Source organism: Taudactylus pleione, unplaced genomic scaffold (assembly GCF_031769625.1).
Source record: "Taudactylus pleione unplaced genomic scaffold, aTauple2 ptg000051l, whole genome shotgun sequence".
Classification (NCBI taxonomy): Eukaryota; Metazoa; Chordata; class Amphibia; order Anura; family Myobatrachidae; genus Taudactylus; species Taudactylus pleione.
In genome coordinates this window covers 6,158,535-6,302,713 of record NW_028284453.1, presented here as the reverse complement: position 1 = coordinate 6,302,713, position 144,179 = coordinate 6,158,535, and the positions used below count along the sequence as shown (strand labels likewise).

The window sequence follows — 144,179 nt, the reverse complement described above, 5'->3', positions numbered from 1 at the left end:
CTCTTCACTGTCCACAGCCGGAGTGAGCAATGGCGCCGACGTGGGGACCTTTTATAGAATCCAAAACCCGCGAGATCCGGAAGGCGGGATGATGACGTTTTGCCTCGATTTCAGATCCGAGTCAGGCGGGAAAAGTCGAGCCTGACTCGGACACGACTCGGATGAGGGGGGGCTCGGATTTCAGAAATCCGAACCCGCTCATCCCTGATATATATGAATAACTTTTAAATGCAGCAGCAGAAAAAGCAGACTGTGCTTGTGATAGCACATCCAACTAAGCACCTGTAAAACAGGTGCAACACAGACTTCCAATTTATTCTCTGTGCTAATTAAAATGAATGGAAAATATGGCTAAGATTAATTTATAAAAAATAATTTAATATCAGACAGACAATACAATATCCGTTTGACCGGTCAAAATAAAACATAAAAATATATACATTATGGAATAGTTTAAAAATAAAAAATAATGAAAATAAATCACAGATAATAGCTTTAGTATATCTAAAGGAGGCGGATCCTACAAAAGAACTTGTATATACCAGTAATCAAGAGTTTATAATCTGCACCTGCAGTATTATCAGAGTCTCATTCAAATAGTAGTGTACTTGATAGTATGTCTCTATATGTCATACATAATAATTGGATGGATAGGCTTCCAGACCAAATCACATGAAGTCATGCTCTTAACTATCTCTTTTACACTGCACTTTTCTTACTATGGCGGTGCCCTGGGGTGGTTTAGCTGGGCCAGTTTGGAGGTGTCCTGCACTCTGGATTTGAATCCTAGTATGTTAGGGACCTACCCGACAGAGGTTACCCGGATGTGGTGGGTAGGCCCATAACCTTGGCCAAGATTATGCCAAAAACCTCTATTCATTGCAAAAATGTATTTATTTATATACAATAAGTTAATTTGGAGTTGAGCACCTGTACTTCTTTTTTCGTGCATATATCAATTGTATCCACAGGTAGCACCTCCAATTATTTATATATATGTTCAAGGTGTGCAGTCTGAGGTCCATTTCCTATATAAACTCAGAAGAAATAAATTGAACGCTGTCACTTCTCCGGTGGGAGGTATCCGGCAACAATAGTGGATGTTACTAGTAGTAACCGCTCAATCTGGACATAGGTACATGCGAGGGAGGCAATATCTCCAATGGGAGGATCAGGGGCCGCGACTACCTTGCATATGTGAAGAGTCCTGTAGATCGCGTCTGCATCCCCGCCTCAACCTCAGTGCTGAGTGAGCGTCCAATTAAGCTGTGTGGTATAAGTCTCTCCGGATCTCCTGGGGTAATGGCAGGTGACTGCAGATAACAAATATGGGTCCAGTGTACCAGCTCTGACTAGTTTCACACCGCTATTTGGGAGCTTTTTCAAAGAGTGATGTGCTTCTCTATATAGACCCTTTTTATATCCAAACAAATTCCTTCTCATGAGTACTTTAATTAATTGCACCTGTTAGGATTCCACCTCCTGATCCACCTCCTCTAGACTCCTAATAGAATAGCATTTGTCACAAAAAAAAGGTACTCAACTTATATATAAATATATTCCTTCTCCATCAAATGATCTATTCCATCAGGCTTATTTCAACATTTAATGATGCATAAAATATTTTTAAAAGCAATACAAACAAAAAAAAGAAAATAAATATATTAATAAATAAATAAATAGTAAACAAAATCTATATATAAGATAAACCAACTAGAGTCAGTGGGAATAGAACCTGGGACCTTTTGGATATCAGTCCATTACTCTAGCTCTATTCTAACCCAGTTACTGGGAAAGTCTCTGTAATTGTCTATATATAATAAATAGACACACAATAGATATAAATCTAACTGACTATATTTAGTGGGAGTTGAACCTAGAATCATGAAAAATCATAGTCCGATAGTTTACCCCCACTCTATCCAGGCTTTTGTGGCATAATAAGAGTTGTAGTATATGCTATCAATAATAAACATTAATCTATCCACTTAAGAAACCTCTTGATAACAAGAGACAACCAACAGACTACCTACATTAATATAACAAAATACACACTCTCACCATTGCAATCAGATGTATCCCCAATATTAAACAGAAAAACATAAATGTATATATTATTTGTTAGATGTTTTAAACAATATAGTTAGTAATCCTAAACCATTCTAGAATAGTTCAATAGAGGACAATGGTGGTTGGACACCTACCTACCCCACTAAATTATCATTAAACTGTATCTATAAAAAAATTAAATAAATAAGTAAGCACAACTAGAGGGTATATACCAGAAAACTAGTATCATGCATGATTTAATGTGCAAATGACTCAAACTCAATATTATCATTTAATCCTGAGGGGAATAATGTTTTAAGTTTAAAAATCCATAGTGCTTCAGCAGCACAAAGATTCCCGAATCTATCCCCTCCTCTAATAGTTTTTGCAACATGGTGCACACCCATCAAGGACAGACCCTCCGGATTACAATTATATTTTATAAAAAAGTGTTGAGAAACACTATGTCGGGAGTATCCTTTCAAGATATTAAGTCTGTGCTCCCTAAATCTATTTTTTTGAGAGACGAGTAGTTCTTCCCACGTACTGCAAGCCACAAGGGCATTGCAGTATGTAGATACAATACAAAGTATCACAATTTATAAATTCTCGTATGGGAAATTTTTCTTTAGTGATGTCAAACTGGATTATTAGCTGAGACAAGATCAGTTTAAAAATGAAGCGTGCACGACGCCATCTTGCAAATGGCAGCTAGACTCCATTTTAGAAACAATAATCTGCAAGACGCCATTTTATGACCAACGTCATTTCAAGATATAACTCAGGAGCTAAGACCAAGGGCAACTGGAAAAAACAAGCTTTCTGAGTAAAAGTAAATAGACAATGGGTAGTTTTACATACAAATTGGGAATCCCTGGATGCAGATAAAGTAAAGTTGTGACAATTGTAGTATAATCCAGGCATTGATATACACAATTGGATCTGTCTGAACTCTAGACAGTATGATCCCAAAAACTTCACAGCTTGAGGTGATAATACATTTGCATTTCACACGAGTCTAGGAGGACAAAAGAGGTATCTTTCCTTTGAACACAGGAAAGATGGGGGGGCTTGCTGACAGGACATATAGAACTACCTCGCCCAGCATGCCACGCTGCTAAAATGTTAGAATCAAATGCACCCATCTTCATACACACATTAATATGTCTTTATACCAAACCCCGAATACCCACACATTTCATATTCATACATAAGATTCAATAAGCTTTAAAGTGTATGATTCAAGAAGGTTCAGTTAGTTTAAATGCTAAGAAATAAAGATATTTGTTAACTAAGGAATGATACAAGATAAACACGTCATTCTTGGAGTTGTTCTGATGCGTACTCTTTACACAGTTTCCCGATGCTATCGGTGAGGAGATCGCATCATGCATTCTTGAGTTATGGACCGCAGAACCTACAAGCAACAAAATGTATATTTTAGATTCAACTGTTAGGATACTGACGAAGGCGTGAGGAGGAAGACCCCTAGCTGTTAGAGGCAGGGAAAGTCTGTTTGAACCAGCCTGTTAGATGCACTGTAACAGATGCTTCACCTCTGAAAACCAATGACATCAACAACAGACATACCTTTTGTCTTGTTTATACTGGGGGGGTATAAGTATGGGTGCACGGACACTATTTGGGAGTCTTCGTGCTGAATGCTGAATGATGAGGGGTCTCTTGCTGAAGCTTATCTCTGGGTCCAGAATCGCCTGCGTACGTATACTGTACTTGTGGTCTGTATGATTTACTTTTGCACCTAAATTGTGTCTTGATCAATTGCGTGTAACTGTCTGAACTTTTACCTGAATATCACTTGTGCTTTGGAACCACAGGTTCTAAGTCTTTATTTATGGTGTGACTGCGTACGCAAATTAGCGTCATCCTTAGAGGATTGTAGGAAGGATTTTAGAAGGTACAGGCAGGGGTATATAGAGGTTCTGATCCAATATTGTTAGTGACATATGATGTCACTTCTACAGTTCTACTAGAGATGTATCCACAGGTTAAACATCTTGTCCTCCCACATTTATAGCATCCCACACTTGGACTAGGTAACCACATATGGATCTTACTGTTAATGGGGTCTGCTTTAACTTTCCTCAACATACTAGGAGCTAATATATTTTTTAAGTTCTTATTTTTCTTAAAGGTTACTTTTAATTGTGGTGCAAGAGTAGTTTAAAAAAGATAGATAGCCCAAGCGCCAGTAATGGTGTGCTGTTGACCCCCCTCCTTGTGTAGATTGCAGCACGCCCACAGGAAGTTTTTGCCACACTTCCAACAACAATAAAGAAATACACAAAAAGTAGGCAGCGTCTAAGAACACATATCAGGGAGTGTATTTATAGACCACCTTTATTAAAGGCTCAAATATCAGTATATATAAACTTTCAAAAATGTCAATAAAACTGCCGGGAGTATAGGAAAATTCTATACACACAGTATGTATTCAAATGAATAACATGTCTTCAAATGAAGCACAAAATTACAATTAAAAGATAAACAGTCACAATAAAATATCTATTATTCTCAAATTGATGGATTAAACATCTGAGCTCTGATGCTTCATTGAGCCAGGTGAAAATGTCCCAGTTAGCAGTAATGTTCTGAATAACTGAGAAAAAAATATATTTTCATGTAGCAATGAATTGAAAGCTGAATGGCCCAATAAAACTAAGTAGCTGACAGTGTGTCCAATACTGAGAAAAAAAGCTGATAAACAGCAGTGAATTGGGAGCTGAGTGGCCCAATAAAACTAAATAGCTGACAATGTTCTACAATGCGCTGTGAATGTGCGCTTCCAATGTGATAATGCGGAATGAGAGAACTCAGTTCTCCGCTGTACTCACTCCCCTCTTGACGGTCCCGCTGCTCCAGCAGCTTGCAGATGATGGTAGCTCCGACTCCAGCAGCATAAAAAAAATATAAATTGCACACAAAACAACCATCTATCCTGATGGAGAAATCCGTCCGCAGTCCTCCGAGTGTCTTACTCACAGGAGGCTGCGCGGGTCTTCAGCTGTGTGTATGGTTCAAGAGTAGATTGTAAAATTGGATCATGTTGCAGAATCTTAAAGTTCTCCTTCAATATATTTTTAATAGTGATTGATTGACTATTAAATTTTTAAATAAATTGCATTTGAGTAGATTCTAATTCTTTATAGTTTTTATTGCTTTCTGAGACTTTTGGTTTTATTTTGATCAATTCAGATCTATCACTCTTCTCCACTCTATTGTAAGATGCCCATAATAAGGACTGGGGCTAACCTCTTTGAACAAAATCTTGAAACATAGTAGTCACTTGCATCTTAAAATCTTCCAAAGAGGAGCAATTCCTGTGTAACCTCCCAAATTGGCTGAAAGGGACATTTTTTAGCCAGGGTCTATAGTGACTGCTTGTATAGTGCAAAAATTATTTGTGTCAACTGTTTTTTTTTGTTTTTTTTGTAACAATATTTTGCCCTAAGTTGGAGATGGTCAAATCCATGAAATTGAATGATACACGGTCAAATGTATGTGTAAATCTTAAATTGTTATTATTAAGATGTGAAACAAAATCAAGTGCTGCTCTGCACCCTCCCAAATAATAAATAAATCATCAATATCCCGACCATAGTACACTAGGTTTGCGCCAAATGGTCCCTCCCATATATACTCTTGTTCAAAGCGACCCATATATAGATTTGCAAAACTAAGCGCAAACCTAGTGCCCATGGCCGTGCCCACACCTGAAGAAAAAATTACCCCTCAAAAATAAAATAATTGTGCTCTAATATAAACAAAATAGCTAAAAGAAGAAAGTGTTTAAAGTCCCCTGAAATCCCTACATCATTGTTTAGGTACCATTCTGTAGCTTTAGTTCCTCTATCATGAGGAATGTGCGTATATAATGCTTGAACATCTAGTAACAAAATAGCATAGTTTGATCTCCAACCTATATCTTTAATTAAATTTAATAACCATGTAGTATCTCGGATGTGGGATTTCAGGGAAACTACATATTTCTGTAAAAAGTAATCAATAAACTGGGATAAATTAAAAGTGAGGGAATTTATGCCAGAAATAATAGGGCGTCCCGGGGTGACGTGAGAGACTTGTGAAGTTTGGGTAGATGATAAAACAAAGGAATAACAGGAAACTCAACAAATAAAAATGTGTATTCATCCTTGGATATGACCTCTCCTCCACAGGCCTCATTTAATAATAATTTAAATTGTGATACTCACAGGAGGGATCCTTCCTTAATATCTGATAAAAATCTTCATTATAGAGCTGCGATAGAGCCTCTTGTAAATAGGCTTCTCTTTTTAATAATACCACTCCCCCACCCTTATTGGCACTTTTTATCACGATTGATCTTTTTTCCAATTGTCTAAAAAGCTATTTGTTCATTTTTTGTTAGATTACACCAATTTGTTTTTTTGCACAGACTTTTTGGAAGTCATCCAAGGTTTTTTATAGAAGTAGAGAATAGCAGGCGACTTGTGATTGACACGGTAAAATTTGGATTTAGTTTTAAAAAACATTTATGTCCTATCATCAGTCGTATTATTCTCTACCCATAAATCATCCAATGTAAATAATGCATCTAAAGCCATGTTGTCCAAGATAATTGGGGATACGCAATCATCTTTTAATTTTTTAGAAGCAAAGTATCTCTTTCTACAGAGATCTCGAATTAACTAATTCAATTCCACAAACAGATCAAAAAGGTTAGGGCCCTGCGTTGTAGCAAAATTGAGGTCCTCCTGTAATAGTTTAATTTGATCATTAGTCAATACCTTGTCTGTCAAATTGAATATCCCATTCTGATTTAGTGTAGTCTTGGTCTTCTTATGTAATTTCCGCCCTCCTCTTCTTCCTCTAGTTCTCTTAATCTTTTGGGGGTATCCCTGGATAGAGGGAGGAATCTGTTCTGTGTTTTTATATTCTCCAGTCTGCTCTCTTCTAAAAAAAACTATTATGGGGCAGTAGTCTCATTCTGATGGTGAAACCTGCCTAGTCTATTATCCAAAAATCTAGAGTGGTGGGGTTTATTTGAAGGGGTTCCTTCTTTGGGTAACTGTTCCCATTTAATTGTCATATTTTTCCAAGGATTACTCATCTTTGAGAATTGTTGACTATATCCTTTCTCTACTTCCTGCGTCCTGTACATCCTAGGGCTCCCTTGGTCTATACCTGTTTCGTCATTTGGTCTGGGAATGGAATGAGTACATTTTCTGTATGTTCTGACTTTGTCATGTTTATAATCTCTATAGTCTCTCTCAAATTTTCTGTTTTTGTTATCTACTAGTTCTTTCTCAAACAGTTCAACTCTTTTATTGGTAATTATGTCTCTCCTTTTTTTTGTAAATTCTTTATTTAAGTTTTTCAATGAAAGAAATATTTGCATTTCCAACAGATATACTTATATAGAGGAATATTTGCTCTTACATTGTAGATTGCAACAACAATATACAGAAATCAACATAGTCAAAACAAAAAAACAATATAAAGACAATACAGAGGGGGGAGGAAAAGACAAGGGAAAAAGGAGAGGAAAGAGCTGAAGTGAGAAGTGAGAAGATGTGCAAACGGGACAAGCCTGGGAAACATACAAACCACTTCCTGTTAATAGAGCGAATGCTTAGTAGCACAGCATCCACACATAATCAAATATCAATTGGTCTCTTATGCAGCTAAAAAATAAAAAACATTAGCCTGGGGGTCTGAGGGATGAGCTCCTTATAAGACGGAGAAAGTTTGAATTCCAACCAATTAAACCACCGGGTAGTAAAATCAGACTGTTTTACTGGGGTAGAGTGAAATATGTCATCCATGTACATATAAAAATCAAATTTTTGACACCAATCCCACATGGTGGGTGGACAGTGGGAACGCCACCTAACTGGAAGTACTGCTCTCACTGCATTATTCATATGTCTCAGAAGGGATTTTTTGTATTGAGAAATAGGAATGTCAGAGTGGGATAGTAACCAGAAGTCTGGGCCAGTGGGAACAGAAAAACCAAGAATTTCTGATGCCAAAGCTATAACTGCCTCCCAGAATGGGGTAGTTAACTGACAATCCCACCAAATGTGAAATAATGATCCTGTATCCTTCTTACATCTCCAACAGAGCGCAGATACTCCTGGGGAATACTTATGTAAAATATCTGGAGAACGGTACCACCTCGTCAACACCTAATTGTCATATTTTTCCAAGGATTACTCATCTTTGAGAATTGTTGACTATATCCTTTCTCTACTTCCTGCGTCCTGTACATCCTAGGGCTCCCTTGGTCTATACCAGTTTTGTCATTTGTTCTGGGAATGGAATGAGTACATTTTCTGTATGTTCTGACTTTGTCATGTTTATAATCTCTATAGTCTCTCTCAGATTTTCTGTTTTTGTTATCTGCTAGTTCTTTCTCAAACAGTTCAACTCTTTTATTGGTAATTATGTCTCTCTCAACGAAGATAGGTGAATCCTTAAAGACAGAAAGCGTCTCTTTAACTTCATCTATTTTATGTCCTATTTCAATAACTTTCGTCTCTCTATATTATATTAGAAGCTCAATTAATCTAAATGAACACTCATCCAGAGATTCATTCCATGTAGTAATTAATTTAGGATCATCTTGGATCGCCAGAGCTTTAAATAATCTAAGCCCTCATGGTATCTGTTTGTTGGTAATATATTTTTTAAGGGAGACACTGTCCCACCAGTGTCTCATTTCATCTTTTAACAACTGTTCAAGCTTATAAAAACCTTTTAATTATTTCACCATCTATAGCATTAATCTCCAAATTAGGTTCTATAACAGTTTCTGATTGCATATAGAGTTCTCTTCTAGATACTCAATTGCTAAAACACATAAATTCAGCCATATTTGTATTACTTAAAGGAAGTTTAGAATTAAATATATATACACCAACTTTAAATAGCTACAGCAAAATTTATAGTAGCAGCTAGGGTAATAACCAATCAAGAGCACACTTGACTGTAATCACATCTACACAGTATGAAACCAGAAAAATACCCCAAGCGCTAGTAATGTGTAAGAAAAAATGTATATCATGAAAAATTTATATAATGAATACAATATATATATATATACGTATATATATATATATATATATATGTGTATATATGAATAAATGTTAAATGCAGCAGCAGAAAAGCACAGAGTGCTTGGGATAGCACACCCAACTAAGCACCTGTAAAACAGGTGCAGCACAGACTTCCAATTTATTCTCTGTGCTAATTAAAATGAATGGAAAATATGGCTAAAAATAATTTATAAGAAATAATTTAATATCAGACAGAAATTAATACAATATATCAGTTTGACCGGTCAAAATAAAACAAAAAAATATATACATTACAATGGAATACTTTAAAAATAAAAAATAAATGAAAATAATAATTATGGATCATGGCAGAACTTGTTGCATCTGGTGGGGGCCGATTGCTCAGAAAGACAGCGTCCGACTCAGAATAGGATGGACACACAAAAATGCCTAAAATAGCTTCTGTGTGTGCACCATATGTAAGAAAAAATCGCTATTTGCATCCATGAAGAGAGGTCCATGTGACTCACAATCAGCCTCATATTGGCCAGTTAGTTACGCTATCACCAACATCGCTAGTTTTAATGCGCAACTCTATGGGGTGTGAGGCAAAAATGGCAATGTGGACGGATGTGATGTGGCATTGCGGAACGGCACATCGCGTCCATCATGTTGAACTGAATTCCCCCCAATATGTTAATGTGAATTTGACTTGTGTCATGTGACAGAAACGTAGGGTGTCTTTTTTTTTTTTTTTTTTCTATTAATAAAAAAATGGGCACAGGATTGGATGATGGAGGAAAATATAAGGAAAGGAGGTCTGAGATGAGAACATTTGACCCAGTGCTTAAGTGACATCACCCAGGGAATGTATTCTCATGGATATTATGTAAAGTGCTGCGGCACAGTTGTGGGGCCATATAAATTAGGATAATAATATTATTTAAGCAATGTCGTATCTACAATGGGTGCAGTGTGTGCAGTACACATGGGCCTCTGGGTCCAGGGTGCCCCGCAACACACACCCTGTATCCAAATATAGTTATATTTACCTCTCCACTGTCGAAGTCCTGTGTCTGCCAGAGCCCGCGGACACATGTTGTGGCGGCCATTTTCCTGCTGATTTGCAAATGTGCTGTAGAGAAGTCCTCAGGAATAGGGGCAGACGCCATTTTCCCAGAGACCTGCGCATCAGGCACCAAGCCAGAGTCTACTGAGCTGCCGAAGAGGAGGGGGGCCCATAGGGAGTCTGCACATGGGCCCCCTCCTCTCTTAAACCGCCCCTGTATTGCAACCCACAAAAAAGCTGTCTCCGTCGTTACAGATAACAGGTGCAGATAACACACCATTCATTTTTCTAGTAGCCACAAAGTGAGGGCAAATACATGATCCATAATACTGGCCTTTATCTAACACTCTGCTTTATTGTCAGATCTAAGAATAATCATGAATTGTAGAATTTCAAGGCTATGTAACATGCACAACACTGCTCTGCGGGAGAGAACGGTCTCCTGATCAAAGAACACAACCAGCCTCATAAAACAGTTCTGACCTTGGGGCTTGACGCCTACTCCTATTATGTATATTATATAGCATTACAAGTTATTTGCGGCAGTAATTGAGCATATTATAGCTTACACAGGAAAATAGGCACTGGATTTTAACAAAGCTCCTCATTAATGAAAGCAAAACACAATTTAAGTAGCAGTTATTTTCCTTTAAAGTAAATGAAAACATATTATACAGAGATTATATTTATTACATATGTCTGCTTGTTTAGTATTGTATATGAAAGTGATCTGCCATATTGTTGAGATGCCAAAGGAACGCTTTTCACAGCCGTTCAGAATGGATCGGTATGACGCATGTCTGGCGGTTCAAATCCCGACGCCGGTAGACTGGCAACTGAAGATCCCGACAGGTAAGTATTTTAACTATACCCATCTTACACCCCCCCCTAACCCTAACTCTCCCTTAGGGGTGCCTAACCCTAACCTCCCCCCCAAGTGCCTAACCCCCCCTGTAAGTGCCTAAACCTAACCCCCATACTTTGAAGGCACCTTGAAAAATGTAAAAAAAAAATGATAAAAAACACAATTATGTTTCAACTTAAAAATTATTGTAATTAAATTTGGGGTGCCTAAACTAACAAAATACTTGATTTTGGGGTAATTTGTTTTGTTTTTGGGGTTTTTTACCCCCCAAAAATGACATGTAATTATTGGACTAATTAAGCTAATTGGAAACTTCCAAATACCTAATTAGTCATTAGGGGGGTGTCCTAGGGGTTCAGCACAGTGTCCCGACATTTTAACCTTAAAACAAAGATTTTCCTATCCATCTCTCACCCTCAGGGAGGTGCGACTGGAAAGTTGCAAATCAGTCTGACTGATTCAGTGCGAGTTGCTAATTGGGTTGCAAAATGAATTTGCTATGTGAATTCGAAGTGAAAATAGCAACTCTCAATTCGCACCTAATAGAATTGACCCCTTAATCTCTAATAGCAAGGATGTAATTTCAAAGCTGCCTGTGTGCTGCGATCTTTGCTGAATCACCGCCAGAATCTTCAAATTAGTTATGTATGTATAATTAGACAAAATATGTATGTGTATTTTTTTTTGCAATCTTCAATACATTTTTTAAAATAAGCGAACTACTCAAGTACGGGGTCATTTGTTCTAGCTAAAGTTTGTTGACGGAAACTGTCCTTAATTCCCGTTCATTCAAGCTTGTTGTACAGTCCTGACGAAAAGGTCTGCGGACCTTGAAACGTTGACATGCCTCTGTACTAATTTTCACCATGTCATAATTATATGATACTATTTCTCCTCCTCTTTTTTTTTCCGATTCTGGGGGGTCTTTGTACCTCATACAGGAAGATCATTGTTGTTTATATTAACCATTTAGGAGGGCACCCGGTGTTTGCAGTTTTATCCATCCTCTGTTTGCAGTGCCGAACCTCTGCACCCTATATATATATATATATACACATATATGCTGACTTTTAAAAATCAATGTCTGAGGTGCGAGGGGAAGATGCTCACTGCTGTTCAAAGCCATGATTTGCGGCATTTTACAGAGGGGGAAATGTGAACCGCGCCATGAAGCCCCTGGGCCACCCACTTCACTTAGGAATTAGGTGGCATGCTGGAGACTGGCCCACTCTTTGGGGGTATGGGGAAGCCCTCGCAAAATACGATGCTCTCCATTGCATTCTGGGAGAGCTGGCAATGATGGGTTTCATAGGCAAATGCAGGGGGGGTTTCCATCTGCCTGGAGACTACCCTCACCAGCCCACACCATGACTACAATAGAAATAGTAATATAATAGAATTTTACAAGTGCTGCATGCTATTCTCACTATCACAAATGAAATAATTAGCACTACTTGTGGATCTTTTAACATGTATCGGCTAGTAATAAATAACCTGTGCATCAACTAGGAGATCTGGAAAACATTCACTGTTAGGGATGTGTTGCTATAGAGTCCAATATGTACATACAGTCAGGTGCATAAACATTGGGACATTGACAGAATTTTCATATTTTGGCCTCTATTCACCACCACAATGGCTTTGAAATTAAACAAACAACATGTGCTTTAACTGCAGACTTTCAGATTTAATTTGAGGGTACTTACATCCAAATCAGGTGAACGATGTAGGAATTACAACGGTTTCTATATGTGCCTCCCACTTTTTAAGTGGCCAAAAGTAATGGGACTATCAACTCAAAAGCTATTTCATGGACAGGTGTGGGCTATTCCCTCATTATTTCATTATCAATTAAGCAGGTAAAAGGTCTGGAGTTGATTCTAGGTGTGACATTTGCATTTGGAATCAGTTGCTGTCGACTCTCAATATGATATCCAAAGAGCTGTCACTATCAGTGAAGCAAGCCATCATTAGGCTGAAAAATCAAAACAAACCCATCAGAGAGATAGCAAAAACATTAGGTGTGGCCAAATCAACTGTTTGGAACATTCTTAAAAAGAAAGAATGCACCGGAGAGCTCAGCAACACCAAAAGACCCGGAAGACCACGGAAAACAACTGTGGTGGATGACCGAAAAATTATTTCCCTGCTGAAGAAAAACCCCTTCACAACAGTTGGCCAAATCAAGAACACTCTTCAGGAGGTAGGTGTCAGGGCCGTAGCTAGGGTAGTGCGGCCGGTGCCATCGCACAGGGCACCACAGGTCAGGGGGCACTGTTTGGACCTGTCACATTTCTATTTATTCTCATTCTCACTTGTAGCTTCCTCTTATTTCATCCCCAGCATCTCCTGGGACTCTCCTATCTCTTCCCTGGCCCTTCCCCATGAAGCCATGACCCTTTTTTAGGTGCATTATATCCCTTTGAAAAATGAGGGGGGCGCCAGTGCTCTTTCTGGCACAGGGCACCAAAAAAACTAGTTACGGCTCTGGTAGGTGTATATGTGTCAAAGTCAACAATCAAGAGAAGACTTCACAAGAGTGAATATAGAGGGTTCACCACAAGATGTAAACCATTGGTGAGCCACAAAAACAGGAAGACCAGATTAGAGTTTCCCAAACAACATCTAAAAAAGCCATTACAGTTCTGGAACAACATCCTATGGACAGATGAGACAAAGATCAACTTGAACCAGAGTGATGGGAAGAGAAGAGTATGGAGAAGGAAAGGATCTGCTCATGATCCAAAACATACCACCTCATCAGTGAAGCATGATGGTGGTAGTGTCATGGACAATGACCCGAAGCATACTGCAAAAGCAACCAAAGAGTTTTTTAAGGCTAAAAAGATGAATGTTATGCAATGGCCAAGTCAATCCCCTGACCTGAATCCGATTGAGCATGCATTTCACTTGATGAAGACAAAACTGAAGGGAAAATGCCCCAAGAACAAGCATGAACTGAAGACATTTGCAGTAGAGACCTGGCAGAGCATCACCAGGGATGAAACCCAGCGTCTGGTGATGTCTATGCGTTCCAGACTTCAGGCTGTAATTGCCTGCAAAGGATTTGCAACAAAGTATTAAAAAGTGAAAGTTAGATTTAGGATTGTTTAGTTTGTCCCATTACTTTTGGCCCCTTAAAAAGTGGGAGGCACATATAAAACCGTTGTAATTCCTACACCGTTCACCTGATTTGGATGTAATTACCCTCAAATTTAATCTGAAAGTCTGCAGTTAAAGCACATGTTGTTTGTTTCATTTCAAAGCCATTGTGGTGGCAAATAGAGGCCAAAATATGAAAATTCTGTCAATGTCCCAATATTTATGCACCTGACTGTATATGTCCAGGGCAGTGCTAGATTGCTCCCAGACTCCCGGACTTGCTCTAATGCTTTGGAATGGTGCTCACATCTAAAATAAAAACATTCAGCTCAGGGAGGATGGCCCTACTGCCGCATTTAATGACTTATTGTGATCGCTAGTCCTGTATATGCTGGAATTATGACACAGAATACACTTTGTATGACACAAATTAAAGCTGGTTAAGTGATAATTCTGCCCTCTTCATGGACTGGCCACATTCACTCTAATATCAAGCATTTGGAAACCCCCCTCTAGAAATTCTGCGTTTGGCACTGGGTTTTAAAGATTTGTCCCAGCAAATGTCCTTTATTTTTAAAAACTTAAAAAAAAAAAAAAAATTTAAAAAATGAAGGCGCTGTAAAGTGTCTGCAGTAACGTACAAGGGTTAAACATATCAATAGAACAGATTTATAGAGAACGAGTAGAATTCATGACAGCTAGTACAGGGCGGATATCTAAGTGCTGCAGTAGTGTCACACAGTGGGCAGTAGGCAGAAAAAAAATTAATTGATGTGATTTCACTCACATCACATGGCAGACAGAGGAATTTGTTCTAAGACACAGAGGACAGCCGTGGACATAACATATATTCAGAATAAGATAAAAGGATGCAGTTCAACAAAATACATACAGCATATATATATATGTATATATACATTGTATACACACATTGCGGTAACTGGGTGTTACAGTTCCCTGTGTCAGCCACGCCCCCGAGCACATGACAGCATGCAGAGGGGGGCGGATCCGCCAGTGCCCGGAAGAACAGCAGGATGCTCCGGGGGGCTGTATAGGCTGTGGTGTCCATGTCTGCAGCGGCCTGAGGAGCAGCAATGGTGCCGCCCACACGGCCCTGCACTCTCTGCGGCGGCACTGCTTGTACACCCTTAGTTATGGCTCTGTATATACATACTGTACATAACAGAAGCAGGAGGTTGCTGGTGGGGTGGGATAGGGTACTTAATTTCATTAGGCCCAGCCCCTTGTGGCTCTATGGGGAGGGGCTAAATGACAAAAACAAAAGCTGTCTCGGTCTCACAAAAAAAATGTGGCCTTTCCAGTGGGGTTTCTGGGCACTCAGAATCTCCCCCAGTGTGAACCACTGCCATTACACCCAGATCCGCCTCTTTAGCACACCGCTCCAGAACATGCACAGTGCAAAAACACGCATGATACCCCTGGATACCAGGTGCATGCTCTACTCTGTATTATTAGCTAACCAGGGCTGGAGTAAGATTTGTGGTGGCCCAAGGGCAACTAACTTGTGAGGGTCCCTACAAATAAAATGTCCAAAATAATATGCCGGCGGTGTTATTAAAAAGTATAATGTGTAAATACTCCCAGCTCCGTAAATGTCTTGAACACACTGTAGTACCCCCAGTTAACATTAAGCTGCATAGAACCCCCTGTTCACATTGTGCCACAGTGTGTGGGGGCCCCTGGGTGACCGACCCAGTATCTTTATTGTTAATCCAGCACTGACACTCAGGGGTGTAACTAGGTATTTGAAGGCCCCATAGCAAAAGTTTTTAAGGGCCCCTATGTACCCTCCAATGATGAAAAATGTATATAACACATGTAACTTTGTCAAGGAAGATGGGCCCCCCTAAGTTCTGGGCCCCAAAGCAGCTGCATCCCTTGCATCTATGGTAGTTGCCGGTATCGTACTGAGGGAGGGTCGGGCAGTGCACGTGCCCTGGGTGGCATCGGACTGGCGTTGCAAGGGGGGGTGCTACTGGGGGTACTGCATAAGTGGCACTACTGGGGGCACTGTATAAGGGGGCACTACTGGGGGCAGTGTATAATGGGCACTACTGGGAGCACTGTATAAGGGGCACTACTGGGGGCACTGCATAAGGGGCACTACTGGGGGCAGTGTATAAGGGGGCACTATTGGGGGCAGTGTATAATGGGCACTACTGGGAGCACTGTATAAGGGGCACTACTGGGGGCACTGCATAAGGGGCACTACTGGGGGCACTGTATAAGGGGGCACTACTGGGGCAGTGTATAAGGGGCACTACTGGGGGCAGTGTATAATGGGCACTACTAGGGGCACTGCATAATGTGCACTACAACATGGGGCATTGCATAAGGGGCACTACTACTGGGAGCACTGCATAATGTGCACTACAATGGGCACTACTACTGGGGGCACTGGATAAGGGGCATTACTACAGGGGGCATTACATAAGGGGTACTGCTTCTGGGGACATTGCATAAGGGGCACTACTACAGTGGGCACTGCAAGAGGGGCACTACTACTAGGGGCATTGCATAAGGGGCACTACTACTAGGGACATTAAGGTGCATATGGAATGGAAAGGAATGTTCCCAGAGTGATGATAAATGGTGGTGTGTCATGTTGACATGCCCCCATTTTTCAGTAGCAACGCCCCTTGTGACATGTGACCATGCCCACTTTTCCGGCATGCACGCATACTTGGGGTGGGTGGGGGGGTAGAGGCTCTGTTTCTCTAACTTGCCCTGGGCTCCAAATACCCTAGTTACGCCACTGGCAGTTACGCCCATGCTGCCTCTAACTGCATATTGTCATCTCTCTTGTTCTGCACATACTGTTAGGATTTGGTTTTACTATCTAATTATATTCACTGGGATTTGTAAATTAATGTATGTTAAAAAAAAGGACTCTTAAAATGCAATAATGTGAGAATATGGCGTTATGCATTGTGTGTGTGTAACATGCTTACATCCACCTGCCCAGCAGCAAAGTGTCCCTGGAAATTATTTCCAAATGCTGGTTACTACCTCATGGCCACCACTAGGTGGAGCTTTTCCTGCAGTGGATTCTCTGGCAGTAACGTAACTGCTCCAGCACAGAACAGAAGCCACCTCCTGGTTGTACTGTAGCTTCCAATGTAAAATATTATTCTACAAATGGTGGCATCACAATTTATATTCTAACCGGGAAATTTGCAGGTAAAGGTCATTAGTAATGAAACATATGTCAGCAACAGCTAAACCTGCATTAATTGATTCTTGCTGTAAGTTTCCATACCTCAATTCTGAAGAAACCCAGGCACATATGGGAAGAATATGACTCTTGAAATAACTCCATAGACAGCACAGTGGTTAGTATTGCTACCTCACAAAATACTCTCTGTACAGTGCTGCTTTATAAATAAACAATAATAATATAATGTGATCTCTAATCTAGGTGAGGCCAATCTGTGGCTCTGCAGGTGTTGTGAAACTACAAGATCCAGCATGCTTTGCCACGGAGGTCTGGCTGCATTACTCCCCCCAGCCACCCAGAACGCGGGGGAATGCTAATATCCCACAATAGTACAGGAGGCATACAGAGCTTCAGTCGACCACCCAGGGCTGGTGTTGTCAGGGCTCCCTAAGCAGCTGCAGCCTTATACATACTCTTCAAGTGAATTTAAATATCTGCATTGTCCGACTTCAGGCCTCAGAGGAAAAAAAAAATGTTCATTACAATATTTGGGACCATGGGAGCCTAGGCCTAAAGCCTGGGCTGATCAGAGTAACTGGTGGATAACTACTAAACCAGGGGACTAGGGACCTGATTCACACCCGCTCGCTCTGAGCGATTTTCGCCCATCTGCGTATGCGTATAATTCGCAGTGCGTGTGCACAAGCCATTCGTTGCAATCTGATTTTGGTAGCTCGTAAGCCTCTATCAGGTCACGGCTTGGAGTGACAGTTAGTGCCGTTTGTGGGTGGAAACGGGAAGGTACTTGTGAACGGGGGAGTGGTGTTGCGAACGCAGGTGTGTCAGTCCCCCAAAACGCCGTTTAAAGGGCATGCATAATTAGCAAAGTAGCGTCATTGTACACGTCACCTGCATGTTTTTCAGCCAGCACTGATCGCAGTGCTTGCGGCGGATAAAGGCAATCCCAAGGGCTGCGAGCAGCTCCGATGGCTCATGATGTTCTCGATTAATCATACATTTCCCGGAGATGACGTGTGTTGCGAGAGGCAATGGGGCGTCTTCACACACTTGCGAACGCACTTTGCCGTAGCTCACTAACACACAATGGGCGTCCTTACACCCCGGCGCATGCTGCAAATAGTTATTTTTCTGTTTTTTTTCTAAGGGAGGCATGGCCACGCCTCCCGCGATTAGGCCAAGTAACTGGGGCCAGGTTGGCTCTCTACGGTTCTGACTGGGAGATGTGCCAGCTCACCTCTTAAACATGCGTTTTGTACTCTTCCCTGTCTTACTGAGAGGAGCAGTCTGAGGCGGCTGAGTATGATGAACACTGCAGGCAGGAAATATCCCTATACAATAACTGACAGCGATCTTGTGGGAAGAAAGAATGTAGAAAAAAATGCCTGAAGAAATTTTTTTCTTTAACATTTTTTTTTATATATAGAATGCCATGTACAGTAGAGTTACAGCTGTATAGGCATTCGGGGAGATACAGAAAGGAAACCAGCCAGAGCGACAAATGAAAGTTAATATGATGCCCAGTGTACTCATTAAACAATCAACGTATTAATCATCAACGAACATTAATAATATAAAAATATCCCCATCATTATCATATAAGGAAAATATGGGGCTAATCACAGCTGCACAGCGACCTGTGCAGGTGTTGCCCATGACAACCAATCAGATTGCTGCTGTTATGTTTCTAGCACAGCCTGGAGAATAAAAGTAAACATCTGATTGGATGCTATGGATTACACAAACCCTTTTCAAAGTTACATGGGCAACAGTTTTTATTTGTTTAAATGTATCTGACTGTTCAGTATAAGATAAGGGCCATAAAAGCCTAAAAGCAAGTATGTAGCCTTGATTGTCTATTGTCCATGGTGTGAACGTGTGACAAAACAATCATATAAAAGATAGCGCTCCACAGACAATTTTAACACTATTAGTGATTTGCATTTTTACAAGTGGATATCAGTAAACATATATAAAATTTGTTTTATTCACCTCTCAAGGTGCAGAGTGGAAAACGAAGGCTGTGTCAAGTCATGGTCATGTGTTGTGTATGAGTCCAACAGAGAATTATATTTAGTGCTTACGTCGGGATCACTGAGAAGTAGAGAGACTGGATGCTTTCTTAGCAGATCAAGGACTGCCAACACTCCGCCTTCCGGACGATCCGCAGTCCTATCTGACGATTGGTAAGTGCATACACAATTACCAATCGTCGGCCTGATGTCACAACTGGGCGGGAGTTTACATGTACCCGCCCAGTTGTGATGTCAGTCACCGGCATCCTCTGCAGCAAGTGTACAGGTGGTCAGCTGACCGCTCATACATACAGCAAGATGCACCAATATAACTGCAGATATATTGGGCATCGGCTGTGCTGCACTGCCGACACGATATGTCTGTGGATGACGTTGTTCACAGACATATGGTCTGTACACACTGGCCGACGCACACACGATATATAGGCCGATCAATTGAACGGCTGCTATGTCGGCCAGTGCGTACCCAGCATTAGCCTAATGGGAAGTGGGGGAGACACAACTCCATACATTTGCTCATAGCCTGAACAAGGGACTTCCAATAAAATTCTGCACAATTGCATCAACAGCACCATTCACCACCATTTTATGTAGTTATGTAGCCTTGGCCTTAGCACTTATTGATTAATGTAGACTGTGGTACTGTTCAGCTGTAGTACAGCGTTAGTAAACAGTCTGATATTTTATTCTACCCTGCGAGAGGTCTAAATAAAATACTGTATATTGACCAAATAGAAAAATAGTCTGTGGAAACTTTCCTGCTGTGTTAATTGGGATGTATCATTGTTATGTACATGCTCCTATTAACCTGACTAATAGAACTGCAGGCCCCAGGCCCCTCTTTAGCATTAGGCTGACTGAGCCTGTGCCTTGGGGCATTTTGCTTTTTTCTTCCCTCAGCAAAGAATACATGAACTATGGGGGTGTATAGAAGTGGGTTGAGACGAAAGTGTGGAAATGGGTGAAATCTAGAGGCTGATTAGGGCCTTGTGGGCCCCTAGGCAAGTTACTTGTAAGGGACTTCTTTCTCCCTCATATTGTCTAAAAAAAACAATATAATAATGAGGCCCCTCTGTGCACTAGGCTGTAGCCTAGGGTGTATAATGTATAATTGTCACACCTGTGAAGGTTTTGTAGATTCGGATCGGAGCCCCTGGGGTTGTAGGAGAGTGACTAAGCTTGAGGCCTTGATAGTGCTTCTCCTCGTGCGGATCAATGCTACTAGTTGATATTTAGTAGGACTGGATACAGGACAGATATGGGAATCAGTATACCCTGAGAGAGCGATAGAGGGCCTGCACATGCAACAGTGGTGCCCTGTTTTGGGACTGCTGTGCATAATAGAAGCAGGCTGCAAATAAATATTCTGTGAAGCAATAGTGGAGCAGGTGTACTGGATAGCACTGAACAGAATGCTGAGAACCAATGTCGGTACAGGTTTCCTGAACAACACTGAACTGGATGCTGAGAAGCAATTACTGGAGCAGAATGCTTGTAAAGTAATTACTGGAGCAGGTGTGCTGGAACGCACTGATGCCGAATGCTTATGAAGCAAATACTGAAGCCTGGTAACTGGAAAAAACGCAGAATGCTGTTAGCAATACTGGAGATTGATGACTGGAACAGATGCAGGATGCAAAAGGAAGCAGATGCTAGGGTACTGATCTCTAGAAAGAGTTGTTGTTGTGGCAATGAGCAGTCAGCAGTTCCTGGTTTAAATAGGGTGGCCTTAGAACTGAGAGTCTGGAAGAACCATGTGACTGAATTTTCTGGAGACTGGTTTGTCAGAGCAGATCATGTGATACTGTCCAATATGGCGGCGTCCATGATGCAGAACAGCAGGAACTGCATGTTGAGTGACCCAGGTCTCAGGGATGCCACAGGTTGTCACCAGGGACACCTATGGCAGTAAGATGACACCACCAGGGCCCGGTAATGGGGACCCTGACACGGATGTGTAATAATTATCCAGTTGTGGTAAAATGTGCAGGGTACTGCCAACAAACTTTCGCTCTGAAACAGGACCACTAGGCCTACTAAATGAAAAAGATCATCTCATTAAGAGTGGGCCTTAGAAATCAAAAGGTTTGTGCCTTCATGCTTCAGTAAGGTAAATCTGACTATGGTGTATTCCGCCAATACTTCAGCAAATTCAGCGGTGGGTTCCATAAAGCCTAAATAGATAACAAAAAGCAAAACCATTAAACAGTACTTGAAAAAAGAGAGCAGGTATATCTAGCTCCCAAGGCGAAATCTCCCATTGTCTCAGAGATGGACACCTTGGGAGCCAAGTTTTAAAATGTTTTGCAATGTTTCCAAGTATTAAAATGTTTATGGATATATATTTGTAAATGTTAGCATGTGCTCTTTCATATATTAAAACAGCATATATTTTAGCTATAGGCGAAATGCCCGTGATTTGAAGGCAACATAATTTGAGATTAGAAACAGTTTCCTATCTGTAGTTTTCTACTATCGCCCCTGGTAATGTCACTTCTCTCATTTACTGTTTACTGAAATTAAATAATACAGTTTTTTAAATTGTCCATTTGTACGCAAAAAATCAATATACATGTTCCATTAAACTCCTATATATACACAGCCTCACATACTGCTGTATTGACATTTCCATTTCTAGGATCATGAAATGATCGCTTTCCATACAAATTCTATAAATCTCTATTTAGAATCAAACCTAAGGAAAAAAAATCTACTCAGTAGAGACAAATAGGTCATGTGCGCAGCTACAAATTTCTAAGTGCTGTAATTGCATTGCTACATTTAATCAAAGTGTTTAATGAATACACAATAATGCTGTGCAATAACTGTTCCCTCCTTGGATGTGTGGGAGCAATCCATATACAGACATTAATAATGATGTATTCTAGTTCCATTACTGTTACAGACAAGATCAGACATCCACATAAATACCACCCTTCCCTTACCTAGACACAACAGGGACCTGGGAGTTCCCAATGGTTTTCTAGCCTGGTTCTCAGACTCTTCTCTCCAGGGCTGTTATTATATTATTATTATTGTTATTGTGAATTAACTCACCTGTCTTCTCTGCAGCGATAAATAAATATCTATGAATGCCTAATAAATATGTATCTATGTATTAAGTGTGTATATATCTATCTATATATATATATATATATATATATATATATATATATATGTGTGTGTGTTTGTGTGTATAGACATATATATTGGGTTTAGACACTATGTGGCTATGTGGGGAATATCTCCTATTTTTATTACTAATATTATAAGTAGTAGTAGTATTGTTGTTGCATCTTGCAGTGATACATTTTGAAGAAAATGAAAGTGGCCTCAATGTGTGAAGGGTACAAAAAAATAAATTCCTAGCAATGTAAAAAAAAAAGGAGAATAGTGACTGCTATACAACATTGAAAGCATTGTAATGACAACCGTACAATAAAGCGAGCATCCTAGTCACTGTCATACAATAAATAGAGCATGCCAGTAACGACCATAGAATACAGAAAGCAACTCAGTGACTGTCATAGAATACAAAAGGTATCCTAATGATTATCATACAATAAATAGAGCATCCTAGTGACAATCATATAATATGAAGAGTATCCAAGTGACCAAAATACAATACAGAGAGCATCCCATTGACTGCTGTAGTATACAGAGAGCATCCTAGTGACCATCATACAATATAAAGAGCATTACAGTGACCACCACACAATACAAATGTTAAGGTTCTCGCATGGTTATGTAAGACCTCTAGAGCCAACGAGAGGATCTTCCACCAATAACAGCCACCCGTTGTTCCCTTAGTGATTTATACTCACACCGGTACTTAGGTGGCCGCCTGGATTTAAGCCTCCAGCAATAGAGACTTACACAACTGACGAGAAACCGCAGGACTGCTGACTACAAACAAGGCAGAACTGAGGAGTGGCAGCCCTTCTACAACTGGAACTAGCTGGAGTGAACCTGCAGGTAAATGATTACTAGTACAGATGTAAAGGACAAGATATACAAGCAGTGACAGATGGTGATGATCTCAGATACGTCTTGGGACTATGGTGCAGCTAGGTTGCCAGGCAAGGAGCGGCTAGACAATGAATACAAGCTGCGGGGCAGGAGTGACCTGGATAGTGATACTGCAAGATTTACAGGCAAGGACTAGACAGGCAAGATAACTGATGCGGCAGGGCCACGTTACATTCAATGAAAGGACAGACAAGAAATGCACTATAATGTGGCTGGGCCACTGGCTGAAGTAACAGACTAGGTTCAAGGTGAGGCCTTGCGGGCTGAGGTGTGGCAGAAACAATGCGGTGCAGCCTTGAGGGCCGAGGTAGGACAAAAACAACACAGTGCGGCCTTGAGTGTGAAGGTGCGGCCTTGAGGGCTGAAGTACGACTGGAACAATAGGGTGTGGCCTTGAGGGCTGAGGTGCGACAAGCCACTGACTGAGCAGACAGGTGAACACTGGCGCGGCTGGAACACAGGCTGGAGGCAGCGAGGTAGAGAACACTGCTGGCTTGAAGCAGATGGACACTGACTCACGTGGCTAGACTGGACAGCAGTATGGAAATGCCGGGGGCTGCGGAGAGGTAAACTGTGGCTGCAGAAGTCACTGCTCTGGGAAGTCCCACCAGCTAGGACATGAGCAGCAAGGACCTGAGCAGATTGAACTATAGCAGATGATTCTACTTCTGATGAAGGTGAGACCGGCTAGAAATCAGGCTTCTGAGCACAGGACAAACACATACTCTTGAAGTCAGACAATATCACCGGCAGGAAGTGTAGGGCTGGCTGTAATTTATCAAAAGCAGAGACCAATCAGTGCAATCCTTGCAGAAAGCCTCCCTAAATACAGGATAGTATGCAGCTGATATCTGCACACAACTGACAGGCAGGAATGCCGCAATGAGCTGCACACAAGCACAGACAGAGTTCCAGCTACCTGCAAGAGCCAGAACTGGAATCAAGGCATGATGCAGTATCCCAGTCACCTAATACGGCCATGATCTGCCACCAAGATGATCCTATGCCGCTAATCATAGCAACAAAAAGCATCCTAGTGACCACCATACAATACAAAGAGCATCTCAGTGACCATCACACAATACAAAAAGCATCTCAGTGGCAACCATACATTACAAACAGCATCCCAGTGACTGCTCATCCCGGGGTGTTTCTCTATAAATGTGTGCCTAGCATATCTCTATAAATGTGTCCCAAGTGTGTCTCTCTATGTGATCCCCAAAATAATTTAAATCCAAGTGACCACAATACAATACAGAGAGGATCCCATTGACTGCTGTAGTATACAAAGAGCATCCCAGTGACTGCTTTAATATACAAAAAGCATCCCAGTGAGACACAATGCACAGCTGCGGTGATTAATTAGCAGTCACGCAGCCCTAGAGGAATCTGGCCCTCATTCAGAGGTGGTCGCAAGAAGCGAGCGCTTGCTCTGAATGATGGTGACCGCTTGCCTTTTCAAGTGCAGCCTCCTGGTCGCTAGCTAAGCTGTGGGTTACCACCCACAGCTTTAGCGACCGACCAGGTTGATGGTCGCGATGGTCAAGACCATCGCGACCATCGGGGCTTGCGACGTGACCCTAAAGTTGGGTCTCGGCAACCGCAAGCCCCAGGGAGCTTCCTGCTCTGATCGAGCAGGAAGCTCCCCACTGACATCAGCAATGATGTCAGTGGGGCCACCCACAAACGTCAAGCGCTCCAGCGGGAACCCCTCCGTTTTGGGCAGGCACGCCCCCTGCCCGCCTCCCAAACGGGGCGAGGTGTCACCCACCATCACTGCTGATGTCAGTGCGGCCGCCAACAAAACAGCAGGCGTTCCTTAAGGAATGCCTTCGTTTGTAAAACCACCCCCCCGCCATGCCTACAAAACGGGCTGAGCTGTCGATCAACATCGACAGCCGGCCCTTTTGTAGTGAACTCCGGAGCGAGAGAATTTCTCTCTCGCCCTGGGGTTTGCGCACGCGCAGTGTGGCCGCTGCGCATGCGCAGGGCCTCAACATCGACCCGGTTGCGAGTGCTCAGCGCTTGCGACCGGGTCTGAATGAGGGCCTCTATGTGATCCCGGAGTGTCTTTTATAAATGTGTGCCCAGCGTGTCTCTCTGAGTGATCCCGGAGTGTCTTTCTAAAAATGTGTGCCCAGCATGTCTCTCTATGTGGTCCTGGAGTGTCTCTGTATAAATGTGTGCTCAGCGTGTTTCTCTATAAATGTGTGCCCAGCGTGTCTGTCACTATAATTATGTGCCCAGTGGGTCAGTTCCCATAAATACAGATTATATAACAGTGTTGGCTAACCTTGACACTCCAGCTGTTATGGAACTACATAACCCAGCATGCACTGCTACAGTTTTGCTATTAGGGCATGCTAAAACTGTGGCAGGGCATGCTGGGATATATAGTTCCACAACAGCTGGAGTGTCAAGGTTAGCCAACACTGTTATATACTCACAGGTAGGATCATTGTGAAGTCAGTGTTATACTAGAGAGACAATCCTTAGCACAGCACAGTAGTCTGTGGTGTTGAGAAAGGGTTACCCACCATTCCTTTCCCGGCAATGGGTAATGCCCAGTGGGCAGATATCTGAGACTCTTGTAGACTTGGACCCATTTTATATTATAAATAGATGCATAAAAAAAAAAATACACAATTCCATATGTATCCATCTCAAGATGCATCCAGCTGTGCTAGGATAGAATGTGTGCCAGGTTTACACTTGAAGAATGGTAGCATATGTGTCTGGGTTATGGCTAGTGTAGTGATAGTAGTAAAAACTAAGGGCCTGATTCTGGTTGGTTCACAAGGCTGCGTTCGCACACAGCCAGCCGATGTTTGCACTCTGCGCATACGTATAAGACGCAGTGCGCATGTGCGTGAACCGGCCACAGTGATTGGGAAGAGATCTCAGTGAGCACACAGAGGCCCTGATTCAGAGCCGGACGCTCTGACAGAGCGCTCGCTCTGAATCAGGGCCATCCTTGTCTTTTTTTAGAGCGGCCTCCTGGCCGCTGGCATAGCTGTGGGTGACCACCCACAGCTATAGCGAGCGGCCAAAAAGATGGTCGCGATGGTCAAGACCATCGCGACCATCAGGCTTGCGACGAGACCCTTGTGGTAGGGTCTCGTTGCCGCAAGCCCTGGAGTGCTTTCGGCTCTATCAGAGCCGAGAGCACTCCCACTGACGTCACTTGTGATGTCAGTGGGGTCGGCCCCAGACGGTAGGCTTTCCCATGGGAACGCCTCCGTCTGGGCAGCCACGCCCCTGGCACGCCCACCAAAGGTGCGCGTGCTGTCACTCACTATCGACAGCACACCCCCTTTGTAGCAAGACCCGGAGCGGCGGCTTGGCCGTCGCTATCCGAGTCTTGTGCATGCGCACGATGGAGCCGGCTCCCTCGTGCGCATGCGCACTGGGCCAACATCGACCCGCTTGCGAGCGCTCAGCACTCGCGACCGGGTCTGAATTAGGCCCAGAGTCTTCACACAGTGATTGACAGGACATGACCGTTTGAGGGTGGTGATGGTGAGTGGTCAGAGAAACGCAGGCGTGCCTGGGCATTTAAATGCCATCACAGGGGTGTGCATAATTAAGCCCCTGTGATAGTATATGCTGGCAGAGGTCTATATGGTGACAGGAAGTTTAGCAGTTTGTGCGGTAGGGTCAGGTCAACCATAACTGTGCGGATGGTTCCGATGTTACTCGATGGTACCGATGTTTTTGCTGGCTTGCGGATGCATGTCATGGGAAGTGGGCAGCTTTATATAGTGATGGGCGTCTTGGTATAGTGCTGCGGTTGCCGTGCGATTGCATTCATTAGCATATTTTCTCAGCGAGCGGGGTGCATGCGAACGCAGCCTTGCGAACCAACCTGAATCAGGCCCTAAGCTCACATGACACAATTGCATACTTGTATATTCTCCCGGGAGTTTCGGGAGGCGCACGATTTTTCGGGTAACCCCGCCGCACCCACGAAAGAGTAGACAGATCTCCCGTATCCCACCCACTTCCTAATGAAGTGGGCAGGATGGGGAGATTTTCCAAGAAATTTGAGGGTCCATAGGGAGGGGGCGGAGCTAAATGCAGCAAATTGCGTCATTTAGCCCCACCCCCTCCTCACAGACCGGCAAATCGCTGGATTTCCCTGTAAAGGTGGCAAGGCCTATTGACGTATGTAGTCCAGATCCTCCAACATGATCCCTTCCATCCGGTACAAATTGTTCTTCTCCTGGACTTCCTTCTTAATTGATGATTGCAGACAAACGACCTTGGAGGATTCCACCCTTTGCGGAGGCACCGGCCGCACTACCCTCCCTACGGCCCTGCCTGCCGGTCAATCACTTTGCAAATAAATCCTTGCTGCAATTGTTGCAAGACCATCACGGCATATGTCAGTGTGACTTGTACACGTGCGCAGTAGAAATAAATATCGCCCATTTGCGAAAACACCGGCATTGCAACCCTCTCTGAATCAGGCCCAAATTTATTAATAAATGCGAAAATTGCATGTAAATACAATCTAGATGCAAATACAAAAATAAAAGAACAAATTAAGTTAAATACAAATATTAATTGGAAAAAAAACAAAAAAACAATCAAACTGGAATCTTTTAAACTACTGAGGTCCAAACACAAATGATCAATTCAATAATGTAAATAGATGGCTGTGACTTTATAATACAGTACAGCAGCAGTGGTAATGAATTATAAAATAACAGTGTGAGGGCTCCAGAAGAACTCTGTCAAACAGAAGCGTCAGCATTATCATTAGTGCAATATTTTTGCACCGTGATTGAAGGCACCAACAAGAAATACCCCCTGACAGGTGCATAAGCATTGCTGTCCATGTCTACCCTGGCCACATTTATGTGAATATGCCTTGCCTGTACTCAGATTACTCTGGCTCGCTCATCCACCTCTTTACGTATAAGGAGAGAAGCATTCCCTTCTCAACACAAGTAGAAATCCATTTTGTGTGCATGTGTCCAACTTTCCATGAACCCCATAAGAATATGTATACTAAAGGGGATGATCACTATGAGACACAAGGGTCAAGGTTATTCAATGCCCAATTATATCACTGGATGAATCATCCAACCAGTCTCTGCTAGTATAGAACTGAAAATGGTGAAGCATAGTGTTGCATACGTAGAGGTATGGCCCAACTGCGGAAAGATAAGCCCCACCCCTGCTTAACCCAACATCAAATAGAAAAACTATTTCCATTAGTGAAACGCCCACAGTGGAAAGATAAGCCCCACCCCTGCTTAACCCTGCATCCAATAGAAAAACAATTTCCATTAGCGAGACGCCCACAGCAAAAAGATAAGCCCCACCCCTGCATCAAATAGAAAAACTATTTCCATTAGTGAAACGCCCACAGTGGAAAGATAAGCCCCACGCCTGCTTAACCCTGCATCCAATAGAAAAACAATTTCCATTAGCGAGACGCCCACAGCAAAAAGATAAGCCCCACCCCTGCATCAAATAGAAAAACTATTTCCATTAGTGAGACGCCCACAGCGGAAAGATAATCCCCACCCATGCTTAACCTGGCATCTAGCAGAAAAACTATTTCCATTGAGCCGGAAACATTAATGTTTGCCAACCATCGGCTTCCGATGCCCATCTCTACTCTGGGCCTAATTCAGAAATGGATGCAAAATCGAAGTTAAACGCAGTGAAGCGATTATTTTCCACGGTGCATGTGTCACAGCCGCACTGCGCACAGGCGGCAATGGGTTAGCAACGGTGGTCACGGAGAGGATTTATTCACAAAGGGAGTGACAAGCAGTCAACGATTGGGGGAGGCAACGGGGTGTGTGGTTAGAAAAACAAAGGTGTCTCTGGAACGTTTTCTGATCGAGGCCCTGGCGTCTTAGGATAGGCGCTCTGCCTGAGACAGCATAGTCTTACTCAGAAGTTTGATGTGCGACGACAGCATAGTCTTACTCAGAAGTTTGATGTGCGACTGATGTTTCTGCTTTTGTACGTAAGCTGCTGAGGTGAGGCGCTAGAGGTGGGAGCCTCAGTGCACAATAAAGCGGCAGAGTCAATAGCATATCTTCGCAACTCCGCTGCGTACGGAATTGCAGTCACATCGGGAATTGCAGTTATCTCTGATACATATATATATATATATATATATATATATATATATATATATATATATATACTCCTGAGGTGCATGATAGAAATAAACAAATAAAACCACAATACTCAAATAGCAACAACTATAAATAAAAGGTGATACAAGTAGCATACTGTACATACAGATCAATAAACAGCTTAGAGACAATGTAAAAACATTATGATTCGTGGCTTGCAGTGTTTAGTATTGTCCACATGGATCTGTGTGTTGCATTAATTCTTTACTATGCAAAAATGTATCCTGTTGATGTTACAGTGGATGTGTAGGTAGTAAGAGGGATGGCACCTCGGTGTGTTCCCAGTGGTGAGAATATATGTGGTGGTTCAGAATGTAGTGTAATTTTAGCCTGTCTCAGCCCCCTTCCTCCGCCTCCTCCTCCCCCCCGGCTCTGTGTGGTGGCAGGAGGGGAGTCTTAGCCTCTCTGTCTGCCTCCCTCCCCTCCCCCTTTGTACAGTTCACTGAAATGTATGCTGGGAAGCTGAAATAGACACATAGAGAGACTGCAAAAATGGCTGCACCATGAGAAAAAAAACAAATTACATTTGCAATCCAGATACAGAAGGTCTGATCAGTCAGCTTTGCAGGGAGCCCAGGAGTCCTCCTGCGGGGGCTGCGAGAGGGGGACCCCTAAAAAGGCTCTTTATTTGATTTTTTTTTTCTTTTTGCTGGTTGATCAGAGCAGGAGACAGAGAGAGGGGGAGAGAGAGAGAGAGAGAGTGAAGGGGAGAGAGAGAGAGAGAGAGAGAGAGAGAGAGAAAGGAAGGAGACCATTATCTACCAGGAGGGAGAGCAATACGAGGAAGCAAACCTTAAAGTCCAACAAATAAATTAATGGATAGAAATTATCCAACCGCTGGCTTTGGAGATCCTTTGGGGGCTGGTACAGGATGGAGCTACGAAAGGACGGCGAAAGCAAGGTAGGTACAAAACACATGAAATAAATAATAAGTAGAGCTGGGAGACGTCTGTGTGTGTATTTCCCAGCGATGCATAGTACATTGCCTGTATGTATGGGGTTATTATTAAGGGTGGGCATTGTGGTCATACCGGGTCAGCTTTGTGCAGCTTGGTATTACATGCATGGGTTGCAAACAGCACAGATTTTTGGCCCAGGGTCTGGCAAAGAGGGACAGAGAGAGGAGGAGGTGGAGGCACGGATTGTGTATTAGGCATGGCTGTCCTACTACGAACATTTATATAATCCCCCCTCTTCCCTATTTTTTTCCACCCCACTCTAGTACTTGCATGGTGCACAATAATTGTACCCAGACATTGCAAGCACGAACAACAGGCGCCCTCCCGCATCAAATTCCTTGATGGTTGCAAAAGAGATCTGGGAGGGAGGGGAAAAAAAAAAAAAAAGAATGAATCCAGCCCTGTCTGCTCCAGGCCTGCAGTCTGCAGCAGGGAGCACGTTGCAAGCACAGGGATTTCCTTCCATTTTGCCTCATTCTTTCTGCTGCTGGGGAAGAGGGGGGGGGATGGGGAGAGAGGACACACAAAAAAGGGGGGTGCATTTATTGAAACAAAAATAATACTGGTATAGGGTTAGGATGATGCTACTGCTTCTTCTGGTGGGAGTGTGGTCCTAATTAGTCCTATTGTCTCCCTGTAATGTTGCTTTTAAATTATGTCTGTTTGATTGATTGGCTGTGAATGAAAGGGTGGTGGTGGGGGGGGGGGGGGGGGGTATTGATTGTCCTTGAGGGCCTGTCAGTGGTTTGGGGCAGTCATTGCATTTTTGCACAGTCCAGGGTTTGTTTGTTTTTGCATATTGAATGTAAGGGCCAGGTGTTGAGGGGGTGGGGTTTAAATGGCCATGCTCCCTCCCTTCATAACTAAGTATTAATTGCATGGAAAGCCCTGATGCCCTTTCATTTCCTATCAGATTGTGGAATTAGGATGTGAAAGGGAAAGCTGGCTCTTCTCTGTCCTTGCCTAAGCTGGATGCTTATCTGCAGGAGGGAGGAAAAAAAAAAAAAGATGGAAGGCAGCAGAGAAGGCATTGCAGTGAAAACAATTAGCATCTATGGGCTGTGACAATGGGACGCTGCCATATTGTCGGATTCTGGTGCAATTTTTTTGTTTCAATTTTAGTTATTTTGTTTAGATTATTTCCACTGAGTATGTATTGTTAGGGCTGTAACATAACGCTGAATTATCCCCTCTCTTCCTCATTATTTTATTGCAGGCTCCTTCCTGCAGAGTGAGGCCTAATCTAAATAAGCAGCGATCAAGTGTGCAGGCACTGGGCTCCTGAATATGCAGACTGGTTTGCACACTTACTTAGTGCGCGTGTGATATTTCACTATTGTGTTGGTGAAAAGTAAACAAAAAAAAATAATCATCCCTGGTTCTAGATGCAGAGTGTGTAATCTTCGTTACTTATCCAATAAAATCCCACCTTCTTTAATTTGCTTAGATGAGCACTGGTATAGGTTTGCCGAGAACTGTTCTCACTGGTACTACGTATGGGTGGTGTGGATAATGCATATGGGGCATTGAAACTGATAATCTGTCTTTCACAAAAAATTAAATAAAATAAAATGAATTTGTGACACAAGGATCAGGTAGCGAAAAATCCCTTGGAGTTCAATGGGATTTAAAATTTGGGGTTATTAAACCAATATTTTGGTGTACATAGGTTTCGCCATGGTCAGGTGAATCCAGCTGTGTGCGTGTCTGTATCAATTAGCAAGCGCCTGCACATTCCGTGACCTTACACATACTGTATGTATGTGTGTGTATATATAAATTATATATGTGTATAATATTTCTTATGGTGCTTCCAAACTCTTATGGTTCCATATACATAAAGGATTTTTTTTATATGTGTGTATATAAAATATATTTTATTTATGTGCCATCACAAACCTTTTGGAAGCACTGTGCTATCTGTTGTCTGTCATAAAGAAAGAAAAACCTAAATTTCATTTGTAACATGCTCTTGGTTAACATAGTGCCCCCAAGCTGTTGTAGAACTACACGTCCCAGCATGCCCTGCCGGTTTTGCCATCTGGCCATGCTTAAAATGTTGCAAGCCATGCTGGGATGTGTAGTTCAACAGCAGCTTAGAGGTCTGCTTATTGCCCACCCCTAAGTCCATTACACTTCGGTAAGTATGTGTGTGAGTGGCTTATCTGCACATTGCAGTGCTTATGGCATGGAATATTTGGTTGGCCCTATACATGTGAGAATGTCGGGGTTTTGGGTAGGGCCACCCGAGTTGGTTACAGAGGCGAGCGTGACGTTTTTGGCTGTATGTGGTTACTTGCTTAAGTGAAGATGAGAGGAAGATGCTTCTGTAGACTTTTGTGGTTGCTGAAAAACTAGCAGCCAGGGGCTTATGTCATATGTTTTCCTTATAATATATACAACATACAATATCTAGCTCTGCACTGAGGTTTTTAGGCACGGGCCCGAGCAGCTTGGGTGCTCATCTATGACAATCCGCTACTTGGCAGTATATATTCTATACCACAATAAAAACTGACTAGCCAAAAAAAATAATCCCCCTTTGCACTATGGTGTTACCACTTACCAGTCTCTGCAATATTTGTTCAAACACATTTACTTATTCCAGTCCTTGTAAATATATTACATTTAATTCAACATACAGAAGTAATTGCTGTAAGTAGATTTGTGTCTGTGTTTAGGTGTTGTTAATATTTTTGTTACAATGTTGTTAGTATCCTGAGCTACATACAAAACACAGATTACACCTATTTATTTTGATATTTATTATCTGAAGGGTCAACATTACAGTATTGGTTCCTCTTCTACTATAAATTCTTCCAGTAGCCATAATACCTAATGTGCAGTTATTGTACATTGTTGATTCCCTAGTTATATAGTTTTACTTGTTGGGCCTTATGTGTAAATGTGTCATTAATCTACTAATTATTGCCCACCCCTCCTACTAATTGTTCAGCTGATCAAAAGGGTTATGCTAATGGATGTACAGCTGAGTAAGTGCTGTCTGAGTGCTAGCTAGGATACAGTGATAATAATCATGGAACCATTTACCTGAAATGTATTGGCACTGTGTGGTGGTCCTTTTTTTTTTTTTTTTTGTCCTTTGGATAAGAATTGTTTCTTTAACTTTGAACACTCTCCCTAAAATGTACTTGATTTGAAAAGTAACCTATGTATTTCCTGTGACTCCCTGTATCATGTCACAGTCATGATCTCACAGTCACTGTAGGAGGAGAGGGTCAGTGATCATGTCTGTGTGTGACATACTTCCTAATTACTTTGTGTAGCAGTGCTCAGCGTAGTGTATGAGGATCTCCGTCACTGTAGGAGGAGAGGATCAGTGATCATGTCTGTGTGTGATATTCACATCCTCATTACTTTGTGTAGCAGTGCTCATCATAGTGTATGAGGATCTCTCACAGTCACTGTAGGAGGAGAGGATCAGTGATCATGTCTGTGTGTGCGATATTCCCATCCTCATTACTTTGTGTAGCAGTGCTCCTCATAGTGTATGAAGATCTCTCACAGCCACTGTAGGAGGAGAGGATCAGTGATCATGTCTGTGTGTGCGATATTCCCATCCTCATTACTTTGTGTAGCAGTGCTCATCATAGTGTATGAGGATCTCTCACAGTCACTGTAGGAGGAGAGGATCAGTGATCATGTCTGTGTCTGTGTGTGCAATATTCCCATCCTCATTACTTTGTGTAGCAGTGCTCCTCATAGTGTATGAAGATCTCTCACAGCCACTGTAGGAGGAGAGGATCAGTGATCATGTCTGTGTGTGCGATATTCCCATCCTCATTACTTTGTATCCGCATAGTGTATCTCCCTACACACTCCTGACCACGCTCTCCTCCCCAAACTGATTACTAAGCTGGATACACCCTAAGCGATTTGCACCCAGCCGATATGTAATGAACAATGGAGCAATTGCTCCTTCTCCTTCATTACACTGCATGGAGCCACAAGCTATATAGGGCCTGATTTCAAGATAGACGCTAATGTAATTTTCGCAAAGATCGAGCGATTGTTTGCCATTGCGCAAGCGTATAAGCGTTCTGTACGAAATTGCAGCTGTGATCTATCTTTGAATCGGGCCCATAGTCAGGCTTGACATGCAGCACATTAAACCTGACGACATCACATGCGACTGCAGGAGCGCGCTTATTGTGCATACACACTGCACGATATGTTATGATTTGGCTAAATCAGCAGGACATCGTCTCAGTGTGTACCCCCACTTTACTCCCACTCCCGCCTCCAAGACTTTGCCCTTGCTGATCCCCTACCACTGGAACTCTCTCCCCATCACCTCGACCTCTCTCCAAAATTTCAAATGGGCTCTCAAAACCCACTACTGCATCATAGCCTTCCAGCTCTCCTCCTAACCCACTGCTCCTTGCTTCCTGCCTCTCCTCTGTGACACCCCTCTCTGTCTGCTACTCCCTTTTACATGATAAGCACTCACAAGCAGGGCCCTCTTCCCTCATGTGCTTTTCCTTCCCTCACTTATACCATCATTTCCTCCCCACTGCTTGCAATGGCACCTATCCCTTGGGTTCTGCCCCCCGCTGCGTGTTTGGCTTATTTGGGTACTATGACAGCTGCTGCAACAATGTTTATAAACTTTGTCCATGTCCTGCAATGTTCTGTATTATAAGTCACTCCTTTTCTTGTTTTGCTCATACTCTCTGTTTATGTACTTTGTAAGGCGCTGCGGACCCCTTGTGATGCCATGTAAATAAAGCATAATAATAGTCTGATTTCTCACATTAACTGTAGGAGAGGATCAGTGATTATATCTGAGTGTAACAATAACATCCTCATTACTTTGTTTAGTAGCGCTCTACATGGTGTATGAGGATCTCTCGCAGTAACTGTAGGAGAAAAGGATCAGAGATCATGGGGTCTATTTACTAAGCCTTGGATGGAGATGAAGTGAATGGAGATAAGGTACCAGCCAATCTGCTCCTAATTTCCATCTCACAGGCTGTGTTTGAAAAATGACAGTTAGGAGCTGTTTGGTTGGTACCTTATCTCCCTCGACTTTATCTCCATCCAAGTCTTAGTAAATAGACCCTCATGTCTCTGTGTGTTGATAACTTTAATGCTGGATACACACTTAACAATGTGTACCCAGCCGATGTGTCGTGCAGCGGGACACACTTGGCGATGCCGGGATCGACGGCGCTACTGCGGGGTCCATGCTGCATTCGCCAGCATAGCCCCCGCTGACAATATCACCAGGGAGCGCGCATAATCAGCGACATAGCGGATACACACTGCCCAATGTGGACGATATGTTTTCTGATCAGCTGGATCGGGCGACCTATCGCCTAGTGCGTACTCAGCTTAACATCCTCATTATTTTGTGTAGCAGTGCTCGGCACAGTGTATGAGATTTTCACAGTGGGCCTCATTTATCAACGAGTTTTATCACTCACAGCGAGTGATACAACTCGTTGCATGTGATGAATGGTGCTCCAGCCAATCAGCTCCCAACAGATGGCAGTTGGGAGCTGATTGGCTGCAGCATAATTATCATACTCAACGAGTTTTATCACTCGTTGTGAGTGATAAAACTCGTTGATAAATGAGTATCTGTATGATAAGAGTACTAGTGATCATGTCTATGTATATGATTTTATCATGGAGCAACACCAATAACCATCAATGCTGCTTGGCCCTGTGGCACTTTTATTGTACCATATTGGTGATAAAAATCTCAGTTGAAGATTACTTATACTTTATTGGTTATGGGCATGTTGTATGGATGTGATGTTTCAGCCCGCAAGGAAAAAATGAACAGGCGTTTGTAACTTAGGTGCCCCTCTGCACCCTGGAGCCACTGGCTAGGGACCTGGCATTGTGACCTAATGCTTTTTTGCTTTGCTAGTAGATCTGGTGGCAGAAGGATTTGCAATGGTTCCTGGCAGGCAATATATAACAGGTGTCGCTATCCCTCCTGACCTGAGGCCCCCAATATCCAATGTCACTGGGAATGAAGTGCTGCCCACTCACGGTTTTACAGATAAATCTGTGCTAATGACAGTCCGGATCATGGAGTTGAGGGCAGGCACAATATTGTATGTCCACATGTTTGTGTTTATGATGGAAGCTAGAAGCAGACATCGAAGGGTCCTTAATGCTTTTTTTTAAAAGTGCCGGCTGCATTGTACTGTAGGATCTCTTGAAAATGATTATTTATATCACTTTTATACTGCTTGAAATACTCCTAAATGGCACCATGGCAATTACTGAGGCCTATAAATGGCTGTTCACCCTCTGTGGTTCATATAACTAACCACAGTACCCATGATCCTCTGCTTGTCTAATAATGCATAACTGAGAAGGGCGATGTCCACTTTAGGGCCGTATTCAATTAGGTGCGAAAAGTCAGTTTCTGCGGAAAAGTATCACGAGTGACGTCATTTCGCTATGCGAAAACCTTCCTCCGTATTCAAGTTCGAAGACCTTCCGCCGGTGCGGAAACTCAATGCATTGGGACCTGCAAAAAAGTTTCGCCTATAAATAGGTGTTGAGAAAAAAGTGCAGAATTGGGGTGCAAAGTTGCGGGAACCACCCTGCACCCTTGGGACAGTCCTCCAAAGGTGAACTGCATCATGAAAAGTAAAAAAAAAATTCTTTAGATCACCCCAAAAAAGTACTTTCATTTTGGGGGCGAAAAAGTCCAAAGCTGGGGGTCAGAAATAAATAAATAGCGGAATAGACTCCAGGGGGTCCCCACCAAGTATGCCCCAGGTGTTTTTAAGCTTGCAGGTGATTATTTTACAATTTGTAAAACTTCACTTTAGCAACTTAAAAATATGCTTGCACCCATTTTCGTGTACCCTAAATTTGCAGGGACAACTTATTTTCACACACAAAAAAACTGCTAAATGCTATTCTTCACCACTTCAGCAAAGACACTAAATAGCAGCTATTGAGAGCATTTAAGTACCCCAAATACCTTCAACAGGGCTATTCGGGGGTATCTAGAGTGATCCCCAATGTCAGTGCATCTTTTGGGGGGTGTCGGGCTGATTTCACCAAAACTGACAGTACTTTTCGCATGTTACAGTTTCGCCGGGTCCTGTTTTCGCCGATCTCTAATTGAATATGGGGGAAAGCGGGCACGAGCACGTTACATCTTCGCATTGAAAACCAGCGATGTCGGTGAAATGTACAGGACTTTTCCCCTGGAATTGATTATGCCCCTTTAATTGGTTCTTCTTTATTTGGGATTTAAGTTTGCATCTCACACACGCACACTGTTTGGCATTACCTACTTAGCTTTGTATTAAGACTTTATTTGCATTGTAACTAAGAATCACCTCAATATTTACACTAAAAACACAGATCCTTTTATTTCAGTATTTAAGTAATGATTTTATCTCCCCTTCGGATTTAAATACATCCTTTAAGTCACCTGAGGAGGTGACTTTCATGGCACAGCCAGGCTTGTCACTTTCATATTTACAGAATCCCTTTCGTTGCTTGCAACATAATTACCTAGTGAGTTTTAGGTGTATTGAAGGCCCCCTGGTGAGCTTTTTGATCTGTCTACTTATATGTATTTTAAAAGCAGCCCCCCCCCCCCAGTAATTTGCTAAGGGAAACACACCCAGTGACGAGGATCATTTTGTGACAGAATATAAATGTCTGTGCGTTTGCAATTCTGAATGTGTGACTCGAGGCCGAATTTCCGCAATGTAGGGCATTGAACCTCTGCTTCAGTTTTAGCATTAGTTATTGGTGATGGGATAAGAGCGATTTTTGATATAAAGACTGATCCCACAATAGCACAGGTTGCAGATCCACTTGCTAGAGCTTTGCTATAGTCCTGACACTACAGCACTTCCTGATTGTTGCAGGAAGAGGCCGTCACACTCCTTTATATAGTATTTCTCCAGCTTCAGAAAGTGTTCACAGCAAATAGACTAAGGCAACATACTGTACATTTGTGGTGTGTTGTGTTTTTTTTTTTTTGTTTTTTTTTAAATTTCATGTTACATAAATTAAAATCGAGTAAACCGCATTGGGTATGATATGTGTTTAGATAATAGCATGCATCAATGACAAAATGTAAATACGCTCCCATTGAGACCAAAGTAAATTTTGAAATGCAAGAAAAGAACAAGGAATGTAAAAAGATCACTGCAAATATGTTTTGTCTTTTTTTTTTGGTACGTGAACCCGGCAATCGGGATGCCGGTGGTCAGAACACTGACAGCGGCATCCCGACAGGCAGAATGGAAACTCCTGAAGGTAAGTAGCCTAACCCTCCCCCTAACCTACCTTTCTCGCAGCTTAACCCTCCAGCTAGTGCCTATCCTTAACCCTAATACTTACCGTCTGGATTCTGGAGCCGGTATTCCGAGCGGTAGCATCCTGTCCGCCAGGATGGTGACTACATCCCTTTTGATATATAATACTCTGTTTTCACCTTGATTTTACATCTCTTTAACTTGCGTCTTTAAAAGAAGGACTCAATACCAGTAGCCTTTTGTCCGATCGATTTAAAGTAGTTCTATTTTGTTTACAAATGTCTGGTGAAGGCATGTGTAGGAGTATAATATACCTGTTACTTTTTATTAGGGGTGAGCGGATTCGGTTCTACTTGGTTCCGTTCGGATTTAAAAACCGAATCTTATTGGCTATCCAAAACTCGTGACAGCTGATACCCAATAAGATTCGTTTTTTAAATCCGAACGGAACCGAGTAGAACCGAATCCGCTCACCCCTACTTTTTATATGTCATTTTTGTAATATCTTGCAGTGGTATTCTTCTTATAATTTACATAGAGGCTGTTCTGCATCAAATAAATGGATTAGAGATGCAAGCTAGAACAGCTTGTGGAGACCAAAAGTGAGATAAAGTCAATGATGAACTAATCCTAAATAATAATTTTTTTCTATTTTTCTTTTCCCCTTGCAAAGCGACTAAGGGCGTGATTCAAACTTGTACGCCACCTCAGCTGCGATTCCCATACGCAGCTGCTCTGCGAAAAAATATACAAATGTCACATCCGTCGGGGATTGCACTGAGACGCCCGCTGGCGGCATCGCAAATCCAAGCAACTGCGTACACATCTGCAGTTCGGTCGTTGATCGGATGCCCGAGTAGCTTTATGATCATGCAAAATGGCCGCGGGAACTGAGATGCGGGAGCCGTATTTCTTGTGACACGCCCCCGAAACGGTCTGTAAATGGTTTCGTTGTTAATTGACACTCCCAGTTGCCACCCCCAAACACTCGCTGGCTGCCAATCGCACTGCTAATAGAGACTTGCAGTGTGCGACTGTGGAAATGTACCTTGGCCTATATGCGCAGTGGCAAAAAGTAGCTCCATTTGTGTAGACATCGACGTAGTGTACAAATCGGAGTCAGGTTCTAAGGCAGTACCCATTCCAGGAGCCAGGCAGCCAATGCACCTGGAATATTAATACTATTACCTACGTTTGGGGAGACTTTTTCTGTTGAGGTTATTGGATACACACACAAACTCCTAGATTTGTTCGTCTGCCTCCTGAATGCCTTATAATTAGAAACCGAGGGCCTGGTTCAGTACGTATCGCAATTGAAATCGCACGGAATGCAGCTGCGAAAATAGGATAATGCTTTCCCAAAGCACACCCGCCGACATAAAGACGCCCACTGCTGCTTTCTCGCATCTGTTCACTGTCGCTCTTATGTGTAAACTTCGGTACAATCGACCACTCGCGCAGATTTTACACCAGGTCTGACCTGCTGCAGACACTGCAAGTCTCGTCACACGCAGAGAGCTCTCCTGCTGCGTATGCAATCGCAGTGGCTAATTTATGCACGCCCAGAAAACGTAATTCAAACGGACAGGTATGCTTGCGTTTTTCCGACCACTCCCCATCACCACCCCCCAATCGCTCACAGCCTGTCAATCGCTCTGCGATGGATTCCTCTGTGCATCCGTAATCGTAGTGTGATCACAGCGTATTCGCAGTGCAGCTTATACGCATGCTCAGTGGCTAACAATCTGACTACGTAGTTGCTTTTGCGATCACTGCTGAATCGGGCCCTAAGTTATCGTTTGTTTTTGTTTTCTGTATTGAGGATGGGCAGGTGGCTGCATGTCAAGTAGACGTCTGACTTCCAGAGAAGCTTACTGGTTTGTGATTGGCTGTTTCAGATTGTGTTAAGATTGAACAGCCAATTATGGGGTGTAGCAGACTGAGACATTATACAGATACACTTTTTAGTTATTGAATAACTCATAGTATATACAGGTCATGGACTATACATTGTGCCGGAGGGCTGCAGCACCAGTGTTCCACTTATCTAATGACCTGGTTGATGCTGGTGGAAAACACATCATTCCAGAATATCCCATAAATGCTCAGTTGGGTTCACGTGGTGACTAAGAAGCTGATGACCTACGGTGGCCAGACAATTGGGCTACGTCATGTGCTCTGTGGATAGGTTGTCACTCTTTCCATATACTGTAGGAAAGAAATGTTGGAACTTGAGCTAAAGATGATCACTTCGTACACCTTTTAGTAAAGATTAGCACTTTGTTTTACCTTTATAAGGGTATGGCTGCACACAACATGCCACGAAAATGCCACTCGCATTCTTATGGAACCAACTGAGCTCACACTCAGGGCTGTAGAGGTCTTTAGGTTGACGGCTCCCATGGACTGGTCCTTTTGCTGAGCATATGGTGGAGGATGGTCCATCTGGCCGTATTGCCTTTCTCAAATGCTCAGTAATCCACAGCCTGTGCTGCCATTCATAAATGTATCATTGGCAAACAAACTATGATCTCCTGGATTCTTGTTGGGCGGCTTATTAATGGTTCTGACCTGCCAGAAGTGACCTTTTAAGGTCGGATGAACTGCTATTGCGCTCCCATTTTGAATTAATGGACAAATAACTAAATTGTGGAGAATATTCTCCTGCCTGCTGCCGCCCTTTTGCTGCTGATGGTTTTTTTTTTCCTCCGGGGGTGTGATTCAATTGTTTCGGAGGCACCTAGCTCCCATCTAAAGCGACGGAAGCTATTCAATTGTTTACGTAGCCAGTCCCGCTCTGGTTGAGGCGGCTCCATACTCTCTCCCAAAAGGTAAGGTATTAGTGGCGTAAAGTGGCTTCTCCCGTGTTAAGTATTGGCCAAGGTGCCCAGGAGCAAGGTGCGCTGCAGTGAAGGCGCCCAAAAGCCCTCCTATGGGCGGATTTCTGCTCACTCCTCCAGAAGGCGCAAGCAGAAATCGGCGATAAGTTATGGGCGCTCAAAACATTTAAATAGCTCATGGTCACTTTGCGACCTTGACCATTTATATGTAAAGTACAATTATAAAATATTATGTAAGAATGCATATTTTCCTCTATAATTAAATGTATTTTTGAGGAACCTGGGAGACTAAATCGGGCCGATAGCAGATATTGCATATTAAAGTTAGATCTCTACGGAATGCTGGTGTATATAGTTTTATTTTGGAAGCGCGCTACTTTCTGTAATTCACAAGAGCAGGGAGAAGCCACGCCCCTTCTCTCTGCTGCCAGCGATTCTGATGACATAATGCCATTCACGCATGCTTGACTTTTCAATCAGATAAACCGTAGAGGATGTGAGAGATGATGACAGATGTGAGGGAAATGGAAAAAAGAGAGAGAGAGAGAGAGACTGGGGAGATAGGAAAGACGACTGGGGTGGGAAATATTACAGACGTTTTATGTCGCCTATAATATAAACGTCTGCATTCAGAGGAGGCCGCCATTTTGAGGGCCGAACCAATATCTGTGAAAACATAAATGTCAATTTGAATCATTCCAGTTTTCTCATTGATGTTGTAGCCTTAAAACATGCTGGGGACAGAGAACCTAGGCCCTCATTCAGAGCCGTTCGCTATTTGCGGTCGTTCGTTTAAAAACAAGGGGTGGCTATTCAAATGATCCGTACGCACATTGCAGTCTGTTCACACCTCTAAGTCTGAACGAACGAGCAAAACATACGCTCGTTTATTTGTTAAAAACGCCCCCTGGCCGCACGCATCCTACGTCATGTCCGCTATTTATTAGATTAATCGAGTACATCGACCAGCGTATGAACTGCTCGCTATTCTTGTGGTTGGTGTTTGCTACCACAAATTTGCGAGCAGTTCTGGCTATAAAATAACCCAGTGACGTGGACAATGACGCTGCTGTTTTAAATATACACACCCATAAAACGCCCGTTTTGACCTTTAAGCACGCCTGCGTTCGGATCTCCACTCCCCATTTTCAAGCACCTTCCCCTGTTACCACCCACATACGCCTCATTCTGTCACTCAAAATAGCAGGCACTCGCAATATAGCGTACAAACGATTTTCGGCCGCACTGACTGGTTCGCGCATGCGTACTAAAAACCGTACGCATGCGCAGATGTGCAAACATCGCTCGGAACGAGCGTACTGCCGCTAACGAGCGGCTCTGAATGAGGGCCCTAGTCCCTGTGCAGTGTATTTTTTTAATTTTAATTTTTTTTTACTCTATTTTATGTTTATTTTTTAAACATTTTTTTTAAGTACTTTTCCTAACAATAAGACAGGTTGCTGTGTTAAATATAGACTGAGAATTAAGCACAGTACAAGTAGAATTGTGCCTTTTTAAAATGTATTCACTCAGCAGGGATCAGCTACGTTCCTCTAATGGTGTGGGTCACGTCCTCATCTGGTCTCTGTCTGCACCACAAGGCCTCAAGCTCAAATGCCAAGAGGAGAATTGCATTGCGGTTCCGATTACCAGCTGTTACCTTTGATTGGCTGTGTCTTCTGACTGAATGAGCAGCCAGCCCCCCCTCCCTCCACTTGATGTATGCATAATTGTGATAGGAAACACACGTAGACAGCCTGCAATATAGTCCCCCACCTCCCCAGCCGATCTGTGATTCTGAGTGCCCAGCATTACTAATGAGCCAGCTGCATTAATATAAAGGTGATACAGCTACTTAATGCAATACACTGTGTGGTAGTGCTTACAACCAAAGCATATGTGATGTGATGTCTTGTATTATGTAAAAATCTTATTTTTGGTGCTTCTAGTTAAAGGATATATTAGGTAGATGATTTATTTAGTTATAGGCTGCAGCTACCGACCTGTACTTAAAACATATATTTATTTGTGCACCACTTCAGCAGAGATTGACAAGACATTTACAATGGGTTACCATGAGACTCTTTACAAAACACCTGTGTATTACTCAACAGGAATGAAGAGGAATGTTGGGGATAAATAAGCCACAGCAGGTTTAGGACTACTTGTAGCACTACAGGTCCCAGTATGCCCTGCTGAGCCTGGTAGGGAATGCTGGGAGATCTGCAGCTCTGAGACTAAGGTTGCCTGCTTTTAGGCCAGAGGTTCCCAAACTCTGCTATTACAGTCCATGTTTTTAGGATATCCATGCTTGAGCACAGGTGACTTAAATAGTACCTCATCAATTTGATTTGACCATCTGCATTCAAGCATGGATATCCTTAAAACCTGGACTGTAATGACAGAGTTTGGGAACCGCTCTTCTAGGCTATAGAATTAATGCAGGGAGCCCAAAACCTCTATTATAAGTAATAATGATTAAATTAAAAAGCCGTTTATACTACCAAATGGTTAAATAGATGTGTACGGATGTGTCCTTAAACATCTTTGCGGCAGTCGCTCTAAAAAGTCCCTCAGTGCTCCAGGTCCCACGAGACTCTGCTAGTGCCGGTGGTCTTTGCATCTTTTGCCGAAAATGTATCTAAGCTTAGGACGCACCAGCAAACTGTGCTGATTAATTTAATATGTGACACTGGTATATCTGTGTACAACTGTGTCCCTGATTCTGTATACGAAGTCCTACAATGTAGCGGCCGCAGCTTTTTTCATTCCAGGTTCCGTTGAGGCTCATATACAGACTCCGTCGCACACAGATATACAGGTGTCAGATATCACATTAATCAGCACAGTCTGGTGCGTCCTAGTCACACAACATTGTGAATTGGGCACAATTTCGCCCCAAAAATACGCCCGGCGCTAGCAGAGTATCACGGGACCTGACGGCTCACTCACGCCAGACAAGTCGCGCTGCGTGGTGTATTAGAGGCTAGATGTATGAGGACACACATGTTGCTTGTTTGGGACTGAAGCAAGGGTCAGTTAACATCTTTGTATTGCCCTAACATAAACTAAAGGTGTCCACAGACACAGCGATGTGCTCACGATCAGCCGATGTGTATGATTTCCCCTGAAACTCTTCCCGTCAGCTCTGCACATGATCTCCACACGATTTGGTGTCCAATCTTCATACAATCTCTTCTGCATCCAGACTTTACAGTGCATCGCGTCATAGATTGTCAGATCTGCCCTCCTGCACGGCAGATCTGACAACGCGATGTGTGACCAGCGGGGACTAGCATCGAGAGTGGGGACTTACTCACGATTTGGCCATATTTTACACGATCTGTCATTCCAATGTGTCAGAATCGGCCAGATCGGGTAAAATATCGCTGTGTGCATGTGGGCAGCTTAAATAACTTACAGATCAGAGCTTTGGAATGTAAGGGTGACACTGAACTGTGTATTTTACATTCATACTTCGCAAAATATGTATTTGGGTGTTAAGAGGTTTATTAATGCTGTATCTGGGCACTGATCTGTTTTGCACAAGTCTTTCTGGATCGGTTATGCTCTTGGAAAATGACATAAGACTGACCTATTTGATTTTTTGGTTTGTATCTGCATTGATAAGACTCCACTCACCCTATCCATTGGGTTGTGCCCTGCCTTTATGTCAGAAATGTAGTGGTTTTAGTTTGTTTTTCATCTCCAAGGCCTTATACCGTAGATATAGAAATCATGACAATACAGCATTTGTAACGGTTTGTGAAAATAAAATGGCAATAAAGAAATGTTCGTCTTCAGCAATTTCACAGTGTGTATAAATCAAGTCTCAAGCCCACGGTTTTATTTGTTGTTTTCAAATAAAGAAATGCTTTCATTCACTCTATTATATGTGTATTGTAATCTAATGTGAGCATTTCCCAAACATAAAATAGATTGGAGTGTTGCTGGTGCACCTTGCCATACGTTTATTGCAGCGTGCTGCATTTTATTATGTTTTATGCTATTATTTCTCTAAACTTGTAGTGGCAGAAGTATGCAAAAATAGTCCAATGGGAGCGTTGGGTAGTAGTCACTTCTGTGAGAATTTGGCCAGCATTTAATAGACAATGGGGCAGATTCTAATGCACGGGTACACACTAGACAACAAGGCGGCTCCAGCATGAGCCGTGCCCTGTGCGGCGAGGGACCCAGATACCCCAAATCTCGTGCGTGGTGAAGTTGGGACGTAGTCTAATTACCATAGGCCACTTCTCCAAAATGACACTATTTTGGGCTGCACCCCGCATGGCACACCTCCCATTTACCGTCAGACTGGGAGCGAGCCCAGCACTACATCAGTAGCTGGGCTGCCTCAATTCTCTCCCTGCACCGAATGGATGCTGTGTGCATAAGCGCGGCGTCCACAACTGCGGCAGTGGAGGTGCCCAACATCCCGACCAACTACGCTAGTGAAGGCGCATTAGTGCGTCCACACTGAGCGATGTGGCCCATATATCGTTCTGGTGGAGGGGCCCAACATCCCGACCAACGACGCTCGTGAACGCGCAAGAGTGCGTACACACTGAACGATGTGGCCGATATATCGTTTCGATGCGGATTGGAACAATTTATCAGCCGATATATCGCTTAGTGTGTACCCAGCTTAAGTCGCACATAAATTGGCTGCAATTGTGGGCAGGTGCTAAGGCCTGATTTACTACATTATGCTAATGCGGTATTCTGTTCAACTAATGCGGAGGATCGCGTGTGCGCAAGTGTAAACCAGTGCTGCCCATTGATTTTTTTTTCTTTTGCAGACTGCTGCAGCCGTTATCATTTGTGTCTGCACTTGCACCTAGCATGACATCTGTCAGAAAAGGTCTTCCCTTCCCCATACAAAGGACTCTGATTCGCAAGGAGCTATAGATACACGCCCACGACACTTTCACAAGTCAGGGAGGGTCTGTTCAATCGAATAGTCACCCCACAGTTCCTGCCCCGAAAACACCCAATTTAATGGAAAAAACGATCTGACAAAGTTCTGTCCAACTCAGAATAGGACAGACATAGGCAAAAATGCTTAAATTCGTTATGCAAACCTCGCTGTATGCGTCCGTGCTAAGAGAGCCTGCTTGCTGCGTTTGTATCCTTCTATTTAATGGTAGGATGATTACTTCACAGACACTGATGCAGGGATCAGCAATCACCGGCACAAAGAAACTATTTTAAGTGGCACGCCGAGGGTTTGGGAGACTTACCAGCTAGGACCAAAATAAAAGTAACAGACTTAAATTTAGACCTTAATATTTTATGACTAAGGGTGGGATGTACCAAGGCTAAAATGCCGTCAAAACTCAGAATAATGCCATTTTCCATGTTTTGGCCGCATTTTCCATATGTACCAAGCTCCGGATTGCGATATTTTTAGGAACTTGGACCCATTAGGCAACACCATCTGTAGATTGCATAGCCTAATAGAAGTCTATGGGCTTCTTTCCGCATTCTTCCGTGAGAGGGATCTAATCTGATCCCTCCCAGTGTCCCCTGTGGGGCACGCGGCGGCCGCTCATGTACAGACAGGACTCCAGGGTCCTAAACCCGGAAGTCTCATCATCGCATAGGACCGCTCTGCTGCATTACCGTCACTATGCGCGGGATGCGTTGCATCCATAATGCGATACGTAGTACATCCCGCCCTGAAAGAGAAATGTGTGTTATCTATTTAGTTACAGGTGGCAAGCAATACCAATACACAGAGATTAATTTACCTATAAGCTCGGTCATTGTTTTGGTCTTACTGGCTGCCAACAACTCTCCGCTCTCTCTCTTACTTCCCCCATTTTAAAGCTGTTGGGTACGGGATGCCAGCACTCTGGATCACGGCAGTCAGAATTCTGACGCCGGCATCCCACAGGGTTAGGATACCGACACCTGTCATTAACTATCCTAACGCTCTCTCCCCGCAACCTAAACCTAACCTCCCACCCTAGTGCCTAAACCTAACCCTTCTCCCCAGTACCTAACCCCACTACTTAATGTTGGGATGCCAGTGCCGGGTTTCTGAATGGTGACAGGATTCCAGCGCCGACAGCCGGGATTTCAACTACCTCCCGTATTACATATTTCATTAATAAATCGATAAGCAGCATGTTAATTTTTTGGTCCCATTATTATTAATTAATCCATGCATGTACCCAAATTATAAATGTAGAATTGGTTCACTGAGGTTTAACTAGATTTTAGCCGGCACACTGATGGCAAAAGGTTACTAATGCCTGCTATGGTCGATCAATTCAATTGATATAAGCAAATTGACCAACCAAAATCTTGCCTTGTCTGGACAACTTCACGTCCGTGATGGTTCCTCACATTTTTCAGTAAAGCTCTGTGTGTCTGTTTTATTTTTGTATACTGTCTTTTTGTGAAAATACTTTTTAACAATTTGCTGTAGTGTTAAATTATAAGGCTTCTTGCACACGGTTTGTATTTCCGCTAGTGTTGCATGCGTATTGTAATTTAGACCTAGACGCACAGATTAGATTGGTACATACTGCGCGATATGCATGTTGCTGGGAAAGAATGAGTAATGTCTGATCATCTGTTTAGGCTCTAAATTGGTGTTTTCGCACCACGGACTGATTTTGATGAAAAGCCAAGTTACTGAAAACCGATCGGGTAGACTGGTCGGGTCTGTGCACGCATAGCTTGTATTTTAGTAACACTGATTTTCTGGTGCCTTTAATTCCAGCTTCGTATTTATCAGCATTAAGGATTTTAGAGGGAATGCGTCGCCCCACACATAAACATGCTTTATTTTCCCTTATAAACTTTTGCCCTCTGTGTTTCCCTGAAATGCTGCCTCGTACAAAGAGCGAAGGTTTGAGGAGAAAGTCCAATAGGCATTGAAGAATGACTTCCCTGACGTTTCTGTTCATAGAGAATGGATGGGTAAAAAGCAAATACCCTTTACAGACCTTTTTTATTTCCACATGTGTTAACCATCTGTTTAACTGTTTTCTAGCCAGGCGGGTTTTCCTATGTCATATGTTTCCTTTTTAGTGGCAGAAGCGTCCTGGTATTTCTCACAGTCAACTCTCATTTGTTTAAGTTTAATAAAATTCTTAAAAGGGAAAATGAAGCCGTTGTCAATAGCAACCAGTCAGATTGTAGCTTTTATTTATCTAGTACGTGCTAGAAATTGATAGCTGGAATCTTATTGGTTGCTCTTTCTTTTATTGAGGTTTTTGTAAATGCACCCTTTAGTCCCTTAATTGATTAGAGATGTATTTGGAAACTGTTGTTTACACATCTAGTATATTGTTGAATAAAAGTTATGTCTAGCAGTAAAACTGTGACGGTCTAGGCCTTTGCAAGTTTGATAGATAGCGGGAATCCTGAATCAAAGCGGCTGTTGCCTTAATGTAAATTTATAAGCCTTGGCATCCCTACGTATCAGGGTGTGCGGCGTCATTACGCCAAGGCAGTGAATCAAGTTTACCATGAAGGAGTAACACTGAGGCACATTAATGCCATCCTTAAGTACAGCTCTATAGCCAATAGAATCTAAAGTTGGCCCCACACATAGCGATATTTTACCCTATCTGGCCGATTCCGGCACATTGGAACGACAGATCGTGTAAAATATGGCCAAATCCTGAGTAAATCGTGAGCCCCCACTCACGACCACGATGCGATGCGTGTCCCCGCTGGTCGCACATCCTATTGTCAGATCTGCCGTGCAGTACAGCAGATCTGACAATCTAGGACACGATGCACTGTGAAAGTCTGGATGCAGGCAAGATCGTTTGAAGATCATGTACAGAGCTGGCGGGGAGAGTTTCAAGGGAAATCGTACACATCGGCTGATCGTGTGCAGATCGCCATGTGTGTGGTCAGCATAAATCCTTTATAGGATGCCTCACTACAGCACCAGTGAAGCTAAATTATAAATTCGTACACTTTACAATACAAACTTCTAAAAAAAAAAATATTTCTATGACTGAGCTGCATGTCAGTAGGGTAAAATAGCAGTGACTCAGCGGTCTGTTTACTAAGCCGTGAACGGAGATAAAGTACCAATCAACCAGCTCCTGTCATTTTTCAAACACAGCCTGTGACATGGCAATTAGGAGCTGATTGGCTGGTACTTTTATCTGTGTTCTCTTTATCTCCATCCAAGGCTCTCTCCCCGCAACCTAAACCTAACCTCCCACCCTAGTGCCTAAACCTAACCCTTCTCCCCAGTACCTAACCCCACTACTTAATGTTGGGATGCCAGTGCCGGGTTTCTGAATGGTGACAGGATTCCAGCGCCGACAGCCGGGATTTCAACTACCTCCCGTATTACATATTTCATTAATAAATCGATAAGCAGCATGTTAATTTTTTGGTCCCATTATTATTAATTAATCCATGCATGTACCCAAATTATAAATGTAGAATTGGTTCACTGAGGTTTAACTAGATTTTAGCCGGCACACTGATGGCAAAAGGTTACTAATGCCTGCTATGGTCGATCAATTCAATTGATATAAGCAAATTGACCAACCAAAATCTTGCCTTGTCTGGACAACTTCACGTCCGTGATGGTTCCTCACATTTTTCAGTAAAGCTCTGTGTGTCTGTTTTATTTTTGTATACTGTCTTTTTGTGAAAATACTTTTTAACAATTTGCTGTAGTGTTAAATTATAAGGCTTCTTGCACACGGTTTGTATTTCCGCTAGTGTTGCATGCGTATTGTAATTTAGACCTAGACGCACAGATTAGATTGGTACATACTGCGCGATATGCATGTTGCTGGGAAAGAATGAGTAATGTCTGATCATCTGTTTAGGCTCTAAATTGGTGTTTTCGCACCACGGACTGATTTTGATGAAAAGCCAAGTTACTGAAAACCGATCGGGTAGACTGGTCGGGTCTGTGCACGCATAGCTTGTATTTTAGTAACACTGATTTTCTGGTGCCTTTAATTCCAGCTTCGTATTTATCAGCATTAAGGATTTTAGAGGGAATGCGTCGCCCCACACATAAACATGCTTTATTTTCCCTTATAAACTTTTGCCCTCTGTGTTTCCCTGAAATGCTGCCTCGTACAAAGAGCGAAGGTTTGAGGAGAAAGTCCAATAGGCATTGAAGAATGACTTCCCTGACGTTTCTGTTCATAGAGAATGGATGGGTAAAAAGCAAATACCCTTTACAGACCTTTTTTATTTCCACATGTGTTAACCATCTGTTTAACTGTTTTCTAGCCAGGCGGGTTTTCCTATGTCATATGTTTCCTTTTTAGTGGCAGAAGCGTCCTGGTATTTCTCACAGTCAACTCTCATTTGTTTAAGTTTAATAAAATTCTTAAAAGGGAAAATGAAGCCGTTGTCAATAGCAACCAGTCAGATTGTAGCTTTTATTTATCTAGTACGTGCTAGAAATTGATAGCTGGAATCTTATTGGTTGCTCTTTCTTTTATTGAGGTTTTTGTAAATGCACCCTTTAGTCCCTTAATTGATTAGAGATGTATTTGGAAACTGTTGTTTACACATCTAGTATATTGTTGAATAAAAGTTATGTCTAGCAGTAAAACTGTGACGGTCTAGGCCTTTGCAAGTTTGATAGATAGCGGGAATCCTGAATCAAAGCGGCTGTTGCCTTAATGTAAATTTATAAGCCTTGGCATCCCTACGTATCAGGGTGTGCGGCGTCATTACGCCAAGGCAGTGAATCAAGTTTACCATGAAGGAGTAACACTGAGGCACATTAATGCCATCCTTAAGTACAGCTCTATAGCCAATAGAATCTAAAGTTGGCCCCACACATAGCGATATTTTACCCTATCTGGCCGATTCCGGCACATTGGAACGACAGATCGTGTAAAATATGGCCAAATCCTGAGTAAATCGTGAGCCCCCACTCACGACCACGATGCGATGCGTGTCCCCGCTGGTCGCACATCCTATTGTCAGATCTGCCGTGCAGTACAGCAGATCTGACAATCTAGGACACGATGCACTGTGAAAGTCTGGATGCAGGCAAGATCGTTTGAAGATCATGTACAGAGCTGGCGGGGAGAGTTTCAAGGGAAATCGTACACATCGGCTGATCGTGTGCAGATCGCCATGTGTGTGGTCAGCATAAATCCTTTATAGGATGCCTCACTACAGCACCAGTGAAGCTAAATTATAAATTCGTACACTTTACAATACAAACTTCTAAAAAAAAAAATATTTCTATGACTGAGCTGCATGTCAGTAGGGTAAAATAGCAGTGACTCAGCGGTCTGTTTACTAAGCCGTGAACGGAGATAAAGTACCAATCAACCAGCTCCTGTCATTTTTCAAACACAGCCTGTGACATGGCAATTAGGAGCTGATTGGCTGGTACTTTTATCTGTGTTCTCTTTATCTCCATCCAAGGCTTTGTAAAAAGAGACCCCTCAATCTTGTTTTTTAATTACAGAGCAATGAATTCACTGGATACTGATGTATTTTATTTCCATTTGATATAAACACTTCTCAAAAATAGTTGGGTCTAATGGTGCATACACATGGTTAATTTGTCAGATCTGTCAGATGAACGATTTGAATGATTTTACCAAAGATTTGAACGATTGAACAATTTTTGACTGCATTAAAATGAATGGAATTGTCCAAGTCTGTCTGCAAACACATCAGATGTCCGATATCGTTATCTGACCATCGGGAACGCTCATCGTTCAGGCATGTCGGATATGTCAGATTTTCCTTCAGATATGAACGATTTTTTTAAATCGTTATTGTTCAGATCTGAAGAAAAATCTGACCGTGTGTGTGCACCATAATTTAAGCTTTGAAAACCCTGACTCAAAGGGGGGTGATTCAATTGTTAGTCATGAATTTAGCTCCCGGGCTATGTGCCTGGCAGCTGTTCAATTCATTCCCATGATGGCACCTTTTTCGCGCTAGAACGTGTGGGATTAGCCTTGTTAAGCAGCTTCTCCCGTGCTGGGCGCTCTAAGGTTACAGTGTGCCCAGCCCCAAAGTCCTTCTTTACGTGGATTACTGTTTGCACCTCAGGAGGGTGTGAGCAGGAATCCGTGACAAGTGCAGCCTCGGGGCTGGTTGCGCAAAACAATTGAATAGCTGCAGGGTACTTTAGACGGGAGCTGCACTACCCAGAAACAATTGAATCGCCCCATAAAAATGTTATGGTCTAGGTAAGTGTATAGTGCATGGATCTAGATTTGTTTACATTTAATCACGGCAGCATAGAGCAGGTTTTGCAGCCTATCCATCTTGCAGCTTGGGGCACAAAGCAGAGCGCTCTTTCTGCAGAGCACTGCTGCCAACTGGCGTTGTACAGGAGTGACATCCATCTGTTGTCAGTTTATATACTTCAGAGCATATTTTAGTGCAGAGCCTGTGTGTGCTGGCTGGCTCCCGCCCATCCCGGCCTGGACTAACATGTTCACCTCCTGATGAATGTTATGCGAGGATCTGCTGGGGGAAGGGGCTCATTCTCTTCCAGTAGGAGATTTTTGAGAGAGACCGGAAGCCAGAAACCTGTGCACCACAAAGTGGAAGAATCTGTTTATAACTAAGGAGGTCTGTGTTTTCTCTGTGATCTCATGAAGAGATTATAGGCTGCGTTTTAATTAAGAAAAAGTAAAAAAAAATTCAGAAAGTAAAAAAAAAAAAAATTTTTTTTAAATCTTTTTTTTTTTTTTAAATATATATCAACTTTTTTAGACACAGATTAGAGAGTGCATCAGACACAAATCTATTTTTTTTGCAATCTCTTCTTGATGAGAGATACTTTCAAATTTTCATGATTTGCCTGAAGTTTGTGATTCAAAAGAGATTCATTCCTCATATAGGGTGGGATGCATGACTATGTATCCCGCCACCCTTCATAAGCACGCCAGCATTCGCATCGCCGGTATGCATGAAGGAATGCGTAAAGGGACCGCTCTCGGTAAGAGCGGCCCTTTGTAAATGAGGGACTTCTGGGTCTAAGACCCAGAAGCCCCACTGGTGTCCTTCTGCACACCCTCCACCCCCTTATCACTATTGGGGGCGTGCCTGGCACTTACGGACATGCCAGGATGCCCCCAAGCTCTCCCTTCTTTGAATAGATGACAGTCGCATGCGCCCGGCATCTATTCACCAGCGGTGATTGTTACACCGCAGTTTTCCCCACCCGCGGGACACTGGCCTGCGGATGGCGACTGCTACCGCAGGCTGTTTTGGCTGGGTGCCGCATTCGGTGCTTACATATGGGGAATGCGGTAAAACACAATTTTCAAGGGTTTTACCACATTGTTCTGTTTAGTACATACCCCCCCTATATGTTTTGATTTGTGTTTTAAGACTTAATTATTTACCTGGAAATTATTTACAAAAATTGCATCCTCTTTGCACAAATCTCTTAATCACAAATCTAAATTTGTTTGATAAATAATAAAGCACCAGACCGTATACAATGGAAATAATTGTGATATACAGATGCTGTTTGTGAGGTAACCATCGCATTACTGCTATGGCAGAATCATTTATTTTGCTTCTAAATCTTGTTTTATGTTATTATAAGCTCAACCAGAGAACAGGGAGTTTACATTTCATAGCAGAACTGTGTTGTGTCCAGGGGCAAGGGAAATAAGCCCAACTTCCTGGTGATGTAAATACATTGATGGAAAACACAGAATGGCGTTGGAAAGATTAACCGTAATATTTGTGTGTGTGCAAGACAAAAATGGAATATCTACTTTATTACTTGTGAACGCCTGGCAGCCAGTTTGTGGGACAGTCACTACTCTTGGCAATGTGGCCTACCCATCCACTAAGTCCTGGTGACAGAGATATGAGGCATTAACATCGCTAAGGTTTAAGACCCAGTGAATTATTAATATGCTGAATTTTGTAACAGCTGACAAAATGGTACCCGCTGCAATGTGTAAACTCACTTGCAAAATTACTGTATTTATGTTCTGTAATATTTATTACCTTAACTTGTTTAAATTGTATGCACACAAGCCTTGGTTAGTCATACCCGACACCTAACGCTGCCTACACATTTTTGGTTCATTTTTCCCAGAAGATTTTTTTGTCAATCTGTATTTAATACTTGTTTAGTATAATATGAACTGTGCACCCATTAATTGTAGATAACTGTATAAAATGTTCTAAATAATTTGTAATAAAAAAAAAAATAGATGTTGCTGTTAAATGAATAAAAACTACATAAATTTTATAAATTCAAATCTGTTCCGGATCAACTTCGGCCTATACTTTTTTTAAAGCAGTTATGTTAAATGTGTACGACCAAGGGCTGTAATGAGTGGGTGAAATAAAAGGACGTCTGCATTGATGGTAAGGCGAGGCGGCACCTTACAAAATGTTTCACAACTTTTTGATTTAATTATAGGCCATGTTTATATTTTTATAACTGCATTTATATTCTAGATGAGGGTAATTTACTACATCAGACCGCTTTAAACAAAAGCCCCGGGTAAAACATTTATCACTGCTAACCCAACCATGACGTAATAAAAAAGATAAAAACAGCTGATAAATATGACAAATGGGTGGCGTACCCATTTAATTGACCATTTTTTGTAAAAGATCAAGGGTCGCAAACTAGTAAAATTAGAGGATAAATCTTCAGTATGACGTGAGCATGTTGTTGGAAAGTGCCACTTATGCTGGCAGTTGATATTTGGCAATTGGGCCACTACTGCAGAACGTCCTTCTCAAAAAAACGTATAACAATAATACTCTGACAGCAATGGTTTCAGTTAGTAGCATATTGATAAATCGGGTGGAAAGAGGACTACATGAACAGGCCAAAGGATCAGCCAAGCCGACACACTGATTTGGTGTGTATGCAGGTGTGCACTTTACCTGTTGCATAGCATTTACCTCTAAGGGGCATATTCAATTAGCCAAGAAAAGTCGGCAAAGTTTTGCCTCCCGGACTTTCCGCCTACATCGCGTGTTTTTAGTGAAAAGCCTTTTCGAGCGCGCGAGCGCTTTTCGCCCAATTCATTTCCAAAGGACGCGAAAGCGGGACCTGACGAAACTCAAACAGGTGAAAAGTGCTGTCTGTTTTGGGGAAACCAGCCTGACACCCCCAAAAGCTATTTAGCGTCTTTACATAAGTGGTGAAGAATAGCATTTTGCAGTTTTTTTTATGGTGAAAATAACTAGTCCCAGCAAATTTGGAGTACATGGAAATGGGTGCTAGCATATTTTACAGTTGTGAAAGTGAAGTTTTATAAAACGTAAAAAATCCACCTGCCGCAAGCACCTGCAATCAAAAACACACCTGGGGCATACTTGGGACACCCCCCCCCCCCCCAAACCGCAATTCTGCACTTTTTTGCGACCACTATTCATAGGCGAATCTTTTTAGCCTGGGTCATACCAATGACTTTCTGCGTAGGCGAAAAAGTCTTTGGAATTGAATTCGGGGATAAGTTTTCGCCTGGCGAAATGATGTTATTGGCGAGAACTTTTTGCCGAAAGTGGCTTATCGCAACTAATTGAATACGTCCCTAAGTGTTTGTACATTTCCGGAATGTGTGATGAGTCCAAGTCATAGTTTTTTGAGATTTATTTTTTTTCTTTTTATTAGCGTACAGGGGGCCTGATTCAGAGCCGCTCGCACTGCATCAGGGCGTGTTTTTTTTTTTTTCGTTTTTTTTTCTCCAGCCCCCTCGTAAAGCTGTGGGCGGCCGGGAGTCCGTCACAATTACCGCGACCATCGGTCTTGCGACGAGACCCTGTGGTAGGGTCTCGGCTCCCACAAGCCCGAGTGGACTTCCTGCTCTAAAAGAGCAGGAAGTCCACTACTGACATCACTAGTGATGTCAGTAGGGCCGCCCACAAACGGCAGGCGTTCCTAAGGGAACGCCTGCGTTTGTGCAGCCACCCCCCCTCCCCGCCTACAAAACGGGGAGAGCGGTCACTCGCTATCAACAGCCGCCCCGTCTTGTAGCGAGACCCGTAGCGACTGAGCTGCAGTCTCTGGGCGTGTCTCACACATGCGCACGCCGGAGGTGGCGTATGCGCAGTGGGGTAACATCGAGCCGCTTGTGAGCGGCTCTGAATCAGCCCCTCATTGTCCAGGCATTGTGGAGGCTACACGCACGCACACTCTTTTGGAACTTAAGGGACAGAGGTTCTATTGCAGGAATAATATTGAATGTTTATCCCCTAACCCCTTTTACCTTCCCCCATTTACCACTAAGCACTGATTGTCCCTGTCTGGCACATATACCCTACACACACTCCTTCCTATGTACAGTCCCGTTTAACCCAGTCTGTCCTGTTTTGTCTGGGATAATAACATCTGCATCCATTAGCCGACTTTCAAATTGAATATACACTAATTATATATAATTTATTCTGCTGCAATTGTTTAGAATTCCTATTGTACATTAGACAGGTATAAATGTTTTGCATATACGACCACATTGGGCACGATTCTATTCTACGCGATGTAAATAGCGCCGGGAATCAGCTCCCGGAGCTATTCAATACACCGCGCAGCTAACCCCGACTAAGGATTTTTCCTCGCATCCCTTCGGGGATGCGAGCAGAAATCCGACAAAAGTCCCGGTGCCAGGCTATTTTCTGCCCTTCGCGCCTGGAAAACAGCATTGCGCCGGGAAGTTAGGTCGGGGAATGCCCGTTCTCGCTCCTAAAAACCCTGTTTAAGGCGCAAGAATGAGCCTTCCCAGACCTAACATCGCGATGGATTGAATAGCTCCGGGAGCTATCTCCTGGCGCTATTTACATCGCGCTCAATTGAATCGAGCCCATTGTATCAATGCAAAATTGATTACTACAAAGTTGATTGGTAGAAATACAGCTAATAAATAAATTTGTGATTTTTAAGTTACTTCATAGTTTATTTGCCATTGTCATTCATCGACCTGTTTTTTTACACACAGGATATTCAAAGGAAGCGATTGTAATGACATTATATGGTTGAGTGCTGGGTACTCTTTATTTGAAAACCGTTGTAACATTGAGGGTGGTTACCCCTCCCACCCAAGGCCACCCCCAAAATCAAGAGTGAGTGGTCTTGAGCGCATTGGCGCACAGAAATATTTCATCCGTGTATTCATATTTAAATTATTGTGATGTCTGGCCAGACAAATTGAGTGGTCGATTGGTAAATGCGTATCGCTCGGTCTGTGGGACGGACAGCCGCTGGGTCGCGTAGGTTTGTACCCTACATTAGAAACGACTAAAAGGTGCGCAAATTGGAGATGGTAGAAAACATAATGTATAATTGTCCAGTCCACGAAAGTGCAATTTAAGGGGCAATTAAATTTTCCACGATCGGCTGCGCACATAAACGCTTACTATGATAAGGAATCTTCATTCATTTTCACGCTATGACAAAAAAAAAAAAAAAAAGAGGGAAAACAGACCGTCCCAGAGGCATGTCGCGAAGCATCGCATCGCTACCTAATTCCATCGCCAAACCCTTTTTTGCATTGTGAGATCTGTTTTGCAATCTACTGATGTTTTTATAGTAATGCCTAAACAAGGGAGGGGGATTATTCCTACAACAAACCTGCTGCCGTGATAGTTTGAGTAGGATGGATTTGAATGCTTGCTAACAGACATGCTTTTTTTTTTTTTCTTTTTTTATCTCTGTAGCTTTTAACGTGTGAACACCAAATGACTGAAATTGCCTGAAGGCAGTGGACGTGCGGCCCAGTGCATCGTGTGAGATGTAGTTCAACAAGAATGAGTGTGTCATATGTAAAAAAGACAAGAGCCAGACACAGGTTTAGCAGTACAGGAATTCTGCAGTCCTGGAGCAGTGCCACTACGAGTTTGTACTGTTTCTGAGTGGCACAAGAACATTGTAGTGGCAGAGGTTTAAAGCACAGCAATTAGTTTTTTTTCCCAAGCTTTATGACCTGCAGAAACAACGTTAATACAGAAATCCAAGGGGGGTATTCATTTGTTTGCGTCGGCGGTTGTCGGTGATGGGCGACAATTGAATTGCTCCGTTGGGGCGCAGTAGCCGCAGGCATTTCTTCTCGCAGACTACTGAAGTGGCGAGTGGAAATGCGTGATAAGTGTGGTTTGGGCTCCCTAACCAGGACTCTACACGGGTTCAGCCGTTTTACGCAGCTAAAGCCGGTCTAGTTGTGCACGGCAAGTGCGATAGTTAAGAACAATAAAACCATTTAATTGCTACATTTGTGCATCCATTCATTAGTGCTGCTAAAAAAAAAATCCCACATCTTTATACTTTTGCGATTATTAATACTATATTCAGTGTTTTGCAATTCAATAGCTAGATCTGATTTATAATATTTTTTTTTCATAAGATCTACTAATAAATGATCTTTTCATTTAATTATCTACTTATATGATTCTTGATTTGTTTTCCTTACTCAGAAAATACGTTGAGCGATTACAATTAAGCAGTCTGCTCACACACAGGGGTAGATGTACTAAACCTTGGAGTACCAACCAATCGGCTCCTAACTGTCATTTTGCAAACAGCCTGTAAAGTGACAGTTAGGAGCTGATTAGTTGGTACTTTATCGCTGTCCACTTTATCTCTCTCTACGGCTTACTGCATCTCCCCAAATACAATGGTTTGCCATTATTTGTCTATCAAAATTTTCAAACCTTGATGAATGTATTCCTGAATGATTATTTTGATTGAGATATTTTGTGTGTTATGCCGCGGATCCACTAAACAATTCGCTCCATGAGCAGTATCGTTTAGTGTGTCCCCGGCAGTTGTGTGATCAGTGTCATTAACGACATTGAGCACACACACTGAACGATATAATTAACGATATCGTTTCAGTGCCGGCACACTTCCTCATCCCCGAACCTGCACGATATCGTCAGGTTGGACAACGGGTTCGGGCAATGAGTGACGTTGTCACCGACCAGCGGGAGCGCGCATCACTGGTCGTTGACTGCATATTCACTGGATGATATAGTGAATGACTGAATGATAACTATATCGTTCAGTCGTTCAAAATATCGTCTAGTGCAGGCATGTCAAACTCAAAATACCAACCGGGCCGAATAATCAAAGTCTAAAGCTGCATACACACACATCGTTTAACGATAATCATTAAAAAAAAACGTTATCGTTTAACGATAATTGATGGCAAAAATCGTTCACTTTCTGAGTCAAACGATGAACGATTATCGTTCATGCGCGTTCACGTTTGTAGTTTGTCGTTCAGTCAGACTTGTCAACTCAACGATTTTCATTAAGGGAATATGCAAAAATCGTTTGTAGTTCATAAAAATCGTTCATGACATTTAGTAAATGAACAACTTTAGTAAACGATTTTAGTAAATTTTTTCAAGGGAAAAAATCGTTTACTCAAATCGTTCATTAAAAAAATCGTTGTGTGTGTATGCAGCTTATGAGTGTGTGGGCCGCAATGAAAAAAAAAGTCTTATATGCAATTTTGAAAGGTTTATTATTAATAAAAACCAAGGCAGTGCCCCTTATGCAGTGCCCCCTGATTTTGTGCCCATTATGCAATGCCAATTATGCAGTGCCCTAGTAGTGCCCATTGTGCAGTGCCCCAGTAATGTCATTAGTAGTGCCCCTTATGCATTACCTCCAGTAATGTCCCTAGTAGTGCCCCTTATGCAGTGCCTCTAGTAATGCCCCGTATGTTGTGCCCTTTATCCAGAGCCCCCAGTAATGTCCGTTATCCAGAGCCCCCAGTAATGCCCCTTATTGCAGAGCCCCCAGTAATGCCCCTTATTGCAGAGCCCCCAGTAATGCCCCTTATTGCAGAGCCCCCAGTAATGCCCCTTATTGCAGAGCCCCCAGTAATGCCCGTTATTGCAGAGCCCCCAGTAATGCCCGTTATTGCAGAGCCCCCAGTAATGCCCGTTATTGCAGAGCCCCCAGTAATGCCCGTTATTGCAGAGCCCCCAGTAATGCCCCTTATTGCAGAGCCCCCAGTAATGCCCCTTATTGCAGAGCCCCCAGTAATGCCCCTTATTGCAGAGCCCCCAGTAATGCCCCTTATGCAGAGCCTCCAGTAATGTCCCTAGTAGTGCCCCCAGCAGTGCCCCTTATGCAGAGCCCTCAGTAATGTCCTTTATCCAGAGCCCCCAGTAATGTCCTTTATTGCAGAGCCCCCAGTAATGCCCATTATTGCACAGCCCCCAGTAATGCCCCTTATTGCAGATCCCCCAGTAATGCCCCTTATTGCAGATCCCCCAGTAATGCCCCTTATTGCAGATCCCCCAGTAATGCCCCTTATTGCAGAGCCCCCAGTAATGCCCCTTATTGCAGAGCCCCCAGTAATGCCCCTTATTGCAGAGCCCCCAGTAATGCCCCTTATTGCAGAGCCTCCAGTAATGTCCCTAGTAGTGTCCCCAGCAGTGCCCCTTATGCAGAGCCCCCAGTAATGCCCCTTATGCTGTGCCCCCTCCCAGTATAGAAAAGGCCCCACTCACCTGTGCAGTACTTACCTTTCTTCATGATGGCCGCTGGCCACCGCTCCAGTCCGCGCCGTCTTCACTCCCACCGTCCCGCATACACACTGCCGCTGACTGGATCTAATTATATATGTGAGCCCACACTGTCGGGCCTCATAAAAGGTTTATTCGGGCCGCATGTTTGACATGCCTGGTCTAGTGGATACGCGGCATCACACATGTAGCGATAAACATTCAGAAAATGTAAACACGTGTGGCCCAGGAACCACAACATTTTTTAGAAGCTGCATGTGTCCCATGTTTGCCTGATTTGCCAACTGTTGTCCCGTTTCCCCCAGTTGAGACCCACTTCAGATACACGCAGACGCTTGGCGTAACCCACCATATTTACAGTAAACTATATAGGTTAACTGAAAAAATTATGTCATTTTTTCTGAAAACTATGGTTTAGTGGAAGAATTTATGACTCTTAAATGGAAGTCTGTCTGAGATCACCAGCTTAAAACTCAGAAACACACTATTGTCGCTATTTAACAGGTTGCTAAAGGCTGAATTTTTATTTATTTATTTTACTGTAACCATGGAAAGATCAGTCCAAATTTTGTTTCCATGGTTACAGCAGTTGCTAAGGGTCACCTGTCTTTAAAAATCAACTAAATTGCAACAACAGTGTTTTTCTGAATTTGAAGCTGGCAATTTCAGGCAGGAGTACTAGTTAAAACGTTGTTCTAATAAGTTTCAGTAACCAGCACAATGTTTTTATTTAGGCAACATTTTATTTTTATTATTTACTCTTGAGGAAACAAACAACACAAACAATCCTAATATTTTGTGTTCTTGTGTTTACACACCTGCCCAGCCTAGGCACCTGCAATAAAGGTCAATGCACTTTTATGTCTGTTTGTTTCTCCCCTCACCTGTGAGCTTTGACTAGACCAGAAATGTAATGGGGAATTCCGAGGTTGGGTCACTCCATGACAATTGAGCATTTGTCAGAAAATTCCTCTGCAGCATAGATAAGAGGTTGATTATTTGACATCGGTATTGATCTGCAATTTTAAAGCTGATGGAGAATTTGAGTGGGATTAGAAATCAGAGTATTCTTGGAAGCCTGTCTCTCCAGTGCCAGAGGGCCAGTAGTGTTTTACAAAGAAAAAGGGATTAAGAAGGTTATCTGGGTTAGTGACTGTTCTTCTTTTTACCTTCTCTCTCTGCTGTTCCAGCACCCCCTGCACTATCCCCCCTCCCCATATTCCAGCCTGTGAGCCATGTAGATCCTGGCCATCAGCCTGAACTAGAGCAATGTGAACAAGACAAAACCCCATTGACAAGGAAAGGAATTTGATCCCTGGATAATTTAAAGAGGGAAGGACAAGGCTTCTGGATCACCCCTCTGCAGGAGGGGGGAGGGGGTTGCTCTTTGTAAGCAGAACTTCCTAGGAGGTGGAGATTTATTTATTTTTTCTTGTCAAAAAGCACCTCTGACATGGGTAGTGCCCCAGGCTGAGAATACATTGTATAAAGGGTGATACATAACCTGCAGTACCTTATTGCTGACCTTATTTATGGGGAATAATAAACGAACACGTTTCATAAGAGAGGAATTGTAGAAGAAATATATATTTTTAATTTGTTTTTAAGATTTGCCGAAGTGTAAATTGTAATCGATAGGGAACAGGAGTAATGTGCGAACTTCCTGCAGCAGCTTGACAGGAGCCTCCATTTGTGCTCTGTGGGAGACCCTGCTACTTCCATAATATAACTATTATGCAGGCCATACACAGTGCGATATGCACCGTGTGACACGATGGGGGATCCGACGTCTGACATATCGGGCGGTACCCACCCACGGTGCAAACGGGTGGCCGACCGCCCGATATGCCGGCTCCCATCTCCCCCACCCGCATAGCACTGCATGGGATCGCACATCGCATCCCCTGATCGACTGATCCTGCAGTAAGATCAGGGGGTGCGATGTATGATCCCCACGGGTGCGCGCTCGGTCTGGCATCAAGCCCATATACGGTGCGATATAGCAGCCAAATCGTACCAATCCGTCTGGCTGATTTATCTCAACGTGTATGGGCCGCTTTAGACTGTGGTTTCCATCCTGCCCCTATTCACTGCCCGGTCACATTCAGCCCTGTCCTCACTATCACTATTCATCACCTGATATACTCTGTGCTGCTGGGAGGCACTACTTCTTCCACTATACAATACCCCTTTTACACCAACCGAATAAATCGGGTTGAGCCTCAGTGTGAACAGCTCCCAAAAAAATAACCTGGGATGATTTACCCAGCAATCTTACTCTGGTTGAGAGCAGGGTTGAAAACGGGTTGTTCCCGGGTCATGCGGCAGTGTAAACAGGTGCTAGCCGGATTATTTGACCCGGCTAGCTCCGAAAGATGCTCATTGGAGCTTCTGGGGCACTGGCAGATGATGTAATTTGTCAGTGCCCTGCAGAGAGAGACGCACATGAAGCCATCGCTTGCCTGCCTAACCTCCTGCACCACAGCAGCCTGACCAGCAGCCACAAAAGCAGGCAGGCACACAGCAGGCACACATGTGCTCCCTCTGCCATCATTGCTGTGAGCAGTCCCCACCCCTCTCTTTTGTTGCCTTTTGTGACCTCATCTTTTTCAGCCCTTATAAAAGACCATTTTTAATGACATCTATAGTGAAAAGCAGGGATTACCCAGGTTCAGTGTAAACTGGGCAAACCCAGGAACAACCCGGGTCGAGTTGCAGTGTAAACGGGGTCTGAACACGAATTCGACCGGGATTGACCAGTGTTCAAATTCCCAGGTCTGACCCGGGATTTTGGTGTATAAGGGGTATAACTCCTTCTGTGACTTCCTTCTGCTTCCATTCCCCTCCTCACATAATGTTACTGCTCTGTCACATGCAGCCCTGCCATCACTAATCCATCACTCACACATACCTCCAAACCGTCCCCATTTCAGCGGGCCAGTCCCGTGGGACACATTGTCATGCGGGCGGGAGGAAGGTTGGGGAAGTAGTCATTTACTGCTGCTTTGCACAGCTGCTGAATAAGATGTTGTGCGTATACGTATGGCAACAGAACAGTGCAGGAGGGAGAGTCTGGGGGCAGCCTAGCTGCCTGGGGAGCGCTGGGCACACCCCTAGAATGACGATATCGAGAGACATGTTGCGAGCCACACCCTTCCCCGAAGGCAATGTCCCCTTTTCGGATGCAAGCGCCCTCTGCAAGCACAGTATCCCAATTTGCAAACTTCATTTGTTGGGAGGTATGTTCACACCCGAATATACTCTGCTGTTGGTTTTCTGCTCCTTCCACTATATAGCTCAGCCTGTGGCTTCCTGCTGCCTCAAATCATTACACTGCCCTTGTCACATGTAGCCTTGCCCTGAATGAGATGTAAATACCAGTATCACTGTTATACAAGCGAAAATGCCACTAGTATTTATCAATACTTACTCCTTCGGCGAGGTCCAGCGGAGTCGTCCTCAACTGCGAGGTCCAGCGCTCGGCTGCTGGCAGCGACTGGCTCCTGTGTAATGCGCGTGTGCAATGGTCCGTCTGAGCATGTGCATCAATGGGGACGAGAACGATGCTGTGACACAGCAGTAATCTTAGATAACCGCTGCTTGTTGGATACAGAAAGGATGACATAACCCCTTTAGCAAGCGTTAATAAATGGGGCCCTGAGTCTGTGACTTCCTGCTGCCTCCATTCCCCTCCTCATCTCATGGCACTGCTACCCCATCACATGCACTGTCTAAACCAGGGATGGGGCACCTCAGGCCCGGGGCCATATAAGGCCCGCGGAATCATTTGGTCTGCACTCGGAGCTGTTTTCTGCTAGCCTAATCTGAATGGCACCCTGCAGCCAGAATCTATGCAGAAGTTCCGCTATGATCATCCTTCCGACGGTCACACCGCTGCTTTTACAGCTTCCTGGAGCATCCTTATTGCTGTAATCAACGGCGATTGTGCCCCCGTGTGATGTCACATGGACATCACACGGGCCCGCAAATAATTTTTTATATATATACTGTATATAACAAAATGGCCCTCAACTTAGAGCCGACACCATCATATGAGATGAGCTGCAGTCATCTGATATGAGTTCTTTGATCTGATTGGCTACAGGGTCTCTCATGCTCACTCACTGCGGGAGCGATTCAATTAGTTTTTTTTGGGCGGCTATTTGTTTTGAGTGCCTGACAGAGCAATTCAGTTGTTGCTCTGTCGGATGCGATAGGCGCCGGCAAAAAATGTGAGATGAACCGTGGTTAGGGCGTCTAAACAGCAGTTTGGGTGCCTTAACTAGGACTTTAGACGGGTTTAGCCATTTTACAACAGGGTGCGATGACTGTGATAATTTATGGGCGCCCAGAACAATGTAATTGCAACAAGACCATTGAATCACCCTCTGAGAATAAATGCAGTTGGTGCTCTGACTATTCAATTTATTAAGGCTCTGTGAGGAGTTTGCATGTTCTCCCCTTGTTTTGCGTGTTCGCTGTGGAATATATAGGCCTGATTCAAAGATGGACACTAATGGCGCCGCAGCTGCGTGCACAATATAAATAACTGTTACAAAAAAACAAACAAACCTATATTCATCATAGTTATGTCCTGTAGTTTCATGGATGACCATTTGCTACATGGATCCTGCCGCACCCAGGTCTTTTGCACAAGGACATAGTTAATGTTACAGGACGGCAAAATATGTAGATAAATTGACCTATGTGGGTATATTTGTGTTCCTGTGGGGCGGAAATTAGATTGTCATCTCCACTGGAGCAGGTGAATGGATAAGTATTCTTTAATGGTACTGCACTGTGTAATAGGTTAGTGCTATATAAGTGAGGTATAATAATAATAATAATTGTTGCAGTCATTTTCCAGCTCACCTTGGTAAGTAGAACTGACAGGGATTATGAAGGCTGTCTGGCTTTGTACTTTGGTTTGTCCTCAAGAGTTTCTTTTGGCCTCATTTGTACTTTTGTGTGATGGAAAAATATCCTCGCACCCTGGGTTAAGCAGACACAGAGATAAACAGAATAGTTAGGAGTGTGAGCTGCTTTGTGTTATCTAAGGCCTGCTGTGCCATAGGCAGTAGTGCTGGAACCATCTGCCAGCATGTGCAGTCTGATCATCTGTGTTCTTAAGGTCCTTTGCTTAGTAATGGAGATATATCAAATGGTACACTCTCAGGTAGAAGAAAATATAAATTATACATATATATATATACATATATATATATATATATATATATATAAAATGTGCAGGCTCAGGGATAAGACTACTAAAGGCAGCCTCTGCTGGCCCCCAGCTCAGCAGTGCCCCCTCTGGTGTGCATTACACACACTCGCATGGCTTTGCTGTATTGTGGACTGTGGGCCTGATTCACTACCGTATGCAAATGCGATTACGCACGCAATCGGCTGATTGTTGCGTACGGTGCATGCGTATGCATCGCAGTGCACAAACTAGCTATTGCGATCGGGACTGCGATTGCAGAGGCTACGCAGACCCCTCGCAGATTGATTGACTGGAAGCACCATTTTCGGGTGGTGATGGGGGGTGGTCTGGGAAACCAGCGTGCCAGTGCGTTTGCACGTCGTTGCAGGGGTTTGCATAAATTATCCAATGCGATGCCCTATGCAGTGTGAGGTCTCATAGCGTGCGTGGATGTTAGCAATTTCTGAGTAAGGTCAGGGCTTGTGCAAGTGTTTGTGAGGCTGTGATGGTACTCGATTGGACCGATGGTTTTGCTATTCTGCTAAGTATTGCGGATGTGTGTAAGGTAAAGGGGGCGTCCTTGTGTAGTGCTGAGATTAATTGCTATCGCAATGGATTAGCATACTATCGCAGTTGAACTGCGTGCGTACGCATTGCGTACCGTGGTGATTATCGCGTACCATCTGATGACCTAACCTTGCCTAACCTTGTCCTTTACTACTGCTCACAATCTCCGCTATCCTGGATATTACTTGCATTACTCATTAGAAGGGAGATATATGAAACCTTCAAGAGAGAGAATGTAGAAGTTTCCCATAGCAACCAATCAGCTTTTAGCTATCGTTTATCAAGCACAGGGCCTGATTCAGATCTGGACGCAAAGTCGATGTTGCACGCAAGTGGTGCGGTTTTTAGCAATTGCACATGTGCCAGAGGCACAATGCGCAGCTGCGGTGATTAATTAGCAGTCACGCAGCCATAGAGGAATCTGTCGCAATGTGAGTGATCTGTAGTCAGTGTGTGAGGAAGGTAACTGGGGCTGGCTAGATAAACGCTAGGTGTGTCTGACAGTATAAACGCTGTTTCATGGACGTGCATGAATTAGCCACTGCGATCTCCTTCGCAGCATGAAAGCTCTCTGCGTGTCAGGAGAGACGCAGTGTTTGAGGCTGGTCAGATGATGTTACAGCTGTTTATGCTGTTGCCCGTCTTTGGACATATATGAGAAGGCAACAGTGATCCATCCCTATGCTTGGGTAAGCTTTGGAGACATTAGCATATTTTCCCTATTGCGATCCGTGAGAGAGAGCAGCAGCGATGGCATTTGTGTGCTGATCTGAAGCGGGACCACGGTCTGTAAAATGACAGGATGTATCAATCAAGCAAATGCTGTAAAACCTCCAAAAACTGCCATTATCTGAGGTTTTTTGCAGTACATATGGTCTCTCTTTATGTACTAAAGTGTTTCGCAGACCGGCGGCACTGCTAGTGCAGTATAGAAAATAGAATCCGCTTGGGTTGCTATGGCAATGCCATCTTTTTCCTGTGCTCCTGATTCATGAATTGTCCTTCTATGACTTTTCTATTTTTGTTAATGTTTCTACATACCGGCTGCCACTTAGAAATGTTCTCAGAAATTCTTTTTTTCTTGTGCTAAATGTAACAACACGAGCGATAAGTCGGCACATAATTATGTTCCAAGATTATATATATATATATATATATATATATATATATATATATATATATATATATATATATGACTAAAGTAGTGGGGAAAACAAGTAATGCGGTTGTTGTTATATATGCTAATACATTTAATTGAGAGTGAAACAAATCACCTGTATTTTCTTTTTCAAACACCCTGAAATTACCACAAAAATAAATAATTGGTGTAAAATAAAAGTGTCTTATTTTTCAGCAGGCTGCAGCTTCAGAAAGGTTGTGATGAGTCACTGATACAAGCCTAAATTAAAATAATCATTATATAAAGTTGTATGTTATCCTGTAGGGCAGGGGTCTTCAACCTTGGCCCTCCAGCTGCTGTGGAACTACACATCCCAGCATGCACTGCCACCTTTTTGATATAACAGCATTCTAAAGCTATGGCAGTGCATGCTGGGATGTGTAGTTCCACAGCAGCTGGAGGGCCAAGGTTGAAGACCTCTGGTGCATCTAGTATTATATACGGGGGTCAGTAGAGTTATTGGGTATATAGTTGGAAGTCATTTTGTTAAGAGAATAATTGCACCAACCATGATTCAGTTCCGTATTTGAATATAATATTTAGTGGGTGCTAATTGGTTGAATCAACATTATGTTTAGATCTGTAATTTGATTAATATGGTTTGATTGTATGTAAATTGTTTGCCAGTGAAATATATAGCTAGGTTTCAGTGTGTCATGCCTGGGGATCACTCATAAGATGCATATTTGTTCACTTGCTTAATTGAAGCTGCTGAATTCCACTTTTTGCTAAAGATTGGAAATTCAGGATAAATGATGCCCCATCTGCCCAAAACATGCATATTTAGGGGTCTATGTACTAAGCAGTAAAAAGTGATGTGCCAGCCAATCAGCTCCCAACTGTCATCTCACAGGCTGTGTTTGAAAAATGACAGTTGGGAGCTGATTGGCTGGCACTTATCACAGACTTATCACTTTTCACTCTGTCACTTATCACTGCTTAGTACATAGACCCCTTAATCCCATTTCACTTCCAGAATTTGAGACTTTCCCTGGAAACTGGGGACTGTTGGCAAGTAGGCAAATATTAGTTAGAATCAGGGGTTAAAGTGGTCCGGAACCTGGAGGCGGAACTTCTCCAACCCACCCGGACAGTCTCCCCGTGCCACAGGGAAGCTCCATTTGCCGGCCGCCCGCTGAGATTTTGTTACCAGCGGGCGGCTCCTTCCCCACAGCGGCAGCGGGAGGCTGGACTTCACAGCTGAGCTCCGGCTTCCACCTCCTGCAGTGGGCAGTATGGGAGAGACGTCATTGCATAAGGGGCACCACTACTGGTGGCACTGCATAAGGGACACCACCACAGTGGGAATTGCATAAGGGGCACTATTGCTGTGCGCATTATGTGTAAGGGGCACTACTACTGTGGGCATTGGGCCTGATTCAGAGCCGGACGCTCTGACCAGAGCGCTCGCTCTGAATCAGGGCCCTCCTCCATGAAAATGGAGCGTCCTCCTGGACGCTCGTATAGCTGTGGGTGACCACCCACAGCTATAGCGAGCGTCCATGATGATGGTCGCGATGGTCTTTGACCATCGCGACCATCGGGCTTGCGACGAGACCCTGCGGTAGGGTCACGCTGCCGCAAGCCCAGGAGTGATTTCGGCTCTATCAGAGCCAAAGTCACTCCCACTGACATCATTACTGATGTCAGTGGGGCCGGACTCAGACGCCTCCGTCTGGCCGCCACGCCCACCAAAGGGGGCGTGCTGTCAGTCACCATCGACAGGACGCCCCCTTTGGTGCGAGACCCCGAGCGACGTATTTCTCGTCGCTCGTCGGGTCTCGTGCATGCGCACGACGGAGCTCCCTCCGTCGTGCGCATGCACAGTATCACAACATCGGCCCGCTAGCGAGCGAAATTTGCTGGCGAGCGGGTCTGAATGACCCCCATTATGTGTATTAGGGGCACTGCTACTGTGGGCATTGTGTAAAAGGGGCAATTCAGTCATAACATGAATATGGGACACTACTATGTGGTGTAATTTGAGTCAGGGGCACTGTGCGGTGTAATGTGAATAAAATTGCACTACTGTGTGGTGTAATTTGAAACTGGGACCACGCGCTGTCCATTTATTGAAAGAGTGCAGAGGACGGGGGGGGGGTGCTTGTTCCACCACGTCTCTAGGACCACTTTAAGCACTGTTTATAAGTAACAGTAAGCAATGTATTATACTGCCATTATCTATTTACTGAATATTTTACCTTCTGAATTACTGGTAAATGAATTCTGCCTTACTGTACGTTTTTCCGTTCTGCTTTGAACTGGCTGGATTACACAATCTTGTAATGGAGAATATTGCAGACTGAGACACTTTGGGGCCTGATGAACAATTGAATGTAAATTGACCTTAAATTAATAATTGCTCCCTTATTACTTGCATGGAATTAAACGCGTATATTGCAGATATGCAGAGTTACACCTGCCCCTACCTGACGCTTAGTTTGATAGTCCTCATCATCACAAGTTTGCAGTTGCACCAGCCTATACTCTGGTCAGGTTATGCCCCTTTAGGCACAGGTACGTACATATGCTTGGTTTCGGTGCATGTGCAATGCATAACCCATACAAGATATGCTCCATGAATAGGCGCACGTTCATCTCTGCATTAGGCCCTGAGTGTCTAATGTGCCACAAGGTTTTCTTTACAAATCACAGTTCCCACCGGGATGGGTCCCAACAGCTTCCACGCATTCTCTTCAGGAGGCAGATTCTGATCACACCCTTCAGAGGTGTAAATAGAATCGTAATTAGCGTCGCAATCTGGTGATGGCACCAGGCGACTAATTTTATCTGTCCCACGTGTTTGTACTGTACAGAGGTTAGATTTACCCTGCAGGAGGCACACTTCCCATGGCACCTAAAGTTTCCCCACAGCCACTAGAAATCTCCCCACAGTCACTTTAGCACGTCCTAACGTACCTCAAATTGGAAATAAATTTTGGTAAATTATTATAGGGATGTGCAGGCTCGGATTAGTTCGAATTTTCCCGCCAAATTTGTATTTTTCCCGCTAAAAATCGAGTCTCAGAAAGAGGCAAAACGTCATCTTTCATGGACAAACATCATCTTTCATGGACTTTTGTCCAGGAATGATGTTTGTCCATGAATGATGACGTTTTCACTCTTTCTGAGACCCGATCTTTTGGCGGGAAAATTCAAACTGATCCGAGCCCGCACATCCCTAGTTTATTTCTCTTCATTTCACGTGTGTTGTGCATTTAGCCACAATTTTAAAGAACAAGTGATGTTAAATCGAATCCTGAATGCATGTATGTAAACCGGTGTTATTAAAGGTACATTTACTGAAATTTCATGGTTTTTACAACAAATCTGTTAGTGGGTGTTCCACAACTTATGCTAAGTACACACTGGGCAACATATCGGCCGTTCAATTGAACAGCCGATATAACGTGTGTGCGTTGGTCCAGTGTGTACAGACAATGTCTGTGAAAGTCGTAATTCATAGACATATCGCGTCGACTGTGTAGCACAGCTGATGTCAGATATATCTGCACATCGTGCCATGTGTACAGGCGGTCAGAAGAGAACGCTGGGGAGGAGGGCACAACGCGACCCCCCCGGCCAGCGGGTCCCCTGGCTAGATGGCAGTGATGGTTGTTTAGTGTGTATGAAAAACCATCATCTGCAAATATATCGGCAGATCGGTCGATCTGCAGGTGTGCACGCAGCTTTACTCTTTACAAATCTCTTGTGCATTACCAACTATCAATACTGATCTATTGTCGTTATTATAACATTATTATTATCAGCAGTACACCCTACAACATAGCCTTTAGTGCTGTTTAGTATTGTGAACTGGAATATAAACTGATCACAGCATACCCTGAAATGTGGGGTTTATAAGTGCCTGGGCTATTTATAAAACAGACACGTTTATTATTAGCCATAGGTGACATAACACCGTGTTTGATGAGCTTTCCCTGAAACAGAGTTCATTGCATGGTTCCACTATTTTATTCACTAGCACTGTGTCACAGATGAGAATCCCTCCTTCTCTAACAGTACAATGCACGGTCGTATTGGCGCATTGTTCTGTATTGCTTCCTTAGCATATAGGACACTGGCTCCCAGTGGACATATTATCCTGAAAATTGCAGAATGCCTGCTTAATCAATAATACTTTTTCATTTTGTTTGTTTGAAATATGAAAATACCTTTTGCTTTGCTCCAGAAAAAGTGAGATACATAAACTATATAAAACATTTTGGATGGCAGTAACTTGATGGCAGCCTGTCAGCCCGTATAGTTCAGCGGCATACACCGTGAGATATCAGTGTATTAGCCCAGACATCTGCGCTCCGCCCCCGGGGGAGGAGACATTTTCCTGTTCCTTCCATGGGAAGGAACACAGGAAATGTCTGTCTGTCGGCCGTGGCTGGGCATACACTGCCCTATGCGGACGACATTTTAACTCAAACTTATCCTGTTGGACGGGCATGCTGGTCGATCCTGGATGCCGACCGAGCGATATTTAACCCTCTGTCGCCCGCACACACTCTACAAGTATCGCAGCAATCCGCAGATATCAGGCGGGTCGCCCGGATAATTGCAGCGTGTATGCCCAGTTTAAGACAAGTTAATAAATGATGTGTTAACCGGTCACGCTGCAAAGAATATTCCCTCCGATCTTACACAATAACAGGTGTTTATTTTATATGTTGTAATACAGGGCTCGACAAATCCTGGTCGCCATGGCGACTAAGATTTTAGTCCTGGCGACCGGGATTTCCACACCACCGCCACCGCCACAGAGAATCTCCTGCCGGGTGCCCGCTGAATTGTTACCGGTGGACACCCAACTCCCTGCAGCGGCACTCCGGCGTACGGCTCGCCCCACGGTCATTATGGGAGAGACGTCATGACGTCTCTCCCATACTTTCGAAGAGCGGCAGATGGCAGCGGACGCAGGATCATGGCCTAAGGTAAGTATTCTGTTTTTTTTGTTGTGTGTGTGTGCGGCACACTTAGAGGGGGCTTAGTACTGGGGGCACTATTAGAGGGGGCTTAGTACTGGGGGCACTATTAGAGGGGGTTTAATACTGGGGCACTATTAGAGGGGGCTTAGTACTGGGGGCACTATTTCAAGGGGCTTACTACTGGGGGCACTAATACAGGGGGCTTACTACAGGGGGCACTGTTACAGGGGGCTTACTACAGGGGGCACTGTTACAGGGGCTTACTACTGGGGGCACTGTTACAGGGGCTTACTACTGGGGGCACTATTTCAAGGGGCTTACTACTGGGGGTACTATTTCAAGGGGCTTACTACTGGGGACACTAATACAGGGGGCTTACGACTGGGGGCACTATTTCAAAGGGCTTACTACAGGGGGCAGAATTTCAAGGGGCTTACTACTGGGGGCACTAATACAGGGGGCTTACTACTAGGTTGAGGGGCACTGAAAGGGCATGTTTGGTGGTCTATAGAAGCTTTCATATATTTTGGTAATGGACGATGGTCTGGCTCCTAAACTTTTAAGATGGCTCCTAGATTTAGCAAAAAATTGTCGACCCCTGTTGTAATATGTATTCCGAAATAACCCCATGCAATTATAAATATGCTTCGTACAGACAAGCAGCTCGCACTTCTGTCTGCCTAGAGGGATTCAACGTTCTCCACTTGCTTTTGATTTAGAAAAAAAAAAAAAAAATCAATATGGATTAAGGGAAGATTGTTTTGAGGGTACGTATTCTTGATTAATATGTGATATTATAATGATGAACTACAGTTTACTATACACAACTAATGCAATCAATAATTTAAAGGTACATATACATATGACTTTTTTTTTATTGAACCTCTAATATGTAGAAGATTTTGAAAAGTCACTTTGAGGAGCACTGTTAAGCGAGGTAATGAGGGGGATGTTATATAATAAAGGATTAACCCTCCTCTCTTCCTCAGACCACCATCTTCACTCCACTCTGGTTACTTCTTCACCGACTTGCTTCCCAGCTTTTTCCCGTTCTACCCTCCTCCATTGGAACTCACTCCCTCGTCATGTCTCATTCTCACCAGCTTCAAATGTTTACTCAAAGTTCACCTCTTAATCAAAGCCTACCACCCTTCCTCCTAAATACCCTCTCTTCCCCCCCCTCCCAGCCCTTACCTTCTCCCCAGTCTATCCTCCAAATGTTCTCCCTTTCCTTTAGCATGTAAGTTCTTACAGGCAGGGCCCTCCACCCTTCTGTTCCTCCCCAGCACTATCCTTGCTTTTAGTGCTCTTGTCTATTATCTCCTAGTCCCTTTCAGATGCTCTGAATATGTGTATTTGCTCTTCGTTGGGTACAGGCTCATTGGGGAGGGTCTTCAGTTAAATGCAATGCTGAATAGAGCTGGGAATGAGTGCTTGGAGCTATTCAATTGGTCGTACTGTAAACCTGCGTCTAGAGGATTCCTGCTCGCACCCTCCTGAGTGCACTAACCGCATCTCTCCTGGCATTTAAGATGGAGAATGCCATTTAACATGACTACACCCCTGTCATTAGGTGCGGTGAACTGCATCTCCTGACTTTGGTGCCAGGCGCGATGCAGACAATTGAATAGCTCCGATCACTTATGGTGCTTACACACTGGGCGATTAAAGTGGACGACTGAATGATATCGTTATCGTTCAGTCGTCCACTTTATCGTCCATTTTTAACACCAAAACAATGAACAATAATGACTCTGCGTGTTCCCACGGGTCGTTCGTCATTATCGTTCATCGGGTAAACATGCAGGCCAACCTGATGATATCGTCAGGTTGCTGCATGTTGGGTAATGGGGGAGTGAGCCCGGCACTGAACGATATCGTTCAGCGGGTGTGCTCAATGTCATGAACGATAATGAGCATACCCTGCCGGGGACACACTAGACGATATCGCTCAGGGAGCATATCATCTAGTGTGTACGCTCCTTTATTCCCTGCACTGTGATGTTTCATGTGTTGTTTTTTTTTCTATAATCTCTTTATTTATAATTTTGATAGAGAATGCAACACAAATATTAGCACACACAAAAATTATTTGAATAATCTTAAATATATAAAATATTATTATATCCAGAAAATAAAACTACACAAAAAATACACATCAATCGAATTTTGATTTGCAACAAAAATAGTTTTACTGTTGCTTTGTGTATATGACTTTGTGGTACCTTACAAAATAAACAACAATAATCATTTAGCATGTAGTCCTGCAGTCACTATGAGGAGCACTGCTATGTAATAAGGAAGGGAATGTTAGTCATACATATATAATTACCAGTCTCCTTCTCCTATAGTCACTTTAAAGAGAACTTTTACACAGGATAATAAGGAGTGAGTATATTATATAAATGATCAGTTAGCTTTGTGTCCTACAGTCATGAATATTCTTCATACATACATACATACATAATGACCAGATTCCTTCTCCTACAGGAGCAGAGGTACTAAGCTTTGGAGAGCAATAAAGTGCAGAGAGAGAGAGTACCAACCAAGCTTCTGTCATTTTTCAAACACAGCCTATAACATGACAGTTAAGCTGGGTACACACTGATATATAGCCCGTTCCATTGAGCGTGCGATCTATAGTACATCGCCCGGTGTGTACAGCGGACATGTCTGTGAACAATGTTCACAGAGCTATCCGATCTGCTGTGCAGCTCAGTGGATGGCCGATTTGTGTAAAAGCTATATCGGTCTTCTAATGGTGTGTACGGGTAACCCGCCGGGCAATTTAAATGCCCACGTAGTTGTACAAGTAAATAAAGATGAGTGATATACATACATATTTGCTAGGCTCCCTTCTCCTATAGTCACTGCGAGAAGCACTGTTACACAAGTTAATAAGGATGAGAGTGATATTCACACATATATAATTGTCAGGCTCCCTTCTCCTACAGTCACTGCGAGGACAGGGTACTGAGTAGGGGGATGTCTTATAAAGGATCATTAGATTCTTGACTTGCATTTCTCTTAATGCAAAGTGATTGTAAGTGGCAGTATTGGTAAATATAGGAGAACTGACACAGTTGAGTTGAACATAGACGCATTTCCGGAGAGCATCTTGCGTGAATTCGCACTGCCCATTCTCTGAAATGGGCGTGCATTGCGGAGTCGTATGCATTTCAATCATGTGTACTCTTCACGCACACATCCACTAAAACACATGAAAACGACTGCAGTTGTTTGTCAGTCTGTGATGGACCTACAGTGAACGAGCAGTCGTCAGTGTAGGCTCATCAATCATCCCCTACCATGTTCAACCTGACGTTATCGTCAGATTGTACAACATATTTGCCCGATGATAGATGGCTAAACGACCAGCGGGAGCGCGCATCGCTGGTCGTGTTAGACATTTTTTTTTTAACAATGTGCAAATGATTATTGAACGATTAACGATATCGTTATCGTTCAATCGCTCAAATTAATCGTCTAGTGGATGTGTCTCTTTTAGTGAGGGCATTCTACTTTAAGTAGCCTAGGGTTTTTCATTTCACTTGGTCAGAATGTCAACGTGGACTTCAGAAAAAAAGCAATATGTTGACATTAAAAAATGCCGACTTTTAACATGTCGACACCAGAATGTCAGAATACAGTATTTTTGGTTGGAGTTTTTGGTAGAGTTGGGGTTAAGTTTAGGGTTTTGGTAAAATAAGCAAAACACTGTATGCCGACATACTGATGTGGACATGTTAAATGTCGATATTCTGAACATGTTGAAATTTTTTAATGTTCAACATAATGCTTGTCGATCTAATGTCGACAATCTGACTGTCGGTATTCCAAATGTTGACTTTTCATACCACACGAGTTCATACAATGAAATGTGTTTAAATGAATTGAATAATTATGAAGTGTGTGTTTTCCTTATAATGCCTGCATAGAGCACAGGTCCGATATGTCATTACGGTGGATTTGGCCATAAAATGAGTGACATAATCCTATGAATAAAAAGTTAATCAATGCACCTTTTTGCAGAACATATACCTGGTGGTGGCAAGTAAGGAGGGCGATCTGTACTATCAGAGTCAGGGCAAATACTATTTTTTTTATTTTTTTTTGTAGACGATAACAGTTTAAATGCGTTGACTGAAAACGGATGGTTGTCAATTAAGTAACACTCACCCTGTATTCATTCAAAATGGAGGGCAGGCGCCTGCACACAGATTGCCTGCAGCTGGCCACACCCAACAGTTTTCCTTGTTTCCTAACAATTGCATTTTTGTTCGATCACATCATTATACAATTAATGCACACATGTCACAGCCAGATTGCTTTTTAATCAGATTGGGCCAAATGAACTAAGCTCTGAGAAGTGATAAAGTGGAGAGTGATAAACCAGCAGCCAATCAGCTCCCAACTGTCATTTCTTAAACACAGCCTGTGACATGACAGTTGGGAGCTGATTGGCTGCTGGTTTATCACTCTCCACTTTATCTCTTCCCAGAGCTTAGTACATCTCCTGTGAGTAAAGAAATGTATGATTTGTTATCTTCATACAACACAAATGTGATATAACCGATCATAACTATCTCTGCAGAGCATGTGTGTAATGTAGATGTCACGTCTGAGACTGGAGTAGGAGACGTGGTGGGCCTAGGTTGTGGGAGGAAGCGGAGACGAGGGGCCTGGATATATGTTCTCCTCATCCACAGGTCTTGAGTGTTGGCGAGACCTGGTCAAAGGTGCGGAATCTAACCCACAGGATTGTGTTCGCCAGTGACCCCTCCAATTGGGATTTGGGCTTAGCTGCACCCCGTGAGCAGGTCGCGGTCCTTTGACCAGGTACCCAAGCCCTGCAGGGATAGAGACACAACACCCGTGGCCCAGAGAGGATATGCCTGGATAGGCACTAGCAATACCCTAACCGTACAGTAACTATACCTTGACACGTAGATCAGATATCAATAAGAAATTCAAGTGGAGAGAGACTCACGGTTACTTGAGAAATCACCAGAGATAGAAGGCACACAGGTAGGGATGGTGTACACTGCTGCACGGATATTCACCAGAGACGGGAGGCACACAGGTAGGGATGGTGTACACTGCTGCACGGATATTCACCAGAGACGGGAGGCACAAAGGTAGGGATGGTGTACACTGCTGCACGGATATTCACCAGAAACGGGAGGCACACAGGTAGGGATGGTGTACACTGCTGCACGGATATTCACCAGAGACGGGAGGCACACAGGTAGGGATGGTGTACACTGCTGCACGGATATTCACCAGAGACGGGAGGCACACAGGTAGAGATGGTGTACACTGCTGAACGGATATTCACCAGAGACGGGAGGCACACAGGTAGGGATGGTGTACACTGCTGCACGGATATTCACTAGAGACGGGAGGCACACAGGTAGGGATAGTGTACACTGCTGCACGGATATTCACCAGAGACGGGAGGCACACAGGTAGAGATGGTGTACACTGCTGCACGGATATTCACCAGAGACGGGAGGCACACAGGTAGGGATGGTGTACACTGCTGAACGGATATTCACCAGAGACGGGAGGCACACAGGTAGGGATGGTGTACACTGCTGCACGGATATTCACCAGAGACGGGAGGCACACAGGTAGGGATGGTGTACACTGCTGCACGGATATTCACCAGAGACGGGAGGCACACAGGTAGAGATGGTGTACACTGCTGCACGGATATTCACCAGAGACGGGAGGCACACAGGTAGGGATGGTGTACACTGCTGAACGGATATTCACTAGAGACGGGAGGCACACAGGTAGGGATGGTGTACACTGCTGCATGGATATTCACTAGAGACGGGAGGCACACAGGTAGAGATGGTGTACACTGCTGCACGGATATTCACCAGAGACGGGAGGCACACAGGTAGAGATGGTATACACTGCTGCACGGATATTCACCAGAGACGGGAGGCACACAGGTAGAAATGGTAACACTGCTGCTGTAAGGAAGGTTAGGAACCTGGACCGGGAACTCACTAAGGCACGCTAGGAGACAACCATTGTTCAGGCAACTTCCTGTAACCTGTGAAACAGTTATATACCCAGGGGAACCCTTTGGTAGATGCACAGCGTCAGCTGATCACTCACCTCTCCTGGGAAGAAGATACTGTCACATGGGCCGACTGTCATGGCGGCGCCCATGTCCGGAATTGCGATGCCAGACACCAGCCCACCAGGAAGCCACTGCATGTGGGTAGAATGCTCAGCTTCTCCCCCGCCGCCGCACCCGCTGCCCGACCACCTAGGATGACAGGGGAAGCCGGCGGCGCGGTAAGCGGGAGCCGATCCCCGGCTGAGCCCTGACAGTAGGATTATTACAATTTCACTGTGTAACTCTAATATCTTTTATTCAGTTTGTATTACTATTTTTGATCTAATCCGTTTAAAATATCAATTTATTGTTGCTACCTAGATCATACTTGCCTACCATCCCGGAATGGCTGGGAGGCTCCTGGAAATAGTGTGGCGCTCTCGGCCACCCGGAAAAGTGTTCAAGTCTCTCGGGTTTGGGGCCACCCAGCCGCGCACAGGCGGCCTAAGACGCGATGCATCACGTCATCGTAGCCCCACCTCCTGCTCCAGAATGCCGGTAATCTCCGCATTGCATAGCAGGGGGGATGGGGGGGTGTTTAAAATGATGCCCATTAGACCCGCCCACCTCTGCCGAGCTCCGCCCCGCCTGCCTCCGCCGAGTCCAGCCTCCCGCAGTGCCGACCTGGCTGCCTTCTCCCGGAGGAAGCAGCCATAAGGTTGGCAAGTATAGTCTAGATATTCTTGCATTGCATATATTGCGGTCTGCATGTAACTATACCGCGTCATTCCTTGCATCAACCCATCTCCTATGCAGATGGGACAGTGCGATAAACGATCGTAATGAAAGTTGGATTGAGCTTACACACTATACAATGTGTACAATATATCGTTCCGATCCACAATGGCGATGTATAGTACAATACATTGTATAGTGTGTACACAGCTTTACAGTGAACCAGTGTCTCCCATGCAGGATTCTTCAGAAATGTATCCTGGCCTCTGCCCTAGTTTGTATTCCCTCCAAAATGGTGTCATATAAAAAGATGCTTGTTACTTTACATGTAAAATGGGCATTTTAGCTATAAATCCACTGTAGTTATTTGAATTGCTTGTTTTAACAATATACTCGTGAAATGAGACCTAGATCTACATGCTTCTGCGTCTATTTGGGGGAGATTTCATTTGTGGGATTTACCCCCCATGTTAAATCAGAGGTGGATTTATCTTTTACCAAATATTTGAACAATTTTTGACTGCATTAAAATGAATGGAATCGTCCAAGTCTGACTGCAAACACATCAGATGTCGGATATCGTTATCTGACCATCGGGAGCGCGCATCGTTCAAATCGTTCATCTGACAGATCTGACAGATATGTCAGATTTTCCTTCAGATATGAACGATTGAACGATTTTTTAAATCGTTATTGTTCAGATCTGAAGAAAAATCTGACCGTGTGTATGCTCCAAAAGAGGCGGGGGACCCAGGAGGAGCCCGCAGGAGGCTGAGGTAAGGAGGGCTGACCAGGAGATGTGCTGGGCAACTGCGAGGCGGTGTCGGGGAGTGGGATGCGGTAAGACGCCCATAGGCTTCTATAGGCGTTACCCTCCGCATCGAAAATCGTGAGGCCGGGCCTTAGTACATATGAAAATGCGGTAAAAACACTTAAAACAGGGTTTTTACCGCATTTTTAATTTCGTAAACCCCAGCCATTGTCTTTTTGATCGTGGTGGATGTATAGGATGGGCATTGAGTGGCCGCTCCAACACTCTCGAATTGGCCCAGAGGACAAGCCTTGAGGAATCCGTAAACTACTTCTGTTGCAGTGTTTATAAAGCGTCGCCTGCAACGGTTGTGACTCATTATCACACACTGTTCCAGTTTTGATGATTGTCAAGAAGTCTAACTGATAAATTGCAGGAGGATAATGTTTTTGGTGTGAAAGGCCAGGACAGTCCCCGTCTGCATATCCACTTATTATGTAAACATTGAATTTACTGTTGTCGCAGAACGCAGCATGCATAGTTTATAGAAGAAAAAAGAAAGAGGAATAATGTTGATGTTGGGCATAAGGGGAGAAATCCAGCAAGATAATCCCTCATTATTTTTCTAAATACGGTATATCTAAAAATAGCATTGGCTGTGCAGCGGGTGACAACTCTGTGAATTAGCAGCTGCGATACGCACATAAAATACATAACATGTTGTCTTTCATGCCGCTGACTCAGAAATATGTTTTTCTGATAAAAAAAAGATTTCGTAAGAGTCTAGACTCACATGTACACGTCACACTCTGTATTGTGTCTAGGCAGAATATTACAAGATAACAAGACTATTTTTGCTCACTGTGTTAAAGGGTGAAAATCCATAGCCTTTCCCTTTCATTGTATTTTATATTTGGGCAAAATATATAATGTATAATACGGAATATTTAGAATGCAGGAATTTTGAAGCACGGGCCCATTTACCTTAACAGAATTTACAGGTGCTATGCATATATTCCTTTTTTTTTTTTTTAGGCACATTCGGATGTTTCCTGCCCTGGTTCGCTCATTGCAACCTGCCGTTCTTCAATAGAGTTTGTACCAAGTCATTGGGGGCGATTCAATTAAGCACGCTGTTAATAGCGCCGGGAAGGCGAAATCCAACTAAAGTGCTAGCCACCAGGCTGTTTTCCGGCTTAGTGCGTCACTAACAGCCTCGCGGCCGGCACTTGAGTCGGAGAATACCGGTTCTCGTGACCAAACACACAGGTTAAGTTGAGAGAACCATTCTCTGACTTAAGTTGTTCTAGTCGGACAAAACAGTTCGCTCAATTGAAAAGCTCCGGGAGGGGCAGATTCAATTCAACGTGATGTAGCGCGGCTGTGCACATATAACAACCATGTACAGTTGTGCCGACATTGCAAGTTTTCCCTGGCACTTCTTATGGGGGAAACTTTTCTATGTCCTAGGCGGGATAGCTGCACTTTCCTAAGGTCGGGTATGGTCTTGTGATTGCAATTCTAGCCAAGAGTTGGATAGTAATGTCTGTGCTTGAATCTCTAAGATGGTGGGCTGGTACCTGCTGGCTGCTGACTGGAGCCATGTGTTTTGAATCTAGGTAAATTAAAAGCTCTTGGGTTGAGGCACTTGCTGAATGCTTGTCTGCTCCCCCTGATATGATTCACTTTCCCGCAGTTTCCAAAAAGAACAAATGTACACGTTGAATGGCTGCTTATTGGGCCTGGTAGTATTAGGCCTGTGTGTGGCCTATTGAATGCTGTTGTTGGGCAGCTAGCACAGTTGCTCATAGGAAGCTTCTTGTGGGGTCAGATCGGGGAACCAGAGAAATAGGGGATGTGGTTTCCTACAACTTAAATTACACGTTATTTTGCTATTAAAAGTCAACCACAAGGAATCCTGAGTACTGTTATGTGAGTCTGTCACCATGGATTAACATTTTATAATTGGTACATTAAAAAAAATATATATATTCTAAGCTCAATCATTTTATATTTTTAGATATCTCCCCCTCAGCGCTATTGGGATTCTGCATAAATTAAATGGAGGGAGACAACGGACACTCTTAGGAGGTGATTCAGCTTCATGTGATGTGTCAGGGAGTGCCTCCTGAATGCGCTCCACTACAGTGTACTGTACCTCACGCCTCATAGAGGTGCGCAGAAGAAGAGCAAAGATATCTTACCGTAACGTGCACAGCTGGGCATCACGGCAATGTCCGGCAGCACATCGCAGAGGACTGAATCACCCTCTTATAGGGCTTGCTGCTGTAACTTAATATAATATATCTTATATATAAAATGAATTGGTCTGTTTGTGGACAGCCCTAGATCGATTGGGATGAAACCAACGAGAGGTGATCCAGTTATATCCTGGCCAGGTTTTAGGGTGGTTAGGGTCCTGGTCGGACCTCCCATTGGTGTACGCTTGGCAGAACTTTGACCCAGGGAGCCTGTTCTGGACCTTCCACTGGATGGATTTGGATGAAAACTTCACAGAGGAGTAGCAATTGGTCTGGGATGCCTAATAGTGTTTGGGGTCTTGTTTGGACCTTACGGCGGAGTCTACCGGGCAGAACTCTCCTCATGGGTGTGTTGGAAGAACTGCTTATTATTTTTAAAATGTTGACCGTTACATCCAACTCATTGATAACTGAACTTTAAAATTTAAAACGTGCAATGCCGGTTACTTCATACTTATGAATGTGGCTTCATCTCACAGGTGTGTAGGCAACTGGTAATGTTTAGGCAAACGCGTGACTTTCCAACTGTTGTGGAACTTCAAATCTCAGCATACCCTCACTGGGCAGACATGGCATGCTGTGATCATTATTCTCACACCAATCTACCTTTTCTTCCACTAGCACAATGATGAGACACAGTACAGAGCTAACATATAACCTTTATTAAGACACATCCAAGGAGCAGCCAGACAAAATACTCCTCAATATTTATTTTATTATTTACTAGTAAAGTGGACCCGGCATATGCTGCTGGATCACCTCAGCCTGCTCATGTCTCACCACCTGTCATACTTATCGCCAGTATCAGCCCAGGGTTCTCCTCTTCTGGTCTGTCCTGTCTCCGTCGCAGCAGTGAGAGCTGTTATAAGGAGAGGGAGGGCATGCCGCCCGGTCAGTTAGCGCATGTCCGTCACAGGACATGCCATTCTTGATTATGAAATGGATTTATTTTTACTTGTATTTCCTTTATTTAAGTAAGGTGTTTTATGGATGTGGCCTCAAAAGCATTATGATTTAGCAAAAAATGTCATCTTCAACTAACAGGTGGTGGTAAAGTTTACTTTGGCCTAGCTGCTGGATTTGAGAGATGAACAACTCAATATCACATAGATTTGGCCACCTGTGTGTATGGGGAGGATTTGTTTGAGCTTTTAGCAGTGTATTATGCACAATTTCTTTGATTGTGCCGGTGTATCACATCAAAGTCAGACCTTCTGCTACTCTCATTCAAGTTTCTCCATGATTGTCCTAAAATGCTTCTTGCATCAGCCTCCTTTTAATGCTTTAATGATTCATGAGGGTTACGGGACATCGGTACTGTCTTCTAATACACTTTGTGTGTGTTTTTTTTATTTTTTTTATTACCGTTGCCTAGTCCCAGTAGTAGTATGGGACAAGACCTGAGCCAGTACAAATTACCAAGGGAAAATGGCTGAGCACCTTCCACAAAGCAATTTAAAATGCGGTTGCAGTGTGATATTTCCGACTAAATTCACATTGCGAATTTAGGAAATATCACAGAGATTGCGATAAAGCTCTCTACCTGTGAATCCCCTATGCACACTTCTCCCCACTCAGTCGGTGATCGGTGCTCTGGTGATGTCCTCTGGGGCTCCGGTCAGCTGGTCTTCCATCTCCTTTGCTTCCCATCTTTTCTATGCAGCAGCTGACCAGTGCAGGAGCCAGGAGATAAGCTGACTGGAGCCCCGGAGGGCATCACCGGAGCACCGATCGCCGGTCCCTGGATCAGGTAAGTGATTTTGTTTTTGTTTTTTTCTGCAGTGATCAGCTTGTGGTCTATTTAGACCACACAGGGGCCCGGCTCTGCTTTGCCTGTTAGAGCACAGCAGGAGACGGGGATTGGGGGGAACCCTGGATAACGCCATCTCCAGGTGGTGGTATCATCACTGTGCTTCCCCCGGTATTTTTTCACATTTTATTTTTAGTAACATTTCCTATTAAATTTATGGGAAATGCGATCTGCTTACTAAAAATTTGATAATTAGGGTTTGGAGTAGAATTTACAAATAAAATAATGTGAAATGGGTATAAAAACACCCTTTCTTCTTCAGGATCCATAGGACTCCACAGGGAGACATTGGGTGTAGGTGGGACCTGGAGGACTGGACACCCAACAGCAAAGCTTTTCAATCCCAGGATGCTCCGGTCCTTCCTCCTATACCTCGCCCGCAGCCTGAGGGCACTTTAGTTTCTCTTTCATCCACTAAGGGACACTGCGCTTACGCTGGGCTATAGAGGCGTGGATACCTGGAGCTGGCACTTTAAATAATTTAGAAGTGTGAAGCTCCTCCCCCTCTATGCCCCATCAGCCCCTCCGGAGCTGGTCACAATCTGCCCAGCAAGACACTTAGTTTATTTCTATTATTTTTCTTTATTAATTTAAAAGCATCTTTTACACCTTTCTTTGAGGTATCCTTCGCCACCTCTCAAAAGGTGGGGTTCGGGTACCTGGCGCCCTGGTTTACCTCTTTGGTAAACAGGAAGGAGTGAGCAGTGCTTATAAAAAAAAAAAAAAAGCAACTGACAGCTCCTTAACACCACACAGCACTTCTACAAGCTGCATTCAGGAAGTAAAGAAGTGCTGTTCAGATGGAAGCCGTCCAGGGAGCGCAGTGAGTACATCACCTTCACATCCCCCATCTCCTGCCCCGCTGCCAGTGATGGCTTCAGAGAATGCTATAGCGCTGCTCATTAATTAGCATCTCCCTGCTGCTGAGCGCGGCTAGCGGCTCCTACTCAGCGGGGTTTGCAGGGGGAGGAAATCACTGCAGTGTGGCAACAATATTAGAGCCCTTTGGCCTTGAGGAAGGGAGGCGGAGCCTAACAGTGCGGGCTCCCTGTCTCATTCACGCGGCAGCGGCTGTGAGAACAGCGTGGCTGCCGTTTGTTTAACCTGTTGTTTGCCTGCATCTCTCCATTATAGTTAGTGTGCAGCACATACAGAAGGCTGATTCTCCTGACTACATCCCTGTCAAGAGTTGTGAGTAACACTGGGGTGTAAGTGCAGGGTATCTAATCTGTGGGAAAAGAGTGGGGGGTACCTCTTCCTCTGTGTCCCAAACCAGCCTTCTGTTTTATTTCTAGCATGTAAGTCCTGCTCTGCGGGCTTAGCCACAGAGGACAATCTTCAGGATGGTCTCTGTATTAATTGTTATACAGCCTCAGGTCCATCAGCCCCGGTGTCTCTCCCATAGAATGCAAGCTGGGCTGCCTTTTCACAAATACTGGCAAAACTTGTGGACCAAGTAGCAGTCCCCGTGGTAGCTCCACCTATGGGATGGCCACAGCAGGGTACCCCCTGCAAATCCTTTGCCTCCCCCATGGATAGACCTACTGTCTACCTCAGTACAGACTTTGGCTAATACCTGTACGGTTTTTCAGCAAATGCTGCAAGACTATGAACCTTTACCTACTAAACCTACTGAACGTACTATGATATTTTGGAATCGGTATGTTAAGGATACAAGAACTACACTGCACCGTGACCCTGTCTGTCAGCAGATTGATTGTCCACTTTGGAAATCGTACCTCTGTTTTGGTCCACTCAGCCGCTTGCCCCAGGACAGCTGTTACTGACGAAACCCTCTCTGGAATCCTATGAGGGCTATCAATACTACGGGGAACCATAAAGGATAGAGCCGACATCCAGGAGTGCCAGGTGGCCGCGTAAGTGCTGCACATAAGACAGACAATATACCGCATGCATCAGGGTTATTTGGATTTCCGGATTCACAGATTTCATTTTAAAACTACTGTTTATTCCAGAGTGTCAATACTAATATATCTGCATCGGAACTTTCACTTGTCACTTATCCACATAGGAACACTGTTACCAAAGCTAAAAAGGATAACTCCTCTATTCCCTTCCAAAGGGTACATGTTTGCAAACATCATATACATTTTATCAGTGTGTTTATGCTGCAATTGAAAGTTTACATTGTTGCAATACATTGGACTCAGTGCAATGTTTATCTGAATTAATTTCCATAGTCAAAGATTGCTTTATATGTACATTTTTATACAGATTGTACTTATACATGCCTTTTGCACTATATGTGAATTATGTGCATTTGATTACAATTATTATTGAGACCCTTTTAATAAAAGTTTTAATTAAACTAATGGTTTAATAGATTCATCAACTAAATCTGGGATAAGCTCTTCACTTTTTCTTTCTATATATGTTCTACCGCCGGACCTAAGCCCGGCGGATGAATTACCGACGCCGGAAGGCCGGCAGATGGAGGTCCAACAGGGTAAAAATGTACCCTATCCATACCCCCCCCTAACCCTCCCTTTAGTGGTGCCTAACCTTAACCTCCCCCCAGGGTTGTCTAAACCTAACCTCCGTCCCCGCATCATACACCTAACCCTCCCGGGGGGGGGGGGGGGGGGTGCCTGACCATAACCTCCCCCTGGGGGTGCCTAATGCTAACCTCCCCTTCCCCTAGCCCAGTGGTGGCGAACCCTGGCATTCCAGCTGCTGTGGGACTACATATCCCAGCATGCCCTGCCACAGTTTTAGCATTCCCTAATAGCAAAACTCTGGCAGTGCATGCTGGGATGTGTAGTCCCACAGCAGCTTGAGAGCCAGGGTTCACCACCACTGCCTAACCCTATCCATGGCAACCGACATCGGCCAAGGCCTCCAAGCCTAGGACCAAACAAGACTGGGCTACTAGATGTCCACCTGCCAAGTCTGAGGACAAGCCTGCAGTCTGACGGGGCGGTCCTCTCCCTGGGGGCTCCCAGGGTGGGAGGCCGACTTCTTTCAATTCGCCCACGTTTGCCATCAAACCACGTCAGATGCCTGGGTAAGAGAAGTGGTTTGCAGCTCCAGAAAACCCTTCCTTACTGAAATCAGGAGTAACAATTTGGACCCCCTCCTCACAACGGGGCAAGAGCTATTATTCTACCCTTTTCTTAGTTCAGAAGCCCAATGGGTCTCATCAGCCTATCCTCATCCTCAAGTCTCTGAACAAGTTTATCAGGGTACCCAGGTTTCGTATGGAAGCCTTCCGTTCTATTATCCTAGCTATGGAGTCTGGAGATTTTGTGTTATCCCTAGACATTCAGGACACTTACCTACATGTACCTATAGCGCCTTCTCATCAACAATATCTCCGGTTTGCTACACTGCACCAACTTTTCCTTTTCCAGGTTCTGCTGGTTGGCATCTCAACGGCCCCTCAGGTCTTTACCAAGATCATGGCAGGATTATCTTCGTCGTCAAGGGATCAGACTGCTCTCGTACTTAGACGATCACTTGCTGTTGGTAAGCTCCCCAGAGACTCTTCACAGCCATCTGCAGGTAACCATTGCCTTTCTACAAATGCACAGTTGGCTGTTCAACTGCAAATTCTTCCCTGACACCCTCTCAAAGGATGGTACATTTGGGAGCCCTCCTGGAGTTCAGAGAATCTTCCTAATGGCAGACAAGACTTTAGCACTACAGCACAGACTACGCAGACTGCTTCCCAATCTTTGATTGTCGATTCACTCTGCAATGCAGGCCTTAGGATGAATGGTGTCCACCTTCGACATGGTGGAGTTCGCCCAGTTTCACTCCAGGCCCCAGCACCACCTGATCCTCTCCAGGTCTGATCCTACCCCATCTGTTCAAATCCCAGATGATGGGCCCCCACCCCCAGAGGTTTGCCTGTCCCTAGCCTGGTGGCTACAGATTTCCCATTTTAACCAGAGTCATCCCTTTTGGATCCCGGACTGGGCTCTCCTCACCACGGACGCAGGCCTTCGAGGGTTGGGCCCAGTAACCGGCCAGCATTCCTTCCAGGGCTGATAGTCCCTAGTCAAGGCAGTATTGCCAATCAACATCCTGGAACTTCGAGCCATCTACAGAGCTCTCACACTGGCTCAGAATATTCTGAGAAACAGGCCAGTACAAGTACAGTCTGGCAATGCCACGGCTGTGGCCTACCTCAATCACCAAGAGGGCACTCAAAGTCAGTCAGCAATGTCCCGCATTCTCAGAAGTGTCCCACATTCTCACCTGGGTCGAATGCAATCTCCGAGCCATCTCCGCAGTGTTCATCCCGGGGATTCTTAATTGGGAGGCGGATTTCCTCAGCCGTCACGACGTGCATGCAGGAGCCTGAGCTCTACATCCAGAAGTCTTTCAGCTTCTAGTGGACAAATGGAGTCTTCCAGAGGTGGATCTCATGGCCTCCAGACACAACAACAAAGTTCCAGTTTATGGAGCCAGGAAAAAATGCACCTCGACGCGGCCTTCATAAATGCATTGTCGGTGAAATAGAACTTCCATTTAGCATATCTCTTCCCTCCAATATCCCTGCTTCCTCGAGTGCTTCAAGGCAGGAGGAGGCACAGTCATGTTAATAGCTACGGCCTCGCTCAGACGTCACTGGTACTCCAATCTTTAAAGGTTCTCCACAGATGTTCCTCTTCAGCTTCCTCTATATTGTCTCGGGGTCCATGTCTACATCCGGACCTAGCCCGTCTGTCTTTAAAGGCTTGGCTCTTGAGACATCCCTCCTAACGGCTAAGGCTTTTTCCAGCTCTATGGTCCAGACCATGCTAAAAGCACGTAAACCAGCCTCAGCCAGCATTTACCACAGAGTATGGTAAACAAATTTCCAGTGGTGTGCTCCAAGAAACTATGATCCTCGGGTCTTTAAGGTTTCTAGAATTCTTGCCTTTCGGATGTTTACTCCTTAATGCAGGGTGTTCTACAAATGCAACCTCCCTTTGTCCCTCCTGTGGCTTGATGGGATTTGTCAGTGGCGCTCCAAGCACTTCAGGAACCTCCATTCGAACCCCTGGAATCAGTGGATGTCAAATGGCTCACTGCGAAGACTCTGTTTCATCTGGTTATAGAATCTGCCCGTACGATATCGGATTTAGGGTTGCTTCATGTCTCTCCCCCTTTTTAATATTTCATTAGGACAGGGCTGTTCTTCGAACACACTCAGGTTTCCTTGCCAAGGTGGTTTCTCGCTTCCACCTGAATGAGGAAATTGTGGTTCTGGTCTTTAATTCACCAGACCTCTCGGCAGATGAGGCCTCTTTGGATGTGGTCCGTGCTCTAAAGATCTACGTGGACCGCAGTGCTTCCGTCCGGAAATCAGACTCCCTCTTTGTGCTATATGGATTCCACAAGAAGAGATGGGCAGCTAACAAACAGACTCTGGCCAGATGGATTCACATGACTATCTCACAGGCTTACACTCAGATGGGCCTTCCTGTGCCGACTATAGTCTCTGCTCATTCTACTCATTCTGTGGGTCCCTTGTGGGCAGCTTGGCGTGGCGCCTCAGCTGAACAGCTATGCTAGGTGGCCACCTGGTCTTCTGTCCACACCTTTCTTAGGTTTTATCCCTTTAATTCATTTGCCTCTCAGGATGCTTCCTTCAGGTTTAGGGTTCCACTATCAGCTGAGGAGCGTTCCCGCCCTTGAACAACTGCTTGGGACATCCCCAATGTCTTCCTGTGGAGCTCTATGGACCTTGAAAAAGAAAAGGAGAGTTATGGTAAAACTTACCTTGGTTAACTCTTTCTTCTAAGTCTTTCTTCGAAGTATAGGTGGGACCTGGGCGACTGGACACCAACTGCAAAGCTTTTCAATCCCAGGAAACTCCGGTCCTTCCCCCTATACCCCGGCCACAGCCTGAGGGCACTTCAGTTTTGTTAACAAGCCCAAGGCAGGATGGGAGAGAAGGAAGACTGGTACACTGAGGAATCCCACTCTCACACAGAGAAGGAAACTAGTTACCAGGAGTAGAAAACCCATAGAAGCTAGGAGCGTCAGGGTGGGTGCCCTGTGGGACCTATGGACTTCGATGAAAGAGAGATAACCAAGGTAAGTTTTACCATAACTCTCCTTTTTTCACTTTATTTTAGTAAAAATAATGTTAATAAATAGAGCCCTTACTGTCATGTGAGAGAGCACCATGAAAGTCCCTCTGTTACAGGTCATACCTTTACTCCCTGTATTTATGAATACCAGATAACTCATTCCTCAGACATTTACAGAACAAGGCTGAATTCCAGCTATCTATTAAAAAAGTACATATTGATATATGTTGAGGCTGTTCCAGACTTGGATTTAATTTGTTTATTTCTTTGTGACATTCTTAATTGAATCTTGTGTTCCTTGTGCTCCTCATTGTCTGGACTAGATTTACTTGTGCTCTACAGTCAGACTGAGCTTGACAATAGAAGATTCCTCACTGGACTATGCTTTGTTCTGCAGCAGACTGTATATTAATAACTATATTCATATAGACAGTAACTTGAGAATGACAAAGAAATCTGGTGCAGAAATGATGTCTGGCCCATGTTAGCCGATATCCGCAGCATGTCATTAGGTGACTGCATCCTGTTGAATAGAGAGTCTTGTTTACACTTCTGATGGTACCAGGAAGTTGTATTATTTTGGAAGCGCTGGCCAGGCTGTTACGCAGATACCGGAGGAAGGGCTGGGTGTAACTTAGAACTGCGTGTGGAAATAATGAGTTGAGAATCCTGAACCAACAGCTGTTTTAGAACTATCTTTGATTTTATATGTTATGGGGGGCATCCACTAGACGATTTTATCCCTGTCCAACCTCTTAACGATTTTCCCTTGAAGTTTCCCTTGAAATATGATCTTCCACTCTGAACAATTTGCAAAGGATTTGCAAAAGATTTGCAAACGATTTGCAAAAGATCTGCAAACGATTTGCAAAAGATCTAACAATAAACTATGTTGTTTTAATCTGTAATTGAGAGCTTTCAGCTATAGTGGGCAGACAGTGGTTCATCGTTTGATCGTTCAGCATGAACGATGTGTAAACGATGTGTAAACGATGTGTAACCGATTTGTAAGCAATCAAGTGAAATTGACCTGCATGTTCAGTCGATGGAGGAGACGATCAAACGACCAGCGGGAGCGCGCATCGTACATCGTTAGAAACAATTACTGCACGATTTGCAAACGATGTTCAAACGATGTTTGAACGATTATCGAACGATTTTGTCATTATCGTTCAATCGTTCAACTTTATCGTCTAGTGGATACCCCCCTTTACAAAAAAAGCAGAATTTGTTATCTGAAGGGATCCCTCTAAAGTAAGGGATTTGTCTCTCTATCTACATATTGTTTTTGAGCTTTGATGATCCTCTAAGATGAGTTTTGGAAATTTAAAGCATTAAAAGCTTCATTTAAAGAGACAGTCCACCCATATTTTTTTTTTATTTGCCTATCATTGGGGAGATGCATTGGAGTTGAAAGTATCATCCACAGAACTGCAGCTCCTTTCGGGAAGAGAACCCAGTGTTCTCCTGCCCCAGTGGAGCTTACAATTTATGCTCACACACATACACACGAGAGTTAATTTTTTTTTTTTTTGGTAGCCAATTAACCCACCAGTATATTTTTGGAGTGTGGGAGGAAATCGGAGTTCGTGTATGAAATCCACGCAAGCACAGGGAGAATATGCAAACATTTAGGGAATCGAACCCACAACCTCAGTGCTATGAGGCAGTAATGCTAACCATTACAACGCAAAGTTTGTATGTCAAATTCCAGTGTCGGAAGTATGCTGTCCAGTGTAACCCTGAGTCTAGTTTTATACTGTGTGATTGGACCAGTGATCATGCAGATCTGAACCATGATTACATACTGTAGCTCTGTTGAAGCCACATATTTAGGATGGTCTCTGATGCAGGTCAAAAAGCAGAGAATGGAGTCATTTGACAAACTGGCAAAGCAAGTCTGTCAGCCTTGGTCGCCCTGTAACTGCTCTGTTAGAGACTTAACTAGCTCCTGACATGGCACACTGCTGCAGAGAGCCTAAAGACTGTACACTGGGAATATATAAGTAACACACTGTAAAGGTCTGTAGCTTCGGCTCCCTCACCTCCAGACCGGAAGTTGGAGACTTTTCACATTACATTTTAGTTGCCGTTCATGACTGCACTCCCACAACACACCCTTATGGTGCGTACACACTGGGCGATTAAAGTGGACGACTGAACGATAACGATATCGTTATCGTTCAGTCGTACACTTTATCGTCCATTTTTAATACAAAAACGATGAACGATAACGACGACGCGCGTTCCCGCGGGTCGTTCGTCATTATCGTTTATCGGGTTAACATGCAGGCCAACCTGACGATGTCGTCAGGTTGCTGCATGTTGGGGAATGGGGGAGAGAGCCCGGCGCTGAACGATATCGTTAATGATAACGTTCAGCGGGTGTGCTCAATGTCATTCAGCACAGCCTGCCGGGGACACACTAGACAATATCGCTCAGGGAGCATAGCGTCTAGTGTGTACGCTCCTTTACTGTACAGTGGCCAAATCTACACGCCCATCTACCCATTCTATCCTTGGTCCTGGCATTGCAAAAAAACTAGGCATGTGCACTGAAGAAAAGTGCAACTTGCAGTGGTCGGAAGACACAAATCGCGTCTAGGTCTGATGCTGCAAAAAGGCCCAAACATTCCAGATATTCCACATCTATTTTTCAGCTCAGTAATACACATCCTTTGACAGACATATTAATTTAAACTTTTGGTATCACATGCCCTTTAATAGAAATATTACTAATACCCATGAGACTCTCCTACACTGAAATAAACCTCCAGGCATGTACGTGTCTCTACTCTACACAGTACCTGTGTATACTGCACTTAGGGAAAGCAATTGCATACAAGTCACTTGACATAATTAGTGACACAGTTTTTAGCGCATCATTTCACTTGTCTGCAGGATATATATTAACACATTTATGTGGTGTCCGTGAGTCTGTATTTTTCTGTGTAACACAAAATGCTGAGTTGTAAAACACATGTGCATCTAATTATATTTTGCTGCGTAAAGAATTGAGCACTATGCACTATACATGTATATATGTGTATATTTATTTATTTATTATTTATTACCAGTTATTTATATAGCGCACACATATTCCGCAGCGCTTTACAGAGAATATTTGGCCATTCACATCAGTCCCTGCCCCAGTGGAGCTTACACTCTATATTCCGTATCACACACACACACATATACACACTAGGGGTAATTTTGCTAGGAGCCAATTAACCTACCAGTATATTTTTGGAGTGTGGGAGGAAACCGGAGTACCCGGAGGAAACCCACGTAAGCACAGGGAGAATATACAAACTCCACACAGTTAGGGCCGTAGTGGGTATCGAACCAACGACCTCAGTGCTGTGAAGCAGTAACGCTAACCATTACACCGTCTGTGCTGCCCATATATATATCTATATAATATATAATCAGGGGCGTTTCTAGAGAGGAGGGGGCCCGTCTGCTTTTTGACCTGCATCAGAGACCATCCTAAATATGTGGCTTCAACAGAGCTACAGTATGTAATCATGGTTCAGATCTGCTTGATCACTGGTCCAATCACACAGTATAAAACTAGACTCAGGGTTACACTGGACAGCATACTTCCGACACTGGAATTTGACATACAAACTTTGCGTTGTAATGGTTAGCATTACTGCCTCATAGCACTGAGGTTGTGGGTTCGATTCCCTAAATGTTTGCATATTCTCCCTGTGCTTGCGTGGGTTTCCTCCAAGTACTCCGATTTCCGCCTACACTCCAAAAATATACTGGTGGGTTAATTGGCTACCAAAAAAAAAAAAAATTAACTCTCGTGTGTATGTGTGTGAGCATAAATTGTAAGCTCCACTGGGGCAGGAGAACACTGGGTTCTCTTCCCGAAAGGAGCTGCAGTTCTGTGGATAATACTTTCAACTCCAATGCATCTCCCCAATGATAGGCAAATAAAAAAAATATGGGTGGACTGTCTCTTTAAATGAAGCTTTAAATTTCCAAAACTCATCTTAGAGGATCATCTCCTCTCTGTCCGGCAGCCAGCACTGCACCTATAGACTCTGAGCACTGGAGTGTGCCCAGAGTGTATAGCGCATGCACAGTTCACCGAGTAAAATGGCAGTGGTGGCCATTTTCCAGTCGTTTTTACAGTGGCAGACACTGGAGCCGACGTGGGACTCAGGAGAGGTAAGTTTTATGGGTGCAGGGTGTGCGGTGTGGGCCCCCCCTGGACCTGCACACCCTGCACCCATTATATATACGCCCCAGATATTGAGATAGATAGATATATACACGCGCGCACACACACGTGAGGTGTTGCATTCTAGTTATCATTTATACAGTACGTTCTATAAAATTATAGGTAGCACATCCGCAAGCCTTTTCTGAAAACAGCATCATCTATGCAAGTATTGGAAAAGATGAAGGTCTGGCTGGCATTTTTGTGCGTGTACAGCATGTTACCTGCCCCCTGACCACCGTGTTTTCCCTGCATTGGACTTTTATAACTCTTTTATATTCTCTATATGGAACCTTAGGGCCATATTCAGTTACAGGCGAAAAGTCGTAATCGGCAAAATAGTTTTGCCTATTGCTGCTTTTCACCTGGTCGGAAGTTCTCTCCAAATTCAATTCCAGACGGATTTCACCTACACAGAAACTCAATGCAATGTAATAGGCGAAAAAGATTTGCAAATTTCACCTATTAGCAGGTGAAAAGAAGTGCAAAATCTTTATTTTGGGGTACAAACGTGGGTAAATGACCCAGAACCCTTGGCAGAGTCCCCCAAAGGCCAAATCTTGAGAGAAAAAAAAAAAAAGTCCACCCCCAAAAAGTACTTTCATTTTTCAGACTAAAAACTGGGGGGACAAGCATAAAAGCTAGTGAAATAGACTTCTGGGGGGTCTGCAAGGATGGGTCAGGTGATTTTGGAATTGCAGGTGCATTTAGCAGGTCCGTTTTTGACATTTTTAAAAAGTTCACTTTAGAGACATAAAAACATGGTAGCACCCATTTTCAAGTACCCCAAATTTGACTGGACTACTTCTGTTCTCCAAACAATACAGCTTTATGCCATTCTTCACCACTTTTGCATAGATGCTAATAAGAAGCTATTTTAAACTACTTAAGTACCCCAAACACTTTTATTAGGGCTACTAGTACACATCTACATTGATTCCCTATGTAAGTGCATCTTTTTTGTGGTACAGACTGATTTCCCCACATCTGAATACTTTCCGCCTGTTCCGCATTCGCCAACTTCCGTTTTCGGTGGTTTGGAATTGAATAGGGCGATAAGCTGGGACAAACACGAAACGTTTTCACCTCCGAAACAGGCAAAGTGGGCAGAAAGTCGGACAGGTGAAACCTTTCCGACTTTTTTCCTCTAATTGAATACGGGCCTTCATTTTTTTTTTTTGAAAGTATATAAAATAGTCTGCAGATTTGCAATAATACATTCATGTAGGCTACTGGCTCCAAAAAATGGTTTTCTTTTTGGCTTCTGCATTTATATTTTGATTATTATTTATATCATGATACACCATGATGTTTTTATTTTGTGTTTTGGTTCTATTTGTATTTGGTTTTTGCAGCTCAAACTTAAGGGGCCTATCCATTACACGACTTTTTGAATGATCCGACCAAAACCAGGAAGTTTTGGTCGCGTTGTTCAGAAAGTCGTCTAATGGATAGAGAAGGCAAGGACTAGCGATGCGCGTGCATGCTGGGTCCTTGCCGACCCCGACTATCATGCTGGTCAACCCGATGACGATCGTCAGGTTCCCTATGTTCCCAGATAGGAGATCGGGATCCTGCACTGAATGACGGTCAGTAAACACCGTTCAGTGCGGGCACGGCACCCAGCGACCTGAAGGACTGAACGCCAGTTTTTCAGGTCGCGTAATGGATAGGCCCCTTTAGACTATAGTGTAACCATAGCTATATGTTATGATAATGTTCAACTGAAAGACTACCAAGTATGTTGGGAGTCTGCAAATGCTTGTAAACGTGGGTGCATCGCTTCTTAAAACATCAATCCCACATAGGTTTTTCTTTGTCCTTTTAATTATGAGGTTATTTTTACACCTGCTTCTGGCCATTTATCATGCCAGGCATACATTATGCAAATGTTATCCTGATCAGGATAATAATTGCATAGTGTATTTCAGCGACCAATCAGCGATGATCGGATAGTCCGACATGAACAATTTTCCAATATTCCCTACTGATGCTATCATTGGTCGGCCGCTGCAGCACATACATGATCGGATCAGTCGGGAATGTTTGGAAGATTTTTCATGCCCGACTATCTGATCATCGTCCGAAATGTCTCCTGTTCCTTCACAGGGGAAGAATGGGGAAATGTTTCCTCCCCAGGGGAGGGATGCAGGTATCCTGTGGCCATACACTGGGAGATATCTCACCATGATATAGGATGGTTTTCAGACTGTCCGATAAATGTCTGTCTGACAGACATTTTATCTGACAATTTATCCACAGCATTTGCTTTCTTCATGAAAATGCTCATTTCCTTTTCAAAATCTCTCTGAGGTGGAGACCAGTTTAGCTGCCAGTCACACAGATACTCTTAGCATGAAATTTGTCAGCAAAGGTGTGGTTGGTGGTGGTGGGGTATTTTACAGAGCTCAGAGGGGCATTTCAAAGTCTGCATGGTCCCTACATCATATGCCATGCAACTGTGGTTGCTGTGGTAGTCAAGTGACAATATAGAAACTACCAAGCATTAATAGCATCCTGAAGAAACCTCCTTATTTTTAGATGCAGTATTTTTTTTTAAGGGAATGATCACTAAAGTATATGTTTAGTGTAACTACTAGTGAAGCAGTTAGAACGAAGAACTACAAGGTTGTTTATTTCTAACACAATTATTGAAAATGTTGGCGCTGTATTTTTATGTTTTCTTCCACAACTGGTCGCCAGGCATTATATGGTGCCTCTTTTTAGGGTAGTGTCATGGATGTCCAGAGATTTCTGCCAATGTTATCAGCGAATGGTTGAGACTGCTGGAAAGCTACTAATAGGACAACCAGAATACTGACCTGAAACTAGCGATGTTAACGTTTCTTTCCTGTTTTTCTTCTCAGCTTGGTCTATGGAAGCTCAAGAGGCTCCCACCCAGAAACGGATATTTTGCACAGACAGGCGTACGCAACACCTCACCCTCTGCAGGGTTACGCTACCAACCACCACCCAGCAGGTAACCTTTACTGTATTATTTGTGGCCTTTCTGATTCTCAATTTACCCCAAATAATTTAGTTTTCTTGATTGATTGTGTCTTTTATCCCCTCACACCACCACAATGGAAAATGTTGAAGATAAGCCTTCCCAAGACCAACGTTGCATATGTTTGAAGTTATGAAAATATTAAGACTAATAATTAGCCAATAATTATTTCTTAAGCAATGTATTGTTGTAAGAGTATAATAGAAGTGGTTTAATAAGGTAACAAGACCTTTATTCAACTCGTACATATACGTATAATTAATATGTCCTTGTTATAGATTATCTTCCCACATAGCCCCCATACTCATTATGGATCAGTACCTCCCAATGGACATGCTTGGCCAGCCGGATCGCTGCTCATCTTGAACATCTGTCCTGCCGTTATCAAAGGCAGTTCACCAAACCCAAACCTGTTTCCGTGACTTCACGTACACCTCAACAAGTTGGCGGTGAATTTCAACTGCTGATGTGCCCTTTAGATGCAGAAATCTGGTCACACTGTGCACCTCAGTGTTTGACCATGTTTCTGCCAGCCATGTATTATCGTGGGGTTCGGTGTTGAATGACCAGGGCGCTATGCGCCCCATCATTATCGGCGCTGCTATCTACAAGATAGCAGCGCCGTTGTGCTTGGCAATGTATGAACGGTCAGTGGCACTGTCGTACCGACAGCTGCAATTATCGACAGCTGCAGCTATCGTTGCCCTGAAACCACAGCAAAGACAGTACTGTTGCTACGGCGACTGCTGGTCTCTGGCCTGCACGCGAGATATCGCGCATGCCCAGTGGAGCCGGCCGGGAAGGGATAGACAGCGCATCAGCACTAGTCTTCACTCCCCCACCCTGGCAGATGAGATGTTACCGAGGCGAGGCACGATCAGTGCCGCTATAATACATCTCCCCCATTATCACAAGTGATAGGCCTTGTTACCTAGCTTATTGAACCTCCTTGTATGTAGTAAGTCAAGTTGGTACCGCAATATAAACAGTTTTTTCCGTGGTTAACCTGGACTTGAAAAATGGTCGCACAGTAAATCTGTGACTAGCGGTTTTTTCCGTACCAACTACTGCCTCAAGGCTAGCCGCGGTGTAACCGTGTGCTGTAACAGCATCAAGCCGAGAGATGTAGTTTGCCGCAACTAAGCCCCGGGTATTGGTAGCACTAAGAAGGATCTCCCGGCTTAAGAGGCAGGCGCTATGCAGTCAGTTGAATAGCTCCAGGCACTTAACCTGGGGGCTACATCCCCGCAAAGAGAAATGAGTTCCCCCAATGGTGTTAAATCAGACTATGAATATAAATAAAATGTTGTTCTAGAACTAGTACTGTAAATGGATGTTTGCTGCATTGTTAAAAATATGCTTTGAGCTACTTATAAATATAAAACCCCTACTCACCAAGTGTGTGTGTGTATATGATAGATCACCTACATCGCTCAGTGTGTGTACCGGCGATTGCATGCCGTTGCTAGCTTGTAGTAGTAAGTTGATGAAGGACGGAACAGTCATCGTTCCGTCGTTCATTAACTCGTTCAAGTGTGGACGGGTAATCCCCGTTCAAAATAATCCATCGCTCCAGTGTGTACCCAGCTTAATACTGTATGTTCCCATTTGTATGAGAATTAGTGGATCCCACCCGACTATATAAGGATGTAGAATGGAGGCTTTGGGCTACAGGAAAGCTTTGTAGGTCTAAGTGTTGGCATAGCAAAGATGTTGATGGTATTAAGACAATGTAGTAGTAGTAGTAGCTTGTTGCGTCCACAGTAGAACACAGGTGGATTTGATGCTTCATTTTAGAGCATTATATGTAGCTGTTGTTTTGTATGATTTAGTAATCTGTGAAATGTTCCTCTGCTCTTAGGATTGTCTGGGTTGTTTGAGACTGGCCTCCACCATGCCAGTAGTGCCAGCCAAGATGCTTCTGTAATGAATCTCATCTCTGCTCTCGAATCTCGAGCTCCTCAGCCTGGACCGTCTGCTTCCTCCCTTCTCTCTCAGTTCCGCACACCGTCATGGCAGACAGGTATTATCTCCAGGGCCGGGGTTTATAATAGTGTCTTCTGCTGAGCTGAATACAAATGACTCATGTTCATTTTAAAGCCGGTGTCCATAGTCTTGTGACCCTACAGTTTTGGCCCATTATCCTTCAGACAACAGGCCAGGGATAATGGGGTAAAACTGCAGATCCCACACACATGCGGTTGCTGGAATCCTGCCACAGTCCTTTTGTAGAGAATAAGCCAGAGATACAATGACACATGTCTCCCCAAGAATTGGCGTAAAGCGAGTGTGATAAGTCGATGCATTAAAACCAATCTTAATATGCGATTTAGGCCAGCTACACACTTGCACGATATCGGCCAAGATGTGGCCAAATCGGTATGTGTAGCGTGTATGCCCGATTTGCATGAACCCGCTGTCGCATTCGATGCACGGCCAATCACACGATATCGCATGTGGTGCCATACATATTAATGAAGGACGGAACAAATAATCGCTCCGTCGTTCATTAAATCGTGTAGTGTGTACCGGCAATCATGCGATGTCCAGGGTAAAAGCAAATCGCCATGAACATCGACACGATTGCTGGTCGTTCAGGTGTGTTCCCACCCTTACTTGCACTAGTAGCAGTAGACAGTAGCAGTAGAATGAATAAGAGAAATGTGCAAATCATATGGTATAATATGTTTCTTTTTTAGAGAAAACCTGTCAACAGTTTGAGCTGTAGATTTTACTTAAGTAGGATAAAATAGAAAACTAGGGGGTCTATGTACTAAATCTTGGAGAGAGTTAAAGGGCTAAATGTAATAGTCTGCGAGCCGGCGCCACTGCGGAAGTACATGTGAGTATGCCCGTATTTTTAAAGCCGCAAGCATGTTAAAGGCTAAACCAGCTTGGTGTATCCTTTAACATGGTTGCTGCTTACATTTAGCCCAAAGTATTAACAAATCGGCTCCTGTAAAATTGCAGTTAGTAGCTGATTGGTTGGTACCTTGTCTCCATCCACTTTGGGGGGTATTCAATTAGGTGCGAGAATAGCAAAAATTTTGCTATTCAATTGGGTGCAGGATTTTACATTTTTTTGGGCGACGGTAGGTTTCTTCTTGAGTGGTGGAAGGTTTTTTTTCTTGCAGCCCCAGAGCACAAACAATTTTTCCTAGAATCCATATTTTTTTGGAATAATGGTCAGGAATTTCCCTAGGACCCCTGCTGCAAACCCACCCCCCTCTCAGACAATGACTAATTAAGCAATTGTGAGTTTCCAATTAGCTTAATAAGTCAGTAATTATTCACCTTCTGAAGCAGCGTCTTCTTCCTCCAGTGTCGGGATTCGGTCTTCTGCAGCAGCGGTGTGTGTAAGTGTTTGTGTGTGATCCCCGGGTGTGTGTAAGCCCTCTGGAGGCAGCAGCAGGGAGAACTAAATCTCCCAGCAGCACCCTCCCCAGTGCAAAGATGGTAGGGGAGATGACCGGGAGCCGCGGAGACCACCGGTTTCTAAGCAGAAAACCCTGCGTGCATTTTTTAAAAATTGGATACCGCATGTACCGGGAGCACACATATCCGTGATAATCCAAAATTGGGTGCAAGGTGCGTGAGGTATTTTGCAGTGAAAACCCCACGCCCAATTTAATACCCCCCTTTATCTCTCTAAAGCTTAGTACATAATAATGTTATTTATATAGCACTTTTCTCCTAATAGGATTCCAAGTTTTGTACATAGACCACTAAATCCACAACATGACTAATATGCTCATTGGCCCGACCAGCATGTAAGTTGCCCAACTAGCTTGCCATCTGTTGTATTTCTAATTAGTGAGGATAGGTTTAAACACTGCTGTATGGTGGTGGAGAGGCAGAGCGTTGCCCAGCTAAGTAAATTACATAATGGAAGATTTCCGGCCTCTTTCTCCAGTGAATAGTGGTGCAGGCACATATTAAATCTCTTAGTTCTGGATCATAGGCCATAGGGAGAAATCTATCAAGCCTTCTATAGAGAACAGATGTCGAATTTAACCATAGCAACCAATCAGCTCATAGATATTTTATGGATCAGAATGTGTTTCATAAAGCTAATTGGTTGCTATAGGCAACTTCTTCACTTGTCCTCTTTAGAAAGTTTGATATATCTCCCCCAAACTCTTTTTTTTTTTTTTTTTTTTAGATGCAAGATCTTGGATGAAGTACCTTCTCAATTATCTAATGTTGTAAAACGTAGAGCACCCTTAATTACGCTGTCTATGATAATATTGTGAAGTACTTCCGCCATAGCAATATGATGCATTCTCTACTATGCATAGGTACCATTTTAATGGAATTGAATTCTAGGCATAATTATATGTACATTGTTCCCTGCATTGTGTCATTCTGATGCACTGTTTTTGTTTTTTGTTTTTTTTTTTAGCCATGCACACACCTGCCCCGGCAGAGCTCTTCATATCTGGGGCCGGTACATTTCCATCATCCTCTGCCCTTTCTGCTTACCAGCACCCAGCATCTTTCAGTGGTAGAAGCTTCCCCGTAACATCTTCATTGACACTTCAAGATGCCACATTCAGCCCAACTTCAAATGGTCTCCTCTCTCCTCATGATCCACTTCTCCATATAAAGTCATCCCAGTCTTCAGTCCCATCATCACTGAGTTTTGATCGACTTGGCAGCACGGTTCTAGGCACTGGACTACCATCTCAGAGCTCAGCCTATCGCAGTGCACAGGAATCGGCTTCACGCCACCTTCCTTCCCAGTTCAACCTGCTATCCTCCTCCCTTGGCCCTTCTGAACAAACATCCCAGCTCTACAACGCTTCTGTGTTCTCAAGTTCTCCAGCCTCTTCAATTGAAAGAGCAATGCCTCGACAAGACAGCGTTATTAAGCACTACCAACGGCCCTCCAGTGCCCAGTCCCAGCTTCCATCAGCTGCAGCTGCTGCCCACTCCCTGCAGCACTATCTAAGCTGTGGGGGTAGTTACCAGCAAATGCCACATCGCTCCAGCTTGTCCTGCAGTCCATTGGGGGACCAGTCACCTGTCAGCAGTGAGAGTTCGCAGCAGAAAAACTCACAAGCACGCCAAGAGCAGTCTCAGAGCTACAGACCAATTATTCAGTCCCCAGGGTATTCGACCTCTTCCTCTTCCAACAAGTCCAAGAGCTACTCGGCTTCTAGACAGACTCCCCGATCTACCGCCACTCCAAAGTGCCAAAGCATTGCAACCACCGGGCAGTCACATAACTATTCCTCCTCCACTCCAAAGCCTAGCTCTGTTATTGCAAGCCAGTCTCAAGCTTACTCTCCAGGGCAGCCGCAGAATCTTCTTTCTATGTCCCAGTCCCAAAACTATTCTGTAACTCAGTCGCAGAACCTTTCAGCTGTTACTCAGTCGCAAGGCTTTACATCTAGCCAAGCCCAAGATTTGACCAGTGGGAGCAAATCCCAAAGCTATACAACTAGCCAGTCGCAAGGCTTGCAGACATGTGTGAGCCAAAATCAAACCTATTCCCCCGAGCAATTGCAAGGGTTGTCATCTGTGGGTCAGATTCCAAGCTATAGTGTCCAAACAGAGTCTCATGTGTCTGCCAGCCAGGCTCCTAGTTATGTTCCTGCTCATTCTCAAGGTATGCCAACTGCCAGTCCCTCCCTCAGCTACAGTACTGGCCATTCTCCAGCCATGTATTCATCTGTTAGCCATTCCCAAAATTTATCAGATTCCAGTCCCTCTCAGATAATTCGTCCTCTACAGTCCCCTACGTCAAGTCGATCTCAAAGCGTAGCCTCTCCTGGACAGTCTCAGAAATATTTGACTTCAGTGCTTTCACCTTCATTCATGCAAGCTTCCCATTCGCAAAGCTATCAAAACTCCCAGTCTAGTCTAGAAAGAACACCCTCCTACAGCAAACCAAAATCCGATTCTGACCTTCTCTCCACGGAAAGGACAGATGATGAAGACTTCCTCATCCAGCACCTGTTGCAGTCACAAAGTCCTCCCCGAGTCTCCTCTGAAAGCCTAGTGGAGTGTGAGGAAAGATCGAGTAAATCAATGGGCTATGAAATGAGCAAAACAGAGGAGAGGTATCACCTTCAAAGTGTTATAAGGACTAATTCAAACTTGGACAACCAAGGGTTGGAGTTGTCTTTACAGAGCTTAAAAGACAAGAAAAAAAGTGATCGCCATAAAGAATATTCTAACACAAGGTCAACTCCAGAGTCTCTAGGAACATCTGTTGTTCATTATAGTCACCAGACAGGTCCCATGGATTCCTTCACTCAGGACATCAAAAAGTCAGTAGACCATCTACCACACATGGACACCTCAAATAAAGACTTAAACTCTGCTCATTCGTACATGCAAAAGACTCCCGAGCATGCGTCGCAAGCTCACAGAATGGTGGCCGAGAGTCAGTCTATGGAAACTCACAACATGCTCCAAAGCCAGCAAGGTACTCCAATGATGATGGATAACTCTCCTGATCTGCCACTGTCTCTTACCCACCAGCCAACCACTCAACAGTCACAACTCCTGCAATCTGTTCTCACTCATACCCAGAGTCAGCTGCAGGCACATCAGAGAAAAGTACAGTCATCAATGGATGTACACCTTTTGGAACCGCAGAGGATCCAAGCTGAAGCACAATCCCCACAGTTACAAATGCAGCTGCAGTCGCAGGCATTGGAAGCCCATTTACAGTCGCAGCAAATGCATGTTCGCTCACAGTCTATGGAGGTACACTCACGTTCCCAATCAATAGAGGCACAGCTGATGGATTCCCACCAGATGCAAACAGACCAACAATCCCCTCAGCTCCAGGCACAACTTCAGTCAGAGCGCATGCAAGCAGAGATGCAGCCCGAGAGGATGCAAGCTTCCCTTCAATCTGAGGGCATGGAGGTACTTCCTCAGAATGATGCCATGCAGGCATTATCCCGGTCTCAAGAAATGCAGGACTTTCTGGAACCTGACTTGAACTTGGAATCACACTTGGGACAGACTGGTTCTGTGCAGGGTCAGCAACACCTAATGTCTGATGCCGGGGACCCCATGCGTTTAGATCCAGAGTCCTCCTCCCAGCAGGTTCCTCAAACGCAGATGGAGCCTAAGGATCAGTTTGACAGCCCGAGTCCTCAAGGATCAAAGCAGCGGTTTGTTCCGCTGACGTCTATCTGCTTTCCTGATTCGCTTTTGCAAGATGAGGAGAGAAGTTTTTTTCCCGGAATGGAGGATATGTTCTGTCAACCTCCTTGTGGAAATGATGAGTTCCCCAAGTCGAGTTGTGGTGATGATGGTTCTCAAAGCATGGACAGAAATGAGGCCATGAAAAACAGCTATGAGATGATGCAGTCTAGCCAAGGTTATGCAGGTTACTGCACCAATGAAAGTAATGACAATCAACAAAATGTTCACTTAGGTCTGGACTCTGTTTCTGTAAAGCATGAGTTGCCATCTACTGTCAACACAGAACAATTAGGACTAATTCAGTCTAGTCATGGCCAGCAATCATCAGAAGTGAAACCTGGCCTAACCTCACCCATCTTCTGTTCTTCCAAACCCAAAAAACTTCTCAAGACATCATCTTTCCACCTGCTGAAGAAGAGAGAACCCTCTTTCCAGCCTCCTAAGAAAAACTATGCTCAGGAGTATGAGTTTGAAGATGATGAAGACAAGGAGGATGTCCCTGCTGATATCAGATTGAACAGTCGCAGATTACCTGATCTTCTCCCAGATCTTATCTCTAGCTGTCGTACTCGGCCTAACATAAGCCCAATGGGTGATATTGACTTCTGTCCACCCAATAACATGGATGGACCAAAGAGACGTGGCCGGAAGCCCACAAAACCTAAAAGAGAGGGCCCTCCAAGGCCCAGAGGACGACCAAGGATCAGACCTCTGGTAGAACCACATGTTTTAGGTCATGATGGTATTAGAAAGCCCCGTGGAAGAGGTAGAGGGAGAGGCAGGAGAATAGCAGATGAGGGAAGGGAAAGTATGCCAATGGAGCCCCTGAAACCACTAAAGGTATGTGGAGTGTTTTTCCACAAAATGTAAATAGAAATTTGCAAATAAAAAAAAAAACATTAGCAGAAGTGACTATCAAAAAATGCTGTTTTTCAATGTCTGTTTTTTTCTATAAATATTTATTTTTTTGTTTTTTTTTGTTTCTGATTTTAAGTAGTAGCTGGTAATAATAAATTTAAAAAAAAAAAAAGAAATTAAAAAAAAAAATTAAATAAAAAAAATAAGTAAAAAAGGTTGATCAGTTTCCCCAGAAGTGAGCCAGCTCATGGTGTGCTTTTATATCTTGTTGGTCAGATCAAACTGCAAGTGCCAAAAGGGAACGATACTTTGCAGATGGATCAAGCTGAGATGCTTCCTCCTCCCCAGGAGAATGCTTTGGACAACAGCCAGACACGGGAGAAGATCAAACAGAAAATCAAAGAGGTTGAAGAAAAGCAACCAGAAATAAAATCGGGCTTTATGGCTTCCTTTTTGGACTTCTTAAAGTCAGGCAAGCGGCAGCAGCTGCCCACAGCAAACACCAGCCCCTCAAAGAACCGGCCACCCTCTGCCCAGCAGGCTTCACAGGCTTCCTTTGGGATGGCCTCTCAAATGCTTTCTGGAACTCTGGACTCGACAGAGAGTGACAGCCTGGTTATGAGTTGCACCAGCCCTTGTAAAAGGTTGGATGATGAGCTGAAGCGGAATCTGGAGACCTTACCTTCCTTTTCTTCTGATGAGGAGGACTCTGTCAGTAAAAACCAAGATCTGCAAAAGAGCATCTCCTCAGCCATCTCTGCTCTCTATGATCCTACTGACCGCAAGGAAGCAGAAAGTACAGGTCAGTTAATGGACCACTGTGGTAGTAAGATTTAAGAAATATGGTGTAGAATAAAGCCCTACGTGCTTGGTAATTACCTCCCAACTCCGAACTTTTAGCCTATTTTTGAAATAGTCCTGATTATTTCGATCTGTCATCTTTTGTGTATTTCGAATCTCAGCTTTGTGTAGTTTTTTAATATCTTGATCACTGGAGTATTTGCATTTACTTTTAGCTTTTTGCATCTTGTTGTGCTCATTCTAGTAACTCATAAGTGTAATGAAACCCTGTGTTTGGCATTTAAGTCCTGAAGGTGTTTCCTCAGTAGTTTTTCTTTTATCTTAAGCTCCCCCAGTGGTAGAGGAGAAGGTGTCCAGCCCTGTGCCCTCTGAACCTTCATCACAGCCAGAGCCACCAGTTGAGGTCTCACTACCGTCTCCTCAAGAGGCACCAGCTCCATCTCCTTCTCCTCCTCCTCCTCCGCCTCCACCACCACCACCTCCACCAGAAGAACCTCCTGCCCAGTCTTCCCCTGAACAGGAAGAGCCGGAAGATACCAGACCCCTACATCTGGCCAAAAAGCAGGAGACCGCTGCTATTTGTGGGGAGACTGATGAGGAAGACGTTGAAAGCAGTGGTGAGGGTATCTTCCGGGAAAGAGATGAGTTTGTCATTCGAGTGGAGGACATTCATGCACTAAAGGTACTGCAGATTGAACTTTGTCTTTGCCCTGTAAAACTTGGACCTTGTTCTGTCTTGGAAACCAAGGATTAGCCACAGAAATGAATATTAGCCATATGTTTATGTAAGAAATTAATTTTGTACTTTATATATAGGGGTGTGTGGATGGGAAAATTATATTATTACAGATAGATGAGATTAAATTAATGGATGGGTGGTGTAAAGGTAACATTGGTAGTAAATGAAATATGGCCACGCTTTTTAAAGTAACGTGGCATCAATAATTTTTCTGGCTGGCATTAATATAATAGATGAAACTGGCAGATATTATAATTGTAGTTGCTATGTGCTCATCCTATAGATATGGTTTGTGCAACCCATGGTTTGTGCAACCCAGTGTCAGAGTAACATGTAGGGCAAGCTACAAACGTATTATGCCCTGTGTTCAACTTCACCTACCACCTTCTGGTCATCTGTTTGTCAGTCATAGGCCCGTATTCATTGTTCAGCTCAGCTCATCCTCGAGAATTACTGTACAGCAACATCGCAGAGTTTCCTGGGCACCTTTGTGGTATTAGAATAATGATGAAAAAGCCCCTATAATGTAATACTAGACTTACTGTCCTGGTACTCCTACTTCTCGAATGGTGATGGCTGTTGTTGTAGAATAAAACAAAGAAATGAAAATAGCAGATATGGGTCTTCACCTTCTTTCTGTAGTGATAATGTGTTGCCTTTAGCATAAATAAAGTTTATATTTATCAACGCTTACTTATATAACACACACACACACGCACACACACACAGTCCGGTGCATAAATATTGGGACATTGACAGAATTTTCATATTTTGGCCTCTATTCACCACCACAATGTCTTTGAAATGAAAGAAACAAGATGTGCTTTATCTGCAGACTTTCAGATTTAATTTGAGGGTAATTGCATCCAAATCAGGTGAACGGTGTAGGAATTACAATGGTTTCTATATGTGCCTCCCACTTTTTAAGGGGCCAAAAGTAATGGGACTATCAACTCAAAAGCTATTTAATGGACAGGTGTTAGGCTATTTCCTCGTTATTTCATTATCAATTAAGCAGGTAAAAGGTCTGGAGTTGATTCTAGGTGTGACATTTGCATTTGGAATCAGTTGCTGTCGACTCTCAATATGAGATCCAAGGAGATGTCACAATCAGTGAAGCAAGCCATCATTAGGCTGAAAAATCAAAACAAACCCATCAGAGAGATAGCAAAAACATTAGGTGTGGCCAAATCAACTGTTTGGAACATTCTTAAAAAGAAAGAACACACCGGAGAGCTCAGCAACACCAAAAACAACTGTGGTGGATGACAGAAGAATTATTTCCCTGGTGAAGAAAAACCCCTTCACAACAGTTGGCCAAATCAAGAACACTCTCCAGGAGGTAGATGTATATGTGTCAAAGTCAACAATCAAGAGAAGTCTTCGAAAGAGTATATAGAGGGTTCACCACAAGATGTAAACCATTGGTGAGCCATAAAAACAGGAAGACCAGATTAGAGTTTGCCAAACAACATCTAAAAAAGCCATTACAGTTCTGGAACAACATCCTATGGACAGATGAGACAAAGATCAACTTGTACCAGAGTGATGGGAAGAGAAGAGTATGGAGAAGGAAAGAAACTGCTCATGATCCAAAACATACCACCTCATCAGTGAAGCATGGTGGTGGTAGTGTCATGGCGTGGGCATGTATGGCTGCCAATGGAACTGGTTCCCTTGTATTTATTGATGATGTGACTGCTGACAAAAGCAGCAGAATGAATTCTGAAGTGTTTCGGGCAATATTATATACTCATATTCAGTCAAATGCTTCAGAACTCATTGGACGGCGCTTCACAGTGCAGATGGACAATGACCAGAAGCATACTGCAAAAGCAACCAAAGAGTTTTTTAAGGCTAAAAAGTGGAATGTTATCCAATGGCCAAGTCAATCCTCTGACCTGAATCCGAGTGAGCATGCATTTCACTTGATGAAGACAAAACTGAAGGGAAAATGCCCCAAGAACAAGCAGGAACTGAAGACATTTGCAGTAGAGGCCTGGCAGAGCATCACCAGGGATGAAACCCAGCGTCTGGTGATGTCTATGCGTTCCAGACTTCAGGCTGTAATTGCCTGCAAAGGATTTGCAACAAAGTATTAAAAAGTGAAAGTTAGATTTAGGATTGTTTAGTTTGTCCCATTACTTTTGGCCCCTTAAAAAGTGGGAGGCACATATAGAAACCGTTGTAATTCCTACACCGTTCACCTGATTTGGATGTAATTACCCTCAAATAAAATCTGAAAGTGTGCAGTTAAAGCACATCTTGTTTGTTTCATTTCAAAGCCATTGTGGTGGTGAATAGAGGCCAAAATATGAAAATTCTGTCAATGTCCCAATATTTATGCACCTGACTGTGTATGTATGTATGTATGTATGTATATATATATATATATCTATAGATATCTATAGATATATGTGTATATATAAAATTTTGTGGGTTTAGGCGCCAGTAAGTGATCAATACTAACCTTGGTATAACATGCGGATATGCCCATAGGTTAGTAGATGGGCATCAGCTCCCTGTCAAAATAAAATAGTATTGGTGGTATACTACCTAGTACATAAACACAGATAGGGAAATTGACCATGAGCGGCAAATCCGCTAATCAGTGCAATATAATATAAAGTGCTAATATTAAAATGCTAGATATAGTGACATATAAGGTAGTACAATAAATATACCAATAAAATAAAGTTTAAAAAGTGATGTACAATTTATTACAGAGAATTAAAACAAGGGGAAAAATGGATAACATAAAAAATGGGGGTAATCAATTAAGAGATTTAAAACATAGCCATTGCAATTTAAATAGAATAAAATTTCAAGAGGTAATAGCTTATCTGAGTCATGAATCAATGGAAAAACACTTTTCCTAGGACAAGAGATGTGTATATATATATATATATATATATATATATATATATATATAATTATCCTTTATATGGCGCCACAAGTGTTCCGCAGCGCCGTACTTAGAAAATTACTTGTTTCTAGTTCATTACAGTGCAGGACAAGGACACAATTTATATACATTGCTGCAATAGCAGTTAGACACTCGCAATAAGCAGCAGGGAGTTGGCAGTCATGTGTTAGGTGCCCTAATGGGGAGAAAAGAGTCGAAGAAAATGTAAAGCGAAGCACATGAGGGAAGAGGTCCCTGCTCGTGAGAGCTTACATTCTAAAGGGGAGGGGCAGACAGACAGGCGTGACACAGATGGGGAACATAGTGAGGAAAGAGCATGAAGTGGGTTAGGATGAGAGCTGGAAGGCCTTGATGAAGTAGTGGGTCTTGAGAGCCCGTTTGAAGATTTGTAGAGAGATGGAGAGTCTGATAGGGAGAGGGAGAGCATTCCAAAGGTAGGGAGCAGCACAGACAAAATCTTGGATGCGGGAGTGGGAGGAAGTAATCAGTTGGCAAGAGAGGCGGCATGCATTAGATGAGCGAAGTGGACGGGCGGGAGTGTGAGGGGAGAGAAGGTCAGAAATGTATGCGGGAGAGGATTTGGTGAGGGCTTTGTAGGCAAGTGTAAGAACCTTGAATTGGCATCTGAAGGGGAAGGGGAGCCAGTGTAGGGCTTGAAGGAGAGGGGTGAAGCAGATGTAAAACGTCTGGAGAGGAAGATGAGCCGAGCAGCAGCATTGAGAACTCATTGTAGTGGAGAGAGGTGAGAGACTGGGAGGCCAGCTAGGAGAAGGTTGCAGTAGTCTAATCTGGAGATGACCAGTGAGTGGATTATGGTTTTAGTGGCATCCTGGGTGAGGAAGGGTCTAATCCAGGAGATATTTTTTAGGGTGGATACAGCAGGACTGCGAGAGGTGCTGAATGTGTGGTTTAAATGAGAGGGATGAGTCTAGGATAACTCCAAGGCAGCGCACTTTGGGGCTAGAGGAGATAGTTGTGCCATCAATAGATAATGAAATTGTGGGAAGTGAGGTAGTGGACGAGGGTGGGAAGATGATCAGCTCAGTCTTAGACATGTTAAGTTTAAGAAAGCGCTGGGACATCCATGAAGAGACAGCAGAGAGACAATTGGAGATACGGGTAAGGAGCGAGGGGGAGAGCTCAGGGGTGGAAAGGTACATTTGAGTATCATCAGCATAGAGATGATATTGGAGGTCAAAGGAGTTAATGAGTTCACCTAAATGTGTATAGGGAGAAAAGGAGAGGTCCAAGAACAGAACCTTGGAGAACTCCTACTGTTAGTGGAAGTGGGGGGGAAGAGGAGTCATGAGAGGACACAGAGAAGGAACGATCAAGGAGGTAGGAGGAAAGCCAGGAGAGGGCAGTGCCACGTAAACCAAGAGAGTGAAGGATTTGCAGGAGGAGAGGGTGGTCTACAGTATCAAATGCAGCAGAGAGGTCAAGGAGAATGAGCAGAGAGTAGTGGCCCCTGGATTTGGCAGCAAGGAGGTCATTGCTGACTTTCGTGAGGGCAGTTTCAGTGGAGTGGAGAGAACGGAAGCCAAACTGAAATGAGTCAAGGAGGGAGTGGGAGGAAAGGAAGGTGGTAAGGCGGTTGTAAACAATACGCTCAAGTAGTTTGGAAGCAAAAGGGAGAAGAGAGATGGGTCGGTAGTTGGAAAGTATGTTAGGATCAAGGGTAGGTTTTTTAAGAATGGGGGAGACAAGGGCATGTTTGAATGCAGAAGGGACAGTGCCAGATGATAGGGAGAGATTAAGTAGGTGAGCAAGATGGGAACAGGCAGAAGGAGACAGGTGACAGAGGAGACTGGAAGGGATAGGGTCAAGAGGGGAGGTGGAAGGAGGGGAGGACCTGATTAGGGCCATGACTTCCTCTCCAGAAACAGTGGAGAAGGATGTCAGGGTTGGTGAGGCAGAATTGGAGGGGTGGTTAGGGAAAGGAGGGGGAGGAGTGCTGAGGGTCTGATGGGATATGATGTCCTTACGTATGGAGTCAATTTTAGATGTTAAGTAGGTGGCAAAGTCAAGGGCGGAGAGTGAGGAGGGGAGACGAGGAGGGGAAGGGCAGAGGAGGGAGTTGAAAGTGGCAAAGAGATGCCGGGGGTTTGAGGACTGGGAGGAGATGAGGTTCTTGAAATATGTTTGTTTGGAATGGGACAGGGAAGCACTGTAGGATGAGAGAATAAATTTGAAATGGAGGAAGTCACTTTTGAGCGTGATTTTCTCCACTAATGCTTGGCAATTCTTGAACACTTTTGCAGGAACCTGGTGCATTTGGAATGCCAGGGTTGTGGTGTGGACCTGCGAGGGTGAGTAGTTGTTGCCGGAGCAACAGAGTCAAGAGCAGAAGTAAGGGAGGAATTGTACAGGGAAGTAGCTTGTTCAGGACAGGAGAGAGAAAGGATAGGGGAGAGAAGAGAGTCTAGCAGAGAGGAAAAAACAACAGTGTCAATAGCCTCAATGTTCCGCTTAGTAATGGTGGCCTTAGGAGGTAAAGGAGGGGAAGGAGAGAGGGATAGGTTAAAAGAGAGAAGGTTATGATCAGAGAGGGGGAATGGGGAATTGGAGTAATCAGAAATATCACAAAAGTGAGTAAAGACCAAATCAAGTGAGTGCCCACTCACATGGGAGGGTGATGAGGTCCATTGGGCGAGACCAAATGAAGAGGTGAGGGTAAGGAGTTTAGCTGCAGAGGGTTCTGTGGGAATGTCAATAGGAATATTAAAATCACCTAGGATAATAGAGGGAAGATCTGAGGAGAGAAAGTGTGGAAACCAGGAAGCGAAGTTATCAAGGAATTTGGAGGGAGAGCCAGGGGGACGGTAAATGACAGCTACTCTGATGTTTACTGGTTGGAAGAGGCGTATAGCATGAACCTCAAATGTGGGGAATGTAAGGGATGGTTCAGAGGGTATTAGCTGGTAGGAATAATTGGTGGATAAAAGGACCCCAACACCACCACCATGGCGACCCCCAGGCCGGGGGGGTGTGGGAGAAGGTGAGGCCCCCAGTGGATAGAGCAGCAGGAGAAGTGGTGTCAGAGGGTGAGATCCAGATTTCAGTAATGGATAGGAGATTCAGGGAGCTAGAGATGAAAAGGTCATGAGTGGGGACCAGTTTATTACAGACTGACTTGGCATTCCAGAGGGCACAGGATAGAGAGACAGTGTTTGTGGGGGAGATGTGAATAAGATTATCCGGGTTGCTATAATGTGGAGGTAAGATAAATTTGGGGGACTGATATGAATAGAGGTTAGTGATGGTGTGGGCACCTGAGCTAGAAAGGGAACCTGTAGGAGGTGGGCAGGGGGGGAGATATGGATAGCAGTGGGGTGAAGTGACAGGGAGAGGAGTGTAGGAGGAGGGTTTGGTGGTAAGATAGTAGGACAGAGTGGGGTAGAACAGGAAGAAAGTGGTGTAGTGGGAGAGGAGGGAAGAGTAGGCAGACAGAGGAGGAGGTGGAAGAGATAAGGGGGAAAGGATAAAGGCGGAAGCAGGGGGCAGAACAGAGGATAAGGTAGACACTGATTGAAGGAGAGAGTTAAAGAAAACTTTGCCATGGTGTTTTAGAATTAAACAAGAGGAATGATTTTTAGAAATGTAAATGAAATATGAGTGCAAGAGATTTGTAGAAATGCAAGTGAAAGAACAGTGATGGTAAAATGTTATATATTATATAGTAAGTATGTATGTGTGTGTGTGTGTATATATAGATATGTGTGTGTATATATATATATATATATACAGTATTGTGCAAAAGTTTTAGGCAGGTAATGCTGCTAAGTAAGAATGCTTTCAAAAATAGAAGTGTTAATAATTTATTTTTATCAATTAACAAAATGCAAAGTGATTGGACAGAAGAGAAATCTAATTCAAATCAATATTTGGTGTGACCACCCTTGGCTTTCAAAAAAGCATCAATTCTTGTAGGTACACTTACACACAATTTTTTAAGGAACTTTTGGCAGGGAGGTTGTTCCTAGACATCTTGGAGAACTAACCACAGATCTTCTGTGGATGTAGGCTTGCTCAAATCCTCCTGTCTCTTCATGTAATCCCATGGATAGTTCTTAATGACATTGGCTGTATGTTTGTGGTCATTGACCTGCTGCAGAATAAATTTGGAGCCAAACAGATGCCTCCCTGGTGGTATTGCGTGATGGATAAGTACCTGCCTGCATTTCTCAGCATTGGGGACACCATTATTCTTGACCAAATGCCCACTCCATTGCTAAAATGCAGCCCCAAGCTTGCAAGGAACCTCCACCATGCTTCACTGTGGCCTGCAGACTCTCATTATTGCACTGCTCTCCAGCCCTTCGGCGAACAAACTGCCTTCTGTTACTGCCAAATATTTAAAATTTTGACTCATCAGTCCAGAGCACCTGCTGCCATTTTTCTGCACCCCAGTTCCTATGCGCTCGTGCATAGATGCTTGGCCTTGGTTCCACATCAAAGGAATGGCTTTTTGGCCACAATTCTTCCATGAAGACCATTTCTGGCCAGACTTCTCCGAACAGTAGATGGGTGTACCTGGGTTCCACTGGTTTCTGCCAGTTCTGAGCTGATGGCACTGTTGGACATCTTCCGATTTCGAAGGGAAGTAAGTATGTGTCATACCAAGGAAACTTAGTGCATCATCTGATGCACTAAGGCCCTGATTCAGAGCCGGACGCTCTGACCAGAGTGCTCGCTCTGAATCAGGGCCGTCCTATTTAAAGGTGGAGCGGCCTTTTGGACGCTCGCATAGCTGTGGGTTACCACCCACAGCTTATGCGAGCGTCCATGATGATGGTCGGGATGGTCAAGACCATCGCGACCATCGGGCTTGCGACGAGACACTGCTGTAGGGTCTCGTGGCCGCAAGCCCTGGAGTGGTTTTGGCTCTATCAGAGCCAAAATCACTCCCACTGACATCACTAGTGATGTCAGTGGGGCCGGACCCAGACGGTAGACGTTCCCATGGGAATGCCTCCGTCTGGCAGCCACGCCCCCGGCACGCCCACCAAAGGGGGCGTGCTGTCAGTCACCATCGACAGCACGCCCCCTTTGATGCGAGACCCGGAGCGACAGCTTGGCTGTCGCTGTCCGGGTCTCGCGCATGCGCACGACGGAGCTCCCTCCGTCATGCGCATGCGCATTGGGGTAACATCAACCCGCTTGCGAGCGTCCTGCACTCGCGAGCGGGTCTGAATGAGACCCTAAGTTTCCTTGGCCGACCACTGAGTCTACTGTCCTCAACGTTGCTCGTTTCTTTGTGCTTCTTCAAAAGAGCTTGAACAGCTTATCTTGAAACCCCAGTCTGCTTTGAAATCTTTACCTGGGAGTGACATTGCTGAAGCAGTATAACTACCTTGTGTCTTGCTGCTGTGCTCAATCTTGCCATGGTGTATTACCTGCAACGTGAAACTGTCTTCCACAACCTCTCGTTTTGTAGCACAGTTTGGCTGTTGCTCACCCAGTTTTATGCCTCCTACACAGCTGTTTCTGTATCAGTTAATGACTGTGTTTCCTTTCAATCTACATATAAAAATGATGATCATTATCACCTGTTTGGTATGATTGGTTAATCATACACCTGACTATAATCCTACAAAATCACTGACTTTGTGCAAGTATACCTAGAAGAATTGATGCTGTTTTGCAAGCAAAGAGTGGTCACACCAAATATTCATTTGAATTAGATTTCTGTTCTGTTTAATCACTTAGCTTATTTTTATCAATTAACAAAATGCAATTAACACTTCTATTTTTGAAAGCATTCTTACTTTGCAGCATTTTTTCCACACCTGCTTAAAACTTTTGCACAGTACTGTATATAAAGGATCCAATCCAAGATGCAGGTGCACACTTTTGCCATATATAATTGATATACACCGTGTGGTTATTTACTCTTTGACACCTCATGACATGATAATAGATACAGAAGAGGGGGCCTTAAATGTGAATTAATAGCCTTTCTTTTATCCCCAGATTGCTCTGCAAACCGGACGAGAGCCACCTCCAATCTGGCGGGTTCAAAAAGCTTTATTGCAAAAATTTACTCCGGAAATCAAAGATGGACAGCGCCAGTTCTGTGCCACCAGCAACGTAAGTCACCGATATATTATAGTGAGGGTAATCTAGCAGTTTAGGGCCTGCAAATTGCATTACTGTGGCAGCCCAGTAGATGTGTAAACCCGTAGGCCACCAGTAGACCTGTAGTAGACTACCTGTCATTGTAACTATGGAAGCATCCCCAGCAGCACATGGCGGTACCAGTCTCTTCTGTCTGACAGCATCACTAAGCTATCTGCAGCAAGATAGAAGTTGCCAGTTTGTGACTGATGCTTTGCTCAAAGATGACCGTAGCAGAGAAGGTGACACAAAATTACATTTGCAGTTCAAATTCCCAGAAAAACCTAAACAATAATATTCCACAGGATGCCATCCAGCTGTATCATCCACACCAGAGATAAAGGCCATAAATGCTATAGGTATAAATGTTTATTGCCCCCCTATCCGTGATCCGTTATGGCAGGCACCTCTACTAGCATACATTAGTGGCGTCTTCCTGTAGCATCTGTCACCTTAATGCGAGGATTGATTCGTGAACTCCAGCAAAAAGGAAATGACCAGAGATTATCATGTAGTCCTGTTTGCTGTTTTTCATTATAAGAAGTTCACTTTTGCCACTGTGACCAAACGCATCGCCAAGGTGTCTAGCATCGGAGAAAGCAGCAGATTCAGTGGCTGAGAAGCGAATACAGCATAGGGCTGGATATGAGGCTGTTGGTATGAAGGTACTATGGGTGGGATGTATCAAGGTTACTAGATCCATCTCTCTCTCCAAGGCTTATTTTAGGACTTCACTAAGTCTGTATTATTTAGTAGTAGCACAAAGATATTGCAACGCATACCAGCCGGTCACGTTATTGTGACACATACCAGCCAATCCCGTTATTGTGACACATACCAGCCAATCACGTTATTGTAAAGCATAACAGCCAATCACGTGTTTTTGTTTTGAGTAGGTTTTCTTTAACTTAATGTAGCTTACATTAGGCAAATGTCCGTTAACAGTTTACTACAGTCACTCCTATCCTGGTAAGAGAGAGCTTGCAGTGAAGGGGTAATAGGACAGGATTTTGAGTCTGGTTTTATAGTTGTAGTTCTCAAACTACTAAAAAGAAAAAATTACAGATCTCTAAGGTGACTAAACATCTCTATTAGTAAAATGGCAATAACCCATAAGAGATACATTTATCCAATATGACATGGTATATTGTATTAAATTGAATAAAAACTTTGCTTTCTTCTCCTGCTCTGTTAGTATTTGGGATACTTTGGCGACGCTAAAAACCGGTACCAGCGACTATATGTCAAGTTCCTTGAAAATATCAACAAAAAGGACTATGTGAGAGTGTGTTCCAGAAAGCCGTGGCATCGTCCTCTGCAAACCATGAGGTAACGTGGCATTTCTGTGTCCTGTCGTATTGATTTTACTTTTTGTTTTTATTTTGACACCCCCTCCCCTAGATTAGCTGTATGTTTCCGGAGCATTGCATTCTACAACATGCATGCCCAATCTCGGATTAACAGCGCAGCTAATACCTGAATGATGGACACAGCATGTGTTTTGAGTCTTCGAGTTACGTGTTGAGTCTTCGATTTACATTGCCATGCTGAGATTGGAGACCACTCTGCTGTTGGCCTTGGAGGTTGTCCTTACTTCCAGAGTACCATGCAGAGCAGAAGATCACATGTTGTTGCGTTTTGGCAACAGAACCGCACATATCACGTTCTCTATAAATAATGCACTTACCTGACAGCAGAACTCGGAGCACGTCATGCAGGGACTTCTGAGAGTGTGAGGGTAAAAATCTGTGATGGCTGATGCGGGTTAAAGGTTGCTCAACTTCTATATATATTATTTGGTTGGTTACTTATGATACCAAACCCTCTTTTTCTTTCTAGTAAAGAGGCACCGACATAATAGATAACAATGACATGATTGTTTTGGTGCTGGATTGACTATTATCGGTATTTTAGCAGTTGATATTCATAATTTATTGATTTTAACTATCCATTACCTACGGGGTATTCCAAACATTAATAGATACCACCTAAAATGAAATTTTGTCTGACAGGTGACTGACTGATTACACTCTATGTTTTACATCATGTTCCTAACACTCTGTAATGTCTGTCTTTATATAGAAGACAAAGTCAGACAAAAGCCCCCGGAGCGAAGAGTCCTGTGGCCGTTCCTAAGCCAGAGAAGTGTGAGAAGCCAGATCGTTTGATTAAACTGGACCCTAATACGAGACCTGAAAAGCTGGAGGCAGGAGAGAAGCCAGAGAAGATGGACAGAGTTGAGAGACCTGATAACGCTGAGCACGAAGAGACCGTTGAAAAAAATGAGACCGTTCACCAGTCTGAAAGAGCTAATACAGCAGAAGAGCTTGAACAGCATAGCCTGGTGACCAGTATAGTAAAGGATGAGGCTACTGAAGATCATGAAAAGGAAGAAAAGATTGATCCAGAGGAAGAGACAGAGATCTCGATCCCAAATGAGAAGGAAGATCTCATTGAGGATGGTGAAGTTTCTGATGCAGTTGGGAATAAAGATAAAAACGATCATATGGTTAAGTCTGAGAAGGCTGAGCCGGTGGCCAAGGCAGAAAAGACTGAGCAGATGTCAAGTCCCGAGAAAACAGAACCAGTGGTCAAAACAGAGAAAGCTGAATCGGTGGCAAAAGCAGAAAAAACAGACATCTCTGTAAAAATTGACAAGAGTGCACATGTGGCAAGACCTGAAAAACAAGAACTCATTTTGAAGCCTGAGAAGGTTTCTCCTGCTGGAAAGCCTGAAAAGTTGGAACCGGGTTTGAAGCCTGAAAAGGTTGCTACAGTTGGTAGACAAGACAAGCCAGAGCGTACCGTAAAGCCAGAAAAGGGATCCTCATCTGCAAAGCAAGAAAAGCTGGAGCGCATTGTAAAAGCAGAAAAGCGTACTCCAATGGCAAGGCAGGAAAAGACTGAACCAATTCTAAAACCCACAGCAGCGATAAGGCAAGAGAAGACTGATGCTGTGGTAAAAGTAGAAAAATCTACAACCGCTAATAAGCATGAAAAGGCTGAACTTGTTAAATCGGAGAAGTTAGAGACTGCTCGAAAGACGCAAAAGGCTGAATGTACGGGGAAGACCTCTTTACCAACCGAAAAGTCAATGAAAGACGAGTTATTGGAAGCACCTGAGAAAGATGATGTGGTGAAAAAGACTGAGAAACCCGAAACACCCAGTAGAGTGGAACAAAATGAAGCGACGAAGAAACAAACTAAGTCAGAACTGGTGGAACAAACCATTAAAGTTGAAACAGCAAAGAGGACCGAGAGACGGTTATCACAAGACAGAGGAACGAAGAATGAGAGAGGGGATAAATCCTCAAAAGTGGACAAAGCTGCAAAGACTGATCGCTCCGACAAAGCTAGGAAGATGGAACGTCTGGAGAAACCAAGCAGGGTGGAGAGATCAGAGCGATCCCCTAGGTCACCCAGGTCACCCAGGCCAGATAAAGTAGATAAAACAAGGGTGGAAAGACCTGAAAAAACTACTAGGCCAGAGAGATCTTCTAAAACTGCTAGGACAGATAGGCATTCAAAAATGGACAAGTCAGAGAGACCTGAAAAAATCCCCAAGTTGGAAAGGGTCGAAAAATCACCAAAGCTTGAAAAAATGTCAAAGAATGACAAAGTTGAGAAGACCGAAAAACCCGTGAGAGCTGAGAAACCCGTGAAAACTGAGAAAATTGAGAAAACTGAGAAACCCATGAGAGCTGAGAAAATCGAAAAACACATCAGAGTGGAAAAAGTAGACAAAGTAGAACCACCTCCTCCTAAAGTTGCTCTGAAACCTAAGCAGAAACATGCAAAAGTGAAGGCTGAGCCACCACCAAAGAAGAGGAAAAAATGGCTGAAAGAGGTGGCTTCGTCCTCCGATTCAGACTCTTCCCCTGACCAGCAGAGTGAAGAAGGTAAGGAAAAACTATGATATATGAGTGATTAAACTGCAATAAAGGAACAAAGTATTATAGATTGCATGGGTAGCCTTCATGTTTAGGCAAGATGCTGACCTGGAGTGAACGTGATTTCATGATTGTCTCTACAAAGCTCACCATTTAAATGTGGTAAGGCAACCATTGTCAGTCAGCAAGTGAATGGGACACATTGCACTCATACAATGACATTGTCAGTCTGACAAGGATCCCACTGTGACTGCAAAACCTCTGACTCATCTCACTGAAATAGACTGAAGGACACCCAAGGGACAATATAAACGCTGAGACCCAATAATAGCTTGCACAATGCGATTTGCTCAGGAGCTATTTTGATAAACTTGCAAAAGAGGAATTTTCCCACCATGAGGGTTATATTTATTAAAGTGCAGGTTTTTAGAAGTGGAGATATTGCCCATGGCTACCATTCCGATTCTACTAAAGATTGATCTAACACCTTCTAGAAGATAATAGCTAGAATCTGATTGGTTGCTATGGGCAACATCTCCACTTCTAAAGACCCGCACCTTAGTAAATATACCCCTTAGACTTCTTCGTAATACAGTCTATGTGAGTATAGGCTTTAGAAATGGAAGAGATTTGTTACTTGAAACCGAGGAGCCTCCTCTTTAAAACCAGAGTCCAGAGCAGTTGTGTTTCCAAAGTTGTACAAATGTCTTCTGGGTCAACCCCTAGAAATATGCTACTTAACTTTTACTTAAACCAAAACATGAATCATGCTGTGAGTCTCGATGTTAAATTCAAATTTTAATGAAATATCTAATGCTACTCCAAACCTTAATCCTAGTCCTAATCTGTGCACTAACATCATTTCAGGCATTTTCCATAATTCATTTTTTAAATGTAAACTCTAGCCCTATTAGAGCACTGATTTCCTAACCTCTGCAATCTGGAAATACAACAAAATCGTCACACATCATAGTAATCTCTAAATGAAACATTTAAAATGATTGGCGGGTTTGGTGAATGAGTTCCAATTTACCCTTTTTGTTAGAAAATGGATCAGAGACCCCCACTGACTTGTCCAATTTAAACATTCGGCCTCGTGCAGAGTTAAGAACAATACAGTTAGAAAGACCCCTTGCATCAAAACATCCTTTGTCCAGGTGCAAAATTACCCTCTTCAGTCATTTATGCCCCTAACTCTAAATCAGGCCTAATGCAGGCAGCACTTTTTTGTGAGGCAGATAACTGTGTATAGTGTTGATTCTCAGTCCTCAAATAGCACTAACGGGTCATGTTTCGTGGATTTCTTTAATCATTCACGGGTGAGTTCATCTATGTTTCTAGGTCAGTAATTATCCCCCCTGCTTCTACAGACAGAAATCCTCAAAGCGTAACCTGTTGGGAAAACTTGAGGGTTGAGAACCCCTGATTTATAGGAATTCTGGCTTGAGTTCACTGTGACCTGGTGACATCACTGGGACACTGGACCTGATTCAGAGCCGCTCGTAAGCGGCCGCTCGTTCGCGCTGAGCGATGTTCGCACATCTGCGCATGCGTCGTAATGCGCATGCGCCAACCAGTCATTGCGGTCGGAAATCGATCGCTCGCAAAATAGCGAGTGCCTGCTAATTTGAGTGACAGGATGAGGCGTTTGTGGGTGGTAACAGGGGAAGGTGCTTGAAAACGGGGAGTGGTGATCCGAACGCAGGCGTGCCAAATGGTCAAAATGGGCGTTTTAATGGTGTGCATAATTAACAAAGCAGCGTCATCGACCACGTCACTTGGTTGTTTCTTAGCCTGAACTGTTCGCATAATTGCGGTAGCAAAATCTTACCACAAGCACTGCGAGCAGTTCAGACGCCTTTCGATGTACTCGATTAATCAAATAAATAGCGGAGATGACGTAGGATGCGAGCGGCCAGGGGGGCGTCTTTACAAAATAGTGAGCGCATGTTTCGTTTGCTCGTTCAGACATAGAGGCGTCAACAGACCGCAAAGAGCGAGCGCTCAATTTAAATAGCCAGCCCCTTTTCTGAACGAGCGAGCGCAAATAGCGTCCGGCTCTGAATTAGGTCCACTGTTCCTACGTGACGTGATCAGGTAAAATCCCAAAATGGCTGCTTCCATTGTATGTAGGTGACTGGTGCAATTAATCAATATTGATATTTCATATTGGGCCAGTAAATTATATAATTTGTATAAGACTAAGCAGAACTTGAAGGGGGTTTCTGCTCCAGCTTGTTGTCAGTAGTGTTCTTCTAGTCAGTAGGTATCATTCATTTGCAACCACTGCAATCTATCTTTCACTTTGGAGAGAGCCTAAAGGACTCATAGATGTTTGCCAGAGGTGCCAGGAACCCCACTAAGTACAAAAACTGAGGGTGTTCCAGGGGAAAGACCCGCCTCAAAGCACTTTTCCATAAAAGGGACTGGGTTTGGTGAAATGTAAATTTACATTGGAAAGCTTCTTTAATGTATATCTTATAAAGTTTTTGTTTTCCAAACAATACCACCTGCAGGAAGTTAGAATGTAGTGTACTCTTTAGTTATACGATGCTCTGTATAGAGAGGATAGGGCTGTATGTACCATGTGTGGTGTAGCTTCTGATCCATTAAACTTTCAAAATGTTCTTTTTTTTTTTCAGAGCGAGTTCCTGTGGGACGAGTATTAAATACAAGAGCCATGAAGGAGATGTACCGAAGCTACATAGAAATGTTGGTCAGCACTGCGTTAGACCCAGATATGATTCAGGCATTAGAAGATACTAGTGGTGAGTAGATTACTGAAGACGACATCTGCTTTAAAGTGCAATCTTTGCCTATGAGCCTTGGATGCAGACCCAGTATTGATGGGAATACAGACTAGGGGGAGGAACGTAAAAGGTTTAGAGTTTGCAAAAGTGTTTTTTTTTTTTTTTTTTTTTTTTATTTTACCGCAGGATTATTTTAGAGACAATATCCTGCAGTAAAAAAAAAGGCACTTTTTCCGATGCTCATTCACGGCGGTCTCTGTCCCAATGGAGCGTACAATTTAAATTCTCTACCATACCCCCATACATTTTGTCAGAAACCAATAAACCTGATAATATGTTTATGGAGAGTGGTAGAAACCCCACACAAACACTGGCAGAACATACAAACTCAACACAGTGGGCAGAATGGAACCCATGCTAACCACTGTGCCACCATGCCTCCAGTTGACAAAAGAATACAATCATAAACTATAGACTAGGATGTAATTTTATGCAGGCTATTTATAAATGCCAATCTGCATTTAATGCAAGAGTTACTGACCAAACGTTAATGCTGATGCTAACTGCACCGCTTGCATAAATTGAGTGCAACTAGGCTAGCAGTCCAGGCATGGACTAGATACTATGACTGTGATATAGTAGTTAAGGGAATGAAAATAGATAAATATAGTAGTGTCTGTGCAAAATGAAGTATTTTGTTAATTGCTTTAAATGATAAGATAAAGTAGAAATGGGTTGGGTACAGGATGCCAGCACTCAGGATCTCGGCGGTCAGAATCCCAACAGCTGGGATTTCAACTACCTCCCATAGAAGTTACCACTGTTTTGCTTGAGCTTTAAAGATCACTGTATTTTTCCAGCTGAACAGTCCATTCCAAAGCCCCAGTGGCAATAAAAAGCATTCAATGCAAAATGCTGTTTCCCTCTCACACCACAGTGCTTATAATATACCTATGTGAAATGTTACTGATTTACTAACTCATGCTTTGTGCATAAGGTGCTGTGTGGTAAAGCAAAAAAAAACTTCATTATAAAATTTTGAATGCAGCATTTGCAGCAAACTCCACTGACAAGTGTTTTCTAATGAACATCATGAAGGGTGTATATATAAGACCTTGTGGAAAGGTAACTGCAAAAATGGTGCTCTTTGCTACACTTTCTGTTATAACAGACCACCTGTCCTTGTCTGGGGGTGTACTCTCCCACGTCTGCACATGGTGACCCAGATCTGCACTAAGTGAGTGCAAGTTTTACCTTATCTATATAATAATCGGCTATGGCATGTTCTGAGGTCGACATGTGCAGTGTCATAGACCCCACCCCCCCTCATGGCTCTTGCTGCGGGGGACAGAGAGAAGATAGTGTGGGCGACTGGAAAGTGCAGCCAAGGTAAGGGTAGGGGATGGGGAGAGGAGAAACCCCTCTTTCTGGCATTTGGCGGGTCCAATATACTAGTTTGTACATAGCCAGAGAACCTGCAGCCTTTGATGCTCTGTTGCTCCAGTAGATGAGGCCAGCCATTGAAATTGGGATTTTGAAAGGCCAGGAGGAAAGGTTGGATTGTCCCACAAGGGAGTGAGAGGAGATGGAGATGTTGAGAGAATTGAAAAAATTGAATATCTGTAAATGCCTAAAAAGCAGAGCATGGTAACAGCGTTCCATAGTTGTATAGGGTAGTTTCCATTATTCCATATCTCCCTTAACCTTATTATCCAGGTATAATTGGTGATGAAAACACCCAGGTGCTTTATTATTGAAGATTGCAACTTAAAATTCCTCTTGTCGGGATATGAAGGACTAGGCCATTGGTTCTAGGGGTTGGATATGAAATAATGACTGCTTAAAAGCCGTCAGTTCAAATCCCGAGACATAATCCCGATGCCAGCTTGTAAGTATATTTAACCCTCCCCTCTCCCCACTAACCTTAACTCTCCCTTGGGGGTGCCTAACCCTAAGACACGGGGGGTGGTGCCTAACCCTAAGTCATGCCCGTGGTGCCTAACCCTAACCACCTCTCTTCACACTCTAAACCTAACCCCCCCTTCCCATAGCCTAAACCTAACCCTCCAGGGGGGGGGATGCCTAACACTAAGTCCCCGCGGGAGTGCTTAAACCTGCCCTTCCCCGCGGCTAACACGCCGTGACGAGCGGCTAACCTATGTTCGGCATGCCTGGCGTCGGGATTTCGACGTGGGGCTAATGATAGGCGTCGATTTAGACGCCTATTTTTAATCCCATGCCGTTCTTTCAGTGTCATGATTCTGGCGGTCGGCATTTCGTCCGCCGGCATTTTTACTACCATCCTGGTTTTAGAGTAGTTCACTTTAAGAAGTGAGATTGTTTTGTATTTATCCAAGATTTTATGTATGTTTGAGAGAGGGGGAAGGTACGAGGGGCTTGAGGGGTCTATTTACTAAGCAGTGTTAGGAGACAGAGTGAAAAGTGATAAGAAAGTGATAAGGTGCCAGCCAATCAGCTCCCAGCTGTCATCTCACAGGCTGTTTTTGAAAAATGACAGTTGGGAGCTGATTGGCTGGCACCTTATAACGTTCTTATCACTTTTCACTCTGTCTCCTAACACTGCTTAGTAAATAGACCCCTTAGAGTGTTAGACAGACATTGGGGTAGAAGTATGAAACAGTAGGCCAGTGGAGAAGTTACTGATGTCAACCAATCAGCTCCTACCTATTATTTTATAGAATGTACTTGATAAATGAAATCTCAAAGCTGATTGGTTGCCATGGGCAACTTCTCCACTTTTTTCACTACTTCATACATTTTACCCCATTATCCATAAAAAAAAAACCATATAGATTGGTGACACGGAATCGGTATGTATGATCGCCGGAAATCAGCCTGGCAGATCAAACTCCGATGCCGGAAGGCCGGCAGATGAAGATCCTGACTAAGGTAAGTAATCAGCCTAACCCTCTAACATACGTCTATATGGCTAACCAGCGGTGAGATGGGACAGAAACTGCTTCAGGGCCTTTACCTTTCGACTTGCAGTTTAGATCGCTGTTAAATAGCTCGTGGCGGTGAGGAAGTAGCAAATGGGAAAACTTTTTGCATGCCGGGAGTCTTACCAGCTGTTTTTTTTTTTTTATGGCCGTTTCTTCATTGCGGAGAAAAATTTAGGTCCTCCCACTGCTGTGGGACTTCACAACCCAGCATGGCCTGCCACAGTTTTGCTATCCGGGCATGCTGGGATGTATAGTTCAGCAGCAACTGGAGGGCCGCTTATTACCCACCCCTTTTTTAAGGTGTTCCTGTAGAACCATTAGCCTAACATCCAGTGAATTATTTATGTCAAAGCATTCCTACAGGATCTTTTTAAGGTGATGTCTGGATTCAGCAATACTTCATCAGTAGGTTGAAATATCCATAATATTCGCTTTGATTGGGGCAGGGGTTACTGAATAAAATAAGTAGTCTTTTGATAAATGTTGCCATACCCTCCAAAAGTCATAAAGATGGTGGAGTTTGAGGGGGTTACAGAAACCCCTAGGGGAGCTCATATAGATTGAGGATAAAACATGGCAAGTTAGCCCTGAGGATGGTCTGCTCCTTCAGTCTCCTGCCCTTTTCTTTGCTGAGACAATGTCACAAAGTTTCTTGATTAAAAAGTCTGTTTCGTGTGGGCAGATGGAGTACTGTAAGTAAATTATTGTTGCATTTGCCCACGAAAATTAGGATGTGTCCCTCCATATATCATACTGTCTTGGAAGGAATGAATATAACGGTCTAGTGAGCAAGATAAATATCCCTCTTTTTCTATAGCTAGAGCCAGCTGCATGAACTACAGTAGGGGTATTTCAGATTCGGGTTACATGTATTTGAGAAGTGGGCTTCTTGAATGGTAACCAGATCCACTGTAAACTGATTCATTTCTGAATACAGTTTATTAAATTTATTTGAGGGCTATTTAATCTTTTAATATTTTAACTTGAGATCTTTGTTGCCATTGTGGGCTCCTTGAACTGGTATGGGGGCTTAGAAGTACCCATAAATATATACAATACTTGGGAAGATAGAGAAGATACCCTGATATGGTATAAAAGGAAAAAAGGACTGAGAACAGCATAATAACCAACTTTACGGCCTGAGAAGCCTTTAACTCAAGAATTAGAAGATCGGGGTACTAACGGAATAAGCAGATCCTGTTTGTTGTACATTAAACATAAGCACAGGAACGCAGCAGGGCTCTATTGTGCCCCAAGAACATGTGACCTCTTGGAATAATGCGTAGAGCTAGAACAGGAGTAAGTGCAGAAGGTTGCCCCAAATCATCAAACGAAAAGTAGTTTATATTTAACAGCATTGTCCCTCGGGGCTTTGGCAATTTCTTTAATTTCACCTGTTAGCTAATATAATTGTGGGAGGTCTAAGAAGACCTGTAAGTGCGATTACTCAAATAACTACTATAGCTCTACATTATCCTGGACTCCTGAAGGACTTGTTCCTTGATTTTCATAGAACTGAAGAAGCAGAACAGCATCTCTCGGATCGCAGGGTCCAATGACTAACAATTAAAGACCTGGTGATCAATTCATCTTTAATCGGCTGGGATATTTCTACCTCCAATAGGGCCAAGTCCACACTTTGGGATATATTTTTATCCGCAGGTTAATTTTCTTGCCCTGTTCTGTGTGTTCTCAAGTGTCTTCTGCAGAGTGCTGCGGTCATGGAGAAGATGTCCTAAATCTTGGTTTGGAGGAATTGGACCTCTTAATCATTTATAATCTCTGTATGTGAGCTCATTCCTACCAGTCCAGATTTACACTATTTATCTTACATTTATTTTACCGCAAGTAAGAGCAAGGCGATGTCTCACTCATGTTGTTTTATGACTGTTATACAGGGGGAAAAAAAAAAAATATATATATATATATATATATATGCTTTTTGTAGCTTTTATTCAGAACCACCCCATTAATTTATGCAATGGTGTTTTGTTTTTGTTTTTTTGTATCTCTACTGGAAAAATTTCATACCACTGGCAACGTGCTTTAATCAGGCTTCCAGAAATTATTCTTGGCATCCCTCTGGATCAGACTTGTGTGTCAGTGCTGTGGGATGTAGTTTGGAAGCCGACGGTCTAAATGCTGACCGCCGACTTCCAGACTTTCTAATCCCGGCGTGGTACTAATGACAGGCGTCGAAAACTCGACGGCTGTCATTAACCATACGCCGGAAGACCGACGCCCGGCATACCAAACGAAGGTAAGCCGGGTGTGGACAGCCGTGGGAGGGGGGGGAAGTGTTAGGTTTAGGGCTCTCGGGGGGACTTAGGGTTAGGCACTCCCGCCGGGAGGGTTAGGTTTTGGCTAGGGGAAGGGGAGGTTAGGGTTAGGCACCCCCGGGGGAGGTTATGGTTAGGCACCCCACCGGGGGACTTAGGTTTAGGCTGCGGGGAAGGGGGGGTTAGGTTTAGGCACTTAGAGGGGGGATTAGGGTTAGGCACTTGGGGAGGTTAGGGTTGAGCACCCCTAAGGGAGGGTTAGGGTTAGGGGGGGGAATTAGGTTAGCGATACTTACCTTAGGGACGATCGGGATCTTCACACTTGTCAGGCTGCCGCTGTTGGGATTTGAACCGCCGGCGGTAATACATACTACACCCAGGGCTGTATGCATTGACAACCATTTGTTAAATATAAAGTGCTCTTTTTATTTATTTAGAATTTCTAGTAGTTGCACTGCTACCAGTGTCTAATCGCTACGTAGCATAGCATAGAAATACCAATCACTTTTAATCTTGGCCAGCCAATTCTCTTGTGTTGTGATGTGTGGCGAGTGTTCTCAAAGATGTAAATTCCATGAAGAGGAAAATTTAAATTAATTGTAAACAAATAAATAGATAAAAGTGTGTAGGAAATTATATGTTTGAGTAAAGAATGTGCCAGTGATTGAAATAAGACAGAGCTAATCATAAGTGCCTGGTTTGGGTGATCCAGACGCGTTTCACCAGTGTCTTCCTCAGTGGGCAAAAGTACTTTTTACATTTTCATTAAACTCTCTGCATGATTAGCGCTTGCGTCAATTTCTGTCTGACATTTTAAAATAGCAGCTCGGAAAGAAGAGGCCTCCTTTACTACCCATTATAATAGAGCTAATAGTTATTTTATTGTTTTTATAATAAGGATTCCCCTTAAGAAACACGTAGTAAGAATTTAGCACTATAAAATAATACAACAATCCTTCTTTACACTGTCAACTTAAGTGCAGGCAAATACGCTCATCGCAGGCATAATGTTGTGCAGAATGTGACACAGGATAATAACAATTTCTGTTGCACTTTTGTTAAAAGAATATACCTGCCAGTATGGGCAGGCGGTGGTATAGTGACAGGAGTACTCTATCCTCTGCAATATACTGTTGTTATATTCAGCCGCGCACATTCCAGAGAATTATATTGGCCAAACATTGCAGATTTTCCTTAGGCACCTCTACGGGGTTTGTGGGAAAGGTGGAGATGTCGTTGGCTCAAAGGTGCCAGCAGTTTGACCGTCCCAAAAAGTTGATCCTTTTTTTTTTTTTTTTTTTTTAGTAATGTTGATTGGTCAAGGTCAGTTGGGTCATTTAACTATATTTTGTGCTTACTAGTAAATGTGAGTAGCCACAACTGAACTCACACAGTCAGATGTCTGCACCCAGCTCAGTTGCCAACAGCTACATTATCCAACTCTTATCTCCCTGGCTGAGCCGGTAGAAATGGGCTGAATATTACGTAAGGGACAGAAACAAATATGGTAGGAAAGATGGCTTTTCCAGAAATAGTGGTTATCCAAGTTGTTGATGCGGAACGCATTAAATGTAAAGTGACAGTACTGCAGACTCGCTGACACAATTTGACCCGTTATGATGTTTCTCTTGTGTTGTCTCACGTTGCTGTTTGTCTTCTCTCACTTTCCAGATGAACTTTACCTTCCACCTATGAGGAAAATTGACGGGATTGTAAACGAACATAAGAAGAAGGTTCTGAAAAAGATCTCCCTGGGCTCATCCATTCAGGTATGACCTCCTGGGCGTCCTCTGTGTGTCTGCGCCAGAGACATAATAATGGATGCCAGTCAGTAAACTCTGTAATTTTTTTCAAATGTTGTGTGCTTGTGGGGGAGAGGTTCTTTATCATTTTTGCGAAGCATCTTTGTGCTTTGACATGCACCTACAGCTTCAATGACGCCCAAGGGCATTTTCTGCTGGTTACGTTCATGGTGAACGAAGACCGTTCCTCATTTTCCTCACTCCTGGATTCAGCCTGTAAAAAACTATATGGTAGAACTATCGATGGAAACCCTCATTTCCCCATCACTGATTGTTTTCTGTCTTGTCATGTGACACGAGTGACATCAAAACTCTACGATTATAAGCTATATTTTATGGGCGTGGCATCACTGCTCTTCGTATGAAAAGTTACTTGTAAATTGTGTACTTGTAATACATTAGTGGTATGAAACCTATAAATAAATGAAAGATGCTGTTTTTTTTTTTAATTTTACCTCTATGATATCACCATACAACGGTGGCCGTTTTAGGACATTTTTCATCCAAAACATTATGGTTGGCAAAAATTTTGATTGTAAAGGCCAAGATTTGCATACAAGAGCCATATCCTCATCTAAGATGTTTTGCTTGTCATTTCATTAAGCTGTAGGCAGTGGTGGAAGTCTTATAAAGAATTTGGCCTATCGTTTCACAAGGAACAGTTGACGTCAAATGTTTGTAAAGCGCTCCAGTGATATATCACTGGTTCCTATTGAATGTATTGGCTGTTTTGTCGTGGATAATCTTCCAGCGGACACAATGGCTGCTTCCACTGTGTCCTTTCAACATGCACAGTGTAATTTGAAAGAGATTTGAACATATACCTTTGTAAACTATAAATGTATATTAATAACAGCCACATCACAGTGAATGTGTAAAAACTCATGTAAAATTGTTTATTGAGCAGTAATTTGTACCACTCCTTGAAGGTGAACTTGTGCAATATATGGTATACCGTATGTGAAGGTAAAAATGATTTAAAGTGAGTTCTGTGGTGATCTAAAAGCTTAAGGATACAGGGCTGATGGTCCAATACAGGTCATGGAACTCCAAGACATGTACCTCTTGCAGTGTTAGTGGCCAAGGACACTTACGCCATCCGGGTAGAACAAATGGTGTAGACCTACAAAGATGACTTTGCTTGTTTTGCTTCATTTATTTAAATTTTTTTGCATTGTGCAGAGAGCTTTATCTTAATATTTAACTTCTCTTCATCTGCAGGAGGCGCTTCACACATTTCCGCAGCTAAACAGTGATTCAGGGGACTCTATCGTCAGGATAAAACCTTGGGGAGAGCCCTACAACCGAAAAACTCTCAACAAGTTAAAAAAGAATGTAGCCAAGCCGCAGGTAAGAGGAGATGCAGGGCGTGTCATAGTATTTCCTTCAGAAAGTCTCTATCATTTTAGTGGTTTTATCTAGTTCAGGGCTCCAGAAAACCCGGGGGCCAGGTCGCCATGGCGACCAGATTTGGTTGCCTGGCGACCAGATTTTCAGCAGCTCCCGGGCCCTGTAGTGCAGACCGCGAGCGCGGTCCACACTACAGAGTAACAAACATGCCACCGCCAGCGGCGGCTGTATGTTTGTTATAGCAGCCGATGAGAGTCAGACAGACTCTCATTGGCTGCTGCGTCGTCCACGGAGTGTGACAGCTGGAGCTCACTCATGAGCTCCGCCTTCCGGCTCACCCCACAGCAGGTGATGGGAGAGACGTCATGACGTCTCTCCCATAGTGCAGAGCGGGCCTGGAATAGCGGACAGCGGCGGTTGCCGGCAGGAGCGTGGATCAGGTAAGTTGCGTTGTTTTTTTTTTTTTTTTTTTAAGGGGCACTGCATAGAGTGGGTGGCCGCTACTGTGGGCACTGCATATTTGGGTGCAGATGGGGGGCTACTACTGGGGGCACTGCAGAGGGAGGACTGCTACTGGGGGCACTGCAGAGGGGGACCACTACTGGGGGCACTGCAGAGGGGTGCCCAAAGCATATTCTTGCATCTGGGTCCACCACTCTCTAGTTTGGCCACTGCCGGCGGTGGCTTTGCTTGCCCAGGGTTTTTTGGCTGCGGAGGGGTGGTCTTTCTGGGGGTTGGTTGCCTGGAGAAGGGGGGTTAGTTGCTCAGTAATGTGGCTGTGGGAGGGTGGTTTACCTGAGGTACCCTGTTAGTGGTGTGGCCATGGGGGTTGGTTGCCTGGGGCATAGGTGCTCAGTAATGCTGCCACGGAGGAGAGGGGGTCTGGCTCCTACACTTTCATCCTGGCTCCTAGGTTTTAGAAAAATTTGTCAAGCCCTGATCTAGTTTATAATCTCTCTGGGGAATATTGCTGTTTGATTACTTGAACTGGCCTCTGCATAGACACAATAGTGTCACTTGTATCTGTGGGCAGAACCTTCTGTCATAGGTAGTGGCTGAAATAGCTTTTTTTTCTAGTCCTTACACAAAGTACTAAATTACAATTTGTGTTTAGTATAACCATTACTATAGCCATGTATTTTGAATTTTGCAGCAATAAATGTTGCATTGTTTATTCAATTCCCTATATTTTTGCACCCCACACTCCAAGCTTGAGACCGATACCTCAGTTTACCACCTTTTATAGGCTTGATTCTGCCACCTTCAGGCTGCTAGAAGTATTACACTAAAACCATGCTAAAAAGGTGTAATAAGAAAAACAATTAATTCTAAAAAAAAAAAAAAAATTGCATTTTTCTAAAACAAAAGAAGTTTAAATTCTATATAAATTAATTATTTAATTTAAATTTATATTAAGTATCTTAGAAACACTATAAAGGTCTGCGCGTATCACTCTCACTAAAACCAAATTGACAGTCGTTGATATAATTAGTAAAGGATATGTGTGTGCACATTTTATTTCTCACCTGCATTATTGTATTCCCCAGTCAGTGACTACTTCAGAATGGTTGCACTTTTGATTAACTCCGTGTTGTCGTTGTCCTTTAGGAATTTAAGGTGGATGCTGATAAGTCACTTTATTACTCCCTGTACCATTCCTTGCATCACTACAAATACCACATCTTCCTACGTTGCAAGCAAGAGGTAAGTTGGAGAATTCACTACAACACCTAGTGACATGTTGAAAGATTGTACGGTCCAAGAAAAAAATTAAACTTTTTTGTTAATTACCTCTGCAAAAAGTTTGTCCTTTCCCACTATGCATTACCATTTGGGAAATCTAGGATTTAAGCATGATGGATCATCTTTTAACTTTTTCCGGGTTTCCCAATTTTTTTAAAAAAATTGCATGTCATTAGCATGTCTCATTGACTTACATTAGTTTCTTCTTTTTTTTTTTTTATTAATCCGACAGAACGTTGTGTGAAACTAAGTGTACCTTAGTCTATATATTTCAAAGGATGTTTCTTTTATTTTTCAAGAGAGTGATTAAATTCTTTGCTTTGTGCCTTAGGGGCCATCACAAAGACACTGTGACAATGTGCTCTTGCTAATTCTTCCTCGCGCCCTGTAGAAGTGTGCAGGAAAATTGTTGTTGATCACCTACCATAGTCTGCTGTAATGTGTGCAGTCGTACATAGTGGCCATTTGAATTTGGATGACACTGCTTTAGCTTGATGTTCTTTATACTTTATACTTGTTCTTTATAATTTCAGTGACATAATTATATTTTTACATTTTACACTGTATATTAAATGTATCTTTTATTATTTTCGAGTATTATTTGAGCAAAAGTTATCTGCCTGTTAGGTACTACATATCCGTATTTTGTAATACAGTTCAGAATTTTCTCGGAATCACAGCAACCAATCTGTAATTAGCTTTTATTTGTTTAATGCAAGTAAGACAATGAAAGCATGTGTTTGGTTGCTTTCTTTTATTGCAACATTTGCCTCTATGCAATATTAGTGATAGAGATATATTATCACCTCCACAATTCTTATTTATACATTTGAAATAATTTAATTTTAATTCATTACATATTAGTGCTTTTCAACATCAGTTTAGCATAAGTCCAGAGCAATTTTGATAAACAATAGTAGCAGATTTTATTGTCATTTATTTTTATTTTGTTTTACGTTAATGTATGTTTTTTTTTTTATATATATATATATATATATATATATATAATTGCACATTTATTGTTAGATTTTATATTACTGCATAATCGTAGCATTTCTTTTTTTTATTTGTTTAAGGTGTGCCAGTGCGTAATAATTTTGATTTATAGGGGCATTTCGGTAATGTGAAACTCATCTCATGTTATAAATACTACCCTTTGGTAAATTTAAATTGGCATGATATGCACTTAGAATTGATTCTTGCCTACAGTATGAGAATAGTTGTAAAAGTTACTTAGACAATTTTTAAAAATAATAAGCGTTTTGTCAGGAACAAAACATTTCAAGGACCATATGCACCTACAGATCAGTCAGCATCTTATTACTGTCGCACCTCCCTTTCCGCAGACCAACGCCATAGAAGAACAGAACGATGACCTGGGGCAAGAAGAGGTCGTTCAGCAGTGCATGAGGAACCAACCGTGGCTCGAAAAACTCTTCGACTCCTTCATTGACCTACTCACACAAGCGCAGAACAAGTGTGCGTGACCAGGCCACGTGGCGCTTATCAGAGTTGACGAAACAGAAAGAAAACCTGTTCACGTGGATTCTAATCACAAACTGAAAACTAGTGACTCAAAAGCTGAGGGGAGAGAGACATGCCAGGCAGGAAATGCAAAGGAATTGCAAAGTGTTCTTCCCTGGACTTTGTTGCCATGGCAACAAGCTATAAGGGGAATAGATGACGTAAGTTTTGCAGGCCTCAACTAGACTTTCAAGCCTCAGGCTTCGTACAGTGAAGCTTCTGATAGTGAAACATGGTGATCCTCTCTTTCTCTTGACTTCTGTCTTCTTCCTCTGTTCTTTACCTTTTCTCTCCAGCAGAGAAGGGTTTTTGCTCAATGTACGTTGTTTTATTTTTACTTTAGCTCCTCATGCCATCTCCATCAATACAGTTCAAAGGATCTAAGGCCCTGCCTTCTGCTCAGACCTGCTTCCAATGACTGACCTATTCTGACAGAAGCAGGCAGACTGGCATTTCGGCCCTTATTATTTATTGGGAAGCATGCGTGTATGTGTTGTGCGTGTGTAAGAGTCAGAATATTCTGTCAGCTGGGGCAATGGGCATTTTAGATTTTTGGATTAACAAATCTTTTCAGCGATGAGGGTAACATGCCACATAAGTATGTCAGACGTTCCCATTTCACTGCCTATTTCCGTTTGGCCACACACTAAAATACTCACTGGGAAGAAAAGTATTGGAGGTTGTTATTGTTTTTTTAACATTTTTAAAAAACCTTACATAGCCTGTATTTTGGCTTTGTGTCTGCAAATATTTTGTCTCTTGCTAAGCATATCTTTTAACCTATTGGCTGCTAAAGTTTAACCAAAAGATACCGTTTCTCTTCCACAAAAAGGTTTGTTTTTTTCCTTTTTTGACAAAGTCAGGAGACGTTGAAATGAGATTTGCTACATACGTCAGCCTGGGCAAAAAAGCAAAATACTGTATCTGGCACAATAGACATACTGACAAAATGGCCCACTTGTTGCCAGTGGTTGTAGCAAAACTAGGGGGAGCATTCCTGCTGCTTCATTTCAGGAATAAAGTACAGGGTAGCAATATACCTACTGCTATTCTCTCCAAAGATATCCAATAAATTGGGAAAAATAACAAAATGGTACCATACCTGTACCCTGCAGTATTAGACATCGGAAACTTTATAGCCTCTTGCCAACAAAGTAATAAAGGTTTGTTAATCCAATATCAAAGAGCGATGATTTTTATTTTTTGAAGTCAACCTAACTGTTCCTTCAGTGTACTTCATGTTACGGGATTATTTTGATATGTCCTGTTACATCCCTTGACATAAAAATGGTATTATCTACATTTTATAGATGTTTTTGTTTAACTCTGGGAGGAGATGTAGAGTGGCTTTTGTGGTGGTGGTAAGCTCCTATGCTACTGGAAGTTTGTACAAAAAGAAAAAAACATATTGTAAGTATTTTATGCTAAATTTTGCTGCCGTGTCTCACTGCAAAACATTACCAGCCCTTCCATTAGCATAGAGGCTAACAAGTCATTTCACTCTCCCCATCATCTGTTAATGCTCTTAAAGCTTCCCAATCATTACAGAACCCTGACCTATTCTGTTCGAAGTTATTATTCATAACAAGACACAAATGTTGTTTTTTATTTTCTTTTACATCAAGTTGAAAATGGGGTCTGTGCATTTTTTTTTCTGTAGATGCTAAGGGCGTGAGCGCACGGCTCTTTAAAGTTAAAAAAGTTGAGGAAAAAAAATAGTAAAAAAAGAAGCTAGATATTTTTTTAAGTCATGGTTCTAACATTATTTAAACATTATTACATAGTAATTGTATCCACTTTATTATTTTGCTTAGAAGACAATTTAAAATCATTATTTTCCCAGTATGTTGGAAGAATGAAATTATCGGGGAGATGAACTGTTTGTGCGTCGGTTTTTTTTTTTTTTTTTTTTTTTTTTAACTTGCTGTAAATATTGTATAGGAGAAAAATCTATGTACAATATTGTATTTGACTATATCTAATTGATAATGATGATGTTGCCTAGATGTGAAGTGTTCAGTTTAACTGAACTTGGATTAGTATTTTGCTCAGAAAAATAAACTTAGAACAGAGAGAAAAAGAAAAAAAATGGGGTATTCTTAAGTAACGACCTCTTCTACTGTTTCACATTTAACATTTTTTTTCCCACCGCTTCCTATTTTTTTTCTTTCTATCTACCTGAAATATTTTTGGGGAAAGAAATGGAAGAGTGTAAGTTTCTCGAACCTGCACCCGGCTCTTTCTTTTTAGACTGGTGTCACCAAAACTTTGTTTCTAAAACCGTCTGTTGCCAGTATCCAATGCAGGAGACAACACACTGTTTAATAGTTTTTGATATAGAAAAGTTGACTAATTTGCCCTAACATGATGATTTTATCTTGTAGTAAATTCTGTAGACTTTCACTGTACATTACTTTTATGCAACCACATCTTCTATTTATCAAGTGTGCAGATTTGGCTTTCTGAAAATTGTTTTTGGTGCTAAACTTTTAACTGTATCAAACTGTTCATGTGGTTGACCTAGGATCTTGGTTTTCTAGACAGAACTGTCAACACAACGCATCGCAATATTCCAGTAATTTAGGAAATAAAATGAATGATGAAACTTTTATTATTTTTCACTTAGAAGCAGATTTCTTATGGTTTGATGAGTCTCCCATGCCTATGGTATTTTTAAAATGACTTGTTGCAATGATATGCGCAAGACTGGGGCACACTGACATTATTTTTTCTCCTTCATGCTATATCTAATGGCAAATTTTAAATGAGCATCAACTACAAACAATGTAAATTCTAAAAAAAATATATATATATAAAAACAATAATTCCCAATATATCTAAAATTAAAGAGATGCTGAAATAAATTTAAGTCAAAGAAATGCTCTCAGCAGGTTAAGGTGATGGCGTACATTTTTAGGTCACCTATGGTTTTATATGAGTATCTCTTTTTTGGGGGGGGGGCAGTGTCTGAATGACAATTCTGTAACAGGATAGTTTTTGAAATTACTTTATAGGACAAGATGTGGCTGTGTTAGAAGGACAGTGTCGGAATGGATTGACTCACGTATCAGGTTGTTGAGTGCTGGTGTGGTTTGCAACTGTAAAATCTCAGTTGATAAGCTGTTCTTACTACATTCATCGAAATACTAATGTTTGTTGGGGTGTTAAAATTTCCGTGTATTTTATGATACAATTTTAGCCTTGCTGTACAAAAAGGAAAGACCATATTTGAATTTCATGTAGACTGCAACACATTTCCTATAAAGGCATTACATAGGACCGGAACACCACAATGCTCTAGTTTTCAGGATTCCATTGCTGTTACAGGCCAACTTAAACTTAAAAAGCATTCACAGCATAGGTCTTGCACTGTGTGGAAATACTGTGATCTATTTTATAATATGTGGCATCAAATTTCCCAATATCTCCAATCTCTCCAAAGTTTGATGCATCTCCCCCAGTATGTTCTAAAAAAAATGAGGCTCCTCCCACATTCTTGGTCAAGGTATTCTTTTTTCAAACCGTTCCATTAGCTAATCAGTAAATCTGTGAAGGAAAACAAATTAAAGGCACTCTATTAACTGTTTTTTTTAGAGCCCTACCATATTTTGTGACTTTCTGTACATTATATGATAGTGCTTGCTAATGACAATAGTTGAATGGATATTAAGAGCACCTCCATTTCTCTATGAGATAAGATGTTTTCTATTTCGTTCTCTACTACTGGTAGAATTACTATTTTCTTAGCGGCCATCTGTTTAGAGACGAGGAGAGGAAAAGGCAAATGTACAATCTCACACATAATGGTCACGGGGGCATTTTCTCACATTTAGTTTCCTAAACACAATACAAATAAAGAATAATACTAAAACCGTGAGGTTAGAGTGCCTTTAACATAAAAAGTACTGCAAGGATTTGCAGCTCCTGTGTTGCCCATTACTCTAATTTTTACATTGTGTAATTTGCTAGCTGGTTATTTGCAAGACACTGTTGCCAGCGTAGTTCAAAATAGAAAATATTTAAAAAAATGAGAGATGTGCGCGGACCCCCATGTTTTGGTTTTTGCAAAAAGACCCTAAAGTGTTTTGGATTTGGATACAAATCAATAAAAACAGCTAAAATGTTTGAATCCAAAACCAGAGTTTGGTTTTTAAATCCGAGTTCCGAACCGGCAATAGAACCGAACCAGGACTCAGTTCGAACCAGGTCACAAAAGTGAATTCGAGCCTTGACCCGGTTCTACCCGGAACCCCCAAATTCGGGTGTGTTCAGATTTAAGAAATCCGGACCCACACATCTCTAAAAAAAAAATTAGACTATTTTCACATGTACCCAAATAATACTCAAATTATACTTGGTAGGATACCTTTCGGAAACTGGTTGAAGACAGGTTAGGTTGTGTAGAGCGAGGACTTGTGCACGTTCTAGATGTGCAATGCCATTTTCATACATCCTATATAATAAGTGCATGCAGTTACAGAAACGCATATGGATGTTTTTGACATTAAATAATGGCGAAGAAAAAGTTTTATTGGAATTTTGAGCACTTTTCTGTCCGTGGTAATTGATGCTATGAAATATAAAGATAAGGGTTTATATATTAAGGAGTCAGACCACAAATCCCGCAGGTAGACATGTACAATATGTCAGCCTTTGTTTTATTTATAATTAGTTACTTGCGGCACCGCAGCTGCTACCAAAGTAAAAACAGTACAGTTTCCAAGATTTCTGTCTTGCATGTAGCTGCGAAACATGTCAATGGACAATAAATAGAAAATGCACATTTTTTTTCAAGGAAAGATATTAGTGAATCAATTACCTCAGCTATATGCATTGTGATTTTGTACACAAATTACACCTTGGAGGCGACCATGTTGTCTGTCTGAGCCAATGTTTATAAGACTTTAGGCCTATCAGCTTATTAGAAACCGGTCACATCACTTGTTCCTAGTGAGTTAACCCACCAATTGGCTGTATTCTATATGGAGTGTCATACTGGTTGGTGATAAAACATCCTGCTATAGCTACTCCCAATTATAATTATCAATGCATCGGCTGTAGACTCTAAAATTTTGCTGTTTTTAGAATATATTAAAGAACACCCATTGCCTACACAGAGCAGAGTTCACCACTTAGTTCCTGGTGAATTGATGTTCTATGTTCTCGGGAAAATTAGGTCACCACACAAAATGGCTGCCTTCACGTTATGAAGGTAAATAGAAGTAAAGGGACTAGATCAAAGCTATTTAGGTGTTCTCAAACATGCTTTGCCGCTGATGGCCAATAAAGGAAACCAATAGACCTGTAGACCTGTGTACACACTTTGTGACGTCTGGGCAAAAATACAATGCCATTTTATGGGAACACAAAAGAATCATATAGTAATGTATGCTGCATGGAAGCTGAGAGTACAAGGTTTTGTCCATGCTTTCACAGAATAGACTGATCGTAATGGGATTTGCAGCTACACATCTTAAAAGGGGATGCAGTCAGGAAGCCGACGGTCGAAATGCTGACCGCCGACTTCCAGCCTGTCAAATCCCGGCAGGGTACTAATGACAAGCATCGAAATCCCGACGCCTGTCATTAAACCTACGCCGGGAGCCCGACGCCCGGCATACCAAAAGAAGGTAAGCCAGGCAAAGACACCGGCGGGAGGGGAGGATTAGGTTTCAGGGATCCCGGGGGGACTTAGGGTTAGGCTAGGGAAAGGGGGGGGTTAGGGTTAGGCACCCCTAAGGGAGGGTTGGGTAGGCGGGGGGTAGGGTTAGTAGTAGTTACCTAAATCCGCTGTCAGGATCTTCACCCCTGCCGGGATTCCAGTGTCGGGATTTAAACCGCTGACCTAATACTTACTGATTCCCTTAAAAGTGCTCAAAATAGCAGTAAAACAATAAGGGAGAAAAAAAGAATTATGCCATTTGCTCACATTGCTCTAAATTTCAGAGAAAAATATCAGAATCTGGTTGCTACTGACTACAGCCAGCACATACACAATTTATAGTCATTATGTCATAATATAGAATGTTTATACTTCTAGGGCCTGACTCAGAGTTGGATGGAAATGGATGCTTTAATTTTTTGTGCACAGTAATAAATGCACATAATCGACCGTATGCAGACTTATATCCATCTTGTGATGCACCTGCGCACTATCCCTGTGTTTCATCTGTTCCTAGACACCCTCATCAGCGCACACTTTCAGAAGCACTAGGCATGATAGCTTCCATCTCCACATAACACGCCCTCACTGAACTTTGTTACATGAGAAGACCCAGGGATGCCTCTTCAGTCAAAGAGGAGATGCAACTGAAATGCATATGACTGTAGTTCCATACACTTGGTTCTGGGGCATGCGCAGTGCATGAAGCACATAATGTCCATGGTACAAATATCTGTAACTTGTATTCCTAAAAACATCACTGTTCCTCCATGCAGAGCATCCATCTTAGTTTTTGTACCAACATTTTGCAGAATGTTCCCCTGTTTCAGCTACAGTTTGAAACCTACTTATTGATCCAGCATAAATCCAAATTCTTAACTTTCTTCTAACCCATCCTCCGTAACTGCACTACATGATAACAGATTTGTATTGCATGGTAGGATTATTTTTGTTTGCTATTTACTTTGTTTTTTCCTTTCTTCATTTTAACTGTTTTTTTTTTTTTTGTACAAGTAAAAAAAAATGCATTGGAATGTTCCCTAGATTTAATTTTTTTTTTCAAATCAAGTCTACTGCAGTACGTAGATGTTTAGTAGCACTTTAGTACGAATGTTTGCAGGGTTATTTTCTGTTTCTAAAAGCCAGCAATGGATGTAAATATATTTTGACAACGTATTGTTAAATTCTCCTTTCCTTGGCAATTTTAATAAGGTAATAAAAAGATCTTTTCACTTCCTCTTGGTGAATAATATGAAAAGGCTCAAAAGCCACAAGTAGAGTATGAAATCGTGCGGCAGTGCTTGGTTTCCAGTGTTTATCGCCCTGAATATTTGTTGCATTAGATTATGAATGGTGGATAGATTAAAGTTCAGCTAAATTTTGCCGCGGTAATAACGTGTAGCGGACACTAAATGTTAGAAAAATTATTTATATCTCTATTTGGTCACTCATATGTTACGTAATGGTCAGGGTCATTATATCTAGTGTAGGCCAGCTTTGAATGTTTGTCTGCATCCATTAATTGCCTTCAGACAGTGGAGGGGAGCCATTTTGTTGGCTGAACCATTATTCATCAGGATGCAGCCTATCATCTCACTAGGAATCAATGACATCACAGCCCTCTGACGTCACTTATTTTTAATGCTTTTTTGAAAAACTACGTTCTCAGAATGGCTGCTTCCACTCTGTTCTGGCTTATTTCCTATGAGTTTAAAATTTTCCTGCTGAAGATTAGTTAATTCTGACATACGAATGCACACAAACACATGGGAGGGTCCCAAATTTACTTTGGAGAGAATACTGGATGATATTTATAGATGGGTGAATTTGTTGTAACTGATTGAGGGGGCAGGGGGGGGAGTAATTCCGAATGTCTCGTAATTCAAAAACAGTCAAATACCAACTTCTAAAAGTAAAAAAAAAAGTTGTGCAATTACAATTGTCAATTTTAAGGTACCTCTTAGGATTCAATTGTTTTTGCGGGTTGGAGTATTGTTTCAATGTTTTGGTTACTGGTTACAATGGAAAATTAATTGAAAAATAAACCTATGGGTATATTAGCTGAATGCACAAAATGTGCTTTTTTCTGCTAGTATACTATTTAGATTGTGCAAGATTCAGAAAATTTGGCATTGGGCGGACACTTATTCATATCAAAAATGACTCCATTAAACCTCTGAAATTGTAATTTAAAAATTGCATCATATCACGATATTTTGCGTCATACTATTCAATACGCCTCCTAAAGTTTAATATAATAATGTGTTCTACTATAGGGGTCACTGATAAGGAAGCTTTAAAAATCAAGGTGTTTTTTTTTTTTTTTTTTTTCTTTCATATCATCTATGCACATCTGCAATTTACCCACCTGCTTTCTTTGTCCTTTTGTAGTGTCTGAAAACCTATCCCTTTTTGTTCTGCTGTGTATAAAATAAGGATGACGAACCTGTCGTCTGTGTATAAAATAAGGAAGACAAGTGGGTGAGGACAATTTTTGCAATGCTATGGGTCAACATGGCAAAACATGGGTGTGTGGTTATTATCCAGTTTTTTTTGTAACGGGAGAAGCACAGAGAGCTGCCGCTGTCTAATAAACAAGCTGCAATAATTGTGTGATTTAAAGTCTGTATCATAGTGTAAAGCATAGGAATCCGGTTCTAGGCTATGGTGGAAAAATTTAAATGGTGACAACATTGTATCTGAAACATTTTTTGTTTTTATTAAGCAAACTGACTTTGTAAGTAGTAGAAATATGGGTGTATAAAGTATTTAAATAAGTAAAATAATAAAAAAAAATAAAAATAAAAAAACAAACGAGATTAGCCAAAATTTCATGGAATAATTATTACCCCTGCCGTTCTTCCGTAGGGGTGTTTTTTTTTGTTTTGTTTTTAACTCATTAGCTTGATTGAAAAACAAAAAAAATCTAAAGAAAAAATCTATTTCTCTCTCCATGTTACCAAATGTATTTCTCATTAAACCCATAACGGCTTCCGATGCCCATTCACTGGCTCCTTTTTATGTGTCCTAATCTAGAACTTTTTTACGCTGTGTACTGCGTGTAACTCGTTCTTGCCTCAAAGGTATTGTTACAATATTTGAATTTGTGTTCCTGTATGGATGTTATTATATATTTTTATCGTTAATTAGTGTCTGACGTTTTTTCTCTCAATATGTACAACTCACATTGTATAATGTGTACACAAAAGAAAAAAAAACACTTTTTCTTTGCATCCTTGTTTGTTGCTCGTTTTCTTTCTCTGTATTCCGTCTGTGACATCAGAGCGTCAGCTCGCTAACCTCCCACTAGCTCTTCTATAGTTGTGTTACCTGCCATTGGCACTCCTTTCCACTGGGACAACCAGACATGCTTGTGCGGTGACAGGCTGGGAGTGAGCGAGACACAGGAGCGACAGAAGTTGCCGTCACCCAGTCAGGCTTCCTGTGACATTACAGTGCACCTGCCATGCATTTCTGGTGTAGCGTTACCAGCAATAAAATGTGTTCATACACACAGTGATTGAAATACACTAATCAAACATCTAATTTCATTGCTTTAGATGAAATTGGTCACGAATCAATGCATACGTGGACTTAAAACTTCTGATCCCGTCAACATGTGATCAGAATAATTTATGGTGATTTAAAAAATTGGGGTGGACAATGACTTGAATGTGATTGTGTGTGTGTGTGTGTGTGGTCTTATCTGACCTGTACTTTATG

General features: G+C 43.1%; 1 protein-coding gene across 2 annotated transcripts; it reads left to right on the top strand.

Moving 5' to 3' along the window:
* The first annotated feature begins 29,949 nt into the window (after positions 1-29,949).
* On the top strand, positions 29,950-140,494 carry PRR12 (proline rich 12). 2 transcript variants are annotated; one of them, XM_088462590.1, is made up of 14 exons: positions 29,950-30,466; positions 97,746-97,858; positions 99,747-99,908; positions 102,288-105,892; positions 106,187-106,712; positions 107,038-107,393; positions 116,350-116,466; positions 117,689-117,822; positions 118,576-120,392; positions 123,026-123,151; positions 130,047-130,144; positions 131,399-131,527; positions 133,136-133,231; positions 134,617-140,494. In XM_088462590.1, exons 1-14 carry the CDS (start codon positions 30,381-30,383, stop codon positions 134,755-134,757), a joined length of 7,506 nt encoding a protein of 2,501 aa, XP_088318716.1. In that variant the 5' UTR covers positions 29,950-30,380; the 3' UTR covers positions 134,758-140,494. The 2 variants fall into 2 exon arrangements, with proteins under 2 accessions (XP_088318716.1, XP_088318717.1); XM_088462591.1 differs by lacking the exon at positions 29,950-30,466 and adding an exon at positions 90,584-90,648.
* The last annotated feature ends 3,685 nt before the right edge of the window (positions 140,495-144,179 follow it).

Bases quoted from the DNA above. Each gene is read 5' to 3' on its own strand.
- PRR12 (XM_088462590.1), top strand. From the start codon at position 30,381: ATGGATAGAAATTATCCAACCGCTGGCTTTGGAGATCCTTTGGGGGCT. The intron at 106,713-107,037 runs GTCAGTTAATGG...TTTTATCTTAAG, and splicing joins CAAGGAAGCAGAAAGTACAG to CTCCCCCAGTGGTAGAGGAG. The intron at 120,393-123,025 runs GTAAGGAAAAAC...TTTTTTTTTCAG, and splicing joins TGACCAGCAGAGTGAAGAAG to AGCGAGTTCCTGTGGGACGA.